The following is a 144,179-nucleotide window of genomic DNA, read 5'->3' on the forward strand; positions in this document are numbered from 1 at the left end:
GCATTTTCACTAAGGTCAGGGAAAAGGCAGACATGTTTATTTTCACTACTTCTGTTCAACATGAAACTAGAAGTCCCTCTGAAAATCAGTTGGAAAGTGAAAATAAAAGCATGCAAATCATCTCTATCTGTAATTGCCATTTGTATTTACAAAACAGTGAATAACTCATCAAAATTATTGGAATTCACCCTGTCATCTGGTACATGCACAGAATACAAGTTAATGTATAAAATGAGTGGCATTTCTGCACACCACAATAATAATACACTACAACAAACTACATGAAAAGGATTTAAGAAAGCAGTCCACTTACAACAGCATTACAAGAATTATAATATTTAGAAATACCTTAATCAAGGTGATAAAAATATTTCTACACTGAAACATACAATTGCAATGAAAGAAATTGAAAATATAAATGAATATAAAGGTATCTCACGACCTTGGTTTAGAAGAAGAAGAAACACAGAAAAAAATCCATGTTGTTTGAAGAGGTATACAGACGTGATACAATCCTTATCAAAATGTTAATGTAAATTTCACAGAAACTGAGAAAAAGCAATTCTAAAATTCACAAGGAAATGCAAAATACTCAAGATTTAGTAAAAAATCTGAAGCAAGTAGATCAAAGCTGAATACATTATATTTCCTGGCTTCAAATAGTATTGCAAATCTCTAAAAATCAAATAGTACAATCTGGCAGGAAAGAAGACACATATTGTAGTTTGCAGAGGATCCAGAACTGGTTGAGATCATTGATGTCTATTTCCCACAGCAGCCTACACATCCCCAATGGATGGCCCCACTCCCATGCAAGTATGTACAACCCTAATTGGACTTAGTGGGTCATTTTTTTTTTTTAAAAAAGAATAAAACATGAAGTTTAGAGGGCGATATGTTGGGAGATATACAAGGGGAGTTGGAGAGTGGTGGAATGGATGGTAGGTATAAACATATTTAATCATGATCATCTGTGAAAAATTTCAAAGAATAAATTAAATAGCAGACACACAGATTCAATGGAACAGACTTGACAACCCAGAAATAAAAGCAGGCTTTTACATGTTTACTTTTAATAAGCATTGATACAGTTGCCAAGAATATAAACAATGGGGAAAGAGTAGACTGTTCAGTAGTGTTAGAAAACCTAGATATCAACAGGAAAATAGTGAAATTATAAGGTTATCCTATAAAAGTCAAGCCAAAATATATTAATTGTTCAACTGTAAAACTTGAAGCTATAAAAACCACTAGAGAAAAAGCAGAGATGAAAATTTCCTTGGTGTAGATCTTGGCAACTACTTTTTAGATAAAATATGAAAATCAAAGATGACAGACAAATGAAAAAATAGGACTACATAATTCTCTAAAGCAAAGAAAATAATCAATATGATGAAAGGCAACCTACAGAATGGAAATTCTATAAATCTATATACTAGATAGGCAATAAAAGTATATAAGGGATGTGTATAGCTCAATAAATATTTTGATCAACTAAATAAGTATTTTCAATCAATCAAACAAATATTTTGATTAAAGAAAATACAGAAAGAAAGGGAATAAAAGGCAGCTTTGTGAAAAGGTGGACTCAGAGACTGAATAAGTGCTACTCCAGTGAGGTTCAATTAATGGGCAACAGGAATATAAAAGGTGATCACTATCACTAGTCACCAGGAAGATGAATAAAAGCCCCAATGGGATATCACTTCACATCATTTAGGGTGGCTTTTAAAGAATCAGAGTGTCACAAGTATTAATATGTGGTGAAAGGGGAACTTTTATTATTTATGACTTATGTGAATGTAAATTGCAAGATTCCCCTCAAAACAGACCTACCACATGGTCAGACAATTCCATATTTGGGTTATATCCAAAGGAAATGAAAGTCCAGTCTCTGAAAGAACTAGCAGGCTACTTTGGAAAATGTTTGGATGTTTTTCTTTTAATTTCTGTGGAATAGTGGACTTCGCAGTGTTTTACTATTTTTTTCTGGACAAACACATACCCAAGTGAGAAAATGTTGATTAAAAATCTGCCAATATAGCCGGGTGGTGGTGGTGCACACCTTTAAACCCAGCACTTGGAAGGCAGGTGGATCTCTGTGAATTTCAGACCAGCCTGGTCTACAAGAGCTAGTTCGAGGGAAAAAATATCTGCCAGTATAACAATGGCAAATACTTTCAATGGGTATAACTCCGTATTTTATGACAAAACTCCAACAAAACAAAACAAAACAAAACAGAATGCCTATACGTTTGAGACCCATCTCCAGTAAAAATGAAGAATCTAATCTGAAATCTAATGAAAGATGTTTATGTCCAAGGTGAGAGTGGATCTGAACAACTGTTTTCATAAAGGGCAGGCAGGTAACATACACCAGACAACGCAGAAACTAGAGTAATTCAACAGAAGCTTTATGACTTGGTAAAAGGTGAATGTGAGCTGATGGGCCAAGGAAATCCTTGCACTTCAGAGAGAAGGGAAGTCATCCTTATATTTCCACAGATGTTCCCTCAGTTATAAGGAAGATCATGGACTTTGCAGATAGTGTAGCGCAAGTCTCTATTAGTCCATTTGTGCTGTCATGACAACAAGACAATAAGGCAGAGTAAGTTTTAGAGAAAATTAAGTTGTCTGAAAAGAAAAATGGGCCATTTAAAGAAAAGCTGTCTCCAAAGCACCAGTTCTTACATTAAATTACACATCTCAGATTGTTTTACGACAATCATGGCTCAAACAGTAGACTTTAACATGACATAAGTAATTGACTTTCCCCTGCCGAATCTATGAAACTTTCATTACAGATTATATTCTTTCTCATGTTGTCTGAAGGCCATGTCATCTGCCTTCTGAGGATATATGTAATATGCCAGAAGCTCAAATTTTGGAAACATTCATTGATTAGGCTTTGGTTTCTAAAGTGTAGATCAGCTCTGGGCTTTCTTTATAACTGCTGCTGATGTGTAAGCCACTTTCATGATGTAGTTACACAATTCTAGAGAAGAAAGCCATATTTATCACCAATTATTGCATTTTATTGCTTCATAACTCACACAGATCCACTTGTCTCTTGCTATGTAATTATTTGTGACAATAGCTGAATAATAAATTGCAAAGGAATGAAAGCATTGGAAAAGATTAAACTATAAGAGACACATTCCAGTAATTCAAAGAATGGATTATGAAAACTTAAAGATCTGTGATCAAGCCTTATGATATGAACAGCTGGTAGAGACCAATTAAAGAACAAATGGAATTAAGTGCATTTTTCCTTTGGTGGCCATTTATGAGTCAGCTGTAGCATGTCATCTATTTGGAGTAGGAAGCCAAGGATAGTAGAAAATCAACCCAGTAATAAGTGTTCCTGCACATTAAGTCCCAGTTGAGAAACTGGTCTAATGACGGTAAGAGTGTCTTAATGCTTCCTTTATATTTGTGGATTGTGAATCCTTTGCAATTATGTCAACTCAACTAATATTTACAAGAGTTCTGCCAGGCAGAAAAGAAAAGTTGAAGTTTATATTTGAGTTCATAAGTTTAGAGACATCCAATAACTTTTCTCATCTCATGTAGTTATTTGGCTTTTTGTTTGTATACTAATCATGGCTTCCAAAATATGAACATTCAAATTTTTACAGTCCCTATTCCATATAAACCCTTAAATTTTCAGAAAACTGTAGCTTTTATCTTCACTAATCAATATACAATTCTGATTCCTAAACAGTGCTATAAACCCTTTTGCAATATATCTTTCTCTTTTGATACTTTCTTCACATGGACCGATCTTTAGTTCTCAACTACTCATTTATTTGTTAACAATCTCTGGCTCCTCTGCATAAATATGGGAATTTTTCCCATTTTTTTATTTTAGTTGGAAACAAGATTGTTTTACATGTCTATCCCAGTTCCCTCTCCCTCCCCTGCTCCCCCACCACCCCCCAACTAAAACCCTACCTTTCACATACTCTTTCTGCTCAATATGGGAATTTTTTAAATCGCGCATCTAATGCATCTTCTTTCAAATCTCACTTCAGAATAGCCAGACATATCATATTAAAGACCTTTTCTCAACAACAATGTTCTTCAATAGCAATTTTGAGAATATCAATAGACAAAACAGAAAAAGCAAAATAATTGGTCATTTATGTTAATTCACGGGTTCAGCCAAAAGTGAGAACTTGTATGTTAATGGATAAAACATGTCAGTCAGTGAGTGGATTCAGACTCACGGGATCTAGATAGGAAGCTAGAGTATGTAGCAAGCCTTGTTCTTGTCATAGAAGATCAGAAAGTGGATAGCTACTTGGAACTAAAAAAGGGAGATCCTTCAGTGTTCTCCCATGGCAGTCTATAACACCCAGTGGTAGTTTGAATGTAATTGGCCCTCCTAAGCTCATAGGGAGTGGCATTATTGGTAGATGTAGCTTTGTTGAGTATGGCGTTGTTGGAAGAAGTGTGTCACTGATAGAGCAGGCTTCGAGATTTTCTATGATCAAGATGTAGCCAGCATCATGTCTGCCTGCAGGCCACTGTGCTTCCTGTCCTGATGATCATGGACTGAACCTCTGAACGGTAAGCTGCAACCTCAATCAAATGCTTTTCTTTATAAGAACGGTGTGGTCATAGTCTTCATACCAATAGATACCCTAACTAAGATACTCAGCCAGGTCCCAGGTCCCAGTGGTTCCACCACTTCCCTAGACCGCACCAGCAGCTAGGCACCAAGTATTTTTAACACATTCAACCGCTGGAGACACTTCACATTCAAGCCACAGTTCAGTGCAGTGATCGCCTTTGTGTTTTGGAGCTAGGTAGTGTAAGTTTGAAACGTGACTGTCATTTGATAGTTAATATCATTTTATCCCCTTTGTCTCTTAAGGAAAAGGATTCCAAAAATGATATAGCAATAATCTTAATTCAAATACTTACTATGAGAACCAAGCAAAGAAAGCACATGTAACAGTGTTTGGAAGATAAATATTGTCCAGATGTTGCTAGGAGCCCTGGGCCAGCCTATACACAGGAAGCTGTTAACTGTCATATACATGCAGAATTTTGGAGTTAGAAACACTGTAAAATATGCTTCAGAAAGAATTGGCTATTGATATCACTTTACACACATGAAAGGATATTTCAGGTGCGGCCTGCTAGATGGTTCAGCAGGTAAAGGAGCTTGCTGCCCAAGTATGAAGCCCTGAGTTTGAACTCTACAACCCACTGTGGAAGGAAAGAAAGGAACCAGTTTTAGAAAGTTGTCCTTTGACCTCCATACATGGGCTATTGCACACAAATGGGTATGTAAACACACAAAACACAAATAATAATTTTAAAATATGAGATGTTTCTACCAGTACACTTTAGATATGGTTATGTAAAATGGAAGTTTTAAGATGTATCTCAGTTGACAGGGTGTCCACCTAGCATACATACATGAATATCTGGGTTCCATTGCTAGCACTACAAATTGGCTTCGATGGCACACATCTGAAATCTGAACAGTTGGAACACAGAGACAGGGGACCCAGGCTTGAGTTCATCTTTGGCTACACAGCAAAATTGGAGGTCAGTCTTGACTATGTGATAAAATAGCCCAAAGGCAAAACAAAAAGAAAACAAGAGAAAAAAAAACACAGAATAATGCCATGTTTTGAAATCCTCAAAGCCTTCTATATTCATGTCCACACAGAAGAAGCATCGCATGGCAGATCTGAGTGGTCCCTCTTAGTGACTGGGCTTGTGGCCCAGGCAGTGGTGACAAGGGGGAGCTGTGGGAAGAACTATGTTATCTATACTCTTTCATTTATTAATTCCTGTAATCTTTGAATTATTTTTCAATAAGTAAAAGTGTATTCTAAAAAAATAAGAGTACAATTTTGTAAATACATCAGTGAAAAAAAAAGTAGAGTAACAAGTGGAGAATTGTGTAATCATAACTTTTGGAACGCTGAAGCAGGTGGATCATCGGGGTTTGAAGCCAGTCTGGTCTGTTTAGTGAACTCCAGGACAAGAAGCAACACACTAAAAAACTCAGTAGAAGTAATAAAATAAGGACTCGAGGTCTTAGAGGAACAAGGATCCACTATTAGCTGCTCCTGGACATCTCTAAACTGGCCTTGTTTGTTTCTTTCCTCAAGTAACAAACTGTGCTTACATTAGGTCAGTGTCATGCTCTGGTGACTCCAAATAATCTGCAAGAATAATACTCCACTCTGAACACCAGGAAGTGTGTTCTGTAAACTGGGGAGAAATTACACCCTTACCTGTTTGTGTGTTTAGTGTGTGTCTATAAATGACTTCTTCCCCACATGCAGAAAAAAATAACATGGCTCAGCCAACTGATTTACTAAGCCCTGTATGTATTTCTGCAGAGTGCTAGTACACCACTGGAGCCTACCATAGTAATCTATTAACAAGTCCATTACTGCAGGGCAATCTTTCAAATTGGTGGGGTAGAACACCTGAGGGGGAAACACTTGAGCTGTGAGATGTGTGTGAGAATCAGACCCTGCAGTTTGTGCAGGGAAATGAAACAGGTGCAACACTGGTTGGGTGTTTGCAAGGGCTTTTGATAATTGGAGCTTTACAGACAAAGTAAACAATCCATTTGTTTATAATTATTTGCGAATGTTCTAACCTCTGTTGTCCTCTTTGGTAATGTTTCCTGCGTCAGTTTGAAGCACAGCTTCTGTTGGACTGTACATCTGACAATGTAAACCAGAAGTTTGTTTTCTAGAGTCATCACTGCCCTGAGTTTACCTTGTCCCCTAAATATTGATGACAGAAGAAAGTCAAGCGAAAATGAGAAGGACCAGAAGAAGGAAAGCAAACTCTATTCTTCCTTTTATGTATTGATTCATTTAGTTACTGTTTTTATTTACTGTTACCTATTCATCATTGCATTTATTCAATAAAGAAAACATACATACAAGTAACATAAGATAGGCTGAGAGGTTGTATTTATTTATTTAGGATATATATATATATATATATATATATATATATATATATGTGTGTGTGTGTGTGTGTGTGTGTGTGTGTGTGTGTGTGTGTATAAAAATAATTAATGAGAAATGGAGGACACGAATTTAAAAGAGAGTAAGGAAAGGTAGGTTTTGGAGGGAGGAAAGGGAAGGGGAGAAATGATGTAATCATCTTACAATCTCAAAAACTAAAACAATTTTAGAAAACACCCGGGGAGGGGGGAAGATTTTACAGGATGAATATTTACGTATGTTGTGTCCCATTATTAATAAAGTCAGTTAGCCCACTGATTGTAAGTGAATTCACAATCTTAGTGCTAAGGAATTGCATAAGAGTTTAAAAAGTTTAAAATTTTTCTCATTTTGCTCCTCCATTAATAACCCTGACAAGCCCTTTCTTGCTCAACCCATACAGAACTATTTGAGAATATTTACTGAATTATATTTCTACAACTGATTTCAGGAACATAAATGCTCTATTTTATAAGAATACATGAATCTAAGGAATATCATAAAAACTAGATTGAGAGACACATGGTTTTATTCTTTTCAGTGTAAATTGTTATGGTATGCCATATTTATCTCAGGGTGAGATGTTCTCCTTGTCTGCAGTTATTTCTCACATTAGAATGACTCACTAGTGAACCTGAAGTAGGCAACAAGCTAATAGAGAGACTCTTCTGGTGCAGGAAGACATGGGAATTTCAGACACAGTGTCTGTGATTCATAATAGCCATGTGCTATCATTTGGTACTCTTTGAAAGTACATTACACGCAATTGAATTTTGCTTTTTAGTCACACTGTATTTATTAACAATACTTAGATAATTCTACTATTTAAGATATAGCCTTTAGACTTCTATGAAACATTGTAGTCTAAATCACATTATTTGAAAGTGAACAGTGTAAACTTATGGTTCAAGAATTAGTGCTTCTTTTTAAAATTCATACACACACACACACACACACACACACACACACACACACACACACACACGTAATGGATCACTGTGGAATTTAAAGTAGGAAGCTTTAATATATAATGACCTGAAACAATACAATATATAATAGGTGGCAAACTTTTTCAGTAACAAGTATGTTATTCTTTCAGGCCATCTTGTATCTGTTGATGTTAGTCATTTCCATCAATGGAGGACTGTAGCCAGTGGCTGCACAGATGAGTCTGTGTTATGATGAAACTGAAAAAAATTTTGTTATTATTATTATTATTATTATTATTATTAATTTAGTTTTACATTCCAATCCCCATTCCCCCTCCCTCCTCTCCTCCCTCTCCACCCACTTCCCCTCTTGGCCGCCTCCCATCTGCTTCTCAGAGAGGATAAGGCCTCCCCTAGATTTTCCCTTAAGCATATGCAACCATTATCTGAAAGATATTAATTCAATAATTTTCCTGTCCTTGAAGACACAAGGTATCTCACTTTTCTGTTTTTTTTTTTGTAAAGGCATTGCCCACTCTCCCAGCCCCTCTTACCAGAGACCTGGGTACCAGAGACCTTCATTTTTGTCCCTCTCTTTGACCCTCCGCTAGTCAATTGTTAGTCATTTGATGCTGTACTACTGGAATCGTTGGACTACATTTCCTCCTCTCCATTTCTACTCCTTTATACCCACCTCCACAACTTCATCGTCTTTTCTGAAGTTCCACATGACCACTGGTGTCGATAGTGCCATCTTTTAACCTAGTCAACCCTCTCTATTTTCTTATACTCTGTTGCTAGCTTGAATGCTTCCCATGCAGGGACTTTCTTAAGTAGATGCTGATGAGGCATTTCCCTGCCTTCAGGTCCTATGACATAACACCTGGACTTCATTTTCACTATTCTGTTTCAAACCACCTCAGGACAGTATGGTGTTATGGAGCATGCCTTGGGAAACTTAGGAAAGAGCTTGTGTAAAAGATGCATATTAAACTGTGGACCTGGTTCCAAGTCTAGGGCAGCTATATATAGAGACAAGATTAATCATGTATGCAAATTTTCCTCTCATTCATGCTTCCTTTATTTAGAGAGAAGATATTCTCTTTGCTCAAATCTGCTGCATTTTTTTTCTGGGCAAGGACTGGGAATTTCCCTCTTCAATTTCTTGTGACCTTAACCTCAGGCAAGCCTCTGAGACTGTTTCCTTATGAAGCACACTCAGTTCCAGATCTTTTCTAACTGGGACAAAGTCATCTTCCCTCAGGGAACAAGAGATGAACTGAATTCTAGGGTCTCCTTTGCAGGTACACAGACACAATCATCTAGCCACCATTATATTCTGCCCCTACTCATCACCTTGGACCCACACTATCCTAATCAAGTAGCAGGGCACTGATGTCCTGGGCCTTTCTGAAAGTGACGTGATCTTCTTCAGGCTGAGGGCTTAAAACAGTGCAATTGATTAATTCTAAGGACCAGAGGTCCTGAAACTCGATAGATTTATCAGTCTTGGTGTGCTGTAAGGTGTGTCTTACTGTGTTTACAATATAAAAACATAACCTAACAAAGGAGAGCTGATTCACACTTAGAATGCTTAAAATTTTAGAAACAAGTAAATGTATAACTTAAAATCTATACAGTATTATGCACATGCCATGATTAGCAGCTGAAGCATTTAAAGAGATGTTTTGAGTTAATATCCTACCCTGATGGGCTGTTGTAAAACATGAGCAAATTCTTTAGCCTCTTCAAGTTAGCTTTCTTAACATCCAGTAAAAGATTATGTGAATTCAGTGAGTTATTATACATGAACATTTGAATTATTTACTTACAACAAATGCTTAAAGTGAAGAACAAGAATGAGTTAGAAGAAGAATAGAGGGAGATGGAAACAGAAAGGGATGTGGTTTTCACAGAAGGACCATCAAGATCCTGATAAGGAAAGAGCATATCTACAGGTATATTCCTTAGAGGAGTGAATGGAAATAGGCACAGCTAGTCTTCACTGTTCATTAAGGATTTCTTTCAAGACTCTCCCAGCTACCACTCTGTAGATGCTCCAGTATCGCATATAAAACAGCATTGTTTGCATATAATATATGCAGCCTTGTATATACTATATCATCTAAAGAATATTTATAGCACCACAATGTAGATGGCATATGAATGTTGCTACACTATATTGTTTCAGGGATAATGATGAAGGGAAAAAGAGTCCTTTTGTGTTAAATGTAGAAGAAATAAGTATGATTGGCTAACAATGTAGTACATAATATGAGGAATGAGGGCTATTCATCAGAGACTGACGATTTGTGAAGTAATGGGCTCTAGAACCATGCACCTATGTATAACTTCATCTAAGGGTTCTTTGCCTAGTGGTTACTGCTTTGCAAACCTAAGATTTACTTTTGGAATATTCTAGATTTTATTCAACACTTTCAGTCAGTAGTTTAAGTTTACAAATATAAACCCATGGATACACAAGGAAAATGGTATCCAGCAATTGCTTAAATATATGATGAATAAGCAAGGGGATGTGGAAGAATACCAATAATGGCAGACCACACTGACTGAGTTTTGGGTTTACATTGGTTACACATCACAGTGGTGTCATCAGTCACTTTTGGTGTTGTGAAAATTTAGCCACCAATATAAAAATATTCCTTTTTAGACCTTAGGGTTCATAATCCTATTGTCTGATATACTTGGATGCCCTTGCTTCCTTAATTCTAGAAGTTGTCTGTATTTCAGGATCTGCATGGAAATACAAGTAAGGGATCCAGCATGTATGCCCCATTTGCCTCTGCAGTACCCAACATATTTCTCAACAAATGTAATCTAAAAATACCTTTGTTCTCAAGCACTAAGAATTAACATAGTTTCCATTGGAAAGATGTTTGCATTTCAGAAACTCGGTAGATACTAGAAGCTTCTTCAGCTCACTCATGTATTTATTTACCAGTCATGTCACAGCTGAAAATTTGGAGATGAATAAAGATGGCTGTTGGGTAAAGGAGTTCACAGAGACAGTGTTCACTTTTCACATTGTAGATATGACTAGGGCAGACATTTTTAAGAACCTTTTTGTTTTTGTTTTATTATTATTAATTTGTTTTTACATTCAAATCCCAGTTCCCTCTCTCTCCTCTCTTTCTGCCTACTCCTCCCCACCTACCATCTGTTTCTCAGAGAGAGTAAGCCCCCCTCCCCCAGGAAGTCTACTAGTCTGTCCCGTCATCTTCTTGAGGCAGGACCAAGGCACCTCTCTGCCCCCGACCCCCACTAGGGCAGATATTTTTATTAAGCTTAAAATAAAAACCCTTCTGACTCATACTTTGTTGGTAGCTAGTGACCATATATATGTGAAACATTATTCCAGAGCTAAAGGCAAGTCAATTGCTGAAGGTGGACAATACATCTGTAATGTCACAGAAGTGCCCATTACACACTGCTTAGATGAGATTTTCAGAGGAGCTGAGTTTTTCTTATCCATTGTACATTTCACATGCTTATGATTACTCAAAGTCAGAGGATTGTTTTACTTGTGGTCCACAGTAATATTTGAAAAAAAAAACGGTAATGTTGAAATAAAATAATAATCATGTGAAATGCTGTTTACTTGTTTTCATTACAAAATTAATATATTCCAAATTACAGGAAGCAGAAGTAGTCCAGTAAAGATTAAAATGTTCTCAAAACAAATGGAAATCCCACAGCCCAAAGCCCATGATGTAAGTTAAACAGTGTTTAGGGGAGTTTAAAGTTGCAGTTGTGTTGCAGGGAAAGAACATTTATCCAGCATCTGTGAGGGCCTCAGTTAGATCCCCAGCACCACAAAAAGATCAAACTTTATACACCCGAACCACAGACATTTCAAACAAACAACATAATAGTGTATCTCAAGGACTTAAAAAGGCAAGATGGGCCAAATACTGAGCTAGCAAAATGAAAAACAAAATAAAGATTGGAGCATAAATAAACATTAATCTGAGGTAAAATAAAAATAATAGTGACTTAAATTAAATAAAAGTTGGTTTTTGAAAAAGAAAAACAAAATGGATGAACTCTCAGCTAAAGTAGCAGGGAAAATAGAGCAAAACTTCAGAATTAAATTTTGAATAAGAAGACATTATAACTGCTATCAAAGAAATGCAGAGGCTCAGAAGAAATTATCGAAAATTTATGCTATAGTAAATAGAAAAGCCCAGGAAAAATGAATAAATCCCCTGAAATACACATACTATCAATATTATGGTAAGAAGAAATGGGAAAGCTAAAGAGAGCAATATTGTTTAAAGAGGTTGAAGGAGTAATTAAAAATCTCCCTTCAAAGAAAAGTTTAATAGCCAGTACTTTCACGATTGCTTCATAATGTATTACAAAAGAATTAAACAAATTATTCAAAAAATGTAAAAGGAAGGTATTTCGCTATACTCTTTCTCCAATGTCAGAATAATGCTGTCCTAAAATCTGGTAAAGGAACAAAAGAAAACCTTACAACAGTATCCCTGATGAGCATAGAAGAAAACATTGTCAAAAATTGTTGGCAAATTAAACTTAAGGAGTACATGGAGTAGTGGACATTTACAGTGAAACATTTTCTGAACATGATTTCATCATTTTATATATGATCCATATTTGCCATCACTGCATGCACAAAATGTACACAAGATCAAGCCAGACCAAATGCAAATATTGATGGGGAGAGGCCATGATATCTCACCCCTAACTGAAAAGTTATTGGTAATTGATGGTTGTTAGGAAGGGAGAATTCATTCTCTCCAGTTTATGGACTCTAAGAGGCTGCTATTGTGCCATTAGATGGTTCTACACCTGCATACATACAGGCACAGCTAAGAGAACTCAGTTTGTTTAAACACTAAAAATACTCCATGAAAGTGGGAAGGAAAAGTGGAGGTGGGGGCAGGGATGGAATAGGAGTGGAAAGAAGGGGAGGTAGATTTATCAAAATTTATTATATACATGTATGAAATGACAAAAAAGTTTGTACTACATAACCAAGTGGGATTTATTACACTCATAAAGAGATAGTATAACACTCACAAATCAGTAAATATAATTTCGATGCAATGGAGAACAAAACCCATGAAATCACTGCAGTAAACCAACAAAAACAAACAAGTTTTTACCATGCTTTCATGATTAAAAATTAAAAACAAAACAAAACTACAACTCTCAACAAATTAGTATATAAAATGTTCCTCAGCATGATTAATGCTGTACATGAAAAAAAATCACAACCAATGTTATCTTGAAGGAGAAAAGGTTGAAAACAATGCATTTTCACAATCTATAAGACATTTCATTTTTGATCTAGAATAAGAAAAATAATCCACTTCTGCTATCTCTATTTAACATGTTGTAGGAAGTCTTAGTAACAACTGGGCCATTAAAAAAATAACCAAATAGTTAAAAGTGGAACTTATGAGTGTTATCAGATAACTAAAAGCTCTAAAGACTCCACCACAAAGATGTTAGAAATGATAATCTAATATACCAAGTCACTAAATTAATTAGCATGTTAAAATGCTAGTATATTAGCTATAAATAAGTATATTTCATTATGACATCTTCAACATGTACATAAAATATATCATATTCAAGCCTTATCCTCATTATCTCCTTCCTTGTGTGTGTCTGTGTGTGTGTGTGTGTGTGTGTGTTTATTTACAAACCCTGAGACCCTGACTAATGGCCACATCATTGAAGAAATGTCTTTCCCCAGTCTACCATAACCTGTTTATAAATTCTTAGTCAGGAATGGGAATCCACAGGCCCATAGACATTATTTGTCAGTGTGATATGAAAATAAAAAAGATATAAAATACAGCTTCTCAGCTGAAAAAATTCTGGATATCTTATTCAGTCTATTCATGCTGCTATACATACACTTCATATCTTATAAGCAACCAAATGTATTTCTGTAAGTTTTGCATGCTGGAAAGTTGAAGATTAGGCACCAGCAGCCTCAATGTCTTCTGGGGCTTACTGATCATGAAGCCTATATTTTTCTCTCTCACATATGCTAAGGTGAAGTGAAATCTCTGTGGACTCTGGATATGAAGGCACTAATTCATTTCATGTGGGCACCATCATTATGTCCTTTCACTTTCCAGAGGTTCAACCTCCAAATATTGTAATAGTATGTACACTTTGTGGTGGAAGGGAAGAAGTGTTGTTATAGCACTGGCAAACTTTGTACTTGTGTATGTACAGAAGACATAGAAACTCACCTTTGTGAACAGATTAGAAAAAGCAAGTCACAGTTGTGTCTCACCTTATCACCTCAAAAGACATCTTCCTAATGATTGGTGAGTTATTTACCACCACCTTCAAGGTGAGTTACCTTAAAAGTTAGTTACTGTTATAGAGATTCCAGTATCCATCTGTAAATCAGTCTTCCTCCCTCCCTCCCTCCCTCCCTCCCTCCCTCCCCCCTCCCTCCCTCCCTCCCTCTTTCTTTCTTTCTTTTTCTTTTTTTGCTTCAAACTGCATGAGGCTTTATTGTTGTTTAACGAGCTAAGCCCATGTTAGCTTGGGTCTTTCATTCACCCACCATGGCGGATGGCTAGCAAAGACAGCTTGAACCGGCTGCATAGATATCTTGTAGAGCAGCATAAGGGGAGTGTCTAGGGGTACGTACAAGCTCAGGATTGGTGTGCCTCCAGGCTTGGAGGGCTTGCCCTATGTTGATTGGCCAACTGGTTGTTATGGCCCATAGGCCCTCCCAGGGTGGTTGCTATGCTCTGCATATCATTGCTGTGCACTTGTCTGTAAAGCACACCTAGAGTGGTAAAGCATAACGCCGCCAGGTAACTTCTGATTGGTTCCTTGCCAATAGGCAGGCATTTGACTTCTAGTGACTAGGACAAGGTCATGGCAAGCACGAGTTACTGTCATGGCTGCCGAAATGGAGAGCTGGTCCCTTCATTCCCCATTTTTTTTGAAATTCCAATCATGGAATTGCTGTCTCTCTAGTGCCCCCATCAGGGAGTGAGAGATATTGGCCTCCCCATGCAAGGGAGTCCCTTCTGATTTAGCATTTTAACCAGGGAAAATGGGTGGGGAATCTTTCCCATGTTACTTCCTGCTGACTTTGGGATGAAGTTAGGGACCCCAGAAGGTTGAAATGCTAGTCAAAAGCAAAAAAAAAAAAAAAAAAAAAAGGAATTTAGGCAATGGGGAATCCATCAGGGGCTGTTGGCAGACTCTGTTGCAGAGACAGGGGGTGTCCACATCAGCTGGACTGGTTCACATCTACAGCAAGTCCAGGGCTAGCAGTCTACTTAGTCAGCAACTGATACTCAGATGTCTGCCAGAAGCAGAAACCTGTTTAAGACATGTTTAAACTAGGAACAGAGGTTAAAACTTATTTACTGTAGCCCACAGTGCAGAAAAAGCAGATATCTGGATATCTGTTCAAACAGCAGGAACATATTTATAATTTTGAGTCCTAGCAATAACTACAGATTTGGGCTAGAAGCAAGTACATTTTTCTTTTGTCCAGAGAGCCAGGTATGGATTGGACAGAGGTGCCTTTGGCCTGATAAAAAGCCCTTTAAGTTTATACTTAGATGACAACCAAAATAAACTTGAAAACCTTGAACTTGTGACTAAACAGAAGGTAGTCATTATTTTATCAGCTATCATGCTGACTATAGCTTATAGTGGATCTGACTTTCTGATGCTGTCAAGCTGACAATTAATATTTCAGAGATCTGAGAAGGGTATATTTTATCCGAATCTACTAAAAAGTGACAGAAGCCAGTTAGAAGCCAGTCCATATACAGTTAGCCATACCCAAGTTTCTCCATTACTTCTGGAGGCAGATTTCTCAAAGAACAGCAATCTTCGCCAGGCCTATAAGGTGAGAGGTTTTATTTTTTTTCTCTGTGGAAGAGGGACATGGAAAAGACTGACCTTGTTTTGTCTAGGCAAAAGGGGTGCAATCAATTTTCCAGTGTCCAGCAGCTTTGTCCACAGTCTTGGCCAGGTCCTGGCAGGCAGCAGGTATCACATCTGAGCATCTCGCTCACTGGTACAGGTACAGGAACTGGGGTGCCTCATAATCTTCTTTGGAGACTTTGGGTCACTGTCAGGATCTGGCAGTCTGATATTATAAACTTTAAAGATAACAATTTAAATGCCATATTCTGCAGGTCTCTGAAGCATTAGAGGTCTGTCTGTTTTAGTTACTTGCCTTAAGCACACAAGAAGCTACAGGTGGCTAGGTAAGGTCTTATTTCTGTAATTAATTTTCAGCCTGACTGTAACTGGTTTTAACTTAGTAAAACATTTGAAACTTAGCAAAGCTGAATTTAAAACTGCATAGAGTTACCTTACAGTTCTTAAACAGTAGCTACATGTACACATTTTAGCTGCTTGCTTAAACTTCTTTCTCTGACAGTTTTTTTCTGTGGCTTTGGAGCCTGTCCTGGAATTCGATCTGCCGACCAGGCAGATGAGGGGTGGTCACAAATCCAGGACAAGCCCCCAAATGTTAGACCCCTGGAAAACGCAGGCCTCTGGGGTCTTAGCCCAGGACCATGGTCACCCCAATGACCAGGCTGATTCGAAAGCTTGCTGCAAACTGCATGAGGCTTTATTGTTGTTTAAGGAGCTAACCCCATGTTAGCTCGGGTCTTTCATCCACCTGCCATGGCGGATGGCTAGCAAAGACCGTAAATCAGTATTTCTTAAATTATCTAATCTAAGATATTAATGTCCTAATTACCTGATAATGTTTACTGGTAGAGTAAGCCTTAGTACCTTTCCATAAAAGGACTTTGGAACATGAAATAGTTAGCAAGAAAAAAGTATTAGATTGATAATGTTAAAATTTAACTGAAACATTTTTCTTTTTATAATTTCACCTGTGTGTGTTTTGCATACTGGCCACTCTCACCTCCTGCATTTCCTTCCCCAGGGAAATCAGCCCCACAAATCTATCTCCCAAGTTCATGTCTGCTCATTTTGTTACATGACCTACCAATATTAATCAGAGATTTAAAGAGCCCTCTATAACACCTTCAAAAAGATAAGTGTGAAAACATTTTGATAGACAAAGGAGAAATGGAGATAATATTTTTTCTGAAATTATGACAGCTATTTGCATACTTGGTAAAAGCTATAATCAGAAACAGCTTATGTATTTTCTCGCAAATGTATGAAATGATGCCAACCCTAGCAATAGTTTTTATTTCTTTTGCTTCCCTCATATAAACATAGTTATTTTTTAAAAACCTGCTAACTTGATGTTCTTTTTAGTTTTAGTTAATTTCCCCCTGAAAATCTAAACTGAATTGTCTAAAAAATCTGCAATGTGAGGGTGGCAGTAAATATTTTAATTAGTCTCCTAGGACGTTGTTTTGCTTCCTCATGACTGACAATGCTAACTGACTCTAAGTGTGTCTGGTTAAATTCCCAAATCAAAAGCAATTTTGTTGTCTTGGAAAACAAGTTAGGGTTCTCAGAGTTGTCTTACATGTAAGCAACAAGACCTGTACAATTCTCCTTAAAGCATTAATTTCATAGTCATTTTGTGTCATTAAAACTATCACAAAATGTGGTAAATATTTATGAAGTGTGTTCATTCAATGAAAAACAGCACTCTCATAATTGAGTTTGTTACAAAAATAAAAAATCCCATTTTAAGTCACAAATGCAACTTGTATCAGTTCAAACCCTGTATTGTGTTGAGATAGAGATAATGGGAAGCAACTGAGGAAATCTTGATGTCCTATAAAGAATCACTTTCCCCACCTTAGCTGACTTCAGATAGTAATACAGTGGCTGCTCCATGTCTACTACTTATTAACTCTGCTGCACATATTGCCAGTAGCCAGTCTCCATTCCCTTTTATTGCCTTGCTGATTGTACGTGTTGTTCATTCAGGTGCCTTCAATGAACTTTGTGCTTGCCTTGCTCTTGAACCCTAATTTCAATCCCAATTCTCCAATATTCATCTGCAACAACAGTCACATCTTAAACCTCAGTCCCATAGACTATTCTGACTTATTTTTGCTTACCTTTTCAAAAACTTCAGTCCTTGTAAGCCAGTAACAGTTATTTAACAATATTTTTCTAAACTCAAGCCCTGAATTCTCTGTTTCTACCTTGTCTATTGAGTTGGAAGCAAAGCTGACAAATATTAGTCAAATTGTGGTTGAAATTCTGGTAAGCAAGGTGATTCTCTGAGCAGAACCCTTTCAAAGGAGGATCTACTGGCCAAGTGCAGAGACTGTGGTTGGCAGCCACCTCCAGTGGCTATCTTAAGATCTACCTCAGTTGTGTAGAGCTTTTCATGCAAGGTTATTCCTTCTTGGATCAGTGCACATGTACTAAGCTAGAGACAGGGCAATCTGACCTATAAAGGGTCAACACCACCTGGAAACCAAGTGTTCAAATGACCAAGACTATGGGGGACATCTCATTCAAATGACCAGTTTCTGAAGATTTTCATATCTGTGACCATTCATCTTGTTTGTCTTCCCTATTATTCTTTCTTAACTTTACCTTCTCAGATGTTTAACCTCAGTATATCACCTATACTTCAAATAACTCATCAACTGTTACCACAGTATTTGACATGAAGTAACCCTATGCTCTTCAAAACACCTACTTTCTTCAGTATCCCACTTCTTCCGACTATAAGCTCACAATCAGTCCTCATCTGTTTCTCATATTGGACAACAACTGTCTATAAGTCACTTATAATTGAGTTAGGATGATACAGACACAGAGGAGGCCATAGAAGAGTCAAACCTGGTGCACTATTCTCATTGGAAGAGTTAATTCCATGTGAAGTGAACACTGTCCTGGAGTACTAGGTGGCTGTGATAGAGGATCTGAATCAGAGCACCCAGATATGGGTGCCTTCATTATATTGATAGACCTATAATTTGGATATGGCAGTGGAGGCATTAAGTTCCTTAGACAAGACTCATTTTGGAAGAAGATTGGAACCAGCCTAGAAAGAGAAGCCACAATTGTAGATGTGTGACAAAATTGCTTGTGAAATAGTAATGCATATACTTCCTTCTCCTAGAGATATACAATCTCCCTTCAGAGATATACAATCTGTAGATTTAGACCTGTAAATGTGATACTAAAAATGACAGAAGGAATAATCATAGAAGAATGCAAAAGACAAACTTTCTACTTCTTGGGCTTCAATTCAGAAGCACTAGTCCAAGCATAACAAAGAAAAGTTAGACTATTTCATTTGGTAAAAATTAGTCAACCACAGTTCTTCCTTGGTCTTATTATCCTCCTACATGAAAACCTCGGAGCATTGATTCTGTGTTAAGAGAAGATGAATTAAATAGCATAAACCATATCATTCTTTTCCTTGGCTTGGATTCTCTCCAGGAGTTAGATGTGAATACTGAGCTATAAAGGCATGAGTTTAGGGGTAAATGACATGTGTGGTACCCAGCGACTTTAGTTCTGGTAGACCTAATAGGGTCTATGCCAGAGTCTATAGATGGAACAAGAATAAGAAAAATGAGTCTGGCTGAAGGGCTTCCATAGAAGCTGGCAGAGCAAATACCAGAACTTTCATTGATTATTTTTTTCTCAAAATGTCACCCTAGCTGCTAAAGTCCTGAAGCCAACTGGCCTATTCCCTACAATAATTATCTCAAAACTTGAAATCCTGTTATAGTATTTTATTTTACTGAACCATAAATGGTTGGTACCCTATTGCTTTTGCTATGGCTTAGTTTTCCAAGTTCATCAAACATTGTAACTGGTCTGTTTTCTCCAGCCTTAAATGGGTATGTTGGCAGAAATCATGAATGAACATATAAATAGAGTATACCTGAAATGTTTTCTTCAGTCCAGAACTCTGTTGAATGGAGATATGTTGTAGACCTAAAGTGAAATCAAGATTTCAGGGATTTAAAATTTATCTCTTGGAAAGTTAAAATGTGCAACTGTCATTTGGATTGTGTTGCTATCGGACAGCACTGGCCTTAGTATGCTATGAAACAGTCTGAGACAAAATTACATTATGTCTCAGAAGTATGTAACACAGATGTTTTACAGTATAAAGAAACCTTTTTTCGGTGTTCAAATATAATAAGAGGCCAGAGATTTCTGTTGTAAAAATAAGTAAGGGACAGCCAAGAGGAAACCCTCGTTTTGAGACTAAACTTCAAGTGAATAAAAAACAATCAAAAAGAATGCCTGAATATATTGTGTTTCCTTAGTAGGGACTAGAGAAAACTGTTAGAAATAGATGCATAAAATAGAGAGGAGAAGCTGGGCATAGGTTGCACACGCCTTTAATCCCAGAACTCGGAGGCAGAGGCAGGCAGATCTCTATGAGTTCGAGGCCAGCCTGGTCTCCAGAGCGAGTGCCAGAATAGGCCAAAGAGAAACCCTGTCTTGAAAACAGAAAAAAAGAAAAAAAACAGTAAAAAAAAAAGAAGAAAATGAAGTAGATCTGTACCAGATCTACTTCAATCATGGAAACACTTCTCTGTTCAAATCAGAGTAACCCTGACAAAAATGAATCATCCCAGGATAGGCTCCAAAGCTTCACAGAGAAACCCTGTGTCGAAAAACCAAAAACAAAAACAAAAACAAAACAAAAAAAAGATGGAGAGGAAAAAGTAAGGAAGGTCCTGTTTTTCGGATCTTCCATGAATTGAAATAAAAGCCTACTGTGAGAACAGACAATGGCATAGCAGGGAATTGTAGCACACACCTCTAATTCTAGCACTCTGAAGGCTGAAGTAAGAGAATTATCATTAGATGAAGATATCTTTGAGGTACAAACTGAATTCTAAGTTTATCTGGGATTCATAGCAATATCTTGTCTCATTTAATAAAAAATTTAAAAGTAAAAGAGTTCCATCCATTTGCCTGGAAATTTCAAGATCCCCCCCCCCCCCCCCCGCTGAGTAGTACTCCATTGTGTAAATGTACCACATTTTCTCTACCAGTCTTCAGTTGAGGGGCATCTAGGTTGCTTCAATGTTCTGGCTATTATAAATAATGCTGCTAGGAGAAACACTGTATAAACTCACTCATATATGGATTTTAGACATAGAACAAAGGATTACAAGCCTATAACCCACACCACCAAGAAGCTAGGAAACAAGGAGGAATCTAAGAGAGACATACATGGTCCCTCAGAGAAAGGGAAAGGGACAAGATCTCCTGAGCAAATTGGGAGCATGGGGTGAGAGAGAGGGAGCTAGGAGAATGAGAAGGGGAGAAGAGGAGGAGTGAGGAGGACAGTAGGGAGCAGGAAGGTTGAGTTGGGGTAAGACTAGAGGAGAGCAAGATAAGAGATACCATAATACAGGAAGCCATTATAGGTTAAAGAGAAACCAGGCACTAGGGAAATGTCTGGAGATCTACAAAGATGACACCAACTAACAATCTAAACAACAGAGGAGAGGCTACCTTAAATGCCCTCCCTTGATAATGAGATTGATGACTAACTTATATGCCATTCTGGAGCCTTCATCCAGCAGCTGATGGAAGTAGAAGCAGACACTCACAGCTAAATACTGAACTGAACTGGAATCCAGTTGCAGAGAAGGAGGAGGGATGAGCAAAGTGGTCAACACCAGGCTGGTGAAACCCACAGAAACAGCTGACCTGAACAAGGGGGAACTCTTGGTCCCCAGACTGATAGCTGGGAAACCAGCCTGGGACTGATCCAGACCCCATGAAAGTAGGTGTCAGTGAGGAGACATCGGAAATCTATGGGGCCTCTTGTAGTAGATCAGTAATTATCCCTAGCATAGGAATGGACTTTGGGAGCCCAATCACATAGATGGCTACTCCCTAAGCCCAGACACATGGGAGTGGGCCTAGGTACTATCCCAAAGGATATGACAGACTCTGAAGACCCCCATATGGAAGGCATCACCCTTCCTGGGGAGCAGAAAGAGTATGGGATAGGTAGGGTGTTACTTGGGGGCAGGCAGGAGAGGAGGGGAGGGAGAGGGAACTGGGATTGACATGCAAAACAATCTTGTTTCTAATCAAATAAAAAATGGAAGAAATAAAATAAAAAAGAGGGGACTAAGAAATGGTTTAGTGGATAAAGATGCTTGCTGCTATGATTTCATCCCCAGGCCCCACATGGTGAAAGGATAGAAACAAGTCTTTCAAGTTATCCTCAGACAGACAGACAGAAATACACACACACACACACACACACACACACACACATACACACACACACACACACACAATTAAAAATAAAATAAAAATAAAATGGCAACAAAAGAGACAGACCAAGAATTAAGAGATGTAAAGACCAAAGAAACAGACATATTGCATGAAAGAGATGATGATGGATTGCCTAGGATCAAACACAAAATGTGTGTTTAAGGTTCAGAGCCATGATAGCTGAGTGGTTTTAGTAAACTTCCTTTCCAACATCACCTGGAAGTACCATATTTATAATTGTTATCTTATTCATGTTGAAAGGGTACATATGAGAATCTCCAAGTTCCAAATTAAAATGTGTAGTGGTATAAATTCCATTATTCTACATGGTTCTCAGGAGTTCAAAGTGAGGTGGTGATAAAGAAGAATCTAATCTATACTGGAAATACCTGGGAAAGCAATAAAAGTATCTCACCATCAGACTGAAGTTACAGAAATCAACATAATCTAGACAGCCTTTTAGGCCAATCCATGATGGTTACTGAGTTCTACTGGGACTAAAGCTTGATTACTGCATATTGAGGTCCAATGATTGCAAGTCAAAATGGAAGTGCTCCACTGAAAACTTGGTTAGTGGTTGATGTCAGAAAAAAAAAAAAAGCTAAATGAATCTATGAGCAAAATATACACATCCTGGCAAATGTTAAGCAGGCTATCAATCACTGGTCTCATGCTTTACATGGACCTATGTTGACTTGAGCCTGTTTGGAGGAAAGCAGTGATACTTTAATTTCTGATTGCTTCCAGGGGTAGGAGTTACTAAAGGTAGAGATCCAAATGGTCAGAGTGTTGAGATTCCCTAGAAAATTTAAATTGAAATGGTGTTTTAGGCTTCCCTGAGATCATTTTGTTCTAAATGCAGGCATGGATCAGTATTTGAATTAGTAGTATTGGCCCTAGTTCAGGTTAGCTTGGCACACTCAACTGTGTAACAAGTAGTGTCTCTTTAATACAAGTTACAAACATTCCTCTCTGAAGATAGAAATTGGTGATTTCCTGGAAACTAAATGCATGTACTTATAGTAAACCCATTAGTGAAATGAGTAATGTGACCACAACATTGTCTGGTGGAAATATTAATATTCCCTTTTGGTTATTAGATGAGAAATAGGAAAAATATTGAGATTAGAAAATACCACTTCAATCACTGGGGAACTTGGTTGAAAACAGATTATTTGAGACTTCTTCAACCTGAAAAAAAATCATTAAAGAGACAGAAATGACATGGTATCTGCATCAGTAAAGTGTGGAATTTGTTAGCCTTTAATGCTCAAGAGGTTTACAAAATCAGGTTTCTGTCCTCATGAATTAGTCATTCTTCAAGGAGTTTAGACCTGGGAGATCATGATGATCCCTTCCCTAAAATTAGTTTGGGCAAGTTTCCAATACAAAGGGAAAAACATAATTCTCTATATTTTATTCTTCAAAGATCACTGAGACACCATCACATCAGCCTTTTTGTTTTTTTTTTTTTTACTCTGATCCATTTTTCTCTATTCATCATCCCTCCTTGAAGCCTGAGTATTGATGTGTGTTTTCCAAATGTATCACAGCAATATGTATTTTGGAGATCTAGAGAGATCATGACTGAGGACATATTTAAGTATATAAAAATGTCTGGACTGGTTACTTAATATAGAAATTCTATTACTGTTGAGGGTTGAGTGGATTGAAGACTTTCCCTAAGGACATGATGTACAGAGAAGGAACATAGTGCCATCTCAAAACCAGAACAATCTTAGTAGAGCCAGTAATAGCATAGGGACAGGGCCTTGGGAGCTATTCCTTGAGTCCTGATGTATGAAGAAGAAACACAATATAAGGAATATATTTGACAGAGCTGGTCATGAGCTGGGGACAGGGCATTGGGGGAGCTCGGCTTCAGGTTTAGAGAACTCAACTCTTCCCACTGTACCAGGCTATAGTTACTAGTCCCAAAGTTGCTGTGTGCTCAGTCTGCAATACTCTTGAGATAACTCGTGTTCCTGTTATGCAACATTGCTTGATTAGCTTCTCTCTGGCTTTGTCCCATTGAATGATGGTTTCTGCTAACTTTGTACCATTTCTCCCCAGGAAATACTATGTAATATGCCATATTTCTTAGTTTGCTTTACATAAAGACATGGCTTATGCAAGACCTCCAGACCCCATTTTCTGTATTCTTTAACTTTTCATGCTCTGGATACCTCCCACTTAGGACCCCGTCACAAAGAAGAATGACCTACTCTTACAGGTCAGTTACATCAAAGAGCCAGAGGAACAGAAGAAGAAAGGAAAATTAGACAAGTGAAAGACAGCCTAAGTGAAACAATGGCTAGTAGCTATGGATGGATCACCTGGGGCAGCTCCCGCTGCTGCCCTGCCTGAGCATTCTAGAAACACAGAGCTTATTACTGCTCTCTCAGGACCAAGGTCTGCAATCATCCTGCCCCATCCATACTACAATGACATCTAGAACCACCATCATTGTTGTCAGATTCAAGATCTAGCAGCTTTTCTCACCTGCTCTGAGAATATCTCCCAATGAAAAAACCTCAAAGTTTGAAGCCACTAGCAGAATAGGAGCCTGAAATTATAGTTTCACTCTTCAGCTCCATTCTTACAGAGTAGTGCAGAAGGGATGGTACACAACTCTGTCTCTTCATACCATTAATGGGAAAATCACCATCAATGTTACTGCAAACTTTCTCATATAAAGAATTCTGAGGAACAAGTAATGTGAACTTTGATTTTAAGTTTTCTTTCCATGTTTGGCTCAGAATTAATGAAATCTCTAGCTTATTTCAGAGTTTGTCAAACATTATTTTTAAAGATTAAAATCATAAAGATGTCAGGCTCAGAAGTCATTCACCTTCTGGTGGCAGCTACAATGACATTTGCCTAGATGAAAGAATGTGTAGCTTAGCTTTACATCAGGCTTCAGAGGCCACTGGGCTCTGAGTGAAAAAGCCCAAAGGTGTTAAGAATGCAATTCTTGTGTAATTTCAATGTCATACTAACTTGAGTTACAAATTAGGAAAATGGAAATATGGTCAGACCCCATCAGGAATTATGAAAATAATTTAGGGCATGCTTACAAGTCAGATGACGATAACATGTTGTTGCAAAGTAACCCAGACTATACAGGCTGACATAACACATGACAAATATTGTGGGTTTTATTTTAAATTGTCCTACTAGAGCCTTCATCTACTAACTGATGGAAGTAGATGCAGAGAACCACAGCTAAGCACTGGGCCAAACTCCTGGAGTCCAGTTATAGAGAGGGAGGAGTGATAATGTGAGCAAAGGGGTCAAGACCATGTTGGGGAAACACACAGAAACAGCTGACCTACGCAAGTGGGAGCTCATGGACTCCAGACTGACAGCTGGGGAACCTGCATAAGATCAAACTAGGCCCCCTGAATGTGGGTGACAGTTGGGGGACTTAGGCAGTTTATGGGGCTGCTGGCAGTGGAACCAGTAATTATCGCTAGTGCATGAACTGGCTTTTTAGAGTCCATTCCATATGGAGGGATACCTTGCTCAGCCTAGACACAGGGGGAAGGGCCTTGGTCCTACCCCAAATGATGTGACAGACTTTGGTGATCCCTGGGGAGGACTCACCCACTCTGAGGAGTGGATGGGAGTGAGGTGGGGAAGATGGTGGGGGAAATGGTAGGATGGGAGGGAGAGGGAACTTGGAATGATATGCAAAATAATGTTGTTTCAAAATAAAATTTTAAAAATTGTCCGACATAGTAAATTCTTTTTTTCTTTTATTTTAGAGGCACTCCACTCATATTTACATATCCATCCCCCCATTCCCTCACCTTCCCATCCTCTCATGCTCCCCACCAATATTCCCAATTCTTTTAATAAAAGCAAACAGTAATATATAGCAATAAAATATAATTCAATTCCTCATCCTAAATAAAATATTCACTAGGGCCTCCTTAATTCTTGCTACATTTGGCGAATTTCAAGATGTAAAGAAGCATTTATTTATTTATTTATTTATGTATTTATTTATTTATTTATAAACATGCTTTCAGTGAGTGCTAGGTATGCTCTGTTATTTTTCAAATTTTTGGTTCTGATGTTTGTAAGAACACCCTATTATTACTCAAACTTTGAGTATTACTGGGGATGGGGTCTTAAATACAGATTGGATGCCTTGAAAGAAAGACCAGGAGTTCATAATCTTTCCACCCCAAATGTTTCATTTCAGCAAGAACTGCATGGCAAATAATGTCTAATGCACACTTTTCCACTTGTCATTTTATCTGAATACTCAATAAAATGTTAAATAATATTCATTCAATAGTTGCTAAGAGAATTGTCTTGATCTAAAGGGACAGTTTTAGAATGACAGTTTTCTCAATAAATTTAACTATCATCTGTGGCATATTTCAGTGTGTAGTGATCATCATCTATTTTTCTTGTATGATGAAAATATTTTTAGAAAGATTTAAGAAATTTCCACAGTGGCACAAAATGATTCACTAGATAAAAGTCAGAATATTCTAGACACTATATAATAATAAACAAGTGTTAAGTATATCCTGATTGTTATTTAGGTTCAAAATTCAGGTCTAGAAAAGATAAAATGTTTTCCTTTCTATTTCACAGTAGTATCTGTCTCCCTTTGAAGCTTCATTTTCTGGTGCAAGATTTTTCTGTCCTGAATACTTATAGAGAGAAGGCCCATTCTCTGTGTGGATTGTCTCTTTCCAATCTCACTATGTATGTGTTGCGAATACTGTTTCCAAATGTGCTAGTTATTAGCACGTGTGTTTCTGCAACTATGAGGCTTGGTGTATCTGATGGTGTGTTAGTCTAGTGTGTATCCTGCTAAACTGTTATCAGTCTACCAGTTTCTTTTTGCATAGGTGTGATGGATTTGCTCTCAAAGGTGAGATGTTGATATCTCTATGCCTTTCCTGTATTGTTTCCACTGATGCAACCTCTGCAAATGAGCGGTCACAATTCTACAAACAGGAGTTTCTAATTCTATAGAGCTCAAGAGCATGCTTGAATCTGTCTTTCCAGTTTCTATGTTCTTCCTTTTACAAAATAACAAAACAAAACAGGTGAGTGTTTTGTGTCAGAGATTTCTGCACTCCAGTTAGTAGTTTTACTTTGTGCACTTGTAGTTAAGGGGCCCCTAAGACAGAGGAGCAAGACTTTGCACAGGTGTTGTAGAAATGTTAACATTGACCATGTAGATTTTCTTGAAGTATTCAGATACTAATTCCCTTTATCAAGTTATTTCACCAGGATTACCTGCAATGAAGCACTACTAGAAATGGTAAAGCTGGTGGGCATGTTTGCTTCTTAGAGACATTGATTCAACCATGCGGTTCTGAGTATAAATACTTTAAATAAAATTGTTCAAAGCTATGACCTCCGTTAACACAAAGCAGACAGAAAGTGTCTTTATAAACCTCTAAAACTGATGTAGTTTCCCCATGTTAATTTGCAGAAAGTGTCTCGTTTGCTAATTTCTTCCTACATTAAAAATTGCACTGTTTTTCTAAGATTCACTTGACTTACTTATAAGATACTCATCATACAATGATATCTTAGGAAATTATGTTAAAATTATACTAATAAAGAAAAATATTCTCTCATCTGTACATGATTATTATAAACTAGATTTATAGGTTTAGTCCTTGTAAGTTATAATTGATTATAATTTATATTCACACACATAGGCATAGACACATATATCATCATTTGATCAATTAGTATATGACTTTGATGAATGGTGTTGAATTACCAGTTTTAATAAAACAGTGGGGGAACATACACATATTTGTCTATATATGGACATATTTGTATAAATATATAATACACACTTTTGTGCACACATACTTTTCCGTGCACATATATGTTATGGATAACATATATTTCTTAGTGTGACAGCACCACCTGCATTCCTCAGGCTGATCCAAAATTCAAACGACCTCAACAGGTAGAATTTTTCACAGTGGTACTGGCTGCTATTTTCCTTTTCTATGTAGACATGATTAACTGAAGGGGAAGCTTTAAACAAGGGAAAACTGCTGGAGGCCATAGCCCTGGAACATGGGGAAAAAAATTCAGTGAATGTCTTTAGTGATTTGGATTTCACTACAAGGTTCAGTAAGCCCCAAGGTAGCAGTTCATGTTTAATTCAGACGGTAAACAGTAAATTAAAGCGAGACAAAAAAGTTTTCCACTGTTAATGCAAAAAGCTTACCAAGATTAAAAAAGTACATTTGCAATGAAGTCAGTATTTGTAGATTTAATGTCATGTTCTCAAAACTAGAAAAATATTTCTTCAAGATCATGTATAGTTGGAGTGTGGAAAAAGTTTTGTAAAAGGGAGGGGTAAATTATAATCTATGGACGGTTGGTAGAGCTGTGAAAAGAGAGAGAAATGTTCTGCTCAAGTTACCATTTTTCCATGGTTGCATAACAACATGGGAAAAGGTAGGGTAGTGTGCTTATAAAGGCTGATCTCACATCCAGGTGGCTAACCATGATTAATAACATGCTCTCATAATTTTAACAAAATCAGCAGACCTAGGAAAAGGAACTAAGTAACTAGGCTTCAGATTTCTAGTAGTCTTTACAGTGGAGGATTATTCACCTAATCGGTACATTTTAAAGACTGGGGTTAACATGAAGCTTGCTAAAATCCCTGATTATTTTGTATCCTTAAATGGTGGTCTTCAAACCAAATGATTTCAAAAGTTCTGGGAAAGTTCTTATCTCTATTGCTCTTTTCTACTTTCCATACTGATGCAAGTATTAAACCATATTTTTCAATGTCATTTAACAATATTCTTTGTGATATCATGTTTCTAACTTTCTATAATGATTTCCATTGACAAACCATTGCTTGTCAGTCTCCTGTTCTTTCCATTTTATACAAAATTTTAAGTATTTCATTAGTATTTCCAATTCTGTAAGTAATATGCACAGCCAAGTATGATATGTTTGTGAAGTGTCCATTACACCAAGGAATATCTCTGAAATATTAAAGATAAATCATAGAAAATAACACATCTTGAGTGATTGATGTAAATATTTTTGAACTTCAGAAAATATAGGTAATAGTAACTATAATCTGCCATTTGAACCCTAAATAAATTAATGTGTGTTATATTCTTACAGTGAATTATTGACCAATACCAATGTTTGGGCTTTATTTATTGTTCCTTCAACTAATGAGGAGATAACTTGTCATATTTACTTCATTAGTAAAATCTGTAACAGAAAACCCTGATTTCTTTGTAAACCTAACTATATTTTTATGAGACCTGAGTATTTGACATGTCATTTGTTCATAGATATTGATGAGTATCTTATTTGCTCTTTTAATATTTATAGTGTAGGTGCAGATTGAGACAGGGAAAATTTGTGGAAAGTGAAACATTATGCTAGATAGTTTATACTTGACTCAAGCTAAAGTCATCTGAGAGGAAGGCACTTCAATTAAGAAAATGCCTTCAAAAGATCTAGCTTAGGGCATTTTCTTAGTGATTGATGGTGAGTGGTGCCATTCCTGAGCTGATAGTCCTTGGATCTATAAGAAAACAGATTGAGCAAGCTATGAGGAGCAAGCCAATAAGCAGCACTCTTCCATGCCCTCTGCATCAGCTCCTGCCTCTAAGTTCCTGCCCTGTCTGAGTTACTGTCCTGACTTCCTTCAACAATGAACAGTGCTATGGAAGTATAAGCCAAATAAATCCTTTCCTTCCCAAGTTGTTTTTGTCAGGGGGTTTCATCACAGCAATGATAACTCTAATTAAGATAGACACCTTTGTAAAAAAATATTAAGAACATTCTTGCTCAAAGTAATCAAATTGCTCATATGTTAGGTTTCGTTTCCTACCATCTTTCCAAGGACTTAGTTTGATTACTTTTTGCTCTCTCTTGTATCTTCTCTCTTTCCCTCACTGCTAGTTTTGGTATGTACTTAATTCTCTCCTATTTTAAAATCAAAATTCATATTTTGGCATCATCTTTCCTGTCAAAACACATGAGAGAGAAAGGGGAGTACCTTATTGAAGGACACTCACATGATATTACCTGAGAACTTGTAAGTCATTACCTGGTGTTTGTGCCCAGTATTAACCCCTCCTAAGGCTTCTTACACATATTGAAGAACCATATATTGTTGCACACTGGTAGTGCACATTGTGTTGCACTACCAAAGTTCTTCAACATGTCTAAGAATTCTTAGGAGGGGTTAATACTCACTCAAACCCGAAGTAATGATTTACAAGTTCTCAGGTAATGTTTTTCAATATCCTGGTGGGAAGGATATTTAGCATCTTTGGGGCAATGATGTTGCTCTGCTGCCCTTTCAAGGGAAGACTGTGTTAGATAAGACTTACCTCACATTCTGATGAACATTTTTGTTACAGGAATCTGCTAGTCAGATTCTCAAAAAACAAAATGTCCTAATTAGGTTCATTTGCTGATTGATGTCCATGGCATGAATACACCATCCATGGCATGTTTCATGAAATCAATGTGATATTAATGAGTAAGAAATTAGGGAGAGCTCTATATTTGTAGTTCTCTTGTGAACAAATTGGAGAAAGACTTAGAACTCTATTGATATTAATATGACCAGTGTTAATGGTGACAACTCTGGTTAACCCAGAAGCTGTGATGGAAACAACTGAGACTCAGACAGTCTTACTTTATTCATGAAAAGTCCCTCTGTCATTGATCACTTGTCATTATTATCTTTCTTGAACTGATCTTTGCTATAGGAGACCCTAGTCACATTGTCTAACACCAGGGACAGCATATTCTTGCACAGGATAGGCTGTCACTTTGGAGAGATGTTAAAATCTTACAATCTATGGATAATGTTCGGAACAGTATCTAAAAAACAGAAGGATCTGGTAGAGAAGATTAACTGGAGAGGAGGGGTAATAATTCGAGGCAGATAGCGTCGCATTGAGAAGGCTTTAGGGATTTTTTCTATTCAATTGCTATGTTTCTATGCTCAGAAGTTACATAGCAAGTACACTCCCATGACCAAATTTTCAAATCAAAAGCTTCCATTCAGTAGCACTAGTGACAAAAGAATTGATAAATTTATAGGAGAGGGAGAAGAGAGTTTAAGAGAAGCAAGGGGGAAGGAGTAATGTAATTATATTATAATCTCAAAAATAAAAATGCCTAAAAAGCAAAACAGAAAAATCTTTCATGTGTTGATGTTACCTTTCCATCTAAAAAAATTTGTTCAAGTTTTGAGGCAGAGAAATAGAAAATCAATTCCAATTTGAGTTGGCAGTAGTGAACGATTTCTCTCTTCTCGCATGTTGTAATTCAGTCTGGAATCTTCAGCAGGGATGGTCAGGGACAAGAAGTCAGAACTGTGAATAGGCACCAGCAACTTCATAAGTGCTTTAGGGGTCTTATGGCTGCTCAGTTAAACCACAAGGGTGTTTTTGACTGCTTCAGAAGATCATGGAACTATGAAAAAGGCTACCAGAAACACATCCTACTCCTGGAGGGCCCTAGCACCATTCCAGGAGCTCTAAGGTTATCTTAAAATGAAAATTAGGCCTAAACAACTTTAGCAGATTTTAAAATTTTACTGGATGGTTGAAAGAAAGGATGGAAATGAGCAGTTTTGCAGGTATATTTAGGAACTCAGATTTAGTTACACACTTATGATATATAACGTAGAAGGTGGCAGCAAGTAGTTACATGAAGTTGTATTTGTAAAAGCATACAGCTCTGGTGTTCATTTGGAAATTCCCCAGTTTTAGGTTCACATTTGACAATGGTTATCATTGTGGAAATTGTTGAGGTGGTAGATTATTGGTACAGGGTACAGAATTGAAAATAAGTTGCCCAGAGATTACTGAGATAAATGGAAGTTTTGGACAAGACTGTTTATCAGCCAAAACAACAACAACAACAACAACAACAACAACAACAAACAAAGCAATGTGGCCTCATCTCCCATCATTCCAATTGCATTCTGAGACTAAAGCTGTCCATGAGTAATAAAGCCTGTTACATTATAATTTCCTCAGGGTTTATCAAAAACCTTATTTGTCCCCCAGAAATCATGATAAAAGTCAGCCCAAAGAAATGGGATTGATGAGTCATTGTAGTACATGAATTAAGTAGAGAATGAGTTTTAGCATTCCATTGTTCAAGAAGAAAGAGTCTCAGGCCAAAAAATCTTGTAATAGAAATGAAGATTATTTCTTACTCTCTTTGCATTCCTTAATTGCTTGCAGTTCTTTGTCTCGGCTGAAGGCTTCATGAGATTTACCCCTTTCATGTCAGGATGTTTATTGGTGTCATCCCTGTCCATGGCTTGTTTAGGCAGACATGGTGATGGTGATATTTCATGGGTATAGCACCTCCAAAATCTCTAGAAGACAAAATTGCACTGCTAACTTCCCATTCCTCTGAAACTGGTTATCCAGTGCCAAGTGGTCAGCCTTAAAACAATATACACACAATTAATAGTATATGAACTGAAGTTATATATAATGTGTTTAGCAACATATATTGAACTTCAGAGAGAGAACAGTAGGTGAAGTATATGGGAAGGGTTGGAAGGAAGAAAGAGAAGGGAGATGATGTAGTTCTATTTTAATTTTAAAAAAAGGGAAAAATTAAAGGGTTGATCTCAAGACTCCAGAAGGAAATTGCAGGTATGAATTGGATTTAGAAGGTGACAACAGGGGCTGGAGAGAAAGCTCAGTGTTTAAGGGTACTGTATGCTCTTCCTGAAAACCCATGTTCAAGTTCCAGAGCCCACATGTAGCTTACACTTCCAGTCCCAGGGGATCTCATGTCCTCTTCTGGCCTCTCTACAAAGGAGGCATGAGCATGGTACATAGATATACATGCAGACAAACCACTCATACACATACAATAAAATTTAAAATATGACAACAGTATCATGTGTCTTGGTAGGTTCTACCGGGATTTTTCATCGTATTTCATTCATTGTATCTTCATGTTTTACATGTATTCTGCTCAAACAATTGGACATGTTCCATGTCTTACACATTTTGTATGGTTACTTCTTAGCCCTGTTGGTTGTTTTCAAGACAACCAAAATCTCAGCTTGTTCATTGAATATAGATCCAAAGTCATAAATATTTGACAATAGCATATGTGTGGTCCCTATATTCCAGGAGTAGGAAAATCTGCTTTTTGTTTGTTTTTATTCCATTTTTAAATTTAAATTGGAAACAAGATTGTTTTACATGTCAATCCCAGTTCCCTCTCCCTCCCCTCCTCCCCTGCACCTCCACTAACACTCTACCTATCCCATACCATTTCTGCTCCCCAGAGAGGGTGACACCTTTCATGGAGGGTCTTCAGAGTCTGTCATATCCTTTGGAGCAAGGCCTAGGCCCTCCCCAGTGTGTCTAGGCTGAGGGAGTATCCCTCTATGTGAAATAGGATTCCAAAGTACATTGCTATGCTATGGATAATTACTGATCTACTACAAGAGGCCCATAGATTTCCCAGGCCTCCTCATTGACACCCACATTCATGGGATCTGGATAAGTTCCATGATGGTTTCCCAGTGATCAGTCTGAGGACCAAGAGCACCTCCTTATTCAGGTTAGCTGTTTCTGTGGGTTTCACCAGCCTGGTCTGGACCCCTTTCTCATCACTCCATCTCTGCAACTGGATTCCAGTTCAGTTTAGTGTTTAGCTGTGGGTATCTGCTTCTACTTCCATCAGCTGCGGATGAAGGCTCTAGGATGGCATACAAGTTAGTCATCAATCTTATTATCAGGGGAGTGCATTTAAGGTAGCCTCTCTACTGTTGCTTAGATGGTTAGTTGGTGTCATCCATAAATTATGATGGAGAGGACATGGAGAAAGGGGAACACTCCTCCACTACTGGTGGGAGTGCCAACTCGTACAGCCACTTTGGAAATCAGTATGGCAGTTCCTCAGGAAAATGGGAATCAGTCTACCACAAGATCCAGCTATTTCACTCTTAGGCATATACCCAAAAGAAGCACATTCATACAACCTGTTCAGCCATGTTCATAGCAGCATTATTTGTAATAGCCAGAATGTGGAAGCAACCTAGATGCCCCTCAACTGAAGAATGGGTAGAAAAAATGTGGTACATTTACACAATGGAGTACTACTCAGCAGAAAAAATGGAATCTTGAAATTTACAGGCAAATGGATGGAACTAGAAGAAACCATTCTGAGCGAGGTAACCCAGTCACAAAAAGACAAACATGGTAGGTACTCACTCATCTGTGGATTTTAGATATAGAATAAAGGATTACCAGCTTACAATCTGTACTGCCAGAGAAGCTAGTAAACAAGAAGGACCCTAAGAGAGACATACATGGTCTCCTGGAGAAGGGGAAAGGGACAAGATCTCCTGAGCAAATTGGGAGCATGGAGGGAGGGGAGAGGGAGCTAGGAGAATGAGAAGGGGAGAATAGGAGGGGTGAGGAGGACATAAGGTAACAAGAAGATTGTGTAGGGGGAAGAATTGAGGAGAGCAAAATAAGAGATACCATACTTATAACAAGCCATTATAAGTTTAAAGAGAAATCAGGCACTGGGGAAATGTCCAGTAGAAAGTATTTTTATAAGTTACTTTCAGGAGGAAAAAATCTTTAAAAGGTTCTAGTAAGTAACATATCACATCTATGGACAAGTTGGTATCAGGGAGACGGCAAGGGAAACTATTTGGGAAAACTTTTTATATGACTCCTCAATTATAGTTCACATTTCTAATCATTTGATTTGTTTCATTATGTGGCATTATTTTGTCTAATAGGCTAAGCTGGTCTGGAACTCACAGTGTTCTTCCTCCTTCAGCTTCCTACACACAGTCTATAGACATTCACTATTCTTTGCTGTTACATCTTAATTAGAACCTATGAAAATTTAACATAGACACTGACATTCAGTAAAGATATTTGTCCATTTCAATTTAATTTGCTTCCAAAGGCAATATATTTTAAAATGCACTTGACATCTCAAATATATTTTCTTCCTTCTCTACATACAGTGCAGATTGATGTTGCAACCATACCATTTAAATTCTTCCACCATTTTATTATCTTTTCCTCCTTGTGATGTTTGTGATCTTTTCCATCCTTTTGGAACCTATTTCCAGAAGCACACCGCTCCCATAAAAGAATAATACCTTCTTCCTGGCATCAAGACTGGGAGGAAAAATTTCCCATTTTCCTTGCTGATTTTGCTTTCCAGATGCTATTTTAGATAACCGAGATTTTCTTGCCATGGATTTCAGATGTTTTGGAATTGCTGACTCTTAACACTTTTTCCATCTTTCAGTCTTCCACTCTTGAAATTAGTGTATGATACGTATTAATTTTTCAAAATGAATTTTACAGAAGAAACACCCACTAATCTCCACCTTCTATGAACGCAGAAAGTTCCATAACAATTTCCAAAGAATCTTCTGGTTCTGTTTTTGTGCTATCTTTCATTTTGCTCTCCCATCCCCCGCTGAAAAAGTCACTATGTGCTTGAAATAGATATCTCCAGGAATGTGATGACAGAGTAATTTTTAGCTTTTAAGAGGTGAAGCCACAGTCAGCCAGAGTTATCACCCTTATGTTCCAGCAGCAAGAGTGTTATACAACCTGGCACACCAGCCCCTCCCTGCCCCACTGTGTGCAACAGCCTTAGCCTTGCCCCTGCTGTGTGAACCAGCCTTAGTCCTGGCCCCACTGTGTGTGCCAGTCTTAGCCCTGCCCTCAGCTGTGTGTGCCAGCCTCAGCCCTGCCCCCAGCTGTGTGTACCAGCCTCAACCTTCCCCTGCTATGTGCATCAGACTCTGCTTTCTTAAGTCAGACAAGTTAACCAGCCTTGTCTTAATCATGCCCTGATTATTACCTAGGGGAACTTCTGCCCACTTATCTTTCTTGCTCATCCGTCTCATTCATTCTACCACCACATCTAACTGAATATTTTCCAGTGTGGGTGATGGTCTCTTTTGATATTTGTGTCATTGCCAGTCCCACTGCCACCAAGATTCTACTTTCTCTTGCCAGATATATGTTGACTTCTTCTTCCTGCCTCTTCCCATCTCTCCTCTTTGTAACTATTTCCTACTACACTACTGTTACTATCTAAAACATTTACTATGACCATATAGTTCTCATTATGTGTCCCGAACTTTCAACAAATCAAACTTCTTTGATGATGGAAGCACACTTTGACCGGGGTTTAACTTTCCAGTGTCTTACAATTGGCTTTCACGAAGAGCAAGTGGAACATGTGCTTTTTTTCAGGACATGTGCTGGCGACTGTGCTCTGGCGAATAGCTATCTCTTCCTCTGATCAGTTGACACAGTCAGGTAGACTTTCGCTATTACAGTGTCACTCTGGCCTGCAGTTCCACATTCTGTGCCCCATTGTGCTCTGTGGGGCTTTACTTTACGGGTCAAACAGATCTCAATTTAAACCTTAACTTTCCCTGTTTTCTTTTATGACTACAAATAGATCACACCTCTTGAAGCCCTAGGTTTGTAAAAAAAATTAAAATTAATGTAGCATTTTACTATAATACAAAAACTAAATGAAGTCAGCTTCACACAGAAAATGTCCGGACCTGACATATATAAGAGTATCTGAACACATGGCTTTGGGGTAACATTTTTTGCCTTCATTTTCTTTTTTCTTTCAGCTTGAATTGTAACCATTTGAGATTATGATCCATCTGCAGTGAATTATGCATTCATTAAGGTCAGTATTTGTATCCATCACACAACAGCTTAATTAGGTAGAATGCTAAAACCTGGCTAATTGAGGCTAAGTTAGATCCCCATATACATGTAATATCTGTGAATGGATGGCAAAACAGAACCTGGCTACTTGTTCCTTCTGTGAGTGAAAGATTCTTTTACTCATAATCATAAATGACCTGAGCATTTGGGCATATGTGTAAGGAGAGCCCAAGAACACAAAAATATGTGGTAACAATTAACAAAGAGAAATAAATAAGAAACAAGTATGGTACTGGATTGTTGGCCTTGTGAAATTACCTACATTTCAAGACAAAATCATTACATGATATGTTTACAGAGATGATTCGGGCAAAGCAATACTCAGAGATGATTCTTTTGCTGTCAGTATAACTAAAGAGAGGTGGGGAGGAGAGGGAAGACAGAAGGAGTTGGGGAGGAGGAGAAGAGGGAGAGATCATAGTCTTAAACATTAAAGAACAGAGGAAATTAAAATCATAGAAACACTGTCTGAAATACATTTGGACAGTGTATTCTACATGCTTTTGAAATGTTGGTTTTCACGATTGGTTGGCAAGCAGTCCAAGTTTCGGAAACATCTACGTAGCCCCGACTCCATCATTTTAATGCAATGGTTTTCTTGTTATGGTATAACTTCTTTCAAAGGGAAGTTTTGTTCTCAGGTTTTCCCATCAAGTATAGAATATGAGGGACCCCTAAGCCCCACGTAGTTCTGACTGGGTCAGAAAAGTCTGTGAAGGACTTACTTGTCTCCTTCCAAAGTCCAGTGCTAACTGCACAAAGTTCTTTGGGCAAGTCATTTGTAAGAGGAGAAATAATGAAGTTAAGTCCTAGTTAACTTGTGCTTTTATCATCAAATAAAGAAGTTTAATTAGTTTAAAATTAGACCTGAGTTCAAATCTCAGCATACACAGAATAAGCCAGATGTTATGCAAATGCCTGCAGCTGTAGGTTCGAGGGTTCCTGTATGGGGATAGACACGCACAAGTGCTCATGCTCTCTTTCTTTCTTCCTTCCTTCCTTCCTTTCTTTCTTCCTTTCTTTCTTTCTTTCTTTCTTTCTTTCTTTCTTTCTTTCTTTCTTTCTCTGTCTGTCTTTTTTACACACACACACACACACACACACACACACACACACACACACACACACACTTTAAGAAAAACAGGTTAAACCAAATAGGATTTGCAGGGACATGAAAGATTAATGGGAAGCCTTAACAGTGATAGGGAAATATCTGAAACACCATCCCAGTGAATTATGCAGTTAAATGAACTTTAGCTCCAAGAGTGATGATTGTCTAAGTTCTTCTGATCCTGCCTATATGAACATAGAAAAGTGGAGGATGAGGTATACCCACATCACTGGGCTACTGGCTGTTAGCAAAGGGAATTTCCCAATCACATCAAAGTAGTATGCAAGTGCCCGCCACACTAAATATGAAATTCATATGAAAAAGTGGATTGTGAGACTTCTAATTTCAGACATTATGATCATTTTAGGGCCATGGAAGCTTTTACTTTTTGGACTTTGCAATTCTAACTCTATTTTATAGAAATAAGATATTTTATTTCAATGTGTCTAATATTGGTCAACTAATAACATGTCACCAAATATGAACTAGATTGGTTCTTCCAGCAAGTCTCCTTTCTCGTGGAAAAAAACATCATAAGTAAAGCAGAATAAATGGATCAAGAAGGAAGGAAGAAACTACCATTAATATTTGGGTGTTTAAAGGCTGAGGAATGTTCATCTTGGCAAGGATTGGATTGTTGGATGTCAACTTAAAAGCACAGGCAACAAGAAGTAAAAATAGACAAGTAGAATGCATCAAACAAAGATTTCTGCACAGCAAAAGAAATCATTAGGAAAATGGGAAGTGTGATTATTTCTGTCTTTCCAGTCTCACAGAGTGCCTTGGATGGCAAACATTGATTTGTTTTAATCTTTTTGTCACTAATGACTTTATAGAGTTTTGTTATCACAGCACAACTCTAAATTATTTGTTTGAGATTCTTGCTAGGCCTCAAAGATAGGTGCAGAACTGCATCCCAGTGTTGTGTGCTATGTGTTGTGATTCCTAATCATGGTTGCATTCTAGCTACCAACAAGTTGGTTATGGAGTCTTGGTAATTTTGAGAAAATCCACTGGTAGTCCTCCAGTGACTAGCAGCATATATCAATCATCTAGTGCAGATATCTGGGCTTCTGTTTACTTGTTGCATGACAAGAATAAGAACTTTAATTGAGCATGTGTTTGTCGTCCCAAAGGTGAGGAGATGAGGACAGGTGAATCCCTAGGGCCCCCTAGCTAGTCAATCTAGTCTATTGACTTTCAAGCTACTAAGAGATGGTGTCTTAAATACATGCATGGCTGGCACTTGAAGAAGGAAATGTGGGATTGTCCCCTGGCCACTATACAGAGACAAGACTTCTATCAACCCTGCCTTTATTATTTAATTTGATTTGGGGTGATCATGTGAATTTTACAAAAAAGGTTAGATTTAGATTTCTTAACAATGTATCCAAAATTGCATACCCATCTTATGGATAGGTATAATTTGAACCAAGTGTATCTCATTCCAAAGCCTAAGTTTATAGTTATATGCAATAGCACTGTGACAAGGCTATTCTTAGTAAATGAGGTTTGCCCTAAAACACTTGTTAAAATTTATAATTCATTCATAGGACAGGAGAATTTCTTTTAATTCCAACAGGGAGAAGGAGTCACAATGCTACAGCTCTCAAACTGAAATAGAAAATAGCAACGAACAAATAAAATTTCCCCTCACATCTATTTCCATTTATAACCACAGAAAAAAGAGAAAGGAAGTTATTGTCTGCAAGTGCTATAGAAAAGATCCATGATTCTCGAAATATGTGAAGGATGTTTCTGTTTTTCTCTTCTCAGCTAACCATGATAAATTTCTTACATTTTCTAGTTATATGAGAACTTGCAAAACTAAAATTGGAATCGATGATACACTCAGCTTTGGTTCAGACTTCAAATTGAATATTCTGTTATGGAATCTGACTTTCGCACCTCACTGAAATTTCATGATGGAGACTGTCCTTTCCTGCCCTACATCTTAGGAGCATCTTCCCATAGGGATGAATTTCATTCAGCACAAGAGTAGCTTCTGTACTTTTACCCAGAATCCTGCTGACAGAATACAAAGTTATAGACCCTTTTCCAAAGAGTCTAAGATTATCTATAATTGTCTAAAATCTCTACTCTTGAGCAAAGTGACAAGAACTACTACATAATAAAATCATCTCATCTTTAATCCTCCAAAATCTTCAGTAGATTTCTTTACAGACTTTAGAAATTTCTTATATTTTTCTTTCTCTCTGTATGGTGAAATTCCTTATGTGCCTGATGTAGAATTTTGTTTTGTCCTCTCTGGAGTTCAAGAGGGCAGTAATGAATTATAAAGTCTTTGTTTGCTGACATTTGTGAGCTCTCAACCACTGTGTTAAAATAGATGAGCCTGGGACTTAAGGATCCTTTTATCAATATGTCAGACATAGAGGTATTGCAATAGATATTGCTATAATCAAAATCCCAATAGTAATGTCTCTCTCTCTCTCTCTCTCTCTCTCTCTCTCTCTCTCTCTCTCTCTGTGTGTGTGTGTGTGTGTGTGTGTGTGTATGTTTGCTAGTTTATGGGGGATGTCTAATAAATTACTACAGTTTTGATTTCTTACAGCAACAGAGAGTTTCCCTTGAGACCACGTGCCTGACACGAAGGTGTTGGTCAGAATCTATTCATGTCTCTTCTAATTTCTAGAAAATCCCATCATATATTGGCCTGTTATCACACCACTCCAATGCCTACCTTCATCATCACATTTTCTTCTCTGTGCATTTTATTTTCCTGCTACACTGATACTGGCATCCAAAGCTTCAATAATACAAGATAAACTCCCTGCTTAGGGACATTTAATTGAATTATATTTTTGGTGTGTAAGATAATATTAGCTCCTTTGCTACATTGTGTTTACAACTTAAACAAATTAGGAGATAAGAATGATTTTAACTTTTATTGAGTTTGCTCCTTGACAATAGCATATGTGTGTAAAACATATTTTTGCTATATCCCAGTTTTCCTCCCACTTCTGTGATTGTTCCTCTTCCCAACAAGTCTTCTTTTGACATGCATGTGTTGTAATTTTGAAGCCCACTGAATTTTTTCAGGAACTTCTGGGTAAAAATGGGTTTGGAATTGTCTGTTGGAGGCTGGTAGCCTCTGCAGTGAATTCACAACTATATTTCCCCAACCTACCAAGAAGCCATTAATAGCCAGTAGTTCATCTAGAAGGGACAGTATCCCATAAGTTTTCCCTAATTTATTATCGGCTGTTGCTAGTCTCAATCTTGTGTAGGCCATTGCAGAAGGCTACAGATGCTATGAGGTCATGACTGCCTTGGTGGTGCCATGCCCAGAATGCCACATTTTATACACTTCTCAATTTCTGAATCTTACTTTCTTTCTGCCTCCTCTTCTGAGCTACACTCAAACTTTACAGGGGTTGAATAAACTCCCTTTTATAGCTGTGTACCCAGTAGTCACATTTTCTTTTAGCACCTGAGCAATCATGCATCTCTGTGTTCACAGCCATTTAATGCAAAAAGGGATTTTTCTGACTAAAGCTGAGAGTAGCTTTTGTCTATGGATATAAAGATAAGTATTAGGAGGCAGCCTGGTTTCATGATAGTTTACCTAAACAGCAGTATTTCTTTTCTCTTAGGGCATTCAACCCATGGACTTTTGACTTTCTTTACAGTGTGAGGTCAAACTCCTTTATATGAGGTATGAATTCCCTCTTGTAGACTGTGCCTCAAATCTAGTAAGCTTGTTACCTCCATAACAGTTGGAGAATTTTGTTAATAGTGTTTTTGCATATGTATTAATATATAAAAGACTATAATAATGTATTGGCATTTCATTCAACTTCCAAATATTATTGTAGTGTAATAGCCATGACACAATGACACCGCTTTTATTCTAATTTACTCCATACAATATCTCTTGGGATGATATTGTTAGTTGTAATTTTAGAGAGAAGAGAATCCATAAAATCAGCTGTGGTGGCACATGCTTATAATCATAGAACTTGAAGATAGAGGCTGAAAGATAAGTAGTCCAAGGCCAGCGTCTTCTACACAAGTTCCAGGTCACCTTGGGATGCAAAACTTAAAGCCAATATGACAGATATGAGACCCTGACTCAAACAAACAAACAAACATTCAACCACTAGCTTATGCAATTAAACACATAAAATACTACATATACTACATTGTCTACAACCATAAATTATGGGTATAAATATTTATGTTGATTTCTAGTCACCAAAGAATCTAACATAATTAATTAATTCATTAAAATTTACTAAATTTTGGTTGAGTGGCAGCTCTCTATCTAGTTGTTATAGAAAGCAATGTATGACAACAGAAAAGCTGGTGAAGTCTGAGAGTTGACCAATACAGTTTCAAATGGGCCAGCACATACGATGAGGATGTTCATTATTAATTAGTGTCACTAGCAAGTGTTTGTCCTTACAACCACAAGAATGACTTAAATTTCTGTGTATAAGCAGTGTCTTTAATCTGAGTATGGTGGCTTTTCTCAGCTCTGGACGGTATCCATTTTCTGAGGGACACAGAGTAGTAGTTCATACCTTCCCTATGGATTCCAGCTCTGGTACTAGCTTTGCAGATTAGAACCATCATTTTAATGTTATTGCCTTTTTCCTACAGGATCTCTTCTTATTTAATATGTTTCCTCCGCTGGCATTGGCCAAAATTGTCTTGTGTAGGCTCTAATATTTTATAGATTTACTAATTAAAATGTCAAAGAAGTAATAGTTACATAGTCTGTTAACTATTGGGGAACATAAGGGAGCACTTTTCCTACATTAAGCAATTTATTTTGATTATAATTGGAAATAGTAAATAACTTGGATATTACTTGTGTTACATTTTCAAAACTCTGCCTCTGTCAAAGAGCATTTAACAACTTATTTAATAAGGTCTAAAAGAAAGAGGCAACTGGAAACTGGAATGCAGATTCTCTCAACTCTCTTTAATTCTAGAATAGGAATGACAAGGTGATCTGCTACCATTATTATATGACATATTGATATCAGTATCTCTGGAACAACTGATGTCCCCGAATTCTCACTGAATGTTTTCCTATGACCAATGTTTTTCTTGCTTAAGAAAAAAGTGGTACTATGTACTGTATCTTTTAAATCTGGAAATCTTATTTCCATGAGGAAACCTCTTCACTGTCTCATGAAGAGATGCATTGGGTGATTGGATGACTTTATTCATCTTTATCATTTACTTGAGAATAAAACTTTCTCCTTTCTCTTAATGACACAAAGAGCTGAGCCATAATACTACAAAGCAGAAGCTATTTTTTCCCTCTATTTCCATTGCGTAAGCCAAAAACCACTCTGGAGAGGAGTGTTTGGTGTGTATGAGTCTTCAACTGGGATACAAATTGTAAGCAAAGTGGGAGAAAACATTCCTGCAATACTTTTCATTCTGATCTTATATGAAAACATGACTGTAATTATGGCCGAGTTCCTCATTTAGACCTCCATGCTTGTCCATTAGTGGCTAAAACTCAAGTAGTGTGTGGAGAGAAAAATTAGTCAACTCTTACCTCTGGTCTGCAAGAAGTGACTGCCTAGAAAATGGTGTGAGTGAGGATTATGTTTTAACACTCTGTGCTGATAAAGTTTATAAACAAAACTCAACTCTCAATCAAAAATAATTCCCTGAGCATATCATCCAAACACCTATTCACATAAAATTATTTCTTCATCAGAATGAAACTTCATAGACTTGGGAAGTAATTTACCCTTGGTTATCAATATGAAAAGTTACAGCCTGCCTTGATCAGGATTTAGGTAGCCTTCCACTGCCAGCAACAACTGTGACAATCTGGGATCAGCAACCAAATGACTAACACATTTTTAAGGCCTCTATATTTCTCTATTTGTCACCTTTATATTCTCTGTGCATCTTGGTATTTACCTTTAAAATATAAACAAAAGTTTCCTTTCTCCAGAATTTTTAGATTTAAACCCCAGGCTAATTGTCCTTTACTGAACCAGTGTCTCTGCATTCATTTACATAAGGTTGTCACATAAATGACAGCTTTTTGGTCATTTGTTGTAATACTACTTCTACATGTTTCTAAGAGGAAAACAATTAATGAAGCCTTAAGTTTGAGAATATCAAGGGTTTGTTAGTTTGGCTTCTTCTTAAGTTTAACACTTTACCTCCCTTTCATGGTTTAAATCCCCTTGTACATAATCAAATCTCTTTAAACAAATTTTGACAAAAAATAACCATGATAATTTAAGGGTGGAAAGCATAGCTGTGGTTATCCAATTGGGGGAATTAAAAATCTGATGTTAAGTTTTAGCTGGAATTTGTTTGCCTAGTAGAAGTGGAAAAGATTATCCTATGTTGCTTGTATCTAAAGCCTACCCCTTGCTTCCTATGTTTCTGTAATGTGTGACTTTGAATTTTGCATGGGGAATTGATTGAAATGTGTGCTAAACTTTATTTTATACTCTTGTCATTTCTCTGTTAGAAATAACATGACATCATGTAAGTTTTCCTTAGTAGATATGATAATGATGTAATTTAAAAATATTTTTGTACTTTTTGAGATTTTTACTATAATCACATCATTTCCCACTTCCGTGTATGGCCTGGAACTCTCCCATGTACCAACCCTTTGATCTCTATGAAATTAATGTCCTCTTCTTCTTTAATTGTTTTATACATACACGAGTATTTATATATTTTTAAAAATATTTGTTGATTTATTTTAAAAATTCATATATATTTTGGTCATGTCCTCCTAACTCCTCCTATATCCTCCATGCACACCTAAATCCTCTCTTTCTCAGAAACAACAACAAACCAAATATATAGACCACACTTGTACAATCTGTGAACAGGAAAGCCAATTAGGTCTCACAAGTGACAACCTCTTGATTTATGAATATAAACAAAACTTAATTTGAAAATTTTCTTGTAAGTACCTGTAATTAAAGACAAATAGAACTGAAGCTCAACCACTCTAAAAAAAAATCAACAAACTTGTATAAGTAGGGAACTCCCAATAGATAGACACAACAAGAAAATCCTGTGGTGGTAATCATCTTGTTTTATTTTTGTGTGCTTTGTTTAAACAGCATCCCCTTGCATCTCATTGGGAGAGTTACTGAACCACTGAGAATTAGCATTGCCTCATTAATGAGCTAAAATAAACAACAAATTTAATTTTATCTCCATAAATTAAAATTACATTGCTAAATCAAAAGTGAAGTTATTCAAGAGACAAAAAAAGTGAGGTTATAAAGTAACATATATCATTGTATTTGAACAAAATATAGTCATCAAAATGAGTATATTTTAACAATTACTCAAATCCATTTGTATGGTCGTAGAATCAAGTCATGGGACATAGGAAAGACATACTGAAAATGAGAAAGCCATTGACCTGTGTGCAGATGTCTCACAGTAAGAGAAGCAATGTATTCTTGGCTTCCCTTTTTGATTACTACAATGGAGACATGTGAAAAACCATTAGTCTCGGTGTTCCTTCCTCCTCTTCTGCTCACTACCTTATGAATCCAAGTTATAGATACAGACAATTTGTATATAATGAGTTTCCAAATGTGAGCTTAAAGATCAATAAACTGAACATTGATACTAAAGGAAGCATCAAAGGAGTCTGTAATTAAAACAAAACAGCAGCATCAATACTCTCCAATACCTTGTTACCTGTTATGCATAAAAGCATATGTATGGCATACTCTTTATTGTTTACTTTTTACTGTCCGTGTTTTACCTATTTTATATTTTACTGGATTCTAAAATTAGGATTTGAAGACTTATCCAATAAAATGCTTAGTGAATGATCTAGTCACTGGATTCCTTTTTCTAATGCCATCTCCTGATTTATACTTGCCAGAATCTGCCCAAACACATCCTTCTGAATTATCTGCCTTAATTTCTGATCATGCTAAAACACTGTTCATCAAGGGTGATGCTTGCTTCATGGACATGTCTGTCCTACTCTCTCTCCCTTAAATCCATCCCTCTTCTCTCTTCTGTAGCACGGGGAGAGATGGCTTCTGATTACAAGACAGCTAGACAAAATATCTGACAATTAAAATGGAAGAAGTTAAGATATCCTTTGCCTCCTACCTAACCTATGAGTGTTTCTCCAAGTATCCATAATTCTATCTTATACTAACCAGGCCTGGTAGACCTTTGCTTTGCGGACTCAAATAGTTTCCTGTTTTGTCTTTGAACTCTCCACAGATCAGCATAGGCTACCACTTCTGTTACAACTATCATATGACCTCAGTCTCCCTTTTCTGTTGTAAATAAGCTCATGGTTTTTGTACCTTTCACTATGAGAATTGGTTTCCCTGTTTGGTTTGTGACATAAAAAATGAATACAAGGGTTATTTATAAATTGTTTAATTTGAAACATGATTTGTTGGCACAGTGAAAAGAACTGTCATTTGATTTATGACAAGTTTTTGAATTTCAATTTGTCTGCAATAAAAATATTTTCTTTAAAAGTATTTTTGCATGTGTGGGACCAATTCCAGAGCCCTTGTAACAGCTACATCCTTGGGCCACAAATAATGTTTTAGAGAGAAAAGCTCCTAATGCTTTACTTTTGCTCTTCAACAAAACTTTCCCAAAGTGTTAACCTTTTTCTTCTGCTGACACAGTGAGGATAGAGAGGAAACCACAAGGTTCTAAATGAGAATATTCTTTCCTGTGTAAGCTTTATAGGTGGCTTTGCTACTGTGGCTGCATTTAGAACATTGATAACAAAGGTGATGACAGCTACATTTCCAGTGGCACACAGATCAAAAGCACCTAACAGAAGCCAATAAATACTTAGATGTGGTCCTTGCACACTTGTGAAAATGCTGTTGAGTTAAAGCCTTGCATTACTTGGCCTTTTTTTTTTCCACATGGAAAATTGAGAATTGCAGGTCCAGATTGTATAACACAGATCACATCATTGTTATTAACTACAGCTATGTCAGGTCTCATTTGCATAAGCTCCAGATGGTACTTACTGCTTCCTTATATAGAAATGGACATCAGCAGGTTAGATATATGCATAATAGTTGCCCATAGTAGACAAATACTTTGTGGAATTATTTTTTCTCTTCAAAGTTGCAGTGAAATATGTCAGGTCAGAATGATAAGGATGCACACTCTTTACTTATACTTGAAAAAGTGGTATCTTAGACATGTGAGTTTGAGTGATTATTGGCTATTTAGCCAGTTCTGGAATTGAACAAATTACTAAGCATCACTTAATCTTAAGTACACCACTCAAAACAGATTAACTCCTCCTCCAGTAGTTAATGTCATTCTGAGAATTAAACAAAATGTTGTGTAAAGAATGTAGCATGGGAATTTCAAGATTCCATTGTTTTTTTTCCCTCTGAGTAGTACTCCATTGTGTAAATGTACCACATTTTCTCTATCCATTCTTCAATTGAGGGGCATCTAGCCTGTTTCCAGGTTCTGGCTATTACAAATAATGCTGCTATGAACATGGCTGAACAGATGTCCTTGTTGTTTGAATGTGTTTCTTTTGGGTATATGCCTAGGAGTGGAATCGCTGGATCTTGTGGTAGACTGATTCCCATTTTCCTGAGCAACTGACATACTGATTTCCAAAGTGGCTGTTCCAGTTGGTACTTCCACCAGCAGTGGAGGAGTGTTCCCCTTTCTCTACATCCTCTCTCCAGCATAAACTGTCATTGGTGTTTTTTATTTTAGCCATTCTGACAGGAGTAAGATGATAGCTTAGAGTTGTTTTGATTTGCATTTCCCTGATGGCTAAGGATGTTGAACACTTTCTTATGTTTCTTTCAGTCATTTTAGTTTCCTCTATTGAGAATTCTCTATTTAGTTCTCTACCCCACTTTTTAATTGGATTAGTTGGTGTTTTGGTGACTAGCTTCTTGAGTTCTTTGTATATTTTGGAAATCAGCCCTCTGTCAGATGTGGGTTGGTGAATATCTTGTGGGTTAGAAGAAACCATCTTGAGTGAGGTAACCCAGTCACAAAAGACAAACATGGTATGTACTCACTCATATATGGATTTTAGACATGGAGCAAAGAAGAAGCAGCCTACAATCCACACTTCCAGAGAAGCTAGGAAACAAGGAAGACCCTAAGAGAGACATACATGGTCCCCTGGAGAAGGGAAATGGACAAGATCTCCTAAGCTAATTGGGAGCATGGGGGAGGGGAGAGAGAGTTAGAAGAAACAGAAGGGGAGAAGAGTAGGGGAGAGGAGGACAAGAGAGAACAGGAAGATAGAGTCAGGGGAAGAATAGAGGAGAGCAAGAAGAGATATACCATAATAGAGGGAGCCTTAAAGGTTTAAAGAGAAATCTGACACTAGGGAAATACCAAAGATCTGCAAGGTTGACCCCAACTAACAATCTAAGCAATAGTAGAGAGGCTACCTTAAAAGACCTTCTCTGATAATGAGATTGATGACTACCTTATATGCCATCCTAGAGCCTTCATCCAGTAGCTGATGGAAGCAGAAGCAGACACCCACAGATAAACACTAAGCTGAACCCTGGAACCCAGTTTCAGAGAGGGGGGAATGATGAGCAAAGGGGTCAAGACCAGGCTAGAGAAACCCAGAAAAAGCTGACCTGAATGAGAGGTTGCTTCTGGACCCCAGACTGATATCTGGGAAACCAGCATAGGACTGTTCCAGACCCCCTGAATGTGGATGTCAGTTTGGCGGTCTGGTTAACTTATGGAGCCTCTGATAGTGGATCAGTATTTATCCCTAGTGCATGAGCCCCTTCCACATAGGCTGTCTCTCAGCCTAGACACAAGGGGGAGGGCCTAGGCCCTGCTTCAAAGGATAGGACAGACTTCCAAGATCCCCCATGGAAGGCCTCCCCCTCCCTAGGGAGCAGAAAGTGGATGAGACAAGGGTTGGTGGGGGCAGGGAAGAAGGGGAGGTTGAGGGAACTGGGGTTGACATGTAAATGAAGCTTGTTTCTAATTTAAATTAAAAAAAGGAAAAAGAAAGAAAGAGAATCTAGCATGGTACCTAGAACATTGGGTACAAGAAACACCCCAGGTATGCAAGCTACTGAAGAGATGGTCACATGGTGATGCTGTGTGTATTACAGTTAGTAAAGAATGACTGAGAAACAAAGCTAGATATGACCAGGATATTTTAAACTGTATCTGCGGTATTGCAATACATTTATAAGCTTGCTTTTATACATGAGTTTCTATTTACTCATCTTCTTTTAAGAATGAAGTCTACAGAGTAAGTAAGCCTCTTTCAGAAAAAAAAAAAGTTCCTTGTACTAAATAAGGTGCTATTTTCACTTCTTTTTCCAAAGTTGGAATCTGCTTGAGGGTATGGGAAGAAATAACAGAGCCAGTTGTGATGATACTTAAAAAGAGTCAACCTAATTTCAAGATGCAGCACTGATGTTCCCCTGTCTACTCATAGCACAGATGTTCCCCTGTCTACTCGAATTCTTCTGGGTAAAATACAATGCAGGACAGTCACCTTCTTTTCTAAGCTGCCTTAGAATAATGTAGAAGAAAATGGGAATACATTTCTACAGATGGACTTCTTTACTTTCATTTGTTCTGGACCATTTTCTATCTCCTGTCCATTCTGACCACTTGCTTACTAAATCATGAATTCTATTCCTCTTTTCTAGATCAGTACATGTATCCTTACCTCCAGGAACATATCCTTGACACTTCAGATCAATGAACTTCTCATGTGGCATACTCTGAGACATACTCAGCTCTCTTCTATCGATGGTCATCACAGTATGACTCAACAGACAAATTACATTCTTTAAATCAAAAGTTGTTACTAGAATCTAAGTTCTTAGAGGTAGTGTGGATCCACCTAACATCTCAGGTTTCCTAGTACTCATCCAGCATTTGAACACATAAAGTATTTTTGTGCGCTACATTTTTAAATATAATTCTAGAATTTTGCATTTGGAAACTCTTCAAAGTCAATAATTAGATAATTATCAAGACTGCTTTGAAAATATTACAGATTACACAGTAGTTATAATACAAATATCCTCTTTTCAAACCTTTGTTTGAGAATTATACATTTAGCTTTTGGAAAGTTCTGTTGCCCACAAAGAGGAAGTTGTAGCAAATGTGTCTTTTTCTCTTTGAGTGGAAAAAGTAGTTAATTCTAAAGAATAGCATGCGCAGCCAGGAGTGGTGGTCCACTCCTATGATCCTAGCCCTTGGGAGGCTAAGGCAAGTGTAAATCAGCTAGGGTTACAGAGCGAAACCCTTTGTTAAAGAAATGAAAAGAAAAGGTAAAGGATAGCACTTCCTAATTCATTCCACAATTGTTTGTTATAATTAGCAAAGCATCAAACCAGGTACCAGAGACAAAGTTGGACCTGCTGAGCATGCTGCTTTGTTGATAAAACTCATAGTTGGACAGCATGGAGATAACCATGAGGACAGCCAGCCATGGTGTTCTATTTAGAATTGTTTCCCTTTTGACTTTCCACTTTATATACAGACAGAGAAACTATTTGATGAACATGACTAACCGTGTTAAAGGAAAAGTTGTGTATTGGAAGTCTCATGCTAAGATGTGCACACACCAGTAATTTTCCCTCCTCTGTTGGGGATCTGATGCATTCTTGTTTGGATTAGTTGCTGTCATGATGCAGGAAGGGGCTCTCAAGTGAAAACACATTGCATAACGTGAGGCAGGAAGTCCCATGTAAAAAGTAATGCCACCATCTACAGTTGCTTTTATTTCCCAAGCAGGATTTACAAACTGCATTTTTGTTCCAGTAAATTCACTGCACCAGGAGTTGTAAATTCAGAGGAAGTGAGAGTTCCCCCAAATTTCTTAACATTAAGTAAAACAAAACATCAAACCCTCAAAGATTATTGCCTTGTTGCCTTCAATTATAAATAAAATAATTTTAGTTTCCTCATTTGCTAGCATTTCTTTAGGAAGCATTCCTGTCATTTCCAAATTTTTGTTCTGACACCCAAAAAATCTGGTTATAAAAAAGATGAAATGTTTTTTATCTTATATTTTTAAGTGAAAATAGTTCCATCAGAATCATACATACTTACACAACTTGGTATCTACATAATTAGTCAATAACTAAATGGTTATATGGAAAATTTGGTAAGTTTTCTACAACCATGTGATAGATTGAATAAATTTACAGATGGTGTGAAATGTATTTATTATATAAAATTTCCATTTTATCTTGGACTTAAGACTAGTACTCTGCTCTACCTTCTTCTCTTTTCTAGGTTTGGCATCAGAGTAAAACACACATAGGTCCAAGTACAAACAAGGTTCTATAGCTCAACAGTATGGCCCCAGGCAGATGCCTTTAAGTGCTATTCTTAATCTCAATTTAGGGTGAACTATTTAAGTATTGTTTCTTTAAAACAGCTATAGAGTTCTTTCAGTATTTCATTTAGAAAAGCAAAATCTACTTCTCTTTAATTAAATAATTCCCTTCTCTTGAGTACAGATAAGTTAAATATTTGGTTTCTAAATCTGAAAACATGGCTGAGGTGAAAACCAACTTTGACATTTAGATGTACATGGCATTGGTGCATCTCTTTATTCCTTATCCCTGCTCAGCCAGTCTAAGGGAAAAGACAAGCACATTCTGAGGAAACTGATCTGTGGCAAGAAGCCTGGTGAGAAATCCAGGCTTCCTGTCAATATCTATGTGAGGAAGCCGGCCAAGAAGCAGACGTTCCTTTAAAAAGCTGGGTGAATGATCAGGCCTGACCATAAACAAGTATACAGTACACAAGTACATTCACACCAAGCCTGAGCCAAAGCTGGCACAGCCACAGCTAGTAACACAGCTTCTTGAAGAAATGGAGTGATTAAGAATTAGTTCTTCCATTTTGATATTTTGCATTAACTAGCTCAGCCATATTTCTCTCCCACTCAATTGCAACATCTTCCTGCCCAAGGCAAGCCTGGCGATGCAACATCTAGATCATAAACTCATGAGAAACCCCAAGTTAGAACAACCGATTAGGCCATGTTCAGATTCTGTGCCTTACAGATTCTGTGTAACCTGAAGTGTTTTTTTCTGAGCTATATCTTTTCCAAACGAAGTAGATAAAGAAAATTCACATCAAAATGGGTCAAAATAGGTTCATAGTGAAATTATGTTTTTTGACATGCTGAAGCTTTTTCCTTTTCCCTTCCTTCCTTCCTTCCTTCCTTCCTTCCTTCCTTCCTTCCTTCCGTCCTTCCTTCCTCCCTTCCTTACTCCTTCCCTCCCTCTTTTCCTCCTTCCCTCTCTTCCCCCTCCCTTCCTTTTTTCTTTCTTCTTTCTTTTAAAAGTACATTCTTCTCTCATACAACACACCCTTACTGGTTTCTTCATCCTCCACTCCTGCCAGTCCCTTCCAGTTGCCCCCTCCCCAAGATCTACTCCTCCATTTTCCTTCAGAAAAGAGCAGGGCTCCTAGGGATCTCAACAGAACAGAGTGTACCAATGCAAAATAAGACTAGGCACAAACCCTCATATCAAGGCTGGACAAGGCAAACCAGTAGGAGGGAAAGTCCCAAGAGCAGGCCAAAGAGTCAGAGCCACCCCCTACTTCCACTGTTAAGAGTCCCACAAGAACACAAAGCTAAAAACTATAGCATATTTGCAAAGGATCTAGCTTAGACTCATGCAGGCTCCGTGACTGCTGCTTCAGTCTCTATGAGCCCCTATAAAACATGCTTAGTTGATTCTGTGGGCTGTGTTCTCCTGGTGTCCTCAACCCCTCTGGCTTCTACAGTTCTTCCTCTCCTGTGTGGTTCCTAAGCTCCAAGGGGAGGGCCCTGATGGAGATTTTCAATCGGTGCTCTCTCTCTCTCTCTCTGCCTGATGTTTGACTGTGAATCTCATCATCTGCTCCCATCAGTTGCTGCAGGAAGCCTCTCTGATGATGATTGGCCTAGGAATCTATCTGTGAATACAGCTGAATATTATAAGGAATTATTTTATTGATTTGTTTCCATTCTAGGTCTCTTGGCTGTCCAGCCTTTGGTTCCTGGCATTGTCTGGCATAGGCTCCTTCTCATGACATGGGCCTCAAATTAGAGTAGTCATTGGTTGGCCACTCACACAAGTTCTGTGATCCCATTGCCCCAGTATATCTTGCAGGAAGGGAAGACTGTAGGTCAAAAGTTTTGTGGCTGGGTTGGTGTCCCAGTCCCAGCAGTAGAAGCCTTACCTGGTTATAAAGTTAGCCAGCTCCACTTTCCCCATTACTAGGAATCCTTGCAAGGGTCTTCCTCATATAATCCTGGAACTTTCTACTGCACTAGGTTTCCACATATCCCCCCTGACTCATGCCTTATAATTCCAGGTTTTTCTCTTTAATTTCTCCTCCCAACTGATCCCTCCTGTTACCATTCCAATTTGCCCCCTGCCCACCTAAACAATCTATTCTATTTCCCCTTCCCAGGGAGGTTTAGGCATCCCCCATTGAGCCTTCCTTGTTACTCAGCCTTTCTGGGTCTGTGGATTGTAGTGTGATTTACCATCCCTAACAGCTAATATTCATGTATAAGTGAGTACACCATGTTTGTCTTTCTGAGTGTGGGTTATCTCATTCAGGATAAGTTTTTCTAGTTCTGTGCTTTTTCCTACAAATTTCATGATGTCATTTTTCAGATTTTTTTATTTGAATTAAAAACAAGATTATTTTATAATCCCAGGTGCCTTCTCCCTCCCCTCCTTCACTACCACCCCTCCCAACTAAAAACCTATGTATCACATATCCTTTCTGCTCCCCCTGGATGGTGAGGCCTTCCATAGGGTGTCTTCAGAATCTCTTATCCTTTGGGATAGGGCCTAGGCCCACCCCTATGTGTCTTGGCTCAGGGAGTATTCCTCTATGTGGAATAGGCTCCCAAGGGTGTACCTATGTTAGGGATAAGTACTGAACTACTACAGGAGGTCCCATAGATTGGCACTCCCACCAGCAGTGGAGAAGTGTTCCCTTTTCTCCACATCCTCTCCAGCATAAACTGTCATTAGTGTTTTTGATTTTGGACATTCTAACAGGAGTAAGATGGTATCTCAGAGTTGTTTTGATTTGCATTTCCCTGATGGCTAAGGATGTTGAACACTTTCTTATGTGTCTTTCAGCCATTTTAGATTCCTCTGTTGAGAATTGTCTATTTAGTTCTGTACCCCAATTTTAATTGGATTGTTTGGTTCTTTGGAGACTAGCTTCTTGAGTTCTTTGTATATTTTGGAGATCAGACCTCTGTCTGATGTGGGCTTGGTGAATACCTTTTCCCAGTCTGTGGGCTGCTGTTTTGTCTTGCGGACTGTGTCCTTTGCCTTACAGAAGCTTCTCAGTTTCAGGAGGTCCCATTTATCAATTGTTGATCTCAGTGTCTGTGCTACTAGTGTTATGTTCAGGAAGCAGTCACCTGTACCAATTCTTTCAAGGGTATTTCCTACTTTGTCTTCTAATAACTTCGGTGTGGCTGGATTTATGTTGAGGGCTTTGATCCATTTTGACTTAAGTTTTGTGCCTGGCGATAGGCTTGGATCTGTCTGCAGTCTTCTACATGTCCTCATCCAGTTATGCCAGCACCATTTGTTGAAGATGTTATCTTTGTTCCATCGTATAAATTTGCATTGTTTGTCAAAAATCAGGTGTTCATAGGTGTGTGGGTTAATATCAGGGTTTTCAACTCTATTCCATTGGTCTACCTGTCTATTTTTTGTGCCAATACCAAACTGTTTTCAGGACTATGGTTCTGTAATAGAACTTGAAGTCAGGGATGGTGATGCCTCCAGAAGTTCCTTTATTGTACAGAGTTGTTTTGGCTATCCTGGGTCTTTTGTTTCTCCACCAATGTATCATTGGTATATAGTAGAGCTACAGATTTTTTTTTGAGTTAATCTTGTATCCTGCCACTTTGCTGAAGGTGTTTATCAGCTGTAGGAGTTCCCTGGTAGAGTTTTTCAGGTCAATTATGTGGACTCTCATATCATCTGCAAATGTGAGAGTTTGATTTCCTCCTTTCCGATTTGTATTCCCTTTTTGTTGATCTCCTTTTTGTTGTCTTATTGCTCTAGCTAGGACTTCAAGGACAATATTGAAGAGGTATCCACAGAGTTGTCTTGTCTTGTCCCCGATTTTAGAGGAATTGCATTGAGTTTCTCTCCATTTAATTTGATGTTGGCTGTTGGCTTGCTGTACATTGCTTTTATTATGTTGAGGTATGTTCCTGTTATCCCTGATTTCTCCAAGACCTTTATCATGAAGGGGTGTTGGATTTTGCCAAAGGCTTTTTGGCATCTAGTGAGATGATCATGTTTTTTTTCCCCCTCAGTCTGTTTATATGGTGGATTACATTGATGGATTTTTGTATGTTGAACCATCCTTACATCCCTGGGGTGCAGCCTACTTGATCATGGTGGATGATTTCTCTGATGGCTTCTTGGATTTGATTTGCCAGTATTTTATTGAGAAGTTTTGCATCAATGTTCATGAGGGATATTGGTCTGTAGTTCTCTTTCTTAGTTGTGTCTTTGTGTGGCTTAGGTATCAAGGATATTGTAGCCTCGTAAAAAAATGTTTGGGAATGTCCCTTCTGCTTCTATTGTGTGGAACAATTTGATGAGTATTGGTATTAGTACTTCTTTGAATTTCCGGTAGAATTCTGTAGTGAATCCATCTGGCCCCTGGCTTTTATTGGTTGGGAGACTTGATGACTGCTTCTATTTCCTTAGAGGTTATAGGTCTGTTTAAGTTGCTTATCTGTTCTTGATTCAATTTTGGTAAGTGATAACTGTCCAGAAAATTGTCCATTTCCTTTAAATTTTCAAATTTTGTGGAGTACAGGTTTTCAAAGTATGACCTGGAGATTCTCTGGATTTCCTCAGTGTCCATTGTTATGTCCCCCTTTTCATTTCTGCCTTTTGGTTAGTTTGGATAATGGTTTGTCTAACTTGTTGACTTTCTCAAAGAACCAACTCTTTGTTATATTGATTCTTTGAATTGTTTTATTTGTTTCGACTTTATTGATTTCTGTCCTCAGTTTGATTATTTCCTGGCATCTACTCCTCCGGGGTGAATTTGCTTCCAGTTTTTCTAGAGCTTTCAGTTGTGATGTCAACTCTCTGGTGTGGCTATTCTCTAGTTTCTTCATGTGAGCACTTAGAGCTGTGAACTTTCCTCTTGGTACTGCTTTCAAAGTGTCCCGTAAGTTTGGATATGTTGGCCGGGAGTTGGTGGCACATGCCTTTAATTCCAGCAGAGGCAGAGGCAGGTGGATCTCTGTGAGTTTGAGGCCAGTTTGGTCTCCAGAGGGAGCTCCAGGATGGGCTCCAAAGCTACACAGAGGATGGGCTCCAAAGCTACACAGAGAAACCCTATTTGGAAAAACCAAAAAAAAAAAAAAAAAAAAAAAAAGTTTGGGTATGTTGTGTCAACATTTTCATTGAATTCTAGGAAGTCTTTAATTTCTTTCTTTATTTCTTCCTTGACCCTGGAATGTTGCAATTGGTGTTCTTCAATTTCTATGATTTGGTAGGTTTTCTGAACTTTTATTTGTTTTTGATTTCTAACTTTAAAGCATGGTGGTCTGATAAGACACAGGGGATTATTCCAATTGTTTTGTACCTGTTGAGGTTTGCTATGTTTCTGAGAATGTGGTCAATTTTTGAGAAGGTTCCATGTGATGCTGAAAAGAAGGTATATTCTTTTGTGTTTGGATAGAACATTCTATAAGTGCCTGTTAATCCCAATTGGGTCATAACTTCTGTTAGTTCCTTTGTCTCTTTGTTAAGTTTCTGTCTGGTGGTCCTGTCCAGTGGTGAGAGTGGGGTGTTGAAGTCTCCCACTATAACTGTGTGAGGCCTTATTTGTGATTTGAGTTTTAATAATGTTTCTTTTACGAATGTTGGTGCCTTTGTATTTGGAGCAGAGATGTTTAGAATTGAGACTTCTTCCTGATGGATTTTTCCTGTGATGAATATGAAATAACTTTCTTCATCTCTTTGGATTGATTTTAGTTTGAAGTCTAACTTGTTAGATACTAGGATAGCTACCCCAGCTTGTTTCTTGGGTCCATTTGATTAGAGTATCTTATCCCATCCCTTTACTCTGAGGTAATATTTGTCTTTGCATTTGAGGTGTATTTCTTGTATGCAGCAGAAGGATGGATTCTGTCTACGTATCCAATCTGTTAGCCTGTGTCTTTTTATAGGCAAGTTAAGACCATTAATATTGAGGGAAATTAAGGTCCATTGAGTGTTTATTCTTGTTTGTTTTTGATTTGTTGTTGGTACTGGTATTGTATGTGGATTTACCCTGCCTTTTATTTTGTGTTTTTGTAGAGTGGGATTATCTATTGCCTATGTTTATGTGAGTGTAGTTAGTTTCCTTAGTTTGGAGTTTTCCTTCCAGTACTTTCTGTAGGGCTAGATTAGTGGTTACATATTGTTTAAATCTGGTTTTGTCATGGAATATCTTGTTTTCTCCATTTATAGTGATTAGAAGCTTTGCTGGATACAGTAGTCTGGGCTGGCATCCATGTTCTCTCAGAGTTGGTAGAATATCTATCCAGGTCCTTCTAGCTTTCAGAGTTCCTTGGAGAAGTCTGGTGTAATTTTGATAGTTTTGCCTTTATATGTTACTTGGCCTTTTCCCCTTGCTGCTCTTAGTATTTTTTCTTTATTCTGTAAGTTTGGTGTTTTAATTAGTATGTGACAAGGGGACTTTCTTTTGTGGTCCCCTCTATTTGGCGTTCTGTAGGCTTCGTGTACTTTCTTTGGCATGCCTTTCTTTAGGTTGGGAAAGTTTTCTTTTATGATTTTGTTGAATATGTTTTCTGCACCTTTGAGTTAGGTTTCTTCACCTTCTTCTATACCTATTATCCTTAGGTTTGGTCTTTTCACGGTGTCCCATATTTCCTGGATATTTTGTGTTATGGATTTGTTAGACTTCACAGTTTCTTTGCTTGATGAGTTTAATTCCTCTAGTTTGTCTTCAGCATCTGATATTCTTCCTTCCATCTCTTGTATTCTGTTGGTTATGCTTGCATCTGTGGTTCCTGATTGTTTGCTCAGCTTTTCCACTTCCAGCATTCCCTCAGTTTGTATTTTCTTTATTGTCTCTAATTCAGTTTTCAGGTCCTGAACTGTTTCCTTCAGCTGTTTAATTGTATTTTCTTGGCTTTTTTTGGCTTTCCTTGATTTCCTGCATCTTTTGGTTCGTCTTTTCTCCATTTCTGTGAAGAATTTTCTGATTTCCTCTTTTAGGTTCTCTATCATCTGAACGAAGTTGTTTTTAAGGTTGCTCTCTTCTGCTTCTTCTGTGGTGGGATGTTCATGTCTTGCTGGTGTAGAGCCCCTAGACTCTGGTGATGTCATATTGGTTTTCTTGTTGTTGGATGTGTTCTTATATTGTCATCTTCCCATTTCTTCTTCCAGGTTGGTCACTTCCTTTCCTGGTGTGTGTGGGCCCGGTGTTCTCTTCAGGTGTGTGCAATTGACTTTGATACTGTGATGGGTCTCAAGTTGGGTGCAGGCAGGTCTGAGGCACTCACTCTCCAGGTGGATAAGAACATCACTGGCACAGAGGTGTCAGCAGACTCTGGGTTGCTTGGTCCTCTGGGGTTGAGTCATCCTGTCACAGACCCTTGGGCAGGAGTTCCCAGAGTGTGTAGGCAGAAGTTGGTCCCAAGGCAGGGGCAAAGAAGTTCACCTCTGCACTCTCTGCACTCTGTGGGGGCCAGAATAGCCCAGCGATCTCAGCAGAGTCAGGATCCCAGGGTCCTCAGGGACTGATTCCTATTTTATTCTTTTCATTCTTAAAATATTTCATAGATGTAAAGTTATTTTGGTAAATTGTATAACATAAAAATGTTTATGGTCAAAAGCTATAATGGAAAATACCACAGAAAATATAACATGTGTGGTTGGCCTTCCTAACACATGCTACTATATTGGACAAGAGGGTATCAGAAGATAGCAGAAGAAATGATTACATGTAGTTGCTAACTTTAGTAACACCAAGAACAGGAATATCTGACTTGTCCATTCACAGGTGCAAAAGGATCCAGAATTTCTATTCAGTTTTAATTGTGAGAAGGCACCAGGTGTGGGGAATCTTAACCTGATGTGCATAAGTTTAAAAATAACTACACAACACTAACTCTGTAGAGTGCTTAGTGACCTTTGCAAATACCATCTTAGTTGATATGTAGTATGGTTACAACACAGCAATAAAGATGGGCAGATGGTCACCAAGTTAAGTGCTTTGGAGATGTGAGCTATATACAGTTCCTTCAGCTGAATTGCCCTTTTGTAATTACGGGCATGAATAACACTTATAAAATCACACTTGGAAGTTGTGTCACTTCTTGTTTTCCTGATGATTGACTACACTATACCACAACCTTAATGCACCAACACTCATGAGTAATGTTTTTGATTAGGTGAGGAAGTCTTTGTACATTAAATTACCCTTTCACTACCAAGAATTAAAATTATTTAGGGTCTTTGTATAATAACAGTTCATGTTTTCTTTTTTTCTGGTACAAATGAATTTTATAACCTTGACTACGTTTCTTGTGTCTTTGAATCTCTTTTCTATAATATAAAAACACCTGCACTTATCAATGTTAGTAACTCACACTACACAATTTGACATGAACTTTAATAAATCTTGTATTCACTACAAAGACAATATAATATTATTATGCAACATGTTCTTTGGTAGCTCCTATAGTCTGATCCACAATAGGGACGAACAGATCTGTACCAATTGTGTTAAGTCTAACTTAAAATTGTATCTGATATGACTAACTTAGTATATAGTGTTTTAAACAATATCATGCTCTGTATCTCACTTTGGCCTTGAACTTGCTACCCTCCTGATTTTGCCTCTAAAGTTCAGATATCATAGATATACTTACAAAGATATACATTCCTACACCTGACATCACACACACACACACACACACACACACACACACACACACACACACAATCATAAATCAGTACTAACATAAAACATAAAATAATCTCTTACATCATAACTTCAATTCATGTTTATATTTAGTCTTTAAAGTTTTCTTTATGTATTTATTATCTGCTTTTTCTTTCATATTGTTTCTTAGTACTTGAAGTTTTAGTGACTGAAATAGGACTATAGAAACTAACAGGAAAGGAAGAAGTGGACTTATTGGTAGATGATCTAATCTTGCACTTAAGGAATCTTAAAGACTCTTCTTTTAGAAAACTCTTATAATTGATAAGTCTTTTTAGCCAATAAGACACAAAAATTTAGCCAATAAGACACTAAATTAAAAATCAATAAATTTATATATATATATGAATATATATATATATACATATATATATATGTATCATTAAAAATTAGGGTAATAAAACAATGAAAGTAACAGTCCCTTTCAGAGTCTTCCTCAGGGAAGAGAATACCAATTGGTTATCCAATGCCAAAATGGTCAACCCTAAAAACAATCTAGAATACTGAAAAAAATGTTGCAGAGCTGTCCTGTGGGAAGAACTGTCCTGGCCAATGTACTTGATCTTGCAATTTGCGTGTTCATCTTTGCACATTTCCTTTAGTGCCACAATGTTACGATAAATCTTTCTGCCAAAAGCCACCCGAGCCCTACCCCCACGTGGGCGCATTCTACCAGCCGTCTGAGTTCTGCCCACTGAGTTTGGGCCCAAATAATACACAGAGACTTCTATTAGGTACAAATGATGCTTGGCCAAAGACTAGGATTTCTCATCTATTAGCTCAGTCTTAATTATCATAAGTCTATATATTTTAAAAGACTTATGTTATAGAGGATACCTTCTGCTGGTGCCTTCTCTTGCTGGTGGATCACATGGTGACTCCAGAGCAGAGACCAGGAGGAAGAGAGAAGGGGCCCACTTCCTTCTTGCTCTTGTTTATATATGAGTCTCCCTGCTATGTCACTTCCTGTGGATCACCAGTTCTTTACTACATTTCCCAGAATCCTCCTTGACTCCTAGTCCCACCTAACTTGCTGCCTCATTGGCCAAACAGCACTTTATTTATCATCTAATAAGACAAACACATACACAGAAGCACTTTCCCCATCACCATGTAATTACATCCAATGCTCTACTGGGTTAATTATGCCATTTAGAGCTTATATAATTCATATTTAGGTTCTTCAACATTATAGTTCTTGTCATTCATTGATCTTTGGAATCAATTAGGATAAACACACACTAATTAACTCTATTGAAGAATATATAAAAACAATGTAAACTGCAAATAAAATGTAACTAAAAGCACTTAATATATGTTGAAAAGTGCATAACATTAGTAAAATGAATCTTCATACATTGAGGTATGTATTAGTTATGTTTTTAGTTGCTATGACAAAACCATAACAAAAACATCTTATGGAAAGATTTACTTATGGTCACCATTTGAAGTGGTAGGTAGTCCAGTATGGTGGGGCAGTCATGGAAGAATGAACAGCTTTAAGTGTGTCATTGGGAGGTGATATAGCTAGACTCATTACACCTGTAGTGAGGAAGTAGAAAAACATGAACACAGGTGCTTAGTCTGCCTTCTCACTTTTAGTTCAAGACCCCTGCCTATGGGATGATGTTGACCAGATTCAGCTATGTTTCCATCATCTCAGTCACAACTAAAAAGGCCCTAACAGACACACACAGGGGTGTGTTTCTTAGGTGAAACCAATACTTTGGATGTGCGATGGCAGCTCACTGATGTTTTAATATTTCTTTAATATGCTTAAAGATATTATGGGAACTTGACAATGAAGGTTAACCATCACATGGTATGAAACTAGCAGAAGAGGTGGGTTTGGTCTTGCCCATCTTTCATAGTAGAAATTAAAGAGACACTGGGATTAATGGTGTAGGAAACAGTGGTTTGAATATGATACTCAGCATCTTAAAGATAATCAATGCAAAACAACATATTTTAATAGAGAACTTGGGAGAGTAGGTGGAAGCTTTATGAAAGACTAGCCTTGGAATACTATGTAATGATCATCAGTCAATGAATAGGGACAAAAGCCTGTTGTTTATGCTATGATGACAGACATTCCACTGTTTAAGACTCTAGCAAAACTATTATATGTAATCTTTCTATTTTTCAACTCTTTTGATGAGAAGTAGCAGCTCATGGATGTTTTAATATCTCTTTAAGATGCTTAAAGATACTTTACATTGAACTTGTCATAAAAACTTTGTAGGTGATTTATTTATCTTTTATCTTTTCCTGCATTTATATCGATTGGTTCTGAGACTTAGTTAAGTAATTATAATGTTTTACTATAATGAACTAATACTATCCATAATTAGGAAGCACAGGAAAAAACATACAAATAAAATAGGTATGTTATTACACTATATTGCTATGTTAAAATAAAGTAATGTAGAATGTGTGTAATGTGTTATTTATTTTTTTATTTTATAAATGATAGATCTACATGTAGACATTTTCTATCTTGTCTCCTATCTTTTATAATTTGAACTTTCTTCTATATTAATTCTATTTTATTGTTTTTCTTTACATTTAATATGTATCTATTTATGATTTTAAAAATAGTTATATACAAAGCTTTGATTAGAAAATTATCTGAGTTTTTTTTTCTAGCTTGTATGCTCCATTACTTCAGGAATAGTCTGTTGTTACCTGCTACATATGAATTGAAATGAATCATAGACCTTACAAAGCAACCTCTTTCCCAAATCATGGAAAACACTGGCAAGCAGTATTATTCAGATTGCATCTTTCACATATAGCTTTAGATGAGAATCAATTACAGAACCTTGCATGACACACAGTTTCCTACTATTAAGCTATCTATCTCAAGTACTTAAGGGCACTGTAACAAAACTACTATGACTTATGTGATTTAACCAACATATTGTTCTTCTGCTGTCATCCTACCTCTAAGCACTGCCATATTGGGTGTTAAGGCTCTAATCTATGAATTTTGGTGGGAAATAGTCACCAATCCATAGGATTGAATTCCTGAGCTCTCAGATTCATAAAATTGACATATGCAAAAGATGTTCATTTTTGTCTCAACAGTTAAAGAAGTTTTGTTCTAAAATTTTACATCTCATCCAAACTGTCTTCTAAGTCTTATATGAATTAGATATTCACAAAAATCCTGTGACATACTATTCAGTATTAATTTATACAGAGCTGAATAAAATGCATTCTTTTAAATTACAGTGTGGGCAGCCATATAAGCAGCCTTGCCACTAAATGGGAAGGAAAAAATGAAGGAAGAGATCTAGCATCTGGATGCCTGAGAGAAACAGCCCTTTCTCTGAAGTTCCATTAGGAAAGATGCCTGCCTGCAGTGCTGTGATACAGGGTGGTCTTGTACACACACACACACACACACACACACACACACACACACACAGAGATCTCTTTGACAAGTGCTCAGTTCACTCTTCCTATTGAGTTCTTTGCTGAACATTCTCACTACATTTTGTTAATATAGACAGACCAAGAACTTTCTGAATCTTGACTTTCATTCTTAGCTGTCCATCCTCTATCACTTTCCTTGAGTTTCACTATTACTAGGTTGGAATGAAGCTGTTTTTCAAAACCTTGCTTAGAATTCACCAAAGTTAAATACCTAGTTTCATCACTTATGGGTTCCAGCCCACATAAACACAGGAAAATGAACAAAATTAAGCAGTGAAGGAACATCAGTGATAGTGGAGAGAAAGAGAGACAGACAGACAGAAGGCTATTGGGAGATAATTCGATCACACTGTGAACCTTGAGTTTTCATTTGCATTGATTAACTAAAATTGACCTTGGGTCAGGAGGCTGAGTTAGTAATTAGTTGACAGAAAGTAATAATAAAGCACTAGATACCATCAGGAGGGATAGGAAGTAGTTGGAGGGAATTGGAAAGGTACAGGTTTTTCTGGTTTGGCAAACCAGAAGCACTGGTCATTTCAGAGATGCCAGCAAGGAGAGAAGGTTAGCTAGTTATGACCCAGCCTCTCTGAGCTAGCAGGTTTTCACCCCAGCCTTTGAATCTTGAGTTGTATTTATAAATAGAATGACAGAGATTTAGTTAAAGCTACCTTTAGTGGCAGTGACAGAGCCAGTGCCTGTGGGAACAGAATTCTTGCCTGGCTGTGACCTGTGTGGCCAGGCCTCTCCTAGAAAAGAAGCAGGCTGGTAACTGCAATTTCTGGCTGATATAGCAGTAGATTAAGGTACAACTACTGTGCCAAAGATAGAACAACACAGAGCAGCTCTTGTGGTGATAGGGCAGCTGAAAAATTCCAGAGAGTTGCTGGGATAGTAATGATGCAAAGCAGAATCAATGGAGAGGTGAGAGTTATTAAGAGTGGAAGATGAGAAGTTACAGCCTCTGCTCATTGAAAGAGACCTAGGATGCTGCATTGCCTTGAGGACCAATGGTACCAGACATCATAGGTCTGAAAGCTCTTATTCATCTAAGCACTGTCAAGAATAATGAATCATGGAATGGGAGAACTGAGAGTTATAAGCCTTGAAGCTGTAAAATCCCTACATCATACACCTGAAAGTTGTGATACTTGTGACTGTAGTCCGAGGGTTGCAGCAGCTGAGAGTGGTTTGAGAGTTAAAATGCTAGAAGCTTTCTGTGGCTACCCACTGCTGTCTAACACTGCCACTAGTCACTTGTGAAAGCCAAGGATTATAGACAGTGTTAAGTATCAGGGCTGCTGGTTGTCAAAACTAATAGCAATAAGCCTCCAGCTTGGGTACCTATAGCAAAGTCTCTGGTTCCAAATTCTGAAGCAGTAGGCTCCTTACTTTCAGGATGTGAAGCTGTATGGCCCTGGGTCTGCAAGTTCAGCCCCTAGCACTTGCTTATTCAAAGACCCACAATTTCCAGGACTCACATAACTTCTTCCTACCAATGGGTCCTAGATAAGCCTACATGGATAGGCTATAGGCTATTGCTTGCAGACTTGGACTCTCTACAGTTTGGCTCTATATTAAATACTGTGCCAAATATAACAAAGTGGGATTTATAGACCTAAACATACTTAAACACAGAACAGGCACAGGAGAAATACGGGATAGAGATGAAACAGTGTGGTTGTTAAGGGCATTCACGCTGATGGAGCTGGCAGGTTTCTCAGTTTCTATGTGTGAGATAGTGAGTGTTAGTATTCAGGCATCTGTGCTAGCCTGTCCTTGGGTTCTGACAGGATGTGCCATCATTTGCAGCCACTAAGAGAACCACCTGTGCACATTCACTGCTTTCCCTTTTAAAAGAACCCTGTCTACTTCCCATGCTCCTCTTTTTCTTTCTCTCCCTTTCTCTGTATTTTTCTCTGTCTCTCTCTGTCTCTTTCCTCTCTCCTGCTGCTCCTGTCCCTGGAAGCCAGTCTCCCCCTGCACTTTCCCCTTTTTATGATCCCTTTCTCTAAATAATAAAAAAACCTCTCCACTTGAACTCTGTCACATGGCATCTTTCTCTCTTACACTGCTTTTTTTTTCCTGCTGTTTTTAAATTTTAATTTAGAAACAATCTTATTTTATATATCAATTCCAGTTCCCTCTTCCTGCCATCCTCCCATGCCCCCCACTGACCTCCCCATCCCACCCCCATCCACTCCCCAGGGAGGGTGAGGCCTTCCATGGAGGATCAAGTCTGTCACATCATTTGGGGGAGGGCCTAGGCCCCTCTCCTTGTATCTGGGCTGAGAGTGTAACCCTCCTTGGGAAATGGGTTCCCAAAGTCCATTTGTGCACTAGGAATAAATACTGGTTTCACTGTCAGAGGTCCAATAGACTGTCCAGGCCTCCTAACTGGAACCCTCTGCTTTAAAAATATAAAAACAGTGAGCACCAAGTGGTGTTATATGTTAGGGACATTATTCATGACTTTGAATACTGTACACTTAGGCGTCACCAAATTTATTAAAAATTTTTCTTTCTTCAATAAAACAGTTTGAAATAAAAAGAAAGAGAATGACGGTAAGAAAGAAAGGAAGGATGAAAGGAAGGAAGGAAGGGAGAAAGAAAGGGAATGAGAGAGAAGGAGGGAAGAATGAAGATAGAAGAGAGAGAGAGAGAGAGAGAGAGAGAGAGAGAGAGAGAGAGAGAGAGAGAGAGAGAAGGAAAGAAAGAAAAAGGCTCCCATCAGATGACTGGTAGCACAAGGATTTAAAATATTCTAGGATGTAATAAATGGATTTACCCTTGGAAACTAGAGCAGGTTCCCAAGATTAAATGGAGTTATCTTGTGCTTACTGAATTTCAGGATGTAAGCTAAGGAGAGACATGGAGAAGAGGAATTCCTTCAATTCTATTGTCTTTTTCAAGAACTCATTTTGAAATCAGCTTGTTGAGTCACATGAGTTTGAGGAATAGACATTCCAGGACCTTGGATTTGCAATCCCCCATCCGTGCACATGCCACTTTAGTTCTGCTGTTTACTTACCACACTGTTTTTACTTTTTAAAAATATCAACTTATTGTAAGATTCTTCCTTTTGTTCTTGGAAAAGAATATCTATTTGTTCTCAATGTTAGATTCCAAGCACAACTCTTTCTTCCTTTTTTTTCAGTCATCCCCATTTCATGTTCTACATTCCATGCTGAGGTACATATCCTTGAAGACCCACTTAAGAAAGTTTAGAAGGAAGCACAGTTTGAAGACAGTCTGTGTTCTCTCATTACTTAGATCTTAACAATATTTTCTAGTATGTTTCTTTGTTTTTTTATTATACTTTACATAGTTGGGGGTTCTTTGTTTTCTTATATTGGAAGTAGATTTTTTTCATTAATATATTTTGATTATAGTTTCCCCTCCCCCAACTTCTTTTAGTTCCCCACCTCCCCTCTCATCCAGAGCCACATTCTTTCTGTCTCTCCTTAGAAAACAAATATGCACCTAAGGGATAATAATAAAATAAAATAAAATAAAAACATAAAACAAAAAGAAAGAAATCAGAATAGAACCAAACAAACACAGAAGAAAATGAGCCAAAGAAAACTCAGGAGAAACCCATATAGGTGCAGAGACACACACACAAGAAGCCTGTAAAAATACAGAACTGGATGCCATAATTTATACACAAAGGACATGTAAGGTTATAAACAAATTCCCTGACATGATGAACCTCCAAAGTGGCCTTTGAATCTGTTCCATGTTGGCTACCTCCTGCTGGGTATAGAGCCTGTCCATAAGAGTTGTTTATTTCCCCAGTGAGACTTTATTGGAGGAAAGTAATTTTTCACTTGCAAATGGCTACCAATTGGAGCTTCTTGGTTAGGGATGGGGGCATGTGTCCACTTCTCCTTTCAGCTCTAGGACCACATCTGGTAGACCCATGCAGACACTGTACAGGGTGTCTCACTCTCTGTGAGTTACTATTTGCTGTATTTCCTTGGGTGCTGCATCCCTCTGGTTCTTACTCCCTTTCTACCTCCTCTTCCACAGAGTTTCTTGAGCCCTCATAGAAGAGGTTTGATGGAGACACACATCTAGGGCTGAATGTTCCAAGGTCTCACACTCAGCACATAGTCTAGCTAGTGGGATTCTGCCTTTGTTCCCAACTGCTGCAGGAGAAAGTTTCTCTGATAATGGCTGAGCAAGGCTCTGATCTATGACTATAGCAAAATGTCATTAGGAATCATTTTATTGCTACATTACTTCAGCAAAACACTAGTACTTTGTTTTCCTCTAGGTTCTTGGGTTAAATAATCTCAGGTTCCACCCAAACAGTGTTTGGTATAGGTTCCATCGCATCTAGTAAGCCTTAATTTACATAAGATCTTGGTTGGTTATCCCCACAAGCTTTGTGCCACTATTGCACCAGTGTATCTTGCCAGAAGGTCAACATTATAGATCAAAGAGTTTGCAGCCGGATTAGTGTTTACATCTCTCCTTTGTTATTGGTTGCTATCCACAAACTGACGGTAAGGCCTTATTGCTGAATACAGCACTCACCAACTCACTGAACACATAGAAGTCAAGCTGGTTCCTACCTAGAGCCTTCACCCCTATGTTCATGGTACTGGAAGGTATTCTGAACACATGCGTTTTCTTATATAGGTGAAACCAAGAAGTAAGTAGCAAATTTATTCAAAGCATGCTTACAGATACATACTTATAAATTATTAAACACTTCAGATAATTGAAAAATATAGGTATTAACATTAGAAATAAAGCTTTAAAGTATCCTACATTATTTTTCAAATTTATTTCTTGATATTCAAATGGCTGTGTTTTAAACTTTGAAAAACCAAATGCAAGTCTAGTTACATTCAAGTCTGCATTTGAAATTTGAAACATCAATAAAAATGAGTATACTTCTAGTTGTTAAAAATGTCAGCATGTTGAAACAATAGTTCTTTCTTCATATTATGAAAACCAGACACCACTGAAGAAAAATTTGAATTTGAGACTGTGTGGAAACTTCTTAACATTCTTATTTCTTCTGTCAGGTCCCTGACTGAAACAATTTATTTAAATAATATAATTAACCCTCATAATTCCTGAAGCACTTGAATGTCAATGATATTCAAGCAAATAAATACAGGAAGGAACTTTCTAAAGACAAAAAAAAACCCGATTATATATTACTAAAACCTAGAAGTATGAAGTCATAATGTATAAATACTATTGGTTATCATGCCACCCAGAACAGTTTTTTTTTTTAAGTCTGACCAGCATACATCTTAAAAATACATTCTGGAAAACTAGCTGATCTTATTTAGAAATGTTTAAACTGTTTTACAATATCTACTCTTTTTAATTTACAATCGTAAACTTTTCATGCAAGGCATCTCATATCAGATGAAAGTTGGTCAATTGAACCCATATTTCAGCTACAATTTTCCAAACTGAAGATGCTCAATTGGCTTTCAGGATAAACTGTAACAGCTTAGAGTAAAATGATGAAAGATGAGAGTTTTACATATTTCTCACAATAGTATATGTAGGCTGAGTATCTCATTTGACAAAGAGCATATCTTGGTGAATAATTTTCACCTACTTCAAGAATAAAGTATGCTTTTAGAAATAATTCTTTACATTTTTATGTTGCTTAATCAAGTGTTTAAAGTAGGGATTTTTATCAAGATATGAAATTCAGGCTGCTAAGGGAGAAAATTTGTCTCTCCTTTGGGAACTTGCTCATGGTAGGTTGCCCAAGCCCAGTAGAACATATATTCCAGTGCATATGAGCAGCATTAACTGGACTTGTGGAATTATAAAAAAAAGGAGACATTGCAGTTGGGAAGGAGAGGGGTTTGGGGTACTAGGGGGAGTTGAATGGTGGTGCGGATGGCTAGATATGATCAATGCATAGATATGATAATATACACTATATCATTGTATGAAACTCACAGAATAGAAATATTATTTTAGACAAGCAAAAACTGCATTCAATTTTTAAAAGGTAAGACATTGTTTCCCCAAGTTACTGAAAGTATGTGTGTCAAACATATTTCAGCAAATGTATTATTGAATTATTTTAATAATAGAATAATTTTTAAATGGAGGTTAAAAGTGGTCATCTCAAAATAGATTTTCTTGATCTAGAAATCACATTATGGTTACTAGAAAGGAGATATAGTTAAGATAGTCACTATATTCGTATAGCATAATTCATCTGCACCATTCCAGTGTTTAATAATGTCTTTTTGAGGGACTGACAATGTAATGTGGAGATTTTTCCCTGAATTCCAAATTTTAAAATTAGAGTATCGTTTTTTTTTTTCAATTATATAAGACTAACAAAGCTGACACATTTTCCCACCCTTCTAAAATGATAATAATAATCAAAAGATGTTTGGTTAGACAAGAATGGTGTGATTAGTTACAATAATAGTCAGAGTGATAGGCAGTATGGTACCAACAGCTTGTGCGTCTGAGTTGTTATAATCCTGGCATCTGGAAAACAGTTAATTCAAAGGCATATTTGTCTATATTTGTGGAATATCATGACAATTACATGGAACTCCATCAAGATGATCATTGCATTTATATTTTGAAAAAGGAGGAGATCTTTGTCATCAGAGATAGAGAAAAGAAGATCGATGAACCATGAAACCATCTTGTCCCCCCTGCTGGAATCTAGTACAGAAGACTCCATTTGTAATAAGACAACTGCTTGAAATTTAGATGTGTTCACTTGGGATATTTAAACATAATCCTGAAGCTTTGTTACAGGTTTGTCATAACATTACAGAGGTTATTGTTGTCTCTGAGTGAATTAATGTTGGGAAAAGTTAATATACAAGTACAAAGAAAGATACCAGTGAGTGATATAGAAGTTGTTTAAATCCTTCTGGATCCTGACAACTGTCTTTTGTCTATCTCAAAGAGATTAAAAAAAAAAAAAAACATTTGCAAAGATTTTTCTGTTCTTGTTTTCAACAAGATCTGAATGTCCTTTTAACGTCCCCCTCCCCCTGTCTTTTGAGATTGTAATATAATTACAACACTTCCCCCTTCCCTTTCTTGCAAACCTTCCTTTCTAAAGCCTCCCATATGTGTCTTGTACTCTCTCAAATTCATGGTGCCTTTTAAGACATTGTTATTGAATTCATATGTGCATAGGTATACATATGTACTCCAAAATAAACCTCAGTATGTATAATGTTACTTTTATGTATGCTTTCAGGGATGACCATTTGGCACCAGACAAAAAAATTAATGTTCTCTTCTCTTGAAAGACCGTATCTTCCACTCCTAATTTTCCTTAGTGGCTATAGTTCTTTGGTTAGGGTTGAAGCAAATGACTTTTTCCTGTCTGCTTTGGTGTGTCCACTGGAGTCACCCTTGAGCAGCTCCCATTTGAGCAGTCATGTTGATGACTTTCATGTTCTTAGGGAGATAAAATTATAGACTGTGTCTTTGGGGGACACTAACTGCTAGATGAGGACACACTGTAATAGTACTCTAATTCCTGAGGGTAAAATATTAAGCTTATTTTCTCCATAGCGTGTCTAAATGACCTTGAAAACTTTGGTCTTAATAAGATATTAATTGCAATGAATTATAACTTAGTCACATCTTTTTCTTTATAGATGCCCATAATCTGAATAGATTACAGTATATTTGATGAGTACCAACTTAAGTGTAATGGCCATCTTATACAACGTGTAATATAATCATAACTGGGCCTAATCAACTGAGCTTTTTAAACCTAATGTTCAAATTAATTAATTTAAATATTATCTTGAATTTTTTCTTGTTCTTAAAAGGTTTAAGATGGAGCCAAGCATGGTGGCATATGTCTTTGATCCCAGAACTCAGGGAGCCAGAGGAAGGTGGATCTCAGTGACTTCAAGTCCAGCTTGGTTTACAAAGTGAGTTCTAGGACAGCCAGAGCTACACACAGAGAAATCCTTTCAAGAAAAGAAAAAAGTTTAAGGTTATTGTGAAGATTAACAAATATAGCACAAAATATGTTTTTGAAAACAATTAATACATTTAGGGGAATAAGTAAGAAAAGTATGAATCCAAGCATAATTCATAGGCAAAGTAGACACTGCAGGGGCATGGTCAGTTTTCTGATGCATTGTCAAGCTCCCTGAAAAATGTGAAAACACAATCATGGTTGATCAATTTTCCCAAAGTGTCCTAAAATAATAGAAAATCACTTACTTGTATGAGTACAACAATTCTCATGTTTGAGTCTAGAAAAATACGTTTCTTTTTTGTCTTTAGAGAACACCTCTGGTGCAATGTGTTAAATGAGCTTTCCTGAACCATTTTCCCCCTTGAAATATTCTTTAGAAAACACAACAGTGTGTTTGTCTTGGTTAGGGTTCACTATTGCTGTGAGGACACACCATGACCACAGCAACGCTTCAAAAAGAAAACATTTAATTGAGGGAACTTGCTTATCGTTTGGAGGTTCAGCCTATCATGACAGAGAGCATGACAATGGTGAGCAGGCAAAGATGGTGCTGGAGCTGAGAGTGCCACATCTTGCAGGTGACAAGAAGTCATCTGACTGTCCCAATGAGTGAAGCTTGAGAAGACCATAATCCCATGTAATGATAAGTCTTTATGCCATCTGCCCGAGCCCCACCACCACATGGGTGCTCGAAATAACACTCAGAGTCTTATATTAGGTACAATGCTGCTGGCCAATGACTGGTATTTCTTATCTTCTATCTCTGTCTTAAGTATCAACCATAATTATTAATCTATGTATTTTATATACTTATCTTATTGAGGACAGTGGTGGCAAGTGTCCTGTCTTCCTGTGCTCTCATGGCGACTCCACAGAAGAGGAGGAAGACAACAACTTCTGCTTGTCCCTGCTTATATTCTGAGTCTGCCTGCAATGTCACTTTCTGCTTGGATCACAAGACTTTACTACATTTCCCAGAATGCTCCTTGACTCCTAGTCCCACCTAACTTGCTTCCTCATTGGCCAACAGTACTTTATTCAACAACCAATAAGATAAACATACACAGAAGGACTTACCCCATCAATCCCATCCCCACAATGACACACTTCTAACAAAAGATGTGACCTAGATTAAAGGTGTGCCCCCATCCCCAGCCTCAAGATCTGGATTAAGGGTGTGTATCATGTACAAGTGCCAACAAGACCACAGTTCCTCCAACAAGGCCACACTTTCTAATAATGCCATTCCCTTCCTATGAGTTTATGGGGGTTCAGTACACTCAAACTACCAGAGTGTTCAGTGAGACTGTCACACATTGTCCCTCAAAGTCAATTACAGGCATTACAACATACAATAATTCAAGAGGTTAAAAAAAAGGCAAAAGCAGCCTGTCGGATGGCAAAACATCAGTTAGATGTGTGGGTTGTTTTTGTCTTATAGTCTGTCTAGAGTAATAGAAAGGGTAGTGTAACAATAAGTCTTTACTCCAAGCCACCCAAGCCTGCCGCCAAGTGGGTGCTTTCTGCCAGGCTGTACGAGTTCTGCCCCCCACCATGTTAAGGTCCAAAGTAACACAGAGAGACTTATATTAGGTACAAATGCTGCTTAGCCAAAGACTAGGATTTCTCATCTACTAGCTCTGTCTTAAGTGTCATAAATCTATATTTTATAAGACTTATCTTATCGAGGAGCCTTCTGCTGGTACCCTCTCTTGCCAGCGGATCACATGGTGACTCCAGAGCAGAGAGCAGGAAGAAGAGAAAAAGGGACGACTTCCTTCTTGTACTTGCTTATATATGAGTCTCCCCACTATGAAACTTCCTGCCTGGATCACCACTTCTTTACTACATTTCCCAGAATCCTCCTTGACTCCTAGTCCACCTAACTTGCTGCCTCGATGGCCAAACAGTACTTTATTTATCATCTAATAAGACACACACATATACAGAAGCACTTCCCCCATCAGGATAGTATAGGAAAAGACAGTTATTCCTATTGTTACTTTATGTCACAAAGTCTTCTAACCAAGTAATGCAGGACAAATGTGCTTGTTTATCAAAGCAAGAAAACAGGAATTATGTTTAACTTGTTGTGCCCAAATTCTGAAACACCTAAATCACCAAGAGACCCATTTCAATGCAAAATCAAAGCGTCTTTTATTGTTGTTGTTTAACAAGCTAACCCCATTAGCTTGGACCTTTCATCTATTCACCTCAGAGGATGGCTGGAGAAAGACCCAGGAGACCAGTAGGTGGAGAATATATGGGATAGCAGAAGGGGAGTGTCTAGGGATATGCAATAGTCTCAGGATTAGTGTGTCTCCAGGCTTGGACCACCTGTGCGGTGTCCACCCTTGACCAGCAAGAAAGACGCCACACCGAGGAATCTTCTTCAAACACAGTTTAATCGGGAACCTCTTTTCTTTGTACAATGTATAATGGAGGCGGCGGCCCCGGGCCGAGGGAGACGGGGCCTGATATAGTCTACATCTACCAATCACCTAACCCTACGTGGCACGCCAGGATAGGTTGTCTCCAAGCAGAATTAAGAGGATACATGACCTTTACCATATTTGGAGTTGTTTACCACAGAGAGCGCTCGCCGTCGGGCTGGCGGAAGGCGGAAACCGGCGCCATCTTTTGGGTGCGGTTTTCTGCAGCTCCCTACAGTTCCCCCTTTTTGTTTTAATATTATAGGAGTAGCAGTATCTATCTGTTGTCAGATTTTAGTCATCTCTGTCTTAGGTTTAACCCCAGTGTCCCTATCTTACCCGTCAAAGAGTTACTGTGTCGCCCTCACAGGCTCATGTCTTAGGTTGAAGGGAACACATGTATGCTTATTTGCTCAGCATGAGGGTAGGTGCCCGTCATTGAGCATGACTGATTCAGATACGCATTACTCACTCAGCAAGGGCGAGACAGACATCTATTTGTCTGTCAGCATGGATAACCATGCTTGAGGGGACTGTCCTGCTTCCACAGCAGCAAAGGCCTGTACCAACATAGCAGCTTGGGATTTTTGCGACTTCCTGATCCTGCATAGGCACCACAAGCAAACAAAAATGGCTAACAGCATCATGGAAAACATAACCCCTATTCCAGCCCATTCCTTAACTAAACTAAAGGCTCGCTTAAGGGTAGTTAAGAGGGTATTAACAGTGGGCAGGCTCAGGCGTGTAGCATTCACGGCAATAATCTGTTGTGTCAGGGTGTCTGTCAGGTTCTCGAACTGTTGACTCCAATTTCCCTGAAGGTAGGCACTCAACTGCCAACTCAGGTTGCTGTTCTCCGTGAAATTATTGGCCATCCTGGAGGTGATACACAAAGAAGAAAAGGAATGAATGCATCCTATGGAAGTTAAGGTTACTAAATCATCCACCTGTTCCTGCAACAGGTCCACTCTTTGGTTCACAGTTAGAATGCCAGCTTTTAAGTGGCCATCAATAGATCTCAAGGTAGTTAATGTTGTAGCTGTTTTTTCCACAATATCATTGACTGTCTCAGCTGATTGGACCTGAGCAGCCATGGCAACGGCGGCAGTCGTAGCCGCTGCTGCAGAAAGGGTAATGGCAGTAACCAATGCTGCAGTTATGCCAAAATCCCGTTTGGTTCTGATGATTTCCGTAATGGGAAACGTTCCTGTATCCACTTTGACTGGAATAGGAACATACATAGGAATCCTCATCACTACTGCTGTATTAGCAGAACCATTCCAACATTGGCTAGCAATGCAGGAGACATCAGTCGAATTGCACGAGATCACTTCTTTGGTAGCATCAGTAGCATTAGAGAGCAGAAAGAAAAAAGGAGCTTTTAAGCATACTGGGCTAGCTGGAACAGTGAGATTATTCAAAGCTTTATGTATTGATAGATTCTTAAGAGAAGGTCCCTTCTCATCCCTTGTACCAGAAACATTAAGAAGTCTTATGCAGAGATTCTGGAGAACTGCAAAAGGTTCAAGAGAAGTAAATGCTCCACGCTCGTTAGAGAGTACCCATTGAAACCATGGCCAGGTATTTTTACTGCCTGTTCTTTGGGAACCTCCCTGAGTTAGGTTATACTGGTACTTGCCAAGAGGGGGAGTAAATTCAAAACCTGGAGCTATTTGCTTAAGTTTGTGATCCGGACTCTGACAAGGCGTCCAATGAGGTGGATAGCCTCGATTGGGTGCACAATAAGGCAAGACTTGTCGAGCAGTGGAGTTCTCTTGACTAAAGCGTGAATTTGAGGGTCGGAGCCCCTCCATCAGCATCAGAAATGTAGTGATATTTACATCTTTGGTTCCATTTGTACCAGTGCCAGAGCCAGAACTAGCGCCTGTACTAAACTGAGACAGGGCTTCAGTGAGCATAGCACTCGAGATCTGGTTATTAGTAAGAGGATCAAGCCAATTGCCAATAGAACCATTCTTCAACCAAATGCATGGGTTAGAATTATTAATAAGGGAGAAGCATAATGCTCCATTGAGAGAAATATTAGTGGCTGAATACTGGGCAGTGTCAGGATCTAAATTGACACAAGGCAAACCCAATTCACAACTAGTAGAAAAGAAAACAGGCAAAACTTTAGATGTGCTATGAACAGGCAAAGGAATTGGCCACGCTTTCGCTATGGCCCACAGGATTTGTTCTCTGGCCTGGATCAGCCACGGTGTTGTCAAGATCAGCAGCAGGATCAATATCGGAGGCTTCATCTTGTTTGTTGCACCTCCTCGTTAGTCTCTCTGGAATCCACACCGGGTCTTGCTGATCCTGAGGGAAAACACAAACAGAACCTCTCGCCCATGCTAATACCGGGTCCGGTCCATGCCATAGACCCGTAAGGATATCTTTCCATTTTACATAGCCCTTCTGAGCAGGTGCCTGAGTCTGGTGCCTATCGGCAGCAGAAAGGCCTTGAGAATCCAAATTTAAAAAATTCAGAGTAAAGAGAGCCAAAGATAGTTGTTCCTTTGGTGTTCTACCATGGCCTATTCCCCCTTTTTGTTTTAATAAACATTCTTTTAATGTGTGATGGGCTCTTTTAACTATTTTTTGTCCTTGGGGATTATAAGGCAGGCCATGGTTTAATTGGACTTCCATCTGTTTACAGAAGGAGGTAAAAGATTGAGCTGTATAAGCAGGACCATTGTCAGTCTTTAATTGTTGAGGTTTTTCCCAGGCAGCCCACGCCTCAAGGCAATGTCCAATGACATTGCGAGCCTTTTCTCCATTCATAGGGGTGGCATGGATGATGCCTGAACAGGTATCCATAGACATATGGATATATTTAAGAGTTTCAAATCCTGAAAAATGAGTTACGTCTATTTGCCAGATCTTTAAGGGCAATAACCCTTTGGGATTGACCCCCAGGCTAGGGGGGTGTAAGAAGGTTATACATTGTTGACAATTTAATATTATCTGTCTAGCTTCTGCTCGAGATAGTTGAAACCTTTGTTGTAAAGTTTTTGTAGATATATGGAATTGTTTGTGAAAGTGCTGTGCTCGTTCTATAGAGGAAGCGAAAAATACATATTCCCCTCTAGTATAGAGATCTACGATCTCATTGTCTTTTGATAGAGGTCCAGGCAAGTTGGTATGAGCTCTAATATGTTGTATAAAAAATTTCTGATCGCGATGCCAGATCAATTTTTGTAACTCCTGTAAGAGTTTGTAAACTGTACTATTAGGTTTAATAGGTCCTGCAACCTTCAGGGCCTTAACAGCATTTACAACATATGCCGAATCAGAAATCAGATTAAAGGAGAATGGGCAATTTCTAAACATTTTAAGAACAATTTTATATTTAATAATCTGGGGGGAGCCAGGCTGATATTGAAATTGTATTGGATCCTGATGTTCTATCATGTAGGCTCCACAGCCCGTCTTGGATCCATCAGTGAAAATATTTGCGGCTCCAGCAATAGGAGCTGCTGCAGTCATTTTAGGAAAAATGACTGGATGTTCTTTAAAAAATGACATTAGAGGGTGTTTTGGATAATGATTATCTATTTCTCCTGAAAATCCACATTGAAGAATTGCCCAATCATCCATAGTTCTACAAAGTATCTTAATTTGTTGAGCAGTATAAGGGATTATGATCTTAATTGGTAGTTTCCCAAAATATTGAATACATTGTTGTATCCCATTTTGAGTCAAGTCAGCAACCGCTGTAGGATAGTATTCAATAGTTTTTCCTGGGGAGGATTTAGAATAAATCCATAGTAACGGACCATCTTGCCACAGCAAAGCTGTAGGCTGGGAGAATGTTGGAAGCATATACAAAAGAATATCCATATTTTCTATTAGCCTTTTAAGGCTGGCATTTTGTAATTCTGTCTCCATTTTCTTTAAAGCTTCTTTGGCTTTAGCAGTTAACTGCCTAGGTGAATCTAATGTTGAATCATCATTGAGAATATTATACAATGGCTTTAACTCATAATTTGGTAATTTTAAATAACATCTTATCCAATTTATATCTCCCAACAACTTTTGAAAATCATTAAGAGTTTTTAAATTATCTTTTCTAATCTCTATCTTTTGTGGAATAATTGTATGAGGGAGAATCTTAGCCCCTAGATAGTTAACAACAGTGTCCTTTTGTATCTTTTTTGAGGCTATGACTAAATTATGTATCTCAAGCAATTTTACCAATTTTGTATATGCCTTATTAAGCGTTTTATCATCTTTGGCAGCCAATAAAATATCATCCATAAAATGAACACATCTAATCTTTGGAAAGTCCATTCTCAGAGGAGCAATTGCTTCTGCTACAAACAACTGACATATAGTAGGACTATTGGCCATCCCCTGTGGCAACATTATCCATTTATACCTTAGATTAGGTTGTTTATGATTACAAGAGGGCAGCGTAAACGCAAAACGCCCTGAATCCTTGGCACACAAAGGTATGGAAAAGAAGCAATCTTTAATATCTATAGAGATGATAGGCCATGATGCAGGTAAAGAAGTTAAAAGTGGAAGACCACGTTGTACAGGGCCCATAATTTGTATCTGTTGATTAATAGCTCTAAGATCGTGAAGCAGTCTCCATTTACCAGATTTTTTCTTAATGACGAAAATAGGAGTATTCCATGGAGATACAGAGGATTTTATATGCCCCAGATCCAGCTGCTCCCGCACTAGAGTCTTAGCAGCTTCCAGTTTTTTAGAGGAAAGTGGCCACTGAGGAACCCATACCGGCTCCTCTGTTTTCCAGGTAATAGGAATACCTCCCTCAGTGGCCCCTAGGAAAAACCCAGACCTAGATTCTTTGGTCTCGGTTGTGGAATAATAGGACTGGTACGACCCTGTAGATGTTTCCTGAGGCCTCGGCCTGGGACGTATCCCATTCGTTTTATGATACCTTGAGATGTTTCTGAGTATTCATTTGTGAGTTTAAAACCCATATCCTTTAACAAATCTCTTCCCCATAATGAAATTGGTAAGTCTAACACATAAGGTTGCATGGTCCCTGAATGCCCTTCCTGATCTTTTTAAGGCAATTGTCTAGCACTCATATCAGGAGCCTTAGCATAGCCTAAACCTTGTAAACTTTGAGAAGAAACCTGTATAGGCCAGCCAGAGGGCCAATCTTTAGTGGCTATGATACTCTTATCAGCTCCAGAATCTAGTAAGCCTAAGATTTTCTTACCATTCACTGTTAACTCAAGGGTTGGACGTTGATCAAGGTCTAAAGCTAGGAAAGTTAAGTTTGATCCAGTGGAGCCAAAGTTTCCCTCTCCTCTCTCTCTGGCTTGTGTTGGAAACTTGTCATGCAAGCTTGGCAAAAGCAGTAACTGTGCTATCCTGTCTCCAGGAGAAATGGCTGTAATCCCTCTAGGAGATTCTACCATGATCTTTACTACACCCATGTAATCAGGATCTATAACTCCAGGATGTACTCGTAAACCTTTCAATGCTGCAGATGATCTTCCTATAAGCAAACCTACTGTGCCAGGCTCAAGGGGTCCCTTAAAATCGGTGTCAACAAGCTGGACCCCCATTCTGGGAGTTAATACGAGTCTGGTGGTGGAGCGTAAGTCCAGCCCTGCGGAGCCTGTAGTGGCTCTCCTCGGTCCCTCAGATGACGAAGAGAGGGCCAGGTTTTGGGACTCTGCTCCTGGTTCTGATCCTCCATGGCCCCATATATTTGTGGGCCCTGGGGTCGTGGGCCCCGTCGTCCGTTTTTTGAACGGGCTCCTCCATACCCCTGAACAAGAGGCTGTCCATTGATGTCTTTTACTGATCTACAATCCTTAGCCCAATGATTTCCTTTTCTACATCTAGGACATAAGCCAGGTTGCTTAGGGCGCGGAGCAAAGTTATTGACTTTAGTGTTTCTTCCCTCGGGGCATTGCTTTTTCAAATGCCCTTGCTTGCCGCATTTAAAGCAAGCTCCTGAACCTTCACCTTTCTTAGTTAATTGCATCATAGCAGCTGCTAGTCTAGCATTAGTCAGCGGACCCCCTAACTCCCTACAGACTTTCATCCAGACTTCAAGGCCTTTACCCTTATATGGAGTTATTGTAGCTCTGTACTCTTTTGTACATTGTTCATAAATCAGCTGTTTGATCAAAGGCATAGCAGCATCTGGATCCCCAAACACTCTTCCTGTAGCTTCTACCATTCTTGCCACAAAGTCTGAAAAGGGTTCCATAGGACCCTGTAATATCTTTGTAAGATTTCCATTGACCTCACCTTTGTTAGGCAGAGACCTCCAAGCCCTAATGGCTATTTGATAAATCTGATCATACACTTGAGGAGGATATCCTGTTTGTTGCTGTGTAAAACGTCCTTGACCAAGAAGCATGTCCACATCCCAATATTGATCACCAGCTGTGCGATTAATCGCACCTTGATCATTGGCAAACTCAATTTGAAAAGCTCTCCAATCCAAATATTGTCCTGGTGATAAGTAAGCTCTTATCAAATTTGTCCAATCACTGGGTGTCATACAGTAGCGACCGAGCGCCTCTACCTGAGCAATTGTAAAAGCTGCCGTCACCCCATAGGTGCGTACCGATTTTGTCAGAGCTTTGACTATTTTAAAGTCAATTGGTTTATGATATCTCTGTTGGTTACCGTCTGTAAAAACTGGATAAGCCAGTGGTCGAGTAACCCGAAACTCAGTGCGAACCGTAAGCCACACTTCCGGACAGAAGGTGGAGCAACCAGGACCTCCTACTTCCTCTTTCGAGCAGTAGGGGGGAGGAGCGATAGGGCGGTGCCCTTGTTTTACAGTCGCCATTTTAGGACGCTGTTTTTCTGATACTTTTAATGAATGTTTTTCCATGAGCTCAATAATCTCTTCCTCCTCTTCCTCCATGATGTCCTCATCCTCACATATATCCTCCTCTGATTCTGAATCCTCTCCTGGTTCTTTTAATTCCTTCCTCAACCTTCCTAGAGAAGGATAGACTCGCTTTTTATCCCTTTTCTGTTTCTCCTTTGTTCTCTCATTTTCTGACTGTTCTGACCTTTCTTCTTGGAGCATTTCAAGGGCAGCCTGTCCATTTGTTATAGCTTTCTTATTTCCACCTTTGTCCTCTAGACAGCTGCGCACCAGACACCAAACCGGGCGAACACTCGGCTTCAACGTTCCTTGCTCCCAGGCAAAATCCAGGTCTTTCCCTAATTTATCCCAACTATCCACAGTGAGATTGCCCGAGGCTGCAAACCAGGGTGCAATGGTGTCGCATTCACTCAGGAACCTCTGTAATGTGGCTTTAGTTAACCTTAAATTGTTAGAATGAAGTAGCTCTTGAAGAGCCAGAAAAATTGGATGTGATTGTGACGATCCCATTGTGCTTTTGTCTTAGTTAGCGCGCTCCGAAGGTGTGCAAGTAGGATAACACCACCAGAAAACAAAAGCCCACACTGCGATATTAAAAAGCAGCCAAATCACCACTATAATAGCGGGGTCCATTAACTTACTCTCACTCTGCAAATTAAAGCAGAAGCGAGGTTTTTTACTTTCGGTTCGCTTTTGTCGCGAACAGTGTTGCTCCTTTCCGGAGACTTTACTGCCTCTTCCCCGAGGGCTTTGGTACTCTTTTACTGAGACCTATCTCCTCTTTCCTGAGGACCTTGGTGCTCCTTTACCGGAGACCTATCTCCGCATTCACCGCGGACTTTACAGTTCCACTTACCTTGGGAACTTACCGGCGCCGCCCCGACTGTGAGAAGTTCTGAATTCCCCGTACGGGCCACCACTTGCGGCGTCCACCCTTGACCAGCAAGAAAGACGCCACACCGAGGAATCTTCTTCAAACACAGTTTAATCGGGAACCTCTTTGCTTTGTACAATGTATAATGGAGGCGGCGGCCCCGGGCCGAGGGAGACGGGGCCTGATATAGTCTACATCTACCAATCACCTAACCCTACGTGGCACGCCAGGATAGGTTGTCTCCAAGCAGAATTAAGAGGATACATGACCTTCACCATATTTGGAGTTGTTTACCACAGAGAGCGCTCGCCGTCGGGCTGGCGGAAGGCGGAAACCGGCGCCATCTTTTGGGTGCGGTTTTCTGCAGCTCCCTACACACCTGTCTTGTGTTGATTGCTCAACTGGCCCTCCCAGTGTAGTTGCTATGCTCTGCACATCACTGTTGTGCATTTGTACATAAAGCACACCCAGATCCATAAAGCATAGCCCTACCAGCTACCTTGTGATTGGTTCTTTGCCACAAGGAGGGTATCTGACCTTCCTAGTGACCAGGACAGGCCCAGCAAGGTTAGCCATGTCCTGCAGAGTCCTACATGTCTTTTCTGCAGCCTGTCATGACTGCTAAAGTGGGGGCTGGTCCCTTCATTTCCCCCTTCTGAAAGTACCAGCAACAGGACTCAATCCTGAGTCCTGCCTATTAGGGGCTCAAAGGGGGTGTTAACAGGCTGTACTTATCTGAAGTCCTTTCGTCATGTGAGAAGTGGACCCAAGCTTCATGATTCTTGATACTCTGAAGCCTAAATGAACTTCACTACACAAAAGGACACAAAAACTCTAGATACACCAGCATTATCAATCTGCACTGAAATCCACATTGCAGAAAAAGCAGATATTTGGGTATCTGTCAAACAGCAAGAAGACTTATACCTTTGAGTCCTAGCAAAAACCACAGATTTGGGCCAGAAGCATCTACATTTTTCTTCTGTCTAGAGAGATCCAGGTATAGATTGGACAGATGTGCCTTCAGCCTGAGGAAAAGCCCTTTAAGTTTATACTTAGATGTCAACCAAAATAAATTTAAAATCTTTGAGCTTGTGACTGAACAGCAGGTAGTAACTGCTCCATCAGCTTATCAGAACTTTATTAAATGTTAAGCTCTGAACTTTTATGTCTTTAAAACTTTTTATTCTGAAATCCTCAGATCTTTATTGAGGAGCCATATTATGACTTGATTTTTATATATAAAATGAGCTATCAAGCTGATCATAATCTTGTGGATTTCGCTGCCCGATGCTGTCAAGCTGCAACCATTAATACTTTCAGAGACCTGAGAAGGATAAATTTTATATAGTTTTTGAATCTATTAAAAAGTGACAGGGACCAGTCCATATACAGTTAGCCATACCAAGTCTCCGTTAGCGTTGGAGGTAAAAGATCAAAGAATAGCATCAATAATCACCAGGCCTATAAGGTGAGAGTTTTCTTTATCTCTGTGGAAGAGAGACATGGAAAAAACTGACCTTATTTTGTCTAGGCAAAGGGGGTTGAATCAATTTTCCAGGGTCCAGCAGGTTTGTCCATAGTCTGGGCCAGGTCTTGGTAGCAGGTGTTGCATTTGAGCATCTCACTCACTGGTCAGAGTCATCATAATCCACGTGCAGGAACGGGGTGCCCTGTAATCTTCTTTGGAGACTTTGGGTCACTGTCAGGATCTGACAGTCTGTCTGATATTATAAACTTTTAAATTAACATTTTAAATGCCATATTCTGCAGGTCTCTGAAGCATTAGAGATTTGTCTGTCTATTTAGTATATTTCAGAAGACAAAATTTGTCATTAGTTACTTGTCTCATTCACATAGATAGCCAGGTAAGACGTTATCCCTGTAATTTATTTCCAGTTGGACTGTAACTGGTTTTTAACTTAGTAAAATATTTGAGACTTAGCACAGTTGAATTTAAATTGCATATAGAATTACCTTACATTCTTTAAACAGTAGCTACATGTATACATTTTAGTTGCTTGCTTAAGCTTAACTTTTGAAAACATAAACTGTATTAAGTAGAATCTCCAGAGTCTTGCAAGAAACTTCAGATGGAGTGGGCAACTTGGTCCTCGACCAAGTCTCCTCCTACATATTGGGCGACCCAATCCCTGGGTCCCCTACCTACAGACCACACATAGATCAGTTCATCTGCCACCTGAATCTCCACCTACAGAAACATAAAATCACATACACACACACACACACACAAAAAAAAAAAACCAAAAACCAACCAACCAAACAAACAAACAAAAAACATGACATAGAACATAGAACTCAGGATCTGCCAAGCCAGCACAACAGATGACACAGAACTAGCAGGTTGAGGGGTGCAACAGATCCTAACATAAACCTACCTAAGTGGTCACCCAGCCAGCTGGAGAGAAATGCATCGCCTGCTAGACTTCTCCACAGGAGCTCAGGGGGCCCAATTACCCCATTGGGTCCTCCAACCCACAAGAGTGCAGGCTTCACAGAAATCAGAGCTCAAACAACCAGAAACAAAGACCAAAGCTTCAACAGCCAGAGACAGAAAGCAGAATTTGCCTGGACAAAGCAGAAAGTTATCTGTGTGGTGCCACATGACTCAACACAAAGGGGGGTCGTGGTGGATTTGGGGGATCCTGGGCAAGACCCCAAATGTTGTACCCAAATTCTGAAACCCCCCAAATCACCAAGAGACCCATTTCAATGCAAAAGCAAAGGGTCTTTTATGTTGGTGTTTAACAAGCTAACCCCACCAGCTTGGGCCTTTCATCTATTTATCCCAGAGGATGACAGCAGAAAGACCCAGGGAACCACTAGGTGGAGTATATATGAGATAGCAGAAGGGGAGTGTCTAGGGATATGCAATAGTCTCAGGATTGGTGTGTTTCCAGGCTTAGACCACTTGTCTTGTGTTGATTGGTCAACTGGTTCTTATGGCCCATAGGCCCTCCCAGTGTAGTTGCTATGCTCTGAATGCCACTGTTGTGCACTTGTACATAAAGCACACCCAGATCCATAAAGCACACCCCTGCCAGCTAACTTCTGATTGGTTCCTTGCCACAAGGAGGGTATCTGACCACCCAGTGACTGGGGCAGGCCCAGTAAGGTCAGACATGTGCTGCAGAGGGCTGCATGTCTTTTCTGCAGCCTGTCATAGCTGCTAAAGCAGGGGACTGATCCCTTCAAACTGTTTATTCTTGGCTGCATCCACCTTGGCACATCCAAAACGATACTGTAAAAATAAAAGTGTTGAAATGTTTCCACCTGTTACACTCATTTTTCAAGTAAAAACTTTTATCTATGTTGGCTCTGTCCTTTGAGCACTTCTGCAAACATATTCTACTTATCTCCATTTAATATTTTAAAAGGTTTATTCTATTTGTGCATATATGTGTTTCTCTTTGTGAGCATATATAAGTGAATATCCACAGGGTATCAAATCCCATGGAGTTGCAGTTATGGTTGTAAGTTACTCAACACTAGTGCAGGGAACCAAACTCCACAAACTTTGATTTTTCTAAAAGAGCAGCAAGTGCTCTTATATGCTGAGCTGTTTCTTCAACCTATAATTTTTTAAAAGGTGAAGAATGAAATGCATTTTTGTTTTATACTTTCTTTCAGCTATTGCTGTATTTTGGACTCATGTCCTGCCTACCTTTTCATTGTGTGACTGTATAAAGTCACATAATCACTTTCCTTTTCATTTCATTGTTTGACATGAGAACAGAAATCATATTTACTCTTAAAGATGTCATGAAGATGAAATAAAGTAATTTTAAAGCCACCACTTTTGATCGCTAACAATGGAGACCTCTAAAACTGTGGCTATGTTGATTACATATGCCGTTATTTCACAGAATGTATTTTGAGGATACACTCTGTTGTGATGAAAACTCTTAACATAAAATATGTCCTTGGTAAACATTTCAGTATCATAAAATGTTCTCAGGACTAAGAACACTGCTGTACATCAAGTCCACAGAACTTACCTATTTTACCTCATGTAAAATTTGGACCCATTGGACAACAAACCCCCCATTTTCTACTCCCTCACCATAGCTCCAGGTTAATCCCCATGATTTGTCCTTCCCTTGCTTGGTTTGTCTTCCAGTTTCATCTATGTTATTGCATGTGAAAGGCTTTGAGTTGGAATAAATTATCAATAGGATTTTAATGTTTGAATCAAGAAACAATGATTTGAGATGGAGAATGGCAGTCAGGCCAAGGAGAGAAAAAGTGAGCCCTTTCTGCAGGAAGCACCAGATCCCCCATGATTTTACCTTCCTGCTTCCTAGCAGGCACAGCCAAATCTGGGGGTGGCACTTTTCACTCTGGAGATCCCTAGGGTAAGAAATATTACAATTTTGATTTTTGTATTTATAAAGTGTTTGAAAGGAACAGATAAGTAGCAGTCATTGGCTCCACTAAGACTGAGTAGAGCAGAACATGTAATTAAAACAAACAGAAAACCCACAACTTAATTTGAAGCAGCCTTGGATCCTCCCTTTTCTAAAGAAACTCTGGGCAATCTGTTATTAGTGAAAAGCACAGTTCGGCCCAAAAGTTGACCCTAGGCACAAGAAGGATCTGCTAATTCTCTGCTTATATTTCAGGGGGACTGATGTGGTTTATAAAAACCAAAGCAAACTAATTGATTTCAGGACTGAATTTAATTGACTTGAGCCTGGCTCTTAGATTGTGTAGTGTTGAGAAGAAAATGATGTAAGGGAAAGATAGATTGACACAGTAAATCGCTTATGGGCCTTTATTACATGCTTTGAACATTTGACTATTATTCAATAACTAGCCAATTTTGTAAATTATAAATACTAGTAATTGCTAGCTATTAAGTCCTAATTATGTCCCAGGAATTTTACAAGTAAGGTGCTTTAATATTATCATTCATATTCAAATTTACATTCACTTGAAACTTTTGCATGAAAAATTGTTTAGAAAAGGGTCTTGACAAATAGGATTAAATTAAAATGAACATATTCTATATTAAGCCTGATACACAGACATGCATTAAAGAGATGCCATGTAACAACAGAGGAAGGTCAGGGTGGTAATAGTCCACAGGGGGCATCAGAGAGAATCATGGGACATTTTTATCCTCAAAGCCTTCCAAAGAAGCCAGTGCCCTAAAACCTTAATCTCAGGCTTTTGGTTTTAGGAACCATGATAAACATATTTTTTAATTTTTCTAGGAAAGCCAGTTTATAGGTAATTTGTTAAGTTTTTCAAGCATACAAGTGTGATAAACAAAAACATGTTAAGTCACATGCTGCTGTCTGTCTTTTCTGACAAAAAATAGACTCTGTAATCTGTGCTCACTCTAGTATTCTAATGAAGCTTATTGAATAATGCAGACAACAATAATATGATATATTAATCATTATTCAATCCAACCCAAAAATTATACAAAGAGTTTGTGCTCATAGGCCACGTATTCTTCTTCACTTCACTTCTCTTCTACTCAAATGAGTGTTGTTACTTTGTCAAGACCATGATAGAAGAGAAGAGATGGCTAAATAGAGCTGTTGGTGACTTCTGACCACAAGTACTGATTATGCTTGGGATAGGGGCAGTTATGGATATTAAATGACTAGCAATTAAAAAAAAAACAAGTGTGCCCACTCTGGGATGGGTGCCCAGAATAATGTAATGCAGACTATCTTGGAATGAAGGCAAATCTGGTATTCTGATCTCTCCTGCTAATGACAAGGCATATGGGGATTACCATGATCAGGGTCAAGAAGAAACAAAGACATCCTAAACAGCATAACCAAGTCAACTTGTGAATTATGTCCTGGGTCATGTGTAGAGAGGTGTAAGAGGTGACCAGAGCAGGAGCAGAAGAGACAAGACTGCGGCTTGACTTGGCACAAGGTGCAAAATGGACCTTGAGTCATTCATGTAAGGAAACGACTTGTCTGGAGTGAAGTGTGTTAACATCTTTTCCTGGAAGAATCTCAGTTCATATACAAAACCGGAGGATGTATGTCAGGTAAATGGAGCAAGTCACAGTTGGAAGATTTAAGGCAGATAGATATAAATCTGGACACTTGAAGTTTTTGGCAGAAAGGGCAAATATCAGAAGTCCAAGCCTTATTCATGGAAGTATTAGAGTCAATATTTTAATCACCTGGGTTTCTGGTAGCAAGTAGGAGTGCAATTTTTGTGTTTCAGGATTTATGGCAATACGAAAAGCATTTTCCAAACTCCTCTCCATTGCATCAATTTTGTTCCAATTATATGGAATTCACTATGTAACTTATGCATGTCTTGACCTCCTGCATTAATGCATGTTTCTGTTGGAACAAATGTCTACCAGTTTTGATAACCTACTTACTATACAGTAGGTAGTTTTACAGTGCTTTATGGACATTATGATGTCCTTTATCTTAAATCATATAAATCTTAAGACTTTCAGATGTGAAGACATAAGTAACTTTTCAAAGCCACACAACTGGAAAGGGTTAGAGCTAAGACCTAAACACAATAGTCATATTTTACCAGCACTTTCTGTTACTGTTTTGTCGTAGTGTTTTCCCTCTTATCCTTCATACTGTATTGATTGCTATAGATATATAGTCCTACAACAACAGACATTAGATAGGATGGGGATTACCCTGTACACACAGCAGTATTATTGTACACCCTAGGTCAAGGCATCCTGGATGGCAGTTTTATCAAAAGCATAAATAACATCTTGTGGGGTATCCCATAGGAAGCATTCAACACAAGTGTCAGGAGTCTAGGGGGTTATTCTACACAACCAGCTCCCAAATTGCAGTTGTGAAGGAAGACTTGTTTATCTGGAGTCTTGTCATATTTTTCATAAGGGCAAGGACAGATGCCAGTGTGAATTACATAAAGCATAATATTAGAAACTACTTACACACAGAGAAAACAAAGATAGATTGAAAGCCTCCCTCCTCTGTCTCTCTCTTCTAAGAAAGCTTACCCAGTGAATTCTGACAAAATGCCTCATATAGTTCTCTGTGTCTCTTCAAAAATATACTGTCTTGCACAATATCAGTGTAGGATAGTTGGTGACTCAAGTGCAGGTTTGGTAACTTCTGTCCTTTTAAATAATGTACTATTCTGAATGAAAAGTCCATCCCAATACAGACCCTCTTCATAATTACACACTATTTCTTCATTGATCCAAAATCCAAGTTCTAAATCTTAAACAAACTCCTTGGTCCATCTGATTGCCTCCTTGAAAGAGATTGTCATCTCTTTCGATTTGGCTTTGGCTTAGACTAAGGTCTTTTGAAAATACACCCAGAAAGATCAGCTCTATCTTCTGTCTGAGCATCACTGTAAACAACAACAACAAAACCCTTCAGCCCTAACTTATTTAAGACATTTGAATAATTGATACTTTTCTTGGCTTTTTTTGCTCTCACTTCTACAGCTTTTTCCTAATTATTTACATCACCCAATTTATACCATCAATTTACAAACTTCCTCTTTGCTGTGTTAACAGTTTCATTGAATGAGTATGTACTGATCAGCTGTCTGCATTGCCATTCTTCTAATTTTGACTTGACCTTTCTTCATCTAAGCTCCTAATGTTCTCTTACAGCTGGACTGATTGCTTGGTCTATTAACATCTCAAGTGTTTGTCATCTCAGGTAAATCATGCTTCATTTCCTCCCAGACTGTCTCCCTCTGAACCCCTTTCAGTTAAGGAAACCATTGGTGTTTAAAGCTCTGATCCTGATTTTTTGACTCCAAAAATGTTCATGCTGCTTATTCATCCAGGTTCTGAACTTCATTAATTATTCACATCTCTCACAGGAGATGGCCTTTCAGTTAGCACATGAAGGTTTTTTTAAAATTTAATTTAGAAACAATCTTATTTTATACATCAAACCCATTTCCATCTCCCTTTCTCCCATGTCCTCCACTGACCCCCCTATCCCATCCCCTATTCACACCCCATGGAGGGTGAGGCCTTCCATGGGGGAATCATGAAAGTCTGTCATATCATTTGAAGGAGGACCTAGGCCCTCCTCCATGTATCTAGGCTGAGAGAGTATCCCTCCATTGGGAATGGGCTGCCCAAATCCATTTGTGCACTAAGGATAAATACTGGTTCTACTGTTAAAGGTCCCATAGACTTCCCAGGCCTCCTAACTGACACCCACAGTCAGAAGACTTGGTTTGGTCCAATGCTGGTTCTCCAGCTTTATGACTGGGGTCCCTGTGCTCCCCCTTGTTCAAGTCAGCTGTTTCTGTGGGTTTCTCCAGCATGTTCTTGACCCCTTTGCTCATCTCTCCTCCCTCACTACAACTGGATTCAAGGAGTTTGGCTCAATGCTTAGCTGTGAATGTCTGCTTCTGCTTCCATCAGCTACTGGATGAAGGCTCTAGGATGGCATTTAAGGTAGTCATCAATCTCATTATAGGGGAAGAACAAATTTTAAGGTAGCCTCTCTGCTATTATTAGTTGGGGTCAACCTTGTAGATCTCTGGACATACCCCAGTGCCACATCTCTCTTTAAACCTATAATGGCTCCCTCTATCAAGGTATCTCCTTTCTTGCTCTCCTCTATTCTTCCTCTAACTCAGTCTTCCTGCTCCCTCATGTTCTCCTCCACCTCCTCTTCTCCCCTTCTTTTTCTCCTACTTCCCTTTCCCCTCCCCCCATGCTTCCGATTTGCTCAGGAGATCTTGCCATTTTCCCCTTCTCTGAGGGACCACATATGACTCTCTTAGGATCCTCCTTGTTTCCTAGCTTCTCTGGAGGTGTGGATTGTTACCAGCACATTAAGTTTTTAATGAAAGAGACACAAAAAGTTAGGGCAATCAGTTTTCCAAATCATTAGTTCAAGATTCACAAAGAACTGGTCCCTGATCTAGAATAAAGGAAGCGTTCAGTCTAAATGTTTTGAGGTAGCAGCTCTTATTGGCATAGTATGGGGATGGAGTCCTATGCTGGGAAGGATGTAAGAAGTAATGAGCACCAAGATTTTCTTGGAACAGATTTTCTTGGAACAGTCTGGCAGGAAGCAGGCTGTCTAGAAGAGGGTCCCCACTGTTTAAGATGGTATAAGAGCTGGTCTCCGTTTTGTCTCACAAAACTTAGCTGAGCTTCAGGAACTCAGAAAGAAGGGACATCTCTCAGGTTAGTTACAGGAGACAACTGCAGTGGATGTAGAAAGTTGCACCTACCCAAACATCTAAATCTATCCACTGAGACTAGTTCCAGCCTTCACACTGTTGTAAGTGTGGAAAGTCTAACTCATGACAAAGCCAGGAATGTCCTAGTTTAGAGCCCTTTTGGGAGCTGAGTCAGCAAGGAGCCAGTATTCAAATCCTATGAGTCAAGGATGGCAGGCAACAGGACAATGATGGTGAATCAATTAGGTTATTTCCTTTCCAGAATACAATGCCCACAGCTAGCTAAGGTGTTGACTGTGACAGCACATCATCTTTCGTCAGTGTCTTCTTTATCATAGTCTTCTTTATTCAGCCAGATTTTTTTTTTATCAAAACAGTCTATATGTGCTTTTACCCAGAATCCTTCAGGGACTCTTCATATTTCCTTTTTGCTGCATAATCATTATAACATTTTTTTTTGTTCCTGTCACCAATCACTCTATTTTTCTACTGTATAAAATGTTAAATCACTTTTCATTCAGTGAAACAGTGTGCAGTATATTGGGAATCATGTTAGTTTATGTATATAAAGATGATCAAATCCATTTCTTTAAGTAATATTGATGGAAAAAATGCACATAAAATTCACCTTGTATTTTTGTAGTCATTCTTCCCTCTTCCTCTGACCTTTCTTTGAAAAAAGATTCTTGCTGTGCATAGTCTACATCTCTCTCCCATTTTTAAAATCTTAGTCCTATCTCACTCAGTAGGAGAAAAAAATTAAGAGGCATTTTTTCTATTATGTCCTCTTTGTTCCTTATAATCTGATACAAATGTGACAAAGCATTTTGAACAATATTTGTGAGTCACTGCATGTGTGATAAGTGCTTTCTGTATTATTGGCTTATTTTTATCCCTAATGTTAAAGATTTGATAACAGGCTTGCAATATTTTTTCATATTTTAAATCAATATTTCTTGCTATGGTTCTTTATATATAAATTTATTTGTATTATAAATCCTTGAAGTGAATTATTGGGAACATTGGATTGGAATGGGATTTCATTACTTTATCATTATATAGGGTGAATCTGTCTAATCTGTTAGAGGAATAGAATATAAAACATGGAGAAAAAAATCACTTCCAATTTCCTATAACAGAGGAAAACAAAAGTACTTTTTAGAGTAGAATTTCTTAGTATTGAGTTCAATCTGAATTAACTACCAGGAAAAATAAACCTCATTTTTTGATACATGCAATGTTAAATATGGAGAAACAGCTACCAGAGTTCGTTATACACCAATTCCATTTCAACATTTATTTTGTGATATTTGGTAAGTTTTTAAAATGCTACTATTGGAAAATTCACAGGAAATATTTCTGTAACTTAGGATTAAATGCTTTCATTATACAAAGTAATGCCTATGCTATGATAGAAATGAAAGGACATTCAAATCATTTCTAACCATATACTCACATATTCATTACTTAGTTTGTTCAATAGAAGTTATTTAGGCCTAATTTTTATGTTAGATGTTAATAGTGTCTATTTCTTTATGAATTGGTTTTTGGAGGTAGAATAACAGTATGGGAAACATTATCACAGAGAATAAAATAATCACTCTCATACTACATACACGTATGTGCATACACACCCCACAATACCACCACCACACAATCCATATATACCATATACATACAATGCACACATGCACACACACTTGCACACACACTACCCATATGGTTCCTGGTAATCAATATTTATATTACAATTCTCTTAACTTCTCTACTCATCATCAAACAGAGGTACTGAATATTTAAATTCAAAATATTTTCAAGATCACATTCTTTCTGTTTGTAACCTTCACCCAAACTATAGTGATAAGAAGGCAGATTTGTTCATCTAGCAATTCATATGTGTTCTCATGAAATTTCTTTTTCCATTACTAATTGTTTCTATCAATGAACTTAAATTTTTTCCATGGCAAAGCCTGACTACAATAATAAACAAACAAACAAACAAATAGTTTCAACCTTTGTGTTAATTAAGATATGGCAGTATCATATCTAGTAGCTCATTTTGAAAAGAGGACTTATTTGCTGTATAATTTCACTCCAGTCTTCTAGTTAATTGTTTCATTTCCTTGAACCATCTCAAAATCCTTTTTTTTTATTTAATGTTTTTAAGAATTCCATGTACTACCACTGCATTTTTATAATTTCCTCCCCTCCCTCCAACATTCTTCTGTGCCCTATCCCTCGAAAATTCACAAGCTCTTCTTTAATTATTACAGCAGTTTAGAGAGGTTATAGGCACAGATTCTAATGAGAAGAAGCAAAATTGCTTCCTGGGAAAGGAACCCAACTTGTGGTTGACTCATAAGAGGGACCAAGGCAAATGTATGCCAGTAAAGTGTTCTGTGTCTGAATTTAAATTGTTTGTTGTCGTTGAAAATAGATTATTGTTTGCTATGCTAGATGTGAGCTGCTCTTATTGGTATTAGGCAATAAGTTTGAAATCAACACCATTTCCTTGTGCAAAGGATTGATTGTAGCATTTGTTTTCTGAGATAAACATCCCTCAGACTCTTGGCAATTTGCAGCATTTCAAGAGTATACTTTTGGACTCTGGGATGAATAGCTGTGGTTTGAAATTTTCTTTCTGTTACTTAGGTGTATATCTTTGGGCAATCTTTTAAAGCCCTCTTAAGTCTCAGTTTCCTTATCTTTACAATCACTCCTCTCTGCCTTGTTGGGCTGGTTGTGAAAATTAAATGAAATGACGTCAATAAAACCTTCAGCAGACTGTGTGGGAAGAATTGCCTGAAGGAAGAGCCAGAGAAAGTGATGGAAGCCAGGAGACTGCAAAGTCTTCCTAGGTGATCACACTGAATCTAGACAAGGGGGGTTATTCTGCTACCTCTGTACCAGTGTTTCACTATCTCTCTCTATCAGTAAAGAATACCCAAAATACTGGCTTCTTCTATTTTTTTTCCAATTTCAAAATTTGGCACACTGAATACCTCCTACTCTTTGTAACAAAGTTTGCATGTTTGGCGCCATTCAGCTAAATGGTTAAGAACACTTGGGGGTCACTTCCAGAGAACCCAAGTTAGCTTCCCACCACCCATATCAGGCAGCTCATAACTACCTGAAACTCCAGCTAGATGAGGTCCAACCCCCCTCTTTCAGATTCTGTAGGTACCCACACACAAATGGCATTTACAGGGAGATATATACATATGCATTAATAAAAATTAGAAAATAAATAATTTTGCTTGTTTAACAAATAATGAAAAGGCCTCAGAAATACGATGACAATGATTTTGTTCATTAGAATTAGCTAAATCATGCAACAAAATAAAAACAAGCTATTAATCTAAAAAAAAAAAAACCCTTGAACAACCCTGTGCTAGGGTTAGAAAATTTTTATGATGACAAATTTCCAGACCATTCTCCAAACAAAATACAAAAAAATTATCTGGAGTTCAGGGGGTTTATGAATGTATGGCTTCCATAAATTCTCAGATTATTCTGATATGCTGTCATATTTGTATTTAGAAATTCTAAATTTTTGGCAGTCTTCCTCATGATTTTACAGTTTAATATTCAAGTGTCTGTGTTGATTCACTCAAATCCAAACAAGTAGGTGGAGAATAGTGTTGGCAAACAGGAAGGAGGATTCTAGACCATGAAGGTATATGTTGGAGAAAGGAGGCAGACACACACAAACACATACACGCAAGAGAGATTGGATGGTACCGCTCAAATTTATCTGATTATTAAAATTAGGACAGGAAATCATAGCAGCCATGCGAAACTCTGGGCATGATTTTATCATCTGCTTTGCAACTTGCTTAATGCTGCTCATCTCAGATTATCAGGTTCCTCACATACAAGATGAAGAATATTATGTTTCAACATTACAAAGTTCTAGGAAGACTAAATGTGATAACAAATACACAAAGCAAAATGTGGTGTGTCACAATCCCTTGCTTATTTTTCTTGTTGTCTTGAATTTTCAAGGTCCAAGTTCATTCTATTTTTACTTTGTCCGACTTTGCTATTTTTAAAATATTTATCTCTATTTGAAATGATTTAATCCAAATCACAATGCAATTTTAGAATCAGTTCTAAAGTCTGCTTATATAATATTTTTCAGGAATAGTTTTCTTCCTCTTCCTCTTCCTCTTTCCTCTGTAATAAAATATACTTACAAATCGTTTGTGGCAATTATTTGTGTTAAGTGGTGTCATAGTTTGAATGTAATTGGCCCCCACAATATCATAGAGAGTGGTACTGTTAGGAGGTGTGGCTTTGATGGAATGGTTGTGGCCTTATTAGAGGAAGTGTGTCACTGTGGGCAGGCTTTGGGATTTCCTATGGTCAGGATACTGTCCAGTGTGCTAGTTGACTTCCTGTTGCATGAAAGATACAGGATTCTCTGCTACAGCCACAGTACCACATCTTCCTGGACACTGCAGTGCTCTCTGCCATAATCATAATGGAAGTGAGCCATCTCAAAGAAATGTTTTCTTTGTAAGAGTTATCATAGTCATGGTGCTTCTTCATAGCAATAGAAAACCTAACTAAGACAGATGGACATATAGCATGTTTCAGAGACATGTTATCTAGACAGTTTGAGTCCAAGAAGTAATGCAAAGTGTCACATTCTTTTACAGACGCATCATTGAACATCTTGAGCAAGAAGAAAAATGATATGACTCTTGTATCTTTGTGATATATATTTTTCCAAACTAATCCTAGCTATAGAAATATTTCAAAAGAATTGTTCTCTGGTTTTGAAAAATTGTTCTTATAAATGTAGTCGAGGTCCTAATTGCAGGCATGGCTAAATCACTCCATTGTTTTTCAGGTGAACACTATAGGAATGTTGGATTGTGCAAATATTCAATAAACTAGAAATGCCTTGGCTCTACTTAACTCTGAATTTGTTGGCTTCAAGCACTGTGGTTCCAATGATTTAAATAAGGTAATTGGATTTGCACAGTAGGTGCTTTTCCCCACTGAGACATTTACTTCACTTTTATGATGTTGCAACTTCTATATTGCACCTAACTTCTAATGCATATTTTTGTGGTCATTATGTATTGAGTCCTTGTACTAATAATCTACATTCTAGCATCTTGACATAGAAAATACATTTTTTATTGTTCTGACTTGCAAAAGCAAGAAACATAGTCTAAGATGTAAAATATACTTCTTTTCTAGATGTACTTTGCACAGTGCATGGCATAATTTTTGCACCTAGTAAATGTAGGCTATTGTAGTAGTGGTCACTGTGTGGTTTCTGTTGGACACCTGTGGCTTGGTATCATCATTTGTGTTGCAGTCATTCTCACATCTATAATCTCATATTATTGAGGCACAAACAAGAAACTTTTGTTTTCCACCACCTGCACCTGTTCACATTTCTTACACCATTTCATAAATTTCAAACATATTTGTAGTGTGATACATCAATGTGATAGCAAGAGCCTTTTTCAGACCCATCTCTTTTATCCTTAGAACCCATTTTCTGACTGAGTTACTCCTTCCCAGCAACCCCTTGACAATGGTATGTAGCACACCTAGTATATGCCATTTGATTCTCTGCCAAGTGTTCAGTTGGGCCTGCTTTTAATAGAAGTGAACTCTTTACAAACTCTAACAATTTGTTGTGGTGAGATCCTGACTATCTCTTTAAACTGTCAGTTAGAGACTGCAAAGCAAGCTTACACTGATGTCATATCTACCCATAAAAGAACTATCAACCTCAACTGGGGTCCAAATGTGACCTCTGTCCTGAATTTTTTCTAATGATCTTGGTGGAGTTCATCCAATCTGCTTAAGACTCTGCCTCTCTCAGTAAAAAGAAGCAAATACTAGGTTTATTGAAAAGTTTCCTAACTGAAATATTACTAGACAATCTCTGGTGGGAGGAAGTTATCTAGTGCTTTCACTTCCTTAGTTTAACATGAAAATTAAAAATTATCACTCCCATCCAACAATGAGCTTACCAAAACCCAACTGTCCAGGACAGACACCACCAGCAATGTATATTGTTGAGTTCCTTAAATACCTTAAGATGGCTGAAATTTTAAACATTTATGTAGTCTCTGAGATTTGTTTTAAGTGGTAATATTTTATTTTAAATTATATTCTCTGTGTGTGTGAGTGTTCATGCATGTTTACACATCTGTGTGTATAGATTCGTGTGTGTGTGTGTGTGTGTGTGTGTGTGTGTGTGTGTGTGTGTGTGTGTGTGTGTGTGTGTGTGGCCAGAGATGGACACTGGGTGTCTTCCCTCTTTCTTCACCTTATTTTTTGAGACAAGGTGTTTAATTGAATATGGAGCTTGATATTTGATCTGGATTGGATCTGCTTTCTAGCTACATCCTAATATTTATCCTTACACTCACAGAGAAATGTAGCTCTCTCCATCATTAAAGGAGCTTCTTTTTGCAGCTTCTATTATAGAATCCTATAACTGTTCAAATGCAGAGAACAGCAGATCATGGGTGTCCAACCCTAATTAGTACATCTTCAATACAGCCCTGATTACTACATCTGTAATGCAACTCCTGTACTGATAGCTCAGAGAACATCACTGAAGAAGGGGCAGAAGCATTCCAAGAGCCAGAGCACTGGGACATTAATGGTGAGACTGTCTTCTACTTATAACAAGTAATGCCTACACCTAAATAATGATGTCAGTTGACATTCCAGTGGAAATAGGGTAAACTCACAGGGCCCAACTGCTAGATGAAATGCTACAGGCATTTAATGAATGCTGAAACAGAGGTCCTTGATAGGTTATCCAGTTACAAATGTTCAGCCTAAACAATGTACATATGAGCAACACTGAATGGATTATTGTGTATGTGCATGTGTGTGTGTGTGTGTGTGTGTGTGTGTGTGTGTGTGTGTTTGCAACACAATAATTAAGAAGAAGTCATGAATTTTAAAGGTAGTGGCAGGTAGAGGAGGATATAGAGGTATAGAAATGATGTAACTATAGTAATCATTTATGAAATTCTCAATTAAATTTTTAAAAATAATATAATGTATTTATGTGAGTGACTCACTAATCTTTACAAGAGGCTGAAAGTTAAAAATTAGATGAGTAGTTTATGGTTATCTCTGAGAATCAACATTAAACTAACTCTTTCATTCTTTCTTCTCTCTCACATTCCTTCATTTCTCCCACCTCTCTCTCTCTCTCTCTCTCTCTCTCTCTCTCTCTCTCTCTCTCTCTTTTATTAATTGACAGAAGACCTTGCAATGTGACCCAGGTTGTCCTAGAACTCACTCCACTACTCCTTCAGTCTTTTGGGTCTTGGATTAGAAGTGCCCACCATCTTGGCCAGAAAACAAGATGTGTTCTTGTGTTCTATCACAGTGACACAATATCCGAAAAAAGCAAAAGTGTTTATTATGAATCATGGTTTTAGAAGTTTCAGTTCGTGGTCACTAGTGTTAGTATTCAGGCATCTGTATTGTCCTGTACTTGGGGTTCTGACAGGATACCTCCTCAGATGCGGCCACTAAAAGCATCACCTGTGCATATTCACTATGTTCCCTTTTGAAAGGGCCATGCCCACCTCCCATCCTCCTCTCTCTTTTTCTTCCTCTCCTTTCTCTCTCTCTCTGTCTCTGCCTCTCCCCCTCGTTCCTCTCTCTCCTCCTCTTTCCTTTCTCCTCTCTCCTGCTGCTCCTGTCTCCAGAGGTTTGTCTTCCCTCTTCCCTTTCCCCTTTTTAATCCCTTTCTCTAATAAAACAACCCTCTGTTTGAAGCCTGTTGCATGGCATCTTTCTCTCATGCACCACTTTTCTTACATTGCTACAACTAGGCTTTGTATTTATTGGCGTATATTGAGGCAGAGTGTAAATGGTAGAATAGAATGTTTCAATTCATGGCATCCAGAAGGAAATGGAGTGGTAGAAGGAGGAATGGAGACAAATGTGCCTTTCAATGAAATACCCCTAATGACCAACCTTCTAAAATGTCATCAAATTATGAATCTACCCATGAATGTATCCATTAAATCAATGTTCCAGTCATGATTCAATCACCACACAAAAGCCCATCAGCTGGTAACTAAACCATGAACTCAAGACCTTTAGGGTGATATATTAAAGTCTAATTATATCTACTATCATATATTCAATGTCATGTCAGAAGTAATATTAGTTGTAGTGGTATCTAACCCTGTCTTCAGAAGATTCTAATTATCAGATTTATTTACAGTTATCTTTTTTTCTTTGTAGATTCATGTATTTATGAGAAAGGATTCATTACATATGTTTGATATTGCATAATTATGAATTTAGGATATGATGTTATAGTCTCTGCAAGTATTCTTGCATCTGATGCTAAAGTTTCAATTCAACAAAGACAAGGAAACATGTACATAAAATAGAAAATCAGGAAAATTATAGAACTCATACATACCATTCTTATTCTCTGCTGCCATGATGACATGAGTTCTCTCAAGAAGTCAGGTTCTCAATCATGAAAACTAACACACACACATATAACCCACACATACATATACAAGCACACATACAACACACACACACACACACACACACACACACACACACACACACACACACACACGCACGCACACACTGAAGAATGGAGAAGCAGAGAATTTAGTACAATCCTTCCTGATATCAACATAGTGTTCCAGAATAAGTAATAATCAGTATGACCCACAAAACCACTAGTGTATTTTTAACCACTTTTTGAATTTTTGCATAAATATCTTTCTGTGGCAAATTTGAAATAGAAAAAAATACAGAGAAGAGATATCTGAAAGATGTTTTAAATTAGCATAGTTTTCTTTTTGTAAAAGAATATGTTTTTTAACTGAAATAGAATGACATCACTTTCCTTCCTTCTTTTCTTCCTGGTAGCCTCTCCCACTTGCTTCAAACGTCTCCTGTACCCTTCTACTCTCAAGTTGTTAGCATGTTTTTCTTTGATTGTATTGTTGTATGAACATATATATGTATTTGATGGGGGAGGTCCTTCTGTTAATATATTTGTCCTATTGGTTGATAAGTAAAGTACTGTTGGCCAATAGGAAAGCAAGATAGGTGGGGCTAGGAGTCAAGGAGGATTCTGGGAAATGCAATAAATACAGAGTCACCATGTGAGCCCTGGAAGAGAGGACTCATGCCACTGGCATCCTCTGTAAGTCTTTATAAAACATATCGATTAATGGTTATGGTTGATACTTGAGACAGAGCTAGCAAATAAGAAATCCTAGTCATTTGGCTGGCAGCATTGTACCTAGTATTAATCTAGGTGTGTTATTTGGGGTCCCTAATGTGGTGGTGGAACTTGGGCAGCTGGCAGAAAGTGCTATCATTACAGATATTTATGTACATTTAGTCACCAATTCATATAAATACAATTCACTGAGTCTATGTTGTGTTGGGACAGTTCCACTCCACATTTCACAACCTCTACCCTAGGAGAGGCTAATTATCCTCCCAACAATCATTGGTTGTCTGTAGTATTTTGTCTAGGGTTGGGACTTCATGAAATTGTCTACTTTCCATGTTAACATGCCTACTGATAGTCATTCTAAGCTAATATTTTTTTCACAGTAGACTTCCTGGTATTGAGGCTCTTAAAATTGCTGCACTTCCTTTTCAGCCATGTCCCATAGATTCAAGAAATGTGACATAGATGCATTGTTAGGGGATAGATTCCCTAAGATCATTTGATCTCTGCTCTGCTTCCATTTATGGAACTCTTTGATGGTCTTCATTTGATATAGAGAGCAGCAGCTTCTTGAATGAGGGATGGTAGCTACACTTATCTATGGGTATAAGGATAAATTTAGAATGTAGTAAGGAATTATGTGGGTTTAGCAGAGTAGTGGTAGTAGATTCTTTTTTGTAGATTCTTTTGTAAGGTCCATGACTTCACTGGACCCAGGCAACTGGCTAGGTTTCCCATAATAGACAAGAAATAATTTAAATGCCCTTTAACAGATTAGGGGATAATGAACATATGGTACATATACACAATGAAATACTATTCAGCCATAAGGAAAATTGAAATAATGAAAATTTCAGGTAAATGAATGGATGGATCTAAGAAAGATTATATGAAATGGGGTACCCCAGACCCAGAGAGACAAATGCCCTCATATTCTGTCTCATCCATGATTGATTCCTAGCTCCAACTCCTCAGATGCAAGTATACAACATGAAGTAACCATCAAAGATGGAATTATAAATTATACCTTAGGTTGGGTAGGGGTGTGTGAGGATTATAGTAAGATATGGGTCTTATTGACGTGTGAAATGGGGCAATGGCAGGGAGCAGCAATGGGGGAGGAGGGAAGGAAGTCAATAGGGAAGGAGAATGAGGCACAAGTAACAAATAATATTCAGGTTGTTTGCTGAGGCCTCAGGCAATTATATTATCTTATATTTACCTAAAATTATATACAATACATGTAATCATACACACAAATAAACACACATATGAGAGGAAACTAAGTCACTTGGCTTACAATACTCCCCACAAGAACCACAACTTCAAGTACCCCAGTATCAGGCATGAGAAACCTCTATTAAAATGGCTGGTTCAATACTCCTTGACAAGTTGTTGTTATTATCATTATTAGTTAATTTATTTTATCCAAACAGCAGTTTCTCCTTTTGCCTGTCCTCCCATTCACTCACCCCACCTCTCCTCTGCCCTCTCCTCAATCAAATCCACTAGTCCTCTGTTTCTGTTCAGAAAGGGGGAGGACTCCCATGGGTATCAAGAAAACAAGGCATATCAAGTTAAGTACATCTAAACTCCTCCCATTCTATTAAGGTTGGGCATTTTTGTCATATTTTTGACAAAATCCAATATCCCTTGCCAAGTTTTAACACGTTCATATATTTCTAGACTGAAATTCCAAATAGAGCAATTTATGTTTGCTTTCCTAGATACAGAAACAAACGTGAAAACCCATGTGTGGCCCTAGATTGATGTTTTCTGTGAGTCAGTGTCCCTGGTCAAATGCAGTGTTTTGTGGTCCAGTCAATACTAAATATAGCTGAGACAGATTCTAGTACCCCTTAGGGAACCCCAGATCACTGTGGTGTGTCAGCTCATATCACCACACAGCATTTGACCAGCATTCCCTCTAGATTTTGAAGATATTTATTGTCTCATATCATTGCTTCTCATTCCCTCAGCTAAAAATTTCCTCAAGCATGTCAGAATGTTTAGCCATTTTAAAACTAAGGAATCTGAAGAAAGCATTATTTTCAAAACATTTGTCTACAGAACTAATGTGATTGTCTACTTAGAGTAATTGTCAAGTGAAATTTAAATCATCAACAAGATGCTGTTACTACATTGCCATATTTCTGTGTGCCCCAAATTAAGAGACATTCACTTTTCTTCAATGACCTGAATGCACAAAAATTTCAGTTTAGAGGGAACAATGTCTGTAAACATCAGTTTGCTTTTTCTTTTCCTATGGTGCTAAAACATTGACCAACCATGGAGATTAGATTTTACTAGAAATTAGTGGAGTAAGTGCATATCTAGATAAACTGAAATAAACATCAGGAAGCAGGAAGGTTAAGAATGTTCATATTGGGATACCTGAGGCTGGAGGACTGCTCGTGGTGGCAGAACCCATTCAGCAAGTTCCAGCCCACCCAGAGACTGCCAAGGCCCCAGTACCAGTCCTGCCTCCATTCACGGGACTAGGAAAAGTAGAGATATCTGAATATTGGATCTGTTTGCAGCTACCAGAAGGGAACCTTGGTCCCAGTCCCTTACCAACCAAGAGAGGAAGAGATTCCTTCTACACCCACCAGAAGAAGTGATGGGAAGAAGACAATATAAAAACACATTCAACAACAGAAAAACCAATATGACACCACAGGAGTCTAGGGACCCTACAACAGCAAAACCTGAACATCACAATGCAGATGAAGCAGAAGAGAATGACCTTAAAAACATCTTCATGAAAATGATAGAGGGTCTCAAAGAGGGTATGAGAAAATCCCTTAAAGAAATGAAAGGAAAAAAAAACAAAAACTACTAGAAATAAACAAACCTCTTAGGGGAAGCCAAGAAAATACAATCAAACAGCTGAAGAAAACAACTAAGAGAGTTCAAGACCTGAAAACTGAAATACAGACAATAAAGAAAACACAAACTGAGGGAATGCTGTAAATAGAAAAGCCGAGTAAATGATCAGGAACTATAGATGCAAGCATATCCAACAGAATATAAGTGATGGAAAAGTGGATCTTGGGAGTTGAAGATAAACTAGGAGAAATAAACTCATTGACTAAAGATAATCTTAAATCCAACAAATCCCTAACACAAAATATCCAGGAAATATGGGACACTGTATAAAGACCAAAACTAAGAATAATAGGTATAGAAGTGAAGAAACCCAACTCAAAGGTTCAGAAAACATATTCAACAAAAACATATAAGAAAACTTTCCCAACCTAAAGAAAGACATGCCAATGAAAGTACAAAAAGCCTACAGAGCTTTCAGCCGACCAATCCACAATGAGGTGAATGAGCCTCAGCTCTTACCCAACCCCCATCCAAACCATCATTCACCCCGACCTCCCCCGGCCTGTGCCTGCTTCGTGAAGACACACCCAGGCAGGGAGGAGCTCCCTGAATTTAGTAACACCCCACTCTTCCATCCCTTTCCACCAACCAATCCACAACGAGGTGAGTGAGCCTCTGCTCTTACCCAACCCCTGTCCAAACCATCCTTCACTCCGAGCCCCCCAACCCCCCCGGCATGCACCTGCCTGCTTGGGGTAGACATGCCCAGGCAGGGAGGAGATCCTTGAATCTGGTAACACCCCACTCTTCCATCCCTTTCCGCCAACCAATCCACAAAGAGAGTGAGGAGACTACCAGGAGAGGCAAGATCATCCAGAGCTGCTGACATTGAATTCCTGGCCCCCACACACCACTGGGTCACAACAGGAGATAGAGAGACCCTACCTGCACCCACTAGAAGAAGATATGGGAAGAAGACAAAATAAGATCTCACTCACCAACAGAAAGACCAATATGACACCACCAGAATCTAGGGACTCCACTCCAGCAAGATCTGAAAAGCCCAACACAGAGCATGAAGAAGAGATGGACCTCAAAAATTATCTTGGCAAGATGATAGAGACCTTTAAAGAGGACACAAGAAAATGTCTTAAAGAAATAGAAGAAAAAGCAAGCAAAAAATTACACGAAATAGAGGAAAAGACAAACCAAAAAATTCAAGAAATAAACAAATCTCTTAAAGAATCTAAAGAAACCCAAGAAAAAATAAACAATCAAGTGAAGGAAGTTCTTGAAACAGTTCAAAGCATGAAAGCTGAAGTAGACACAATAAAGAAAACACAAAATGAGGCAATGCTGGAAATGGAAAGGCTGGATAAACGATCAGGAACTAAAGATGTGAGTATAACTAATAGAATTCAAGAGATGGAAGAGAGAATCTCAGATATTGAAGACTCGCTAGAGGATATACATTCATCAACCAAAGAAAACCTCAAGTCCAACAAATCCCTAACACAAAATAATCCAGGAAATATAGGATACCGTGAAAAGACCAAACCTAAGAATAATAGGTATAGAAGAAGGTGAAGAAACACTGCTCAAAGGTACAGAAAACATATTCAACAAAATCATAGAAGAAACTTCCCCAAACTACAGAAGGATATGCCTATGAAAGTACAAGAAACTTACAGAACACCAAACAGACTTGACTACAAAAAGAAGTCCCCCTGACACATAATAATCAAAACACCAAATCTACAGAATTAAGAGAAAATATTAAGAGCAGCAAAGGAAAAAGGCCAAGTAACATATAAAGGCAAACCAATCAGAATCACACCCAACTTCTCAATGGAAACTCTGAAAGCCAGAAGGTCTTGCATAGATACCCTGCAAGCACTGAGGGAGCATGGATGTCAACCCAGACTACTGTACCCAGCAAAACTTTCAATCACTATAGATGGAGAAAATAAGATATTCCATGACAAAAACAGATTTAAACAATACATATCCACAAATCCAACACTACAGAAGGTTCTAGAAGGAAAACTCCAACCCAACGAACATAAATACACTCACAAAAACAACTGGCAATAGATAATCTAATTTTACCAAACAAAAAAAGAAACAGGAGGGCGAAATCCACACACAATGGCACTACCAACAATAAATCCAAAACAAACAAGAACCAACTAACAATGGACATTAATAACCCTAAATGTCAATGGTCTTAACTTATCCATAAAAAGATATAGGCTAACAGAATGGATACGAAGACAGAATCCATCCTTCTGATGTTTACAAGAAACACACCTCAACTTCAAAGACAGGCAATACCTCAGAGTAAAAGAATGGGAAAAGATTTTCCAATCAAATGGGCTCAAGAAACAAGCTGGTGTAGCAAACCTAATATCTAACAAATTAGACTTTAAACTAAAATCAATCAAAAGAAATGAAGAAGGGCATTTCATACTCATTACAAGAAAAGTCCATCAAGATGAAGTCTCAATCCTGAACATCTATGCCGCAAATACGAAGGCACCCACATTTGTAAAAGAAACATTACTAAAGCTCAAACCACCCATAAAACCACACACACTTATAGTAGGAGACTTCAACACCCCCCTTACACCACTAGACAGGACCACCAGACAGAAATTAACAAAGAAACAAAGGATCTGACAGAAGTTATGACACAACCTGGTTTAACAGATATCTATAGAACATTCCATCCAAACACAAAAGTATATACCTTCTTCTCAGCGCCACATGGAACCTTCTCTAAAACTGACCACATGGTTCTTAGCAAAGCAAACCTCCAAGTTACAAAAGAATTGAAATAACCCCTTGTATCTTATCAGATCACCATGCATTAAAGCTAGAATTCAACAGCCAATACGAATTGCAGAAAACCTACATACTTGTGGAAAATGAATAAGACCCAATTGCACCATTCTTGGGTTGAGGAAGAAATAAAAAGTGAAATTAAAGACTTCCTAGAATTTAATGAGAATGTAGACACAACATACCCAAACTTATGGGACCCTCTGAAAGCAGTGCTAAGAGGAAAGTTCATAGCACTAAGTGCCCACATGAAGAAACTGGAGCAAAGTCACACTAGAGAATTGACAGAACAACTGAAAGCTTTAGAGAAAAAAGAAGCAAACTCACCAAGGAGGAGTAGATACCAGGAAATAATTAACCAGAGGGCTGAAATCAACAAAGTAGAAACTAGGAAAACAGTTAAAAGAATCAGTGAAACAAAGAGTTGGTTCTTTGAGAAGATCAACAAGATAGACAAACCTCTAGCCAAACTAACCAAAAGGCAGAGAGAGAGCATGCTAATTAATAAAATCAGATATGAAAAGGGGGATATAATAACCGACACTGAGGAAATCCAGAGAATATTCAGGTCATACTTTGAAAACCTGAACTCCACAAAATTCGAAAATCTAAAGGAAATGGACAGTTTTCTGGATAAATATCACTTACCAAAATTAAACCAAGATCAGATAAACAGTTTAAATCTACCTGTAACCCTTAATGAAATAGAAGCAGTCATCAAAAGCCTCCCAACCAAAAAAAGCCCAGGGCCAGATGGCTTCAATGCAGAATTCTACCAGAAATTCAAACAAGAGCTAATTCCACTACTCCTCAAAATGTTTCACACAATAGAAGCAGATGGGATATTGCCAAACTCTTTCTACGAGGCTACAATCACTTTGATACCCAAGCCACACAAAGATATGACTAAGAAAGAGAACTACAGACCGATATCCCTCATGAACAGCGATGCTAAAATACTCAATAAAATATTGGTGAACCGAATCCAAGAACATATCAGAAAAATCATCCACCATGATCAAGTAGGCTTCATCCCAGGGATGCAAGGATGCTTCAACATATGAAAATCCATCAATGTAATCCACCATATAAACAAACTGAAAAAGAAAAACCACTTGATCATCTCACTAGATGCTGAAAAAGCCTTTGACAAAATCCAACATCCCTTCATTATAAAGATCTTGGAGAGAACAGGAATAACAGGAACATATCTAAACATGATCAAGGCAATATATACCAAACCAATAGCCAACATCAAAGTAAATGGAGAGAAACTCAAAGCGTTTCCTCTAAAATCAGGAACAAAACAAGGCTGTCCACTCTCTCCATTTCTCTTCAATATTGTACTTGAAGTTCTAGCTAGAGCAATAAGACAAGAAAAGGGGATCAAAGGGATACATATTGGAAAGGAAGAAGTCAAACTTTCACTATTTGCAGATGACATGATAGTCTACGTTAGTGACCCGAAAAATTCTACCAGGGAACTCCTACAGCTGATAAACACCTTCGGCAAGGTAGCAGGATACAAAATTAACTCAAAAAAATCAGTAGCACTACTATATACAGATGATAAATCCAATGAGAAAGAAATCAGGGAAACATCACCTTTCACAATATCCACAAGCAACATAAAAAATATGGGGGTAACACTAAACAAAAAAGTGAAAGACCTGTACAATAAGAACTTTGAGACTTTAAAGAAAGAAATTAAAGAAGATACCAGAAAATGGAAAGATCTCCCATGCTCTTGGATAGGTAGAATTAACATAGTGAAAATGGCAATCCTACCAAAAGCAATCTACAGATTCAACATAATCTCCATCAAAATCCCAACACAGTTTTTCACAGACATTGAAAGAACTATACTCAACTTTATATGGAAAAAGTAAAAAACCCACGATAGCCAAAACAACTCTTTACAATAAAGGATCTTCTGGAGGCATCACCATCCCCGACTTCAAGCTCTACTATAGAACCAGAGTTCTGAAAACAGCTTGGTATTGGCACAAAAATAGACAGACAGACCAATGGAATCGAATTGAAAAACCTGATACCAACCCACATACCTGCAAACACCTTATTTTTGACAAAGGTGCTAAATCTATACAATGGAAAAAGATAGCATCTTCAACAAATGGTGCTGGCGTAATTGGATTCGGACATGTGGAAAATTGCAGATAGATCCATACCTGTCACCATGCACAAAACTTAAGTGAAAATGGATCAAAGATCTCAGCATAAATCCAGCCACACTGAATCTTCTAGAAGAGAAAGTGGGAATTACCCTTGAACAAATTGGCACAGGAGACCGCTTCCTGAACATTACACCAGTAGCACAGACATTGAGGTCTGCAATTAATAAATGGGACCTCCTGAAACTGAGAAGCTTCTGTAAGGCAAAAGAAACAGTCAGTAAGACAAAAAAACCACCCACAGAATGGGAAAAGATCTTCACCGATCCCACATCTAACAGAGGACTGATATCCAAAATATATAAGGAGCTCAAGGAGCTAGCCACCAAAACACCAAACAATGAAATTAAAAAGTGGGGTGCAGAACTAAATAGAGAATTCTCAACAGAGGAATCTGAAATGGATGAAAGACACTTAAGAAAGTGCTCAAAATCCTTGGCCATCAGAGACATGCAACTCAAAACAACTCTGAGATACCACCTTACACTTGTCAGAATGGCTAAAATTAAAAATACCAATGACAATCTATGCTGGAGAGGATGTGGAGAAAAAGGAACACTCCTCCATTGCTGGTGGGAGTGTTTACTTATAAGACCACTTTGGAAATCAGTCTGGCTGTTGCTGAGAAAAATGGGAATCAGTCTACCTCAAGATCCAGCCATTCCTCTCTTGGGTATATACCCAAATAATGCATGTTCATACAACGAGGACATATGTTCAACCATGTTCATAGCAGCTTTGTTTGTGATAGCCAGAACCTGGAAGCAACCTAGATGCCCCTCAACTGAAAAATGGATTGAGAAAATGTGGTACATTTATACAATGGAGTACTACTCAGCAGAAATAAGCAATGGAATCCTGAAATTCGCAGGCAAATGGATGGAACTAGAAAAAAACCATACTTAGTGAGGTAATGCAGTTACAAAAAGACAAACATGGTATGTACTCACTCATATATGAATTTTAGAATAGAGCAAAGGATTACCAGCCTATAATCCTCTTCACCTATGAAACTAGGAAACATGAAGGACTCTAAGGGATAAATGGACCCCAGGAATGGGAAGTGGCATGAACTCCTGAGCTAATTGTGAGTATGAGGGTAGTGGAGAGGGAGCTGCCACAATCAGAGCAAAAGAAGAGGAGTAGAGGAGAGGAAATGGAGAAGCAGAAATATTGAGTTGGGGGAAGAGTAGAGGAGAGAGAGCAGGATGAGAGATACCATATCAGAGGGAGCCACTATAGGTCTGAGAAGAGATCTGGAACTAGGGAGATCTCTAGAGACCTACAAGGATGACACAATCTGACAATCCAGGCAAGGGTGGAGAGGACAACCTAAAAGCCCTTCCCCTAAAATGAGATTGATGACTACTCTTTATGCCATCCTAGAGCCCTCATCCAGTGGCTGATGGAAGTAGAGACAGACATGCACCTATACACACTGAGCTGAAATCTAGAATTTAGTTGAAGAGAGGAATGAAGATCAAAGGGGTCTGTACCAGGTTGGAGAAACCCACAGAAACAGTTGGCCTGAACAAGGGAGAGCATATGGACCCCAGATGCTGTCTGGGTGGCTAGTACAAGACTGGTCCAGACCCCTGAACATGGATGTCAATAAGGAGGCCTCTGCACTCCAGGGAGCCTCTGGTAGTGGATTAGTATTTTTCCCTGGTGCAAAAAGGGACTTTGAAATCCCATCCCACATGAAGAGATACACTCTGGCCTGGACACATGGGGAAGGGCCAGACCCAGCAAAGGAAGATTTAGTGGACACAGCAGAGTCCCTGTTGAGGGCCCTACCCTGCCTGTGGAGTGGTGGGTGGATGGTGTGGGATGTAGGTTGGGGGTGGGGGAGGAGGGATGGGGTGAGGGGACGGAGAGGGAAATGGGACTTACATGTGAAATAAGCTTGTTCCCTAACTTGAACTAATAAATAAAAAAGAAGCCTACAGAACACCAAATATTGGGTACCACAAAAAGTTCTCCTTGCCACATAATAACCAAAACCCCATACATACAGAATAAAGAAAGAATATTAAGAGAAGCAAAGAAAAAATGTCAAGAAACATATAAAGGTAAACCTAGCAGAATTACACCTGACTTTTCCATGGAAACTCTGAAAGCCAGAAGGTCCTGGATAGATATTCTACCTACACTAAGATACCACAGATGCCAGCCCAAAATACAACCAAAAGAAAAATGGGGTGGAAATCCACACACAATTCCACCATCACCACCAAATCCAAAATAAGCAAGAATGAGCAATTAATGGTCATGAATATCCCTCAATATTAATGGTCTTAACTCACCTATAAAAAGACACAGGTTAGCAGAATAGATAAGAAGACAGAAACCATCCTTCTGCTGCATACAAGAAACACACCTCAAATTCAAAGACAGACGATACCTCAGAGTAAAGGGTTGGGAAAATATTTTCCAATCAAATGGACCCAAGAAACAAGTGAGGGTACCAATCTTAATATCTAACAAAATAGACTTAAACTAAAATCAATCAAAAGAGATGAAGGAGGTCACTTCCTACTCATCACAGGGGAAATCCATCAAGATGAAGTCTTAATTCTGAACACCTATGCCCCAAATAAAGAGGCATCCATTTTCGTAAATGAAACACTGCTAAAATTCAAATCACACCTAAAACCTCACACACTTATAGTGGGAGACTTCAACACCCCACTGTCACCACTAGCAGAAACACCAGACAAAACTTAACAAAGAAACAAAGGAACTAATAGAAGTTATGACCCAACTGGGTTTAAAAGGCATTTATAGGACATCCTATACAAACATAAAAGAATATACCTTCTTTTCAGCACCACATGGAACGTTCTCTAAAATCAACCATGTACTTGGCAACATAGCAAATCTCAATAGGTACAAAAAAATTTAAAATAACTGCTTGTATCTTATCAGACCACCATGTTTTAAAGTTAGAATTCAACAACAACACACATTGCAAAAAACCTACAAACTCATGGAAATTGAATAATGCCCAATTGTACCATCCCTGGGTCAAGGAGGAAATAAAAAAGAAATTAAAATTTCCTAGAATTCAATGAGAATGAGGACACAACATAACCAAAAGTATGAGACACTTTGAAAACAGTGCTAATAGGAAATTTCATAGCACTAAGTGGCCACATGAAGAAACTGGAAAATAGTCACACCAGAGAATTGACAAAACAACGGAAAGCTCTAGAACACAAAGAATCCAATGCACCCCCGAGGAGTACATGCCAAGAAATAATCAAATTTCGGGCTGAAATCAATAACATAGAAACTAGGAAACAATACAAAGAATTAAGATAAATAAGAGTTGGTTCTTTGAGAAAATCAACAAGATAGACAAACCTTTATCAACACTTCCAAACTGCAAAGTGAACATGTGAATTAATAAAATCAGAAATAAGAAGGGGGACATAACATCAGACACTGAGAAAATCCAGAGAATCATCAGGTCATACTTTGAAAACCTATATTCCTCAAAATTTGAAAATCTAAAGGAAATTGACAATTTTCTGGATAGATTTAATTAATCAAAATAAAATCAAGAACAGATAAGCAATTTAAATAGACCTATAACCTCTAATGAAATAGAAATAGTCATCAAAAATCTCCCAACCAAAAAAAGCCCAGGGCCAGATGGCTTCAGTGCAGAATTTCTATTCAAGGAATGGCTAATACCAATTCTCCTCAAAGTGTTCCACAAATAGAAGCAGAAGGGTCATTGACAAACTCTTTTTATGTGGCATCAATAACCTTGGCAACCAAGCCACACAATGACACAATTAAGAAAGAGAACTACAGACCAATATGCCTCATGAATATTGATGCGAAAATGCTCAATAAAATACTGGCAAATTGAATTCAAGAACACACCAGAGAAATCATCCACCATGATCAAGTAGGCTTCATCCCAGGAATACAAGGATAGTTCAACACATGAAAATCCATCAGTGTAATCTACCATACAAACATACTGAGGAAAAAAACCCACATGATCATCTCACTAGAAGCTGAAAAAGCCTTTGACAAAATCCAATACTCCTTCATGATAAAGGTCTTGGAGAAATCAGGGATAAAAGGAACATTCCTCAACATAATAAAAACAATATACAGCAAGCCAACAGCCAACATCAAATTAAATGGAGAGAAACTCAATGCAATTCCTCTAAAATTGGGGGACAAGACTGTCCACTCTCTCCATACCTCTTTAACATTATCCTTGAAGTTCTAGGTAGAGCAATAAGACAACAAAAGGAGTTCAAGGGGATACAAATTGGAAAGGAAGAAGTCAAACTGTCACTAATTGCAGATGGTATGATAGTCGACATACGTGACCCGAAAAACTCTACTAGGGAACTCCTACAGCTGATAAATACCTTCAGAAAAGTGGCAGGATACAAGATTAACTAAAAAAAAATCAGTAGCCCTAATATGTACAGATGATACATTCATGGAGAAAGAAATCAGAGAAACATCACCCTTTACAATTGCCACAAACAACATAAAATATCTTGGGTTAATGCTAACCAAAAAAGTGAAAGACCTGTATCATAAGAATTTTGAGTCTTTAAAGAAAGAAAATAAAGAAGACCCCAGTAAATGAAAGGATCTTCTGTGTTCTTGGATAGGTAGGATCAACATAGTAAAAAACAGCAATCTTGCTAAAAGCAATCTACAATCTCCAACAAAATCTCAGCACAATTCTTCACAGACATTGAAAGAATAATTCTCAACTTTATATGGAAAAACAACAGTCCCAGGGTAGTCAAAACAACCTTATACAATAAAGGAACTTCCAGGGGCATCACCATCCCTGACTTCAAGCTCTATTATAGAACTATAGTCCTGAAAACAGCTTGGTATTGTAACAAAAATAGACAGGTAGACCAATGGAATAGAGTTGAAAACCCTGATATTAACCCACACACGTACAAACAACCTGATTTTTGACAAAGAAGCTAAAGTTATACAATGGAATAAAAAAGTATCTTCAACAAATGGTGCTGGCATAACTGGATGCTGGCATGTAGAAGATTGCAGATAGATCCATGTCTATTGCCATGCCCAAAATTTAAGTCCAAATGGATCAAAGACCTCAACATAAATCCAGCCTCACTGAACCTATTAGAAGACAAAGTGGGAAATACTCTTGAAAGAATTGGTACAGGAGACCACTTCGTGAACATAATACGAGTAGCACAGACACTGAGATCGACAATTAGTAAATGGAACCTCCTGAAACTGAGAAGCTTCTGTAAAGCAAAGGACACAGTCAGCAAGACAAAATGGCAGCCCACAGAATGGGAAAAGATATTCACTAACTCCACATCTTTCAGAGGGCTGATCCCCAATATTTACAAAGAACTCAAGAAGCTAGTCTCCAAAACACCAAATAATCCAACTAAAATGTGGGGTACAAAACTAGATAGACAATTCTCAGTAGAGGATTCTAAAAATGTCTGAAAGACACATAAGAAAGTGTTCAACATCCTTAGCCATCAGGAAAATGCAAATCAAAACAACTCTGAGATATCAACTTACTCCAGTCAGAATGGCTAAAATAAAAAAAAAAAAAAAAACACCAATGATAACTTATTCTGGAGAGGATGTGGAGAAATGGGAACACTCCTCCACTTCTGGTGGGAGTGCCAACTTGTACAGCCATTTTGGAAATCGGTATGGCCATTCCTCAGGAAAATGGGAATCAGTCTACCACAATAACCAGCAATTCCTCTCTTAGGCATATATCCAAAAGAAGCACATTCATACAACAGGGATATCTGTTCAACTGTGCTCATACAAGTATTATTTGTAATAGCCAGAACCTGGAAGCAACCTAGATGTCCCTTAACTAAAGAATGTATAGAGAAAATGTGGTACATTTACACAATGGAGTGCTACTCAGCGGGAAAAAAAAAAGTAACCGAATCTTGAAATTTGCAGGCAAATGGATGGATCTATAAGAAACCACTGGGAGCGAGGTAACCCAGTCACAAAAAGACAAACAGGGTATGTACTCACTCATATATGGATTTTAGACATAAAGCAAAGGATTACCAGCCCACAATCCACACCGCCAGAGAAGCTGGGAAACAAGGAGGACTCTAAGAGACATACAGGTTCTCCTGGAGAAGGGGAAAGGGAGAAGATCTCCTGAGTAAATTGGGAGCATGAGTGGAGAGCAGAAGGAGTTAGGAGAATGGGAAGTGTTGAAGAGGAGGGGTGAGGAGGGCATGAGGGAGCAGGAAGTTTGAGTTGGGGGAGAATAGAGGAAAGCAAGAAAGGAGATACCATAATAGAGGGAGCCGTTATAGGTTTAAAGAGAAATCAGGCACTAGGGAAATGTCTGGAAATCTACAATGACAACAGCAATTAACAATCTAAGCAACAGTGAAGTTACCTTAAATGCCCTCCCCTGATAACGAATTTGATGACTGAGTTATATGCCAACCCAGAATCTTCACCCAGCAGCTGGTAGAAGTGGAAGCAGACACCCACAGCTAAACACTGAACTGAACAAGAATCCAATTGCAGAGAAGGAGGAGTGATGAGCAAAGGGGTCAAGACTAGGCTGGTAAAACCCAAAGAAACAGCTGACCTAAACAATTGGGAACTATTGATTCCCAGACTGATAGCTGGGAAACCAGCATGGAACTGATCCAGAACCCATGAGTGTGGATGTCAGTGAGGAGACCTTGGAAATCTATGGGGCCTTTTGTAGTACTTATCCCTAGCATTGGAATGGACTTTGGTTGTCCATTACACATAGAGGGATACTCCCTGTGCCTAGACACAAGGGGGTGGGCCTAGGCCCTATCCCAAAGGACATGACAGACTCTAAAGACCCCCTGTGGAAGGCCTCACCTCCCTAGGAAGCAGAAAATGTATGGGATAGGTAGGGTGTTAGTTGTGTGGCAGGGGAGGAGTGGAGGCAGAGGGAACTGGGATTGACATAATATCTTGTTTCTAATTTAAATAAAACACCAAGAGAAAGAAAAAAAGAAAAATGTAAGAATGGCATGGTAGTAGCAGAGTAAATCCAAGTTGATTATACTATTTTGTACCCTTATTCTTTGTTTTCATGTTTGTATATTAGGCAAATGTTTTACTTTTCAATTTTATTACATACATCTTCAAATATTATTTGAAATTATTTCTGTATCTAAATTAAATATAAATGCACAAAGAATAAAACAATACAGAAGTAAAACCTAATATTTGCCTTGAGAAACTGAAAAAAATTAACTTTGGGAGCTCTCTCCTCATAGAGGGATACTCTCACAGTCTAGAAACACTGGACAGGATCTAGGCCCCACTCCAAATGATGACAGACTTTGAAGATACCCAAGGAAGGCCTCACCCTTCCTGGGGAACAGAAAGGGGCTGGGGCAGGGGGGTCAGTGGGGGTCAGGAGAGGAGGGTAGGGAGAGGGAACTGAGACTGACATGTAAAAAAAAGCTTGTTTCTAATTTAAATAAAAATCATAAATATTGAAAAAAAGAATGTACAAATTGTATTTGCATTTTAGCTTAAATAAGACATGCTTCTACTTTGTGTATTAAAAAACAACTCAAGTATAAAGCTTGTCATTAGTTGGACATATCCCATTTTCCTCCTATCTAGGAGTCGGCTCTCTCTAGATGAAAAGTTTGATGGAAATCTTAGATCAGCTGGGAGCCTGTGAGTGCTTGTTTGGCAAGGCAGACGAACACCAAACAACACAGCAAGCTCATGCCATTCAGAAAGGTGGATTGGAAATGAACAACTTAGAATATTATATTATTGATCCTTCACATCAATAAAAACTATAGAATTTAAAACACATTTCACATAACAATGTCCCAGAATGAAGATACTAAGATCCACATTGAATACGAAAGAACAGCAGAACAGAGAAAGAAGAGCATGCCAGTGCTTGAGAATTTGTCCGAAAGTCAGAATGACAGTTTACCATGGCTGTTTGCCCCATCCAGTCATCTACTCAGTGGATGATAGGGTTTTCTGTGAACATCTCTAGACAACTTCAAAACAAAAGCAGCAGATGACTTGCCCCCGCCCCCCATGTGGATTCTGGTTTCATATTGTCACAATCTTTTGTGGAACAGTTGAATAGGACATTTTCCTGATATTTGAAAGTCTAGATTAAATTTAGATTTACTTAAAAAAATTGGGGAAAGAGAAACATATTTCAGAACAGGACAGGCTGCATCCTGCTCTAATTAGATGCTGGTGAACTGTAGTGTCGTCGCCCCCCTCGTCAAAATCACTCAGAATAATATGTATGCAGCTTCTTCATGGCTGTCTTGGTCACATCTACTAACAAGTTTTTATTAACATATTTAGTGTTCAAAACTATTTTATAACTTTTCATGCATATATATATATATATATATATATATATATATATATATATGTCAAGCACTTAAATTTTGCACCTCATATCCCACTCAAACACTTCTTAACAAATCATTTACCCCTTAAATTAAATTTTTATTTAAAGCAACCTCTGTGAATGACAGAAAACATCAAAACATCAAAATAAGTTTTAAAAGACAGCAACACTAGGTCTCCTGTGTCTGCTTGTCTTCCTGATGTTAAGAAACAAGCTGTAATTGATTTTACACTGGCGTTACTCCATAGACGAGCCATTATTTCATAGATATGCCTCTTTGGGCTTTGGTATATGTGTTGACTTTTCTGTTGTGCAGTTTAGGAAAGACATAGAAATGAACAGAGTAGGCAAATTCTTTTTGTTGTTGTTTTTTCGAGACAGGGTTTCTCTGTGTAGCTTTGGAGCCTATCCTGGCACTCACTCTGGAGACCAGGCTGGCCTCGAACTCACAGAGATCCGCCTGCCTCTGCCTGCCAAGTGCTGCGATTAAAGGCATGTGCCACCAAAGCCCAGCTTCAGAGTAGGGAAATTCTTAAAGTTACTTTTTATTTTGTTTTGTTTATTATTTTTATGACATTTTATCCGCGATGATATTTTTATATCTTCCCCTATAGTCAGCCTCATGTAGGGATTTTTGAAAAGCATCAAATATAACATTTAAATCATGTTGACAACAGCTTTCCCATCAGAGATTATTGCTATCAACAATACTTATGATACTTATGGTTGTGGTTATTTTCTTTGTCTCCATGAAGCACATGATATATCATTACCATAGTTTTTATTGTAAAATGTGAAGGATTAAGGAGGCCTGCAATTAGGCAGTATCAAGCATAATACATTTTAGGAGAGACAAAGTTGCCTTCCCTGTCCCTGTTTTCAGATTCACCCTCATGATGTTCCTATAACACCCCATTATGAGCTTCTTTCTAGGCTGTCGGTTTCTTTCGTCAACTTGTATCCTTCCCTTCATAAACAGTCATCTCTTTCTGACCCAACCCTTACATTCAGTGGCACATACACACATTACAAAGAGATTTCCAGAGCCCATCAAAGCTTACACATAAAATGGAGATGTGGCTGTAGCTGTGGGTTGAAAAGTCTAATCTCACCATGTTACTAGACTCCTGAGCTAGAGCCTTAAGGGGAGTAATTAGAATATGCAACAGAGAGGGTTGCCATTCATACGATTTAAAAGCTGTGTGAAATAGACGTACAAAGAAATACTTCCAGTCAAAATATTAATGCTATATGAATTACAAATAATAAACAAATCATGTCAAAATGTTAATGGTTTCAGTTATAATTTGCCAATTGAAATATCCTTTCTATTACTCTTTACAGTGTTTATTTTTCTGTGTTTGTGCACAAGCCTGTGATGGGTGGCATGCACACTGAGGTCAGAGGACATCTTTCAGGAGGTGGTCCTTGCCTTCCACCACACAGGCCCTGGGCATTAAACTCAGGTTGTCAGGCTCTGTGACTAGTTCCTTTGTGTACTGATCCATCTTGCCAGGCAAAGTCATCTTACATCTGTGAATATTTGTGTATTTCCTCTGCATTTCTCATATCTATACATCACCCTGTCCCCTAGCTGTTATCCTATATCCCAATCTACAAATCTGGTGTCAAGCAGAAGATGTAGCAATCCACAGAAAAACAAATTAACTAGTAAATGATGGGGTGACCTCAATTCCTCTCTTTGACATGTGCTTTGTTAGTGTAAGTGATACTGCCCGTCACCATTTATTTTTTTGAATTTTAATTAAAATATAATTGCATCTCCCTCCCCTCTCATCCCTCCAATGACCTTCTGATGCTACTTCCTCAGTAGTGTAATTAGTTCAGAGTTATTACTTAGTACTGGTATCTATAACCACTGTCATTATCCTACTTCAAACTCTGCCTGCAACAAGAAGGAGAAAGCTGTGTAACTGAGGAAAAAATTGTTGGATGTCCTGCTCAGAACATAGTTCTCATAATCCTTAAGATATTTTTTCTCCATTTTTAAAATTTAAATTAGAAACGAGATTCTTTTACATGTCAATCCCAGTTCCTTCTGCCTCCCCTCCAACCCTGCCCACCACTAACACCCTACCTATCTCATACCATTTCTGCTCCCCAGGGAAAGTGAGGCTTTCCATGGGGAGGGGTCTTCAGAGTCTGTCATATCTTTGGGATAGGGCCTAGGCCCTCTCCTGTGTGTCTAGGCTGAGGGAGTATCCCTCTGTGTGAAATGGTCTCCCAAAGTCCATTCCTATGCTAGGGATAAGTACTGATCTACTACAAGAGGCCCCATAGATTCCCGAGGCCTCTTCCCTGACACCCACATTTACAGGGTCTGGATCAGTTCAATGCTGGTTTTCCAGTGATCAGTCTGGGAGCCAAGAGTTCTCCTTGTTCAGGTCAGCTGTTTCTGTGGGTTTCACCAGCCTGGTCTTGACCCCTTTGCTCATCCCTCCTTCTCTGCAATTGGATTCCTGTTCAGTTCAGTGTTTAGCTGTGGATATCTGTTTCTACTTTCATCTACTGCTGGATGAAGGCTCTAGGGTAGCATATAAATTAGTCGTCAATCTTATAATCATGGGAGGGCATTTAAGGTAGCCTCTCCACTATTGCTTAGATCGCTAGTTGTTGTCATTCTTGTAGAAATCTGTATATTTCCCTAGTGCCTGGTTTCTCTTTAAACCTATATTGGCTCCTTCTCTGATGGTATTTTATAACTCTTAAAAATTATGAAAACCTGCCATGCGGCAGAGGCACATGCTTTTAATCCCAGTACTAACTGGTAATTTATTAAGAAGGGATACTCACATGAGGAGCCAATAACCAGATTTGGCACTCTGAGAAGTCCCAGATGCCTCTGAGACCTGGCCTGAACCATGATAGAAAAGGAGCACCTCCTCTCCTTGATCTTTATCCTACCCATCTACCTCTATGTACCTGTGACCATGCTCAAACTCTATTCTCCATTCTCCTTTTTCACATGTGTTCTACTCCCCATCTACTTATTTTTTTAAGTTGGATTGTAAGATATGCTTCCATATATCTTTTGTACCCTCATCCTTTGGGTTATCAGTTTTTATTCCTTATTTCCCCTGAACTCTTCGACCCTGTCTGATAAAGACTTGCCAGCCTTAGTCTGCAGCCTCACTGATATCATATTACCTAAAATCTATTATCCCTTGCTCCATAACACATCCTTTACAGGAGGTCTCTTATTGGTTTCCTGCCTTATGTTTATGCTCCAAGTCTACTACACAAAACAAAATATTTGAAGAAAAGATCTACATATGAGAGAACATAAGGTGTTTATCTTTCTTGGTTCAAGTTATCCCATTCAGTATAATTTCTTTTCCAGTTCCACTCATTCATCTTTGAATTTCATAATTTCATTTTCCTTGCAGCTGAGTAATGTTTCATTGTGTACATGTGCCACATTTAACCATTCATCTGTATACAGACAGATGTTGACTCCATTTCCTGGCTATTGTGAGTAAAGCAGAATTGAGCGTGGTTTTGCAGATACCTCTGCCGTGGGATGAGAAATGCACTTGGTATTTTCCCAGGAATGGTAAGACTGTCATATGGCTTTTGAGAAACTTCCAGGATGATTTTCAAACTCATTGTACTAGTTTGCATGTCCATCTGCAGTCTATGAGTCTCCTTTCCCACATCTAAGGCAGCATTTGTTATTTGTATTCCCAATGCTGTCTCTTCTGACTGTGGTGAGATAGACTCTAAAATTAGTGTTTATTTGTATTTTTCTGGTGGATAAAGATATTGAGTCTATCTAAGAGTGTTTCCTAGCCATTTGCATTTCTTCTTCTGAGAATTTTCTGTTTATCCCAATAGCCCATTTTTAATTAAGTTATTTGTTTTCATGATGTTTAGGTTTCTTTTTTTGATCCCCTTGTATATATTGGACTTTAATCATCTATTGAATGAATAGCTGGCAAAGATTTTCTCCCATTCTGTGGGCTCACTTGGTTCATAATTTTCTTTGCTGTATAGAAGCTTTTTAGTTTTTGAGATACCATTTGTTGGTCTTATTGTCTGTGCTAGTGGAGTCTTACTCAGAAATTCCTCACCTGTGTTTGTAAATTCAATCATACTCTGTTTTTTCTTCTAGCAGTTGGAGGGAATCAGTTCCCATGTTGAGAGACTGTATCAATTTTAGGTGGAAAATTCCAAAGAAGAAATAACACCAACACTACTCAAACTATTCCAGGAAGTAGAAAAAGAAAGGCAGGCTTCCAAATGCTTTATAAAACTATTACTACCCTGATACCAAAACCCAGTAAAGACAAATAAATGCAAAAAGCATAGTTCAGAATGTATCACCATACTTGATATCAAGTTATACTACATAGCTTTAGTAATGAAAGCATCATAGAACTGGCACACAAAAAACCCCAAAATAAAAAATAACAACAACAAAAAACAGACTTATAGGTCAATGGTATAAAATTGAGGACCTGGATAAAAGCCCATGAAACTATAGTAAACTAACTTTTGGCAAAGATTCCATAGATACTGACCAATTTTGCAGCTATCATGTTTGAAAATTATTTTAACATTTCCAAATTCATTCGTATGTATTTACTTCTCCACTAAATTAGGTATAGCATCTTAATGATATCCCTCCCAGCTGGTGAAACAAAACTACAGTTGTTACCTATTTAATATTTATATTAATTGTTTTTCTAAATGCCACACCTCTCAATCTTTTCCACGTATACTAGACCCCAAATTTATTTGATAGATTTCCTTTTTTTGGTTTTTCAAGACAGGGTTTCTCTGTGCAGCTTTGGAGCCTATCCTGGAACTTGTTCTGGAGACCAGGCTGGCCTCTAACTCACAGAGATCTGCCTGCCTCTGCTTCCTGAGTGCTGGGATTAAAAGTGTGCACCACCAACGCCTGGCAATAGATTTCTTTTTATCCACCTCCAAATGATATACATCCCCTGACTAATCTTTGTAATAGAATATACATTTGTAGTTTATTTCATCCTGCACTCTACATTGTATCTCTACTTTATATCTCTACAACAAAGTAAGCTCAGTGGAGGGTTGGGGTGTGTGCATATTTTCTGTTATATTAGCAAATATATTTCATATAGTAAGGAGTATTTATTGAATATATAAGAATATGGGCTGGGTCAACAGGAAGAAACACATGCCTGGTAATATAAAAATGGCCCCAAAATAAAACATGGTTGGGGTCTCTTAAGTCCTAAGGGACCTATTATGACTATTTTGTTGAATGAGCATAATATCTCATTTGTATCTCTGTACCCATAGTCTCAGAACACATCAAACTAATTTCTTTGTGTAGCTACTGCAGAAACTTTCCACCCTTCCTTCTCCAATGTTCCCTAAGTCATAGGGTTTATGCCTAGGCTTGTAAGACAAGTCAAGGGTTACCTCTTGCAAAATGAGTCATAAATACAACCATTTAATAGTTGGCTTTACCCACAACTGTTGAACCACTATTACATCAACAAATACATGTTGCCTGGCATTTTGACAACAGTATTGTGGGTTGTAATTCTGACCTGGCAGCCTATATAGCAACTTCCAACACTATGAATGTCTCCAGCTTGGAAAGAATTTCCAATTCAGCTGCAGTCTCCATCCAAGAATCTTTTATAATCAGATACGGTTTATGGGAATGTTCCAATTTAGTTATGATACTTCTGTATTTGAGAACCATATGATTATGGATTCCTCAATTTTAAGCAGTAAGTTAAACTAGTTATTTCAATTAGCCCTTGATTAATATGTTTTGTTTCTCCAGAATAACTCTGTTGCAATTTCCATTGGCAGAATAACCTTGTCTAGTTCTTCAGAATATCTGCCTCTTCATCTTTCCTCTTGCCAAATTCTTTTGGGAAAATTCTAAGTGAATACTTTTGATTCTGTTTTGCAACAATTTGGGCTGTTTCTCTATCATTCTCCATTAAAATATGAAATCGCAGGCCATATGATTTAAGTATCTTTTAAAATATAGGCAAAATAAAAAGGAAGAAGATACAACAAAATGCATTCAGCATCTTCTTGGATTGAATGAAAAAGAATAGCAATATGGCAAGAGAGAGGTAGAAAATTTGGAAAAGAGGAGAAAAGGAACAAAAAAAATCAAGGAAGGAAATGGATAGGGAAGGAAGAGATGCTTACAATAAAGTTATTATAACTATTACAGAAGAACAATGTAGTTTTCCCCACATTGTATATATATATTTCTTCCCTCGCCCCCTACCTCTACAAACCATTAGCCTACTTCCTCACCTGGAAGCTGTCTCCTTTGTGAGCCACAATTGCCTGGTAATTTCCCTCCATCACTCCTCCACCTGAGCCATCTCATATTCACAAACCTAGGGCCAGGTTAATGGCATTGGAACCTGCTTTGTACAAGGGCCATCTTTGACTGGTGAAACACTGTTTTCTTCTCCCATCCTTCCTTCCTTCCCCTGACTACCATCTATGATGCACCCACAGGTTATTTCCAGACTCCTAATTTGGAAACCTTCATTTCCTGATCCAGTTAAACATCTTATCCAGCAGCCTTACCCTGCCTAGCGCATGCCACACAGCTCCTGTAATGCTTGAATCTAAGGAAAGACAGAGTGTCCCATCAGATGCACAATCAAAGGAAGAAGCACACATGCCCAGGTCAAATCACAAAAACAAAAACAATATGAATGTCCAAAATGGCATAATTTCATCAAACATGCCAGTCCCATAGAAGTGTTCTCTATGGAAAACTACTAAGATAAACCCCAGAACACAGAGTTTAAAAGAAAATTTTTTATCAACGAATTCAGAGACTTTAAAGAAGTTATGGACAAGCACCGTTAAACTCCAAGAGGATAAGAATGAATGATTAAGTGATGTTCAAGAAAATGCAAACACACAGCTGAATGAGATGATGAAGATAATTCAGGATTTTGGACCAGTCTCAATAAAGAGAGAAACAATGAAGAGAACATAAGCTGAAATGAAGAGAAACTGAAAACCTCACCATTCTATTTAGAAAACTTTACAAGTACAAAGAATCAATAAGGAATACAGAATAGAAAGGCCCAAAGGTAAAGCAGAGAATCTAGGGGAAGTAAAGAATATGAACCATTTTTGAAGGAGCACACAGGAATGTGGAATTCCAGCAAAAGACCAAATGTGTGAATTGTAGGCATAGATGAGAAAAGAGAATCCCAGGTGAATGCCATAGACCAGCACTTTATACAAGATCTTAGAAGAAAACTTACTCAAACTAGGAAAAAGCATACAAGTATCCAGAAACAAGAAGTGCACACACACACACACACACACACACACACACACACACACACACACACACACACACACAAAACAACTAGACAAGACCAGAAAAGAAACACATGATGGCATATCATAGTTAAGACACTAAATATGGAAAAAGCTGCAATGTGTGTACAAGTCACATCTGAAGGAAAATCCATCAAAGTAATACCTGATTTCTCAATGAAGACGGTAGAAACCAGTGGAGCCTGGAGCAAGTTTGAAAAGCCAGTGATTACCAATCTAGAATACTTTACCAAGTAAAGATATCTGCCAAAGTTGAAGAAGAAAGAATTTTTCATGATATAAACAACCTTTAAAAGTTCATATCCAACCACAAAAATGGTAAGCAAAATACTGGAAAGAACACTTTGAAATAAAGATAGGAATAAGGGAGTAGCCAAGGGACTGTAATACAGTAAATGAAGCTACAATTGAATAAAATACGAAGCACAACTAAGATCAAAAACGGAAAAATAAAAGACTTTAATTTACACGCAACTTTCAGTGATAATTCTACATACCAGTGGCCTAAACTTTTCAACCAAAAGATGCAGACTAACTGAATGATGGTGCATGCCTTTAATCCCAGCACGTGTGAGGCAGAAGCAGTCAGATCTCTGTGAGTTTGAGGCCAGCCTGATCTACAAAATGAGTTCCAGGACAGCCAGGGCTACACAGGGAATTTCTGTCTCAATAAACAAACAAAAAAGTAAGAAAGAAAGAAAGAAAGAAAGAAAGAAAGAAAGAAAGAAAGAAAGAAAGAAATACACACACACAGATAGAGAGAGAGAGAGAGAGAGAGAGTGAGAGAGTAAACACACACAAAACCCATCTATCTATTGTCCACAAGAAACTATAGGAATAGCCCTAAAGTAAAAGAATGAAAAAGACTATTCCAAGCAAATAGGATCAGGAAGCAAGCAAGTGTTCCTGTCCTATTATCTACAAAATAAGCTTCAAGGTAAAACTAATCTGAAAAGAGAAAGAACATTTCTTTCTAACAAAGGGATCAATTAATCAAGAAAAATATTACAATACTAACCATATCTGCACCAAACTCTAGTACAAGTAATTTTGTTTTTAAAAATAATGGAATTAAAGACATAGATCAACATAAATTAAATAATAGAAGGTGATTTCAACATCCCATTTTCTCTCAGAGATGCACATCTAGACAGAAAATAGAGAAACCTCAAAATTAAATGATTATTTATAGTAAATGAACCTAACAGATAGCTATAGAATAACCTGTCCAAACATCAAAGGATATACGTTCTACTTGGTCGCACACAGATGCTTGTCTAAAATAGACCACATCCTGGGAAAGAAAACAGATCTTAACAAATACCAAAATAAAAATTGAAATAATCAGGCAATTAAGTAGTCCTACATGTGAGCACTAAAACTTAAAATTGACAACAAACAAAATTAAAGTGCCGGGCGTTGGTGGCACATGCCTTTAATCCCAGCACTTGGGAGGTAGAGGCAGGCAGATCTCTGTGACTTCGAGGCCAGCCTGGTCTCCAGAGAGAGTGCCAGGATAGGCTCCAAAGCTACACAGAGAAACCCTGTCTCGAAAAACCAAAAAAAAAAAAAGTAAGTGTATAAGAACATGGACATTAAATAATTAAGAAAGAAGAAAGATGTGAGAATACTCCTGGAACTAAATGAAAATGAAAAAGCACAACACAATCCTATAGGACTTAGTAATAACAGGCTTTTTTTTCTGTTCACAAATCTTTCTTTCACCCCTTTCATTGAAAAGAGATTATTTTCTTATATAGTACATTCTGATTGCAGTTTCCTCTCCTACTCCTCCTAGTTTCTCCCTATCTTCTCTCTCTTGCAGACCTACCCCTTTTCTGTCTGTCATTAGAAAATAACAGGCTTCTGAGACAGCAGCAAAACTCAACAGGGTAACAGTTTTAAGAGGAAAGTTAATAGCCTTAAATGCCTACAGTGAAAAATCAAAGAGTACCCAAAATGACTTAAACCTGCCACTCAAGATTTTGGAAAAAAGAAAAAGAAAACAAACTCAAACCCAGTTGACAGCAAGAAATAATATAAATTAGGGCAGAAATCAGTGAAATAGAAACAAGGAAACAGTACACACAAAATAAAAGGTATCAGTGAATCTAGGAGCTGGTTCTTTGAAAGAAAGACCCAAATGAACAGAATCAGAAATGAACATGAAAGTGTTACAGCAGACATCAGATGAATTCAGAGTATTATTGGGAAATACTGTAATTTTTTTATTTTTTATTTGAATTAGAAACAAGATTGGTTTACATGTGAATCCCAGTTCCCTCTCCCTAACGGCCTTCTCTGCCCTGGCCAACTAACACCCTACCAATCACATACCCTTTCTGCTCCCCAGAGAGGGTGAGGCCTTCCATTGAGGGTCATCAGATTTATCATATCTTTTGGGATAGGGCCCAAAGTGTCTTGGATAGGACACCCCGAGTGTCTTGGCTCAGGGAGTATCCCTTTATGTGTATTGGACTCCCAAAGTCTACACCTATGCTAGGGATAAGTACTGAACTACTACAGGAGATCTCGTAGATTTCCGAGGTCTCCTCACTGAAACCCACATTCCTGGGGTCTGGATCAGTCCCATGCTACTATCCCTGCTATCAGTCTGTGGACCCAGAGCTCCCCATTGTTCAGGTCAGCTGTTTCTGTGGGTTTCATCAGCCTGGTCTGGACCCCTTTGCTCATCACTCGTTCTTCTCTGCAACTGGATTCCAATTCAGTTCAGTGATTACTTGTGAGTGTCTGCTTCTACTTCCACCAGCTGCTGGATGAAGGCTAAAGAATGGCATATAAGACAGCCATCAATCTCATTATCAGGGGAGGGCATTTAAGGTAGCCTGTCCTCTGTTGCTTAGATTGTTAGCTGGTGTCATCTTTGTAGATATCCAGAACTTTTCCTAGTGCCTGATTTCTCTGTAAACATAAATGTCTCCCTCTATTATGGTATCTCCTTTTTGTTTTCTTCTATTCTTCTCCTGACTCAACCTTTTTGCACCCTCATGTCCTCCTCACTCCTCCTCTTCTCCCCTTCTCATTTTCCTAGCTCCCTGCCCCTTCTTCCCTTGCTCCCAATTTGCTCAAGAGATCTTGTTCCTTTCTGCTTTTCCAAGAGACAATGTATGTCTCTTAGGGTCCTCCTTGTTTACTAGCAGTGTGGATTGTAGGCTGGTAATCCTTTACTCTATGTCTAAAATCCACATATGAGATAGTACATACCACGTTTGTCTTTTTGCGATTGGGTTAACTTGCTTAGAATGGTTTCTTTTAGCTCCATCCATTTGCCTGCAAATTTCAAGATTCCATTGTTTTTTCTGCTGAGTAGTACTCCATTGTGTAAATGTACCAGATTTTCTCTATCCATTCTTCAGTTGAGGGGCATCTAGGTTGCTTCCAGGTTCTGGCTATTACAAATAGTGCTGCTATTAATATCATTGAACAGATGTCCTTGTTGTATGTGCTTCTTTTGGGTACATGCCTAAGAGTGGGATTGCTTGATCTTGTGGTAGACTGACTGCCATTTTCCTGAGGAGTCGCCATACTGATTTCCAAAGTGGCTGTACAAGTTGGCAATCCCTCCAGCAGTGGAGGAGTGTTCCCATTTCTCCACATCCTCTCCACCATAAACTATCATTGGTGTTTTTAATTTTAACCATTCTAACAGATGGTATCTCAGAGTTGTTTTGATTTGCATTTCCCTGATGGCTAAGGATGTTGAACACTTTCTTATGTGCCTTTCAGCCATTTTAGATTCAGCTATTGAGAATTGTCTATTTAGTTCTGTACCCCATTTTTTAATTGGATTGTTTGGTGTTTTGGAGACTAGCTTCTTGAGTTCTTTGTATATATTGGAGATCAGCTGGTGAATATCTTTTCCCAGTCTGTGGGCTGCCATTTTGTCTTACTGACTGTGTCCTTAGCCTTACAGAAGCTTCTCAGTTTCAGGAGATCCCATTTATCAATTGTTGATCTCAGTGTCTGTGCTACTGGTGTAATGTTCAGGAAGCAGTCTCCTGTACCAATTAATTCAAGGGTATTTCCCACTTTGTCTTCTAATAGGTTCAGTGTGGCTGGATTTATTTTGAGGTCTTTGATCCACTTGGACTTAAGTTTAGTGCATGGTGATAGACATGGATCTATCTGCAGTCTTCTACACTCAAGCATCCAGTTATGCCAGCACCATTTGTTTAAAATGCTTTTCTTTATTCTATTGTATAAATTTTGCTTCTTTGTCAAAAATCAAGTGTTAGGTCTGTGGGTTAATATCAGTGTTTCCAACTCTGTTTCATTGTTCTACCTGTCTATTTTTGGGTCAATACCAAACTGTTTTCAGGACTATATCTCTGTAATAGAGCTTTATTAAGTTGGAGAGTCAAAGATAAATGTTTGAATTTCTTGATTCATCCAAAATACCAATGTCAAATTAAGAGATCCAGCACCAAAACAGGCCTATAACAAAGGAGAAGATTGAAATGGTAATTAAAAAGCCTTTTAACTGAAAAAGTCCAGGCCCATGTGGATTCACAACAGAATTCTACCATATTTTTGAAGAAGTACAACCAATAGTTCTTTAATTATTTACATAAAAAATGGAAGAATCACTTCCAAACTTGTTCTGGAAAGTCAGTATTTCTCTAATGCCTAAATCTGGTAAAAACATAACAACAATAAAGATAAATCTAACCAAAACTATACACTATTATATATGATTGTTGTTGACTGTTTTTTTACTCTTTGGTTCTTTTTGGGGGTAGTCGATACCCAGCACCGAAGTATTGAGTTATGAATGCCCAGGCTTAGTTTGCCTTGTATTTTGCCCACATTTTTTTTTGTCTCAAATTAATCCATCTATCTTTGGCCACTGGACTTTTAGCTTTCTATATGCATACTTTTTCTTTCCTTCTTGTCTGGCTGTGTAGCTGCGTGTCTCCGTGGCTGGCCCCTGAAGTTCTCATCCATCCTCTCTCATTCCTAGATCTTCCTCTATTTATACTCCTTGCCTGCCAGCCCCACCTATCCTTGATCCTGCCTCACTATTGGCCATTCAGCTCTTTATTAAGACCACCAGGTGTTTTAAATAGGCAAAGAATCATAGCTTCACAGAGTTAAACAAATGACTCATAAACAAAAGTCACACAACTTAAAAATTTATTCCACAACATATGATGAGTGTACGGATCTGAAAATCCTAAATAAAGTACTAGCCAACTAAGTACAAGCACATGTCAAGACCATCATTTACCATCATCAAGTTGCCTTTGTCCTGGAAATTCAGTGACCAGTAAACATATGCAATTCAATAAATGTAATAAATCATGTAAATAGACTTAAGGACAAAAATCATTTGATCATCTCAATAGATTCATAAAATGTCTTTGAAAAAATCTAACATGCTTTCATGATACAATTCCTAGAGAAGGAAGGGCTGGAATGAACATGCCTCAATGAAACAAGGGTTATATATGATAAACCCACAGCCAACAATATTTTAAATGAAGAAAATCTCCAAGTATTTCTATTAAAGTCAAGGATGAAACAGGCCTGTCCACTATTCCCACTCCTTTGAAATATAGTGCTGGAAGCATGATCTAGAGAAATAAGACAAGAGAAGGAAATTAAGGATATTTCAAAAATCCCACTAGAAAAAAAATAATTCAGCAAAGTTGCAGGGTACAAGATTAACCTACAGAAATTTGTGGCCTTTTCACATACCTACAACAAACACACCAATAAAGAGACCACCACTCTCATTTACAATAACTGTAAAACCAATAAAATATCTTGGGGGGAAAAAAACCTAACTAAGGAGGATAAGGCCCCTCCTTGAAAACATTAAATCTCTGCATAATGAGACTGATGAAGGCACTATAAAATGGAAAGATATCTTGTCTTCGTGGATAGGGAGAATAAATATTGTAAAATGATCATCCTTCCAGAAGCAGTTTACAGAGTCAGTGCAATCAGTACCAAAATACCAACAACCTTCTTCTCAGAAATAGAAAAAAATCATCCCAATATATATATATATTATATATATATATATATATATATATATATATGGCGCCAGAAAATATTCTGTATAACCAAAGAATTTATAGTAAAAATAAAAATGGGATTGCCAAAGCAGACCTTAAGATACATTAGAGTGCTACAGTAATAAAGCAGTTAAGGAGACATGACTTAAAACATCTTAAAATTTTATCTAACACCCATTGTAATTAAGAAAATAAAATAAAAAATAAGTAAAAACAAAAGCTGTCAAGGCTATGGGGAAAGGACACCCACATTTACTATTCGTGGGAAAGTTAATTTGTACAGTCACTCTGGAAATCAGTATTTAGTATCCTCAAGAAACTAAAAATAAATCTACCATATGAACCAGATATAACATTTTTTGGCATATGTCCAAAGGACTGAATATCCTGCTCCACAGATAATTGCTCAGCTATGCTCATTGCTGTTCTATTCACAATAGCTAGGAAATGGAACCAACATAAAAGTTCTTTAACAGATGAACAGATAATGAAAATGTGATACACATACATAATGGAATACTAGTCAGCTATAAAGAAAAATGAAATGATTACATTTGCAGGTAAACGGATGGACCTAGTAAACACTATGTTCAATGAGGTAGACCAGACCCAGAAAGACAAATGCCACAAATTCTCTCTCATCTGTGGTTACTAGCTCCAATCTTCAGATGGAGCAACCACAGAAACCAGGAAAATATAAAGGGACCATGGTGAGAAGGGGAAAGGCTTGAGAGAGAAAAGTAGGATACAGGTGAAACATATTTGTAAGTAAGCTTATACATATTAGAAAGCAAAACCACTTATCTAAATACAGATGACAGCAGGTTAAAAATGTGTGTGTGTGTGTGTGTGTGTGTGTGTGTGTGTGTGTGTGTGTGTGTGAGTGTGTAGAACTTTCAATAAAATGTAAACCTTGAGGACATTATATTATATGGTATATGAAAGACTCAGGAAGAAAAATAATGAATCATCTTATATAAGCATGGAATTCAGGGGTTTGAAATGATAGAAACAGAAAAAACATGGGCACTATACAAGAATTTGTGTTCATTTACAAATAAGTGTATGACATCGTTTTTTAGCGTATGCCTTTAATCCCAGCACTCGGGAGGCAGAGGCAGGCAGATCTCTGTGAGTCTGAGGCCAGCCTGGTCTCCAGTGCGAGTGCCAGGATAGGCTCCAAAGCTACACAGAGGAACTCTGTCTCAACCCCCCCCATTGACTTTCTCTTTTATTTTTTATCATTTTTTATTTTAAGACAATCTTTTCTCATTTTACATAACAATCCCAAATCCCACTCCCTCCCCTCCTGATGCCCCCCATTACTTTCTCCCACCCCCATCCACTCCTCAGAGAAGGTAAGGCTTCCCATGGGGAGTCAACAAAGTGTCACAGCACTTTGAGGCAGGACTAAGCCCCCCCCCCCCGTATCTAGACTGAGCAAGGTATAAATGGGCTCCAAAAAGTCAGTTGAAGCACTCAGCATAAATCGTGGTCCATATCATGATCCCTGACAGTTTTCCACTTGAAGCAACAAGAGCAGTGTTTGCTAAGGGGCATAGGCAACTTTTAGTTGCAGACATTACACACTAATTCCCAAGGCTCTCTGAAAATAGCAAGAGATATTAGATAAAATATGAGAAGTGCTACTGGAATACTTAATGTAATCTTTAAGAGGTTTTCTGTTTATTTTGTTTAACTGTGGGAGAGTCTCTATCAACTTTGTTATTCAATCTACCACAAGTAAATGAATACCTTGCTTACAAGAGGGGTCAGTATATATCTGCTGAATAAGTGAAGCCTGGCCTGTCTAAACAGAAGCCAAACATATTAATATTACTAAAAGTAGTTTCTGTGTATGAGAGAAAGCATGTCATCGATTAACTTAAATATGTTGTGTTTCAACAATTTTTCAAGTGATCATGGGAGAAAGAAGCCTTCCTTGTGCTTTCTTTTGTGTGTCTGGTTATAAATTTCAGATTCCCTTGATTCCTCCTCACATTCAATAAGATCCTAGAATTGTCCACAGAACGCAGGGGTTTATTTACCAGATTATATAAATGAAGATACCATTAGACCTGCTCTCTCATAGATATATCAGGCTCTTAAGGGAAAAAAAAAACTATAGCTGAAACAGAACCAATGTCCAGGAGGGATATTGATTATGAAGGTGCCTTCCAAATTTAAAAGTACTTCGGTAGACTTTGAGACTGCAGTAATAGGCACTGTGTTCCCCAAGAGCTCATTAACGGGAAGCATGAAGGATGCACGCATATGCATAGACCTTCTCTGTCAACTCCAGACAGTTTTAGAGTATTTCAATTTCTGTTTGTTTGCTTGGCTGGTTGATTGAATCACTGGGGATTTTATTGTTGTATTTGCTTTCATTGTTGTGAACCACCCTCCTCCCACTCCCAAGCTGTTGAAAACATGGAAAGAAATATTATCAAGGGAACAATGTAGACAGTTTCCATTTGTATATCTTCCATTTTATCCCCCTAGCATTCAGATGTATATAAAATCCTTTGTGATGTCTTCAAGTGTGAAGTCCTATATCCAGCCCTCCGTGATACACTGTAGCAAGGTCTTATGTACTTCATGAAACCTCATTCCCTGGACATACACAAAATGGAAATGAAACCTCACTCATAATTTCAGGAGCCCCACAGAAACAGATGCCCTGGCTTGGAGATCGTCATTCAAACTTGTTGGTATCACAGCATCATTTCGTCATCTGGATCTAAGCGCAAATCACAGCTGTGTCGACACTTTGTTAATATTCCAGTGGCAGATGAACCGACAGCATGTGGCATCTGGTTAACGTTTCGAGAAGCTCGCAGCTATACTTCTCATTAAGTGGGGATGGCTTGGCTTGCCGCGGGGCTGGCAGGCATTTTAAAGCTGTGTTATTCTCATAACGAATGCCAGATGCCAGCCTGAATGTATAAACACGAGCCAGATTCAACTTGAAAATATTAATGTGCTACATTGGAAACTGTCTGCTACCAATTCAACTTTCCAAAATTTCACACATGCAGCTTAAGGAATGAATTCCTGCAGCGCTGGGATAAGAACAGTGGAGAGAGTACTGGAGAATGGGTCAGGGTGTGTAGAAACAGAGTGTGATTTGGTCCCAATGGACCTGTTCTCATTCAACTAGAAGGGGCTTGAGTATAACGAAGTAGCACTCATTTATTGCTAAAGTGGGGTGGTCCTAAGTAAGGGTTTAACTCTTGCTTCTTTCAATGCTAAGGATTAGTGTGATAGAATCTGCAAGATACTTTAGAGACTGCTCACTTATGAATTACACTAATGATGATACAACACCATTTTTCTAGGCATCAATGCTAGCATATACAAAATGAGTACAGTAAGCTTGCCCCATATGCAGATGAAAAATTAGTGGCTAAACTTCTGAGAAAAAAGTGACATTATTATAGTCTGAATAGAATTGGGGGAATGTAATTGTATTATTTTGAATGTCTACTTGCTCTCCATGCCATATGATTTTGAGATGCTTTGAATATATGAAAATAGATAAATAGGATCTAAAATGGAATTTTATGGCACAAAAAAGAAATTATGGATTTATAAATACTATTTCCCCTCATACGATGACACATTTGCATTATTTCACATAAGGTATTACATTTGGAGATAAAACTAAGGTTAAATTCTGGTTTCATACTATTTGGCTTAGTGACTTGAGGAATTGATAATTAAATGCTTGGTGTCTCAGGTTCCAAATCCACAAACTGAGTCTATGTCTTTAAGTTAAAAAGATTAATGAATATGAATATTTAACAAAGCCCACAGTTTACAGCAAGTGTGTTAATGAATTTTAGTTGTTGATACTGACTATTATGGGGGAGCAGGAAATCCTGGAAAGTCATTGTTATCCAATACCAAACAGTCTTCCCTGAAAACATGAACACAAGTAACATTGCACAGCCTGAGCATCAACATTACCTGGGAGATCTTGTCTCCACATCTGCACCCCTGCTTTCTATGCATATATGACTTTTTTGATCCAATCCCCAAACCTGTTACAGTCCACTTGAGGATCAAACTGTGCTTAGTTTCTTTTTCTACTTTAGTTCAGAGGACAAAACCTGTCTGGTTGAAGTCAATGGGTGGGGAGTGGGGACAAGCTCCTGAGAAGGCCACTGACAGTGCTTAGGATAGGCAGCAGCTGGCTTGCAAGGGGTCTCACCAGAGTTTGTTGCTTTCTGAATGTTTCTTTTCCTTTTCATAGTTGTCCAGGGAATAAAGACAGGTATTATTTAGACATTCTATTGTAGAGGAAGAGGCTGCTGGCACGAAGAATTGCAGAGAAAGGGGAGACTGGGTGACAATATGGAGTATTGGATGTAAGATGTCCTGGATGGCATGTGTCTAAAAATATTATCTGTTCTAAAAATATACATATATAAGCATCTATACACATTGAGAAGGTTACATTAATGCATTCCTAGATAGAGAAAATTACGTAATTATAATCTCAAAAAATATAAAAGATTATAAAGCACATTGGTAGGGCTGTAAGCTGACATTGTCCTCATGACAAAGCTCTTCTATGTTCCTTTCCATAACCTAACCCTACCCACAGAGGAAGAAACTGGAAATGAGGAAGTGTCCATCTTTGGCTCCACCCTCTTCAATGCCTAGAAAATTGCTTTGATTTTGCTTTAAAAAAAGATTTAGATTAAAATTCTAAAAGTAAAGAACCTGGTTATTTTATAGACATCTACAGAAGAAATGAAGCAAGAAATTCAAGTAAATTTAACTTAAACAAAAAACCTTTAATTTGAGCCCAACCAAAATGGTTTAATAAATTTCTCTTAAGTCTATAGTGCTCAATTGAGTTATTCTTACATTATAGTGTCATAATATATACAGGTTTAAAACACTACCACAAGAATGTGACATTTTGAATTATAGGCAATAGAAATAATATATATATATATATATATATATACATATATATATATATATATGTGTGTGTGTGTGTGTGTGTGTGTCATTTTGAAAATTACAGGACACACATTTATTTATTTATTATTTATTTATTTATTATAGATACAGTGTTCTGCATGCATATGTTCTTTAACACCAGAAGAGAGGACAAGATCTCATCAGAGATGGCTGTGAGTCACCATGTCGTTGCTGGGAATTGAACTCAGGACCATCTGGAAAAACAGCCAGTGCTTTTAACCTCTGAGCCATCTCTCCATCCCTCAGCACACACTTTCTTAAGTCTACATGATTAGATGCACTTTACAACAAGTTAATAAAATGACTAGCATCATTGCCAGAGATGAAAAACAAAATAAACAAAAGAATGAACACACAAACAAAACACTGTAGTCCAGGTGAAGACGATATTGGCAGGAATTAAGGCCATGGTGGGTGAAAACAAAACAGAAATGATGGTTGATAAACATAGCAAGGGAACAGTGGACTGGGCTGTCATTATATAATCAGTGATGGGATTGTGGAGGTGGCTCACTTGGTAAGAGTTCGTGTTGTGTAAGCATGAGGACCCAAGGGAATTACCAGCACACATTCTGTCAGTGTGGACACAGCTGCACATAAGTGGAACACCAGTCCTGGAAAAAAGAGACAGGTGGATCCCTAGAACTTGATGGCCAGCCTAGTTAAATGGCAAATGTCAGGGTTTGTGTGAGTCCCTCTATTGTTGGAATAAGGAGGAGCAAGATGGAGCAGGACAGTCCATAGCTTTCTCTGCTTTCTGAGCATAACAAATTGCCATGCGCACACACACACACACACACACACACACACACACACACACACACACACACACACCACAGAGACACACCACCAATTCTGCACACACAAATTTTTAGGATTGGTTTCTTTTTGAAGCAGCAGTTCTCAACATGTGGATCATAACCCCTGGGATCTCAGATATCCTGCATATCAGGTATTTGCATTATGATTCACAGCAGTAGCAAGATTAGTTATGGAGTAGTAAGGAAATAATCTTATGTTTGTGGGTCACCACAACATGAGAAACTGTATTAGAGTGCTGCAACATTAGGAAACTTGAGAACCCCTGTTTTTGAGTTTATAATACAATTACATTATTTATCACTTCCTTTCAATGCTTCCAAACATTCCCATATGCTTCTCCTGTCTCAAATTTACAACCTCTTTACTTTTTTCTTTTTTTAAATTTAAATTAGAAACAAGCTTACATGTCAATCTCAATTCCCTCTCCCTCCCATTCTCCCCTGCCCCCACTGACATCCATCCCAAACCCTTTCTCCTCCCCAGGTAGGGGAAGCCTTCCATGGGGGATCTTTAATGTCTGTTATATCATTTGGAGCAGTGCCTAGACCCTCCCCTGTGTGTCAAGGCTGAGAGAGTATCCCTCTATGTGGAGAGGGTTCCCAAAGTCCATTTATGTACTAGAGGTAAATACTGATCCAATACCAGTGGCCCCATAGGTTGTCCAGACCTCCAAACTGAATTCCTCCTTCAGGGGGTCTGGAACAGTCCTATGCTGGTCTCCCAGCTATCACTCTGGGGTCCATGAGCAAACCCTTGTTCAGGTCAGCTGTTTCTGTGGGTTCTCCAGCATGATCTTGACCCCTTTGCTCATCACTCCTCCCTCTCTGCAACTGGATTCCAGAGTTCAGCTCAGTTTTTAGCTGTGGGTGTCTGCTTTTGCTTCCATCAGCTACTGGATGAAAGCTCTAGGATGGCATATAAGGTAGTCATCAATCTCATTATAGGAGAAGGGCATTTAAGGTAGCCTCTCCTCTGTTGTTTAGATTGTTAGTTGTGGGTCAACCTTGTAGATCTCTGGACATATCCCTAGTGCCAGAATTCCCTTTAAACCTACAATGGCTTCCTCTATTATGGTATCTATTTTTTTTTTTGCTCTCCTCTATTCTTCCCCTAACTAGATTTTTCTGCTCCCTCATGTCCTCCTCTCCCCTCATCTTCTTCCCCTCTTTCTTCTGACTCCCTCTCCCCTCCCCTATGCTTCCAAATAGTTTAGGAGATCTTGTCCCTTTATCCTTCTCCAGGGGACCATGTATGTCACTCTTAGGGTCCTTCTTGTTTCCTAGCTTCTCTGGTGGTATGGATTGTAGGCTGCTACTTCTTTGCCCTAGATCTAAAATCCGTAGATGAGTGAGTACATACCATTTTTGTCTCCTTGTGACTGGGTTAACTCACTCAGAATGGTTTCTTCTAGTTCCATCAATTTGCCTGCAAATTTCAAGATTCCATGATTATTTTTTCTGCTGAGTAGCACTCCATTGTGTAAATGTACCACATTTTCTCCATCCATTCTTCAGTTGAGGGGCATCTGGTTGCTTCCAGGTTCTGGCTATTACAAATAATGCTGCTATGAACATAGTTAAACAGATGTCCTTGTTGTATGAATGTGCTTTTTTTGGGTATATGCCTAAGAGTGGAATTGCCGGATCTTGTTGTAGACTGATTCCCATTTCCCTGAGGAATTGCCATACTGATTTCCAAAGTGGCTGTACGAGTTGGTACTCCCATCAGCAGTGGAGAAGTTTTTGTTTTTACACACACACACACACACACACACACACACACACACACACACACACACGTAAATATAACCTGCTCAGTCTGTATGTTGCTACATTATATATACTTTCACGACTGAATACTTGCCACTATATAACCAATTGGTGTGTTTTTCCCTGGGGCAGACTATTTGCTCACTCAGCATTTCTTAGTTGCCTGTATGTCATGTGTAGGACTGAAGCCTATATAATTATCTATGGGTATAAGTATAAATATGCAGATTGTAGTTAGGGATTATGCTGTTTCAGTAAAGTGGTAACATAGGTTCTCTTCCAAGGTCCTTGAATTCCCTATCCCTGCATAATTGATTAACTTTCCGGTACTAGGAATGATTTCCGTCTTTATCAACAGGTCTTACATTCTATTAGAGAACTGTTGATTTGAGCCAAGTTATGCATGCCACTACTGCATCCTTAGGGATATCATGCCATAATGGTCATTGTTGTGGTTCATAGGCATCATAGCTGGTTAGGAATGTTGGTTGTTTCTATTCTTTGAAAAAAATGAATGGTACCTTTTAGTACCAGGAAAGCCAGTCTTGGGGAGGAGGCTTTAAGTTCAGGTTTAGCTCAATTATTGACCTTGGTTCTTGGACAAATGGAGTCCTAAGTAGAAAATCCTTTCCTATATCTATATCCTGTAGGGGACTGGCTATGTTTTCTTCTAGCAGTTCAGAGATTCATATTTCATACTTAGGTCTTTAATCCATTTGGAGTTAGTTTTCTTGTGCAAAGTGGTGGATGGGTCTAAGTCCATTCTTCAGCATGTACATATCCAGTGTCCCAAGTATTTATTGAAGGTGCTGTCTTTATTCTAGCTTATGTTTTTGGTATCTTTATCAAATATCAATGAGGAATAGGTTTCCGTGTGACATTTCCATCTGTAGCTTTGGTGATTCCCCCACATACACACTCCTCTCACATATCTCCCTGCCCACCTTCCCTTTCAACCCAATGTTTTCCCTTCCATGGTCACATAATGTATTCTATTACCCTTCCTACCCATCTTTTTTATTTAAATTAGAAACAATCTTATTTTACATATCAATACCAGTTCCCTCTCTCTCCCACCCTCCCATGCCCCCCCATCGACACCCCAACATCTGCCATCCAATCCTCAGGGAGAGTGAGGCCTTCCACAAGGGATCATCAAAGTCTGTCAAGTCATTTGGGGCAGGGTGTAGGTCCTCCCCCATGTATCTAGACCATTCACCCAGTAGCTGATGGAAGCAGAAGCAGAGATCCATATCGAAGCACTAAGCCAAACTCGTGGAATCCAGTTGGAGAGTGAGAGGAGTGATGAGTAAATATATACTTTTCCATTTTGCTTTAAATTTGGTTAATATGTCCATACTTAGCATTTTAATTGCAAATGATGGTTGCAAACTACCATCATTTGCAAAGAGATTTGAAAACCACTTAGCTTTTCACAATGTAAAATCAGAGGACATTTTTTTTAAAGAAGAAAATATGAAAAAAGAAAATATGGACGGGTTTTAAAATGTCTTACATGTACTTTTGTGTTTTCATTGTTGCTTAACAAAATAATAATGTGCACTTGTTTTTCTTTATAAAGCATGTAGTTATGATTCATTTTTTAGCTTGGGAATTTTCAAAATGCAACCACTTTTAAACAGGCCACATCAAGTTCTTATTTGGATATATCTCTAGTAGTCTAAGGTCTTAATCCTTGCTATAAATCTAAAGTTAGTTGTAACTTTGGTATCATATTTGACTCTTGAATAAACATCATAAACAAATACAGTGACAGAATAATACGTGAATTTCAAGTTATATTTAGTTCAGGGTTTCCACTGACTTGTTTTGTAACTTTAGCACATTGTGGTTTTAGTTTAAAATGGAAAATGCATTTGTCTCATCAGGGTTTCCAACATTTAAAATAGTCAGTGAATCAGCAAAACAAACAAATCAAGGGAAATAATAAAATTGCATATAAGCATATATGTATGTGTATATATATATATATATATATATATATATATGCACATATGATCATGGGCATTGATAATAAAATGAAAACTATTTCTTATTTTATTTTTATTTTGTAGTTAATTACTTCAGCTTCAACTTGAAAAATACACCATCTGATATATTAACTTTTCTTTATTCTGAACATATACATGTTTCCCTTTGCAGAATACCAGTATTAAACACTCGCAAACACCTGATTGCAATCAGAGCTGGAAAGCATACGTTTAATGGCTAAAGACATCCAGAGCAGATAGAAATGAACTCAGATCTTGACCCTGTCTCTTGAGGACCAAGTTCTGAAATAGAGCAAACACCTTCCTCTGAGTTTCAACTTTTCATTATTAAATTTACAAACTAACGTTTTATCTTCATTCGGTTGATTTAAGGATGTAATGAAATGTGTGGACACCTCTCTGTGTTGATGAATCTGGAAGACTTCAACACAGGATAATTTCTGCTTTACTTCTTCAGCACCCTATTCCAAAACAGGTTGCATACACAGAAAGATTATCTGTATTGCTCACGTTGTACTCTTAAAACAGTGTTTAGCAAGGAATTATTTCATAAATTTTGAGGAAATGGGTAAACCTTGAAAATGAGGAGAAAGGAATTTTTGCATTTTTTACTATTTTCTGTAGCAATGAGTGCTACTTTTTTCTCTTTTTTAAATATAAGTGGTAGGAGTTGTCACAGAAAAGCAGAATCTAACAAGGGGAATGGTATGGCAGTACAAGCCCTTAATCTCAATACATGGTGGTTAGAGGCATGATGATGGCAATTTCAAAGCTACCTGGAGTTACATAGCCAGAATGCATGAATCAATTTACAAAAAAACTAAAAGTACATTATTCGGGTTTTTAAGAAATGGGGATCAGCTAGTGAGGGAATAATTTCTTAGACCTGATTTCATGCAATTTTATGTTATTTATATATATATTATTCTTTGAGAATTGCACATATGCATACAATGTGTTTTGATCAAATGCCACACCAAGTGCTTCCCTCCAACTCTTCTCAGATCCCTAGCACCATATTTTGTCCCAACTTCATTTCATTGTTAAAAGTGGGATGGGAGGTCTGCTCTTTCCTGGAGGTAAATGGAGAAGTGAATCTGGAAGAGAGTGGGGGTAGGGGGATGCGAGGGAGGGGGGACTTGGGTTGGGATGTAATGTATGAGAGAAGAGTAAATAAATAACACAATGTTAAATAAATTAAAGAGACTTGCAAGGGTCTTTACCCTAAAATAAATACTTCTGAATTTCAAGGTGGCCCTTCCCAGGCTTAGTAGTTTATGGTGATCTTTTCATTCCCTAAATCTTACTGCATGGCTTAAACTCCCAGCCTTTTTTTAGTGGGCAAAATGTCTGCTTGTCAAAGTCTTCACTGGGATGAACAAGATTCAGCCCACATCCTTCATCCAGCCTACTTTAGATAAATGGGAAAATGAGGAACTAGCATTTGGCACATGTCATGGACTTACTTTTGAAGCTAGCATGTCTATTCTATTCCAGGCTGAACCTTATTTGGTTTGGATTTGGGTTATCCAAGGATAAGGGGCTATTTCCCATACAGTTCAAGCCAAAATAAAAGTTCCCTTGACATTTTAACAGGATCTTTTGATTTTGCAGCTATGCCAGGTTCATAGTAGGATGAATAATGAGCCACAATGCATAACCGGTCCTATTTCCAGAGCCTGTTTAGAGGAATGGTACAGGATATGATACTAAATGCTTTCATCTTTGCCAGGGTGGAAACACACTGAATGCAGCAACAAGTCTTCCTTGTGCACAAATTTGCTTGAATAGAGAATTATTTCCTTTCCCAGTATGGTACACCATGCATATCCTTTTCATAAAACACTATGTCACTGAACTAATTTCATTAGATCTTCTCATCATTTATTTCTCTACTAAGCATTAGAAATCTGATTCCATGAACTAAAATACTTTTCTGTATGTTTTGTGCCAGTGCCTTACTGTTATTTTAGATTATTATATCTATATAATGTAGCTAGAAATTGCAATAGTAATCCCCCAGCACTGCTTTTTACTAGAATTGCTTTGACCACCTGAGAATTGTGAACTTTAGGACTTTTTTCTATTTCTTTATTCCTTTTTTAAAAAATTTGAATTAGAAGCAAGCTTCATTTACATGTCAATCCCAGTTCTCTCATCCTCTCCTCCTCCCCTGCCCCCCACTGATCCCTTATCCCACCCCCTTTCTGCTCCCTAGGGAGTGGGAGGCATTCCATGGGGAATCTTAAAGTCTGTCATATCATTTGAAGGAGGGCCTAGACTCCCTCCCCCTGTGTGTCTAGGCTGAGGGATTATCCCTCTATGTGGAATGGGCTCCCAAAGTCCATTCTTGTGCTAGGGATAAATACTGATCCACTACCAGAGGGCCCAGACCTCCAAACTGAACTCCTCATTCAGGGAGTCTGGAACAGTCCTATGCTGGTCTCCCAGCTATCAGTCTTGGGTCCATGAGCTGGGGTCCTTGTTCAGGTCAGCTGTTTCTGTGGGTTCTCCAGCATGATCTTGACCCCTTTGCTCATCACTCCTCCCTCTCTGCAACTAGGTTCCAGGGTTCAGCTCAATGTTTAGCTGTGGGTGTCTGCTTCTGCTTCCATCAGCTACTGGATGAAGGCATATAAGGTAGTCATCAATCTCATTATCAGAGAAGGGCTTTTAAGGTAGCCTCTAGACTATTGCTTAGATTGTTAGTTGGGGTCAACCTTGTAGATCGTGAAGAATGTTTTTGGGATTCTAACTAGAATTACACTAAAGCGAAAAATGACTTTTGGTAGCATGGTCACTTTGATAATATTAATTCTACCAATCCATGAACATGGAATGTCTTTTCATTTTCTAATGTCTTAATCTAGTCTTTCAAAGACTGAAAGTTTTTAATGCAGAGGTATTTCTGCTTCCTAGATGTTCTATTATCTTTTAGGCTATTCAGAATAAGAATGCGTTCACTATCTCTTTTGCAGCATGACATTTGTTTGGATATAGAAAGGCTATTGATTTATATTTTACTTCACTTAACTGCATGGTAAAGGGGCTGAAGAGACAACTTTTTGGCTAAGAGCACTTGTTGTTCTTGTAGTGGGCAATAGTAGGATTCTAAGAACCCACAGGAAATACCTCTCCAGCAAGTACTTGGAAACTGTAAGCATTAACAATTGTTAACCCATTTCAAAAGGGTTAAGTGAAAGCCATGACTGTAAAATACAGCATATGTCACTCATTCAGGTAGAGGTTCAAGTATTCTTCCGTGATTTTTACACCAGCCACGTTTACTTTCAGGGACTCATATAACAATGAGCTCCATGCTTGTAGCAAAATCAAGCTAGAAGAGGGGTAGAAAATTTTATTACTTGCTGATGCTTCTTTGGGTGCACATAGACCACTCCCCTTGTTCACTAAATAGAATATCTTTGTGAAGCTTTATTCTCAGGATAACAAACTTAAGCTCAGCTTTTATTTACCACACAGAAAAATGATCTAAAGTATTATCTCATTTACTCCAAATTTGATGGATAGTATAACACACTTGGTTGCTTTTTGTAAGCCACTTACTTTAGTTCCCAACATTTTGTTTATTTGCATATACAAAGTTTGTTTGAGACATTAATGATAAGTGACTAGTGAAATTAACTAAGCGTTAATTAAAAGGAATCTTTTGAGAATACAATGTTATTTAGAAGTCTAAATAACAATTTCATGAAAGCTACAATTATATTTTGGTTCAAGTACACTCCTACAGAATTAGAAAAAGTAATACAAGCAGAGGCTAAGTTTGAGATTGTTGATATGTTTCTGTCAATATGAAAATATTAGCTTTATAATCCAGAAATGCTCATTTTAAAGAAATAAACTAGTTAAACACAAAAGTCTACATGTTTTCAGCATTAGTTTTTATTTTGTAGTCTTTATTTACACTGACAAAAATGAGAATGCCTTTCTTCTATAACTGTTAGGCCATGGATTCATACACTGTCTCTCATGACTTTGACCTTAAGGAAAAGAGCCCACTCAACAGTCCCTGTTCAGATTAGTCTCTTTAACTCAACATACTGCATACTCCTTTGCTCCCTAGAATCAAGTTTACACAGTCAGATTTACTTCTGATAGGGAAGGTTGAGACAGGAAAAATATTGCAGTAAGGTACACAAGGGAAAACTTCCCAACCAAGCATGTATGCTGGATGTCTGTGGTGTTTTGAAAGGAAATGTCCCTGAAAGGGAATGGCATTATTAGGAGGTGGTGCAGCCTTATTGCAGGAATTGTGTCACTGTGGGGGTGGGCTTTAAGGTCTCCTACATTCCCTTCCTGTTGCGTATGGATCAAGATAAAGAATTTCTCTGGCACCTGCTAGAGGCATGCTGAGTGATCTGCCTGCATGCCACCATGTCCCATCATGATGAAAATGTACTAACCCTATGAAACTCTAAGCCAGCTCAATTAAATGTTTTCATTTATAAGAGTTACCAAGGTCATGGTGTTTCTTCACAACAATAGAAACCATAATTAAGATAGAAGTTAGTACCAGGAACTGGGGTATTGCTGTAATAGGCCCGACTATGCTTTGTTTAAAGGAATATGGACCTTGGAACTGTGGATTAGAAAAGCAGTTGAATGCTTTAAGTGCTGTTTAATGGGCCATACCAGAAGGAAAACCGTGGTACTGAGGGTGATTTGAATTGTGGTAGCTTGCCACAGATTTTAGAAGTATCTTGTGATGTTTTGTGGAAGAATGCGACTGTTTCTTGTCCTTGTCCAAAAAGTTTGCCTGAGGCTAAAATGAAGATGCAGAAACTTGTGGATCTCTGAGTTTGAGGCCAGTCTGGTCTACAGAGCAAATTCCAGAGCAGTCAAGCTTAGGTAGTGAAGGAAACCATCAAGAACAGAAAGCTGATGAAGATGCAATTGAACAAGGTGGCCAGACAGTCTTCCATCTCTAGCAAACAGCAGAACTTAGCAGCTTCAGCCATGTGGTACTGGC

General features: G+C 38.2%; 1 protein-coding gene and 1 long non-coding RNA gene across 2 annotated transcripts; both read right to left on the reverse strand.

Annotated features, from left to right (window-relative positions):
- Positions 1-8,011: 8,011 nt before the first annotated feature.
- Positions 8,012-60,892, reverse strand: LOC107977962. Its single transcript, XR_003482457.2, has 4 exons — positions 60,833-60,892; positions 32,352-32,516; positions 19,764-19,816; positions 8,012-8,179 (listed from the first exon to the last, which is right to left on the reverse strand). It is a non-coding gene; the product is annotated as an uncharacterized LOC107977962 (long non-coding RNA).
- Positions 60,893-61,433: 541 nt separating this feature from the next.
- On the reverse strand, positions 61,434-81,557 carry LOC118238197. The gene is made up of 3 exons (XM_035438789.1): positions 81,539-81,557; positions 74,442-76,147; positions 61,434-61,537 (listed from the first exon to the last, which is right to left on the reverse strand). Exons 2-3 carry the CDS (start codon positions 76,087-76,089, stop codon positions 61,434-61,436), a joined length of 1,752 nt encoding a protein of 583 aa, XP_035294680.1. The 5' UTR covers positions 76,090-76,147; positions 81,539-81,557.
- Between the last annotated feature and the right edge of the window lie 62,622 nt (positions 81,558-144,179).

The sequence above is a fragment of the Cricetulus griseus genome, chromosome 2 (genome assembly GCF_003668045.3).
Source record: "Cricetulus griseus strain 17A/GY chromosome 2, alternate assembly CriGri-PICRH-1.0, whole genome shotgun sequence".
NCBI lineage: Eukaryota > Metazoa > Chordata > Mammalia > Rodentia > Cricetidae > Cricetulus > Cricetulus griseus.

What these genes read in the sequence shown, in the direction of transcription:
- LOC118238197 (XM_035438789.1), bottom strand. Translation starts at nt 76,089, where the DNA reads ATGAAGCCTCCGATATTGATCCTGCTGCTGATCTTGACAACACCGTGG. An exon ending in CATTTTTGTTTGCTTGTGGT is followed by an intron (nt 61,538 to 74,441) that starts GCCTATGCAGGA and finishes TCCTCACTACAG; the next exon opens with GTGTAATGAGTCTAGCTATA.